The sequence below is a fragment of the Xenopus laevis genome, chromosome 5S (assembly GCF_017654675.1).
Source record: "Xenopus laevis strain J_2021 chromosome 5S, Xenopus_laevis_v10.1, whole genome shotgun sequence".
In the NCBI taxonomy this organism is placed as follows: domain Eukaryota; kingdom Metazoa; phylum Chordata; class Amphibia; order Anura; family Pipidae; genus Xenopus; species Xenopus laevis.
Window position 1 is genome coordinate 141,210,442 of NC_054380.1, and position 131,159 is coordinate 141,341,600.

The 131,159-nt window shown below is 39.9% G+C and overlaps 4 protein-coding genes and 1 long non-coding RNA gene across 6 annotated transcripts in view; 2 read left to right on the forward strand and 3 right to left on the reverse strand.

The window, feature by feature from the left end:
* Positions 1-790, reverse strand: part of LOC108718317 (vomeronasal type-2 receptor 26) — a 1,483-nt gene extending 693 nt beyond the window's left edge. Inside the window, exon 1 of the mRNA XM_041565137.1 lies at positions 1-790. This exon is cut by the window's left edge and continues 693 nt beyond it. Within this exon, the coding sequence (XP_041421071.1) occupies positions 1-771 (771 nt within the window). The 5' untranslated portion in view covers positions 772-790.
* Positions 791-26,031: 25,241 nt separating this feature from the next.
* Positions 26,032-40,086, reverse strand: LOC121394141 (vomeronasal type-2 receptor 116-like). Its single transcript, XM_041564153.1, has 7 exons — positions 40,024-40,086; positions 39,226-39,400; positions 38,594-38,772; positions 33,030-33,254; positions 31,289-31,412; positions 26,191-27,052; positions 26,032-26,116 (listed from the first exon to the last, which is right to left on the reverse strand). The coding sequence occupies exons 1-7, from the start codon at positions 40,084-40,086 to the stop codon at positions 26,032-26,034; spliced, it is 1,713 nt and encodes a 570-aa protein (XP_041420087.1).
* A 113-nt stretch (positions 40,087-40,199) lies between these two features.
* On the forward strand, positions 40,200-85,493 carry LOC121394336. 2 transcript variants are annotated; one of them, XR_005961675.1, is made up of 3 exons: positions 40,200-40,538; positions 41,877-41,995; positions 83,800-85,493. It is a non-coding gene; the product is annotated as an uncharacterized LOC121394336 (long non-coding RNA). The 2 variants fall into 2 exon arrangements; XR_005961676.1 differs by lacking the exon at positions 83,800-85,493 and adding an exon at positions 46,838-48,792.
* Positions 63,057-65,346, reverse strand: LOC121394335 (vomeronasal type-2 receptor 26-like). The gene has a single exon (XM_041565138.1). The coding sequence runs from the start codon at positions 64,642-64,644 to the stop codon at positions 63,724-63,726; it is 921 nt and encodes a 306-aa protein (XP_041421072.1). The 5' UTR covers positions 64,645-65,346; the 3' UTR covers positions 63,057-63,723.
* A 40,953-nt stretch (positions 85,494-126,446) lies between the features above and the next one.
* LOC121394142 (vomeronasal type-2 receptor 26-like) lies at positions 126,447-128,062 on the forward strand. Its single transcript, XM_041564154.1, has one exon. The coding sequence runs from the start codon at positions 127,178-127,180 to the stop codon at positions 128,060-128,062; it is 885 nt and encodes a 294-aa protein (XP_041420088.1). The 5' UTR covers positions 126,447-127,177.
* Positions 128,063-131,159: the final 3,097 nt, after the last annotated feature.

Consider the following 131,159-nt stretch of genomic DNA (forward strand, 5'->3'; position numbering starts at 1 on the left):
CAGGTATGCAGGGACAAATGTCACCCACACGCTACAGAACACCAACATACTGAAAGTGATGTTTTTAGCCTCATTAAATCGGTCAGGGAAATCCTTGGCTAGAAATGCAACAATGAAACTCAGTAGGGCCAAGGTTCCCATATAACCAATTATACAGAAGAAAAGGATGCCAGACCCCTCATTACAGAACAGAAATATATAGTCTGGATCAGAAAGAGTATCAGCCTCTGCAAATGGGGGATTGGAGGCCAACCACACAGCAGAAATCACAGTCTCACCTAAAGAACATACAATGATTAGTATGATGGACAGTTGGGTTCCTATATACTTCTTCAGCTTGCTCCCAGGCTTTGTGGCATTGAAGGCAATAATAACTGTGAGAGTTTTAGCCAACAAAGATGAAAGAGAAATAGTAAACACAATCCCAAAGATCACTTGTTGAAGGATACAACATATCTGTGTGGGGCGCCCAATAAATAATAAAGAGGAAAGGAAACACAACATGAGAGAGATGAGGAGGAGACAGCTGAGATATTGGTTGTTGGCTCTCACTATAGGAGTCTGACAATACTTTCTAAAGATTCCCAGGATTACAGCACACATGATGGATAATATTATGGAGATGAAGGATAAAGTAGCGCCCAGTTGGTCTTCATAGGAAAGGTAATTTATATTCCTTGGGATGCAGCTGTTTCTTCCAGAATTTGACTTTTCATATTTAGAGCATTTCATGCAATTTTGAGCATCTGTAGTAAAAGGATACAATAACATTTAGGTGATTTATTTGGGGCAAAACTTGGCATTCTTATCAGCCAGGTGTCAAATGAATTTTAATGCAGTCAAGGCCATCAAACAGATTTGAAATTTCTTTATTCTATGTGGACCAAGTTGGTGTTGATTAATTTCATGAAAATTATAATCACACTATATATAAGACCCTTGTAATATATTTGCCTTTACTGGGTAAAGGTAAATCAAGTAGCTTAGAGACATAGAAGTTAAGAACAGTTTAAGCACCAGTTCAAGCACAATTCTAGGCAAACAGAATTCAGCGTAGATAGCGAAGAAGCACGCACTCCATGGACCAACAGGTATAATAAAAGATCTTTATTTAAACAGCTAAAACAATGATCCTTACGCGTTTCGTATCCAAAGATACTTAGTCATAGGCATAATTGAAAACAGCCGTGAACTGACATTTAAACAGGTAAAAAGGATATGACTTGTAAATCAGTGATCCTAAATTTTTGAATTTTTAACCCTAAAATTGTTTCAGCTGAAACGAAATTTCTGCTCTTATACATATTCTTAAATCAAGTTAAATAATTATATAATTATATAATTCTAAATTAATTTACAAAATCACCGTTAATATGATATTTCTTGACACATTTTTTTTAAACATTTTTTAAAATAAGACCATCTATTATATACCCAGATAGAATGCTAAAATTCGTAAGTTCCGTAAGTTACATAAACTTTAATCGCTTCAAACTTAGCATCAAATTCAAGAGTATCCATTTACATTATGAAACTTATATTAAATATAAATTTGTATCGCATTATATTCAGATCATGGACTCATATCACATTATATTCAAATCATTATCAAACATTAGATCTAAAGGAGAAAAGACAGGGGCGTAACTCAGATCATATTACAGCAAAGACTCAGAAAATGGCGATTAGTTGTTTCATTAGAATGTCTATCGGTTGAACTAAAGTATTAAATCTGATCTATTACCAACTTCATTCCGCTTTAGATCGAAGCACTATGCCAAATCAGATTACTATCATTTTGAAACTGGTTCCCCAAAACTAAGTGTATTTTTACAAATTACAACAGATAAATAATCAAATAAATAAATAAATAACCGAATCCCTTCATATATATGAATAGTGCTAATAATAAATCACTAATAATAAATAAAATCATAGTGATATCAGTGTCCTTAGTGAATGAAGTTTTGTTTACCTTTATTATTTTAATTTTATTTATTTATCTAATGTGCTATTCCGTTATTTTAATGTGAAATACCATATTTCGTTTTATTTAATTAATCTTAAATTCAACTATACTTTAACAAGTGTCTAAAAAATAACACAATTTGTGCTTATGTGTTAATCTATTAATTATTATATCATTTTACTAAAATGTGTTTCAAATAAACTAAAGTGCTAATTAATATTCCAATTTTTTCAAATTTTAAACTCAAATTTTTGTTTCAATTTTTAACATATTAAATCATTAAATCATTATTAAATTATTAAATTCTTAATTTTCAAAAGTGACTTTCATATATCTATATCAAGCTACTAATTCATAATATAATATAGTATATATATTTGCCCAAACAACCCGCTTAATGTAAATCATATGTCGTATTAAATTTTGTCTCATAAATCATAGTGCTTCATATCCATTTAACATATCAATTTCATCCGAAATCTGAAATAGTAATGATTAATCTAAACAAGTTTACAACCGAAAATAAAACTCATTTTCGTATTATACAGGATCTTAAACGTGACAAGAGATGTCAAACCGCAAATTCAAACCTAATGGCTGTCTAGTTTCTAATGTAAAAATCCAATATGCTGACATTGTGTCATACTTACCATGATCTTCCTTTCCTACACAAACTCCATGTCAGTACTGATTGGGATAGCCAATCCCCCTGGAGTTCATTTAGGAAAGGAAGATCACAGTAAGTATGACGCAATCTTACTCTTTCCCTTGTCCAACTCCATGTCAGTACAGAGATGAAGACACCCTGCACATGGTGAATTCAGCAAGTTGAAATACTTACTGTTCTACTCACCAGAAAGCTTCCATCACATGAATGCCGAGTTTCAGTGCAGATACAAGGCACCTGTAAGAAACACTTGGTAGGAGTAAGAACCTAAAACAGACCCCTTCGTAGGTATGACCTGTTTTGAATATTACAACAAGCACAAGGCATATAATGCACAATGAGGCACACGAGGCATGTACCATACACACCTACATATAGGAATGCCTGGCAGTCAGAACTTTTCTAACAGAAAACAGATCCTTAAAGAACAGGGACAAGGGCACCTGAGACATACATTGGGTTAGAATTCCTTACACCGTGTAAGGTCCTGTGCTGAGGGAGACTCCACTAACAGTGAAAACATTGAACACTGGTACCAACTTAGCAACTACTGTACCTGAGGAATAGAACCCTTGTTGGTTGACTTTACATAGTCTTGTGAGAGGTAGAACTGGGTACCCCTAAGGTTTCCAGATCCAAAAATAAAATAACTCCAATGAAACTAAAGGCTAATCACATGAACATGGAGGCTGACTGTAACCCCTGGAGAGATGCTTAGAATCACCCATGAATCACCCATGAAACCTGGCTGTTTTCATCCCACATGTAAGGAACATGTCTATATGTGGTACATCAACTATCCTACATATATGAACTCCATCAATGAAGCTGACCTTAGGACAGGAGAGGCCATATGGATGTTCCAGTAAGTGTCAGAATAGCTTCTAATCCACCAGACTAGAGCCATACTGGGTCAGATGTCTCAGGAGGGTATCAGGAGTGGCTGGTCCTAACATGGAAGTTCTACTTCTATAGAACAACAATGTGAAATCCGAGAATCAAGAAAGGCTAATAGGAGTATTATCTTCTTCAAGATAGTCCAAGGCTATCAAGGCCAAGGCATAGTCCAAGGATAGGACTAAAAATCCCATCGCGGCCGCATCTGTTTGTTGATTCGGTCCCGCGATCTGAACGCCCGTCCGATCGTTGGGCCCTAGGGCCCACAATCGGATCAGCCCGATATTGCCCACCTCAAGGTGGGCATATCGGGGAGAGATTCGCTCGTTTGCCGATATCGCCAAACGAGCAGATCTCTCCGTGTATGGCCACCTTTAGGAAACAATGGTCATACAATCCAAGGGTTTGGAGCCTCTTTTGCATATGTTCTATGTATGTAATTCATGTGATTTTGTTGTATAAACACATTTACTTTACAGTGCTACGAAATATGTTGGCACTATATAAATACATGTTATTAATAATAATAATAATAATAATAATAATAGAGAAATGTGGATTAATAGAGAAATAGTTGTTGAACTATTTCATAGATTTTGATCTGCTGATGATTTAAGTTTGTTGCAAAGCCAGTGATATACAGTAGGTACCAGTCTCTCTGTCTGACAATGTCATGTAAATGAAATATAATGAGCACAGTATAATTAATTCCTTCCTACTTCTCAGTGTTATTTTGTCTTGTTTCAAGATTAACAAACCACCCCACAGAACTAAGGGTGATGGAATAGTGTTAAGTTAAAGCTTTTCATTTATTCCAGTGTTCTGGACTTCTACTACAAGGTAAAACTAGAATGTAGGTTTTGCTGCCCCAAGTTGGTCACTATAAGAAGTCCAATGTTTGTAAATGCTTTGCTCCCCTCTCCACAAATATAAAGAAGCTCTGCGAGGAGTGGGCAAAACTATCTAGAAATTTAGATTACCTGAGGGGGAAAGGTAACTAAACATTTTATCGTTGTGTTTTTGTTGTTTTCTTTAAAGAAAACATTGGTTTCCCATTTTCTATTTCTCTCTTTGATTTTTTCTGGAACTGACAACATCCCACCTTTAGACATTGCATTTGAGATCAGACATACATTACCTGTTATGTTAGACATTTCCCCATCAGCACACTGTGCACAGGTATAACAGCAACTTGGTTTTCCTTCTATTTTAGCTTTTCTGTACCCTGGTATACAGGGCTCACTACAATTAGAATAGACAAACTGTGGGGTGAAAGAGAGTCATGAATTTAAAGCATAACATGGAAACTAAACATTAGTCAATTGCTCTAACAAAGGCTTGACAAAAAGTGACTTTCCTTAGTGTTTTGTGCTTCATATCAGCAGTATAGATTAGTACAAGCTGTGACATAAACCTTGGAGTGTTCTTACTGGTTGGGGTCCAGTACCAGGACCAGAAACACCTTTTAGAGAACCCAGTCCCATCCTGCTTTCTACTAAGGAAAATGGAAACCACAGCCTTCTCATGGAGTCCAAGGGGCCACGTCATCTTGCAGCACTAGAAAAGCATCTTCAACCCTGCCTGCATGCTGCTGTGAGCCACTTCCTGTTCTTTAGGTTCCAGCTTCCTGGTTTGTGACATCATTTCCAGAAGTGACATCACCTAGCAACCTCTAGTTACCCGTAAGTATCTTCGAAGCTTTCAAAATCAAAGTGTTCTCCTTACACAGCCTTTCCCTGTGAAAAGCTATACAAAGCCTTTCTTCAGTGTTTCCTCAGTGTTCCTCTCTCTCTTAGCCTTTCCCTTCACATACCGCATCCTTCCCCCCACCTCAGTTCTGGTCTCTCTCAGCCTTTCCCTCTTCCCCGCGAACCTCTGAAGCAGCCCTTATACTTGTGTGCCTCTCCCCTAGCTGTTCCATGATCCACTGAAGCAGCCCTCTTGAAGCAACTTCCTGGTTCATGAACAACTTCCGTAATGTCATGTGAGGAGAGCTGTCAGGGGTGCGCACAGAGCTGCAGCTGCTGTCGCCCTATTGCCTTTTTTTCAAAATGCATTGAATAGCAAGGAGGCGATCTTTTTGTGATTTTTAAGTTAAATCCAAGGTGAATACATAACATGCAGTGGGATATGAGTATTATCTGGAGGGTCTAGTTTTTATTTTATAAATAAAAAAATTGTTGTTACTGGTCCTTTACTATTCACAAAAAAGACTACATGGCACATTACAGAAAGGTAATTCTAACTAAAGTAGTCCTAAATATTGGACACATTTATAAAAAAGATTATAAAGCTTTAAAGGTATAAAAAGATTATACAGGTGTAGGATCCCTTATGCGGAAACCCGATATCCAGAAAGCTCTGAATTACAGAATGGCTGCCTCCCTTAGACTCCATTTTATCCAAATAATCCAAAAATTTAAAAATGATTTCCTTTTTCTCCAGAATAATAAAACAGTAGCTTGTACTTGATCCAAACTAAGATATCATTAATGCTTATTGGAAGCAAAACCAGCCTATTGGGTTTATTTAATCTTTAAATTAATTTCTACTAGACTTAAGGCATGAAGACCCAAATTATGGAAAGATCCATTATCCCGAAAACCCCAGGTCCCGAGCATTCTGTATAACAGGTCCCATACCTGTATTAGGAAAAAAACAAATAGCAACTGGCTCCCCAAAGAGCAGTTGGGAAAAAAGTAAACAGGATGGAAATAAAGACTTTATTCACCCCACACCGAAATGTTTTGGTAGTTTTTTTGACTTACAGGCTTCCATATAACTCCCATCTTGGCTTTCCCATACTAAAAATTGAAAGTGTACATACAGTAGTTTGTCTGTGTTGTTACCTCTGAAAAATAGGGTTCCCAGAGACTGGCGCTGTAGTTGAAAAAGAATTGATTCCCATCAGACTTGGATGCATCAAAACTTCCAACCTTTATCCTTTTTAATCCTAATCTAAAGAAGTAATATTTCAGGATATCATAACAGGCTGGTTGGTCTCCAATGTTTTCAAAGTTTATTTCATCTCCAGAAGTTATTCTGAATTTCACACGCCGCATCAATGCATTTAGCTTAAAAAGATTAAACAAATACATATGGTACAACAGGAGTTTCAGTTAAGTGATCAATTTTAATTAGCATCAATTGGGTGTCTCCAATCTTTAATTAAACACAACCAAACAAAAAAAAGGAGACAACCCTGCCCACGTTGATTATAGTTCCAGTAAATTTTATTCAGAAAACCCTAAAAGAGTAAAAGAAACCTTAGCCCTTATGGCAGGGTGGATGGGGGTCCCCACTCACAGTACCTGAGTATAATATACAAGGAGCCCAAATCCAACAGGGAATAAGCTGGTATATATTGAACAGTCTTGAACAAAAGTTCCAACTGGGCACCATTCAGAGTTCCTGATGTGGATATATGCTTTTCATACACTCACAACTGTGGATAAACGTGCAGCTCACTGGGTATAACTTGCCATGGCCACAGAAATGGTAGTTAATGGTATCTAAAAGCATAGCTTAATTCACAAAGTACTTCAACTCAGCTGGCTATGAGTCTTGTGTATGTAAGTCCTCCAATGGTAGAAATACCCATGTGTCTATGAAGAATCTCACTGGTCCATGGAGAATATCTATTCAGGTGCCTCTTCCTTGTATCACTCCTACAGCATTTCATTGCCTCTGCTCCAATGATTATTTTGTTGCTACCACAACTTTATAAAAGGGGTAACTTGGGGCAGAAGTAATGTTTAAAGTCATTTTACAGAGCCAATCTGGAACTAACAATTTCCATGGAAATCCATGCTATACACTCACTATGATGACTCCAATTGTTTCTTTCCACATCTCAACATTATCCACACTTGCACCATCTGCATCTTGGGAACATGGGCAGAAATGTGACCAGTTAATAATCCCCAGTCTCATAATAATTGGCATTTATTTACTTTTGTGCCGATATTAATATGTTTATGGGGAATACAAGGGACAATCTGATAATATAAATTTAGCAGTTTGAACATGGGATAAAATATTAAAGCAACAGTGACATAGGTATGCCAGTGACTCAGCTTATCATAGACAAATTAAAAATATGTGCCATATATTCCTAATTTTGACTGCTGGAAAGATGGATTACAAGGTTTTATAAAAGGGCCTGGAAATTCAGATGCCCATTTAAACCAAACTCAGACCTGTATGTTTTAATTTGAAAATTAATTCGGTTAAACATTGAGTCAGTATTTTGTCTATAGTCACCCCTCTCAAATCTCCATGTATCCTATCAATCACCAGATAAAAGAAGCGTTGAACCACTCCATCATGTGCGAAATACATGTCTGACTATGCTGGAAAAGATGTTACAGTTCTGGATATATAATAAATGTTCATAAAAGCTCTATAGATATTCTATAGATATTCTATGGAGATACATGGTATACAGATGGAATACACTACAATTCTCCCCCTAAGTTACAAAGTAACATAGTAAGTAAGGTTGAAAAAAGACACATGTCCATCAAGTTCAACCTTCTTTTTTTTTAACTACCTATCTGCCAGTTGATCCAGAGTAAGGCAAAAAACCCATCTGAAGCCTCTCCAATTTGCCTCAGAGGGGGAAAAATGACCCATAACTCTGTATTCCCTCACTTGCTAAAAAGCTATCCAACCCCTTCTTAAAGCTATCTAATGTATCAGCCTGTACAAGTTGCCTTCAGACTGGGTCCCCTTAGCTCATAACAAGGTTACATATATATAGAAACATTGGGGTGTCACCCTGCTATAGTTCCAGGGGTACCCAGGGCACAAATAAGCACTCACCCCAAATCTCCCCCTAACTGGCCTTCAGACTGGGCCCCCTTAGCTCATAACAAGGTTACAGATATATAGAAACATTGGGGTGTCACCCTGCTATAGCTCCAGGGGTACCCAGGGCACAAATAAGCACTCACCCCAAATATCCCCCTAACTGGCCTTCAGACTGGACCGCCTTAATATGATTATGCATAAACATTCTTAAGTATTTTAAAACAAGAATATCTTCTTCACCATAGTTACATAGTTAAATTGGGTTGAAAAAAGACAAAGTCCATCAAGTCCAACCCCTCCAAATAAAAACCCAGCCCCATACACACACCCCTCCCAACTGTCACATAAATGATATATACCCATATCTATACTAACTATAGAGCTTAGTATCACAATAGCCTTTGTATTATGTCTGTCCAAGAAATCATCCAAGTCCCTCTTATAGTCATTAACTGAATCATCACCCGGCAGTGCATTCCCCAACCTCACTGTCCTCACTGTGATGAACCCCCTACTCTGTTCCTTTAAATGAAACTTCTTTTCCTCTAGTCTGAAGGGGAGGCCTCTGGTACGTGATTCTCTTTATGGGTAAAAAGGTCCCCTGCTATTTGTCTATAATGTCCTCTAATGTACTTGTAAAGTCTAATCATGTCCCCTCACAAGCGCCTTTTTTCCCCCAGAGAAAACAACCCCAACCTTGTCAGTCTCCCCTCATAATTTAACTCTTCCCTCCCTCTAACCAGTTTAGTTGCACTTAGTCTCTGCACTCTCTCCAGCTCATTTATATCCCTCTTAAGGACTGGAGTCCAAAACTGCCCCCATACTCCAGATGAGGCCTCACCAGGGACCTATAAAGAGACACAATTATGTTTCATCCCTTGAGTTAATGCCCTTTTTTATACAAGAACTTTATTTGCTTTAGTAGTCACAGAATGACACTGCCCAGAATTAGACAACGTGTTATCTACAAAGACCCCTAGATCCTTTTCATTTAAGGAAACTCCCAACACACTGCCATTTAGTGTATAACTTGCATTTATATTATTTTTGCCAAAGTGCATTTTACCAGATTATTTTCCAGTGATATAGCACACCATTGTAAAGAGGTAACATATATATTTTTTTATTTTTCATAATGTATAAATTTAGGCAATGTTACAGTATGTCCAGCTAGTGGCCAGCTAGGGGTGGTCTGTAGGGGAATTCCCCTTCATGAGCTTATATAAGGAAGTTCAGGAGCTGTGCATTTCCTCTTTGGCCTAGGAATAGGCCAAAGAGGTCCTATAGGTAGGACCAAAAATGGTCAGACAATCTTTGGGTGACTCCTTTAGGGCTAGCTAGTGGTAGAAGGTTGTTTGAGTTCACTCTAGGAGTGAAACACAGTTAGTCTAGTGAGATAGGACAATCTTTTGTCCCAATGAGGAGTGATTACATTGGGACAGAACCCTCAAGGTGATTGTGTGTAAAGTAGGGAAATTAAGCATTTAGGCTAGTGGAAAACCTACAGGAGAAGATTTACAGTGAGAGGAGGCCCCTGTATGGCTACCAGCACTCTGCCTGTGCATCCCCTGCATGACAGATGTTCTGGAGGCTTCAGGAGAGAAACACTGTGAGTGTGAGAGAGAAGCAGAGAGTGAAAGAATCTGCAGAAGTTTTATGTTTTAATGTAACTATATCCTATGGCTGAAAATAAATACATTATTCATCGGTTTCAGCATCTTTGTAATTGGAGATGACAATTAGGGATGGGCAAATTTTTTTCGCCTTGTTTTGCCTCAAAAATTACGCCCATAGACTTGTATAGCGTCGTGCTTAAAAAAAAAACAGACATGCATCAAAACAATTCACATTTTTTGGATACCCATAGACTTTAATGGGCGTCGGTTACATTTCGCCGGTGGTTAATTTTTGGCGAAACGAAACGGATCAAATTCGACCATCCCTAATGACAATCTTTGTGACTTGTGGCAATAAATTATAGACAAATTAACCAAAATGACCATAACATATAAAAAAGCATATGTATTGGTTGATTGGATGACAACAAAACCTCCATATTACAAATGCACATTAAAGGACACACAAAGTCACTATTCCTTCAAATGAAAGAGACAAAGGAAAATAAGCAAATAACTGTAAATAAATTAATCATACATTAAACAAAAACACACAAGGGGAAAATTTATGAAAAATTGTACAAAATATCACAATTGCACATAAATAATGTTTACAATCTTGGCAAGCTGAAAAATCACAATTTATTAATTTATTAATTAATTAATTTTAAATGTTATTTTATGTATTGCAAAATAAAGGAAAAAAATGGTAACCAACATTTTACATGATTTTATACAAAGACATGGTCATTAAATGACAAGCAAAGCAACATCATTACTATCGCATATAAAAAGGCAAATGTTTTGGAACAACAAAACCTCCTTCTTTAATACACATATGTACATTAAAGGGCACACATAGGCTTGGACATGTTTCACTACTGGTTTCAAAAAAACTATTTGTGATTAATAGTGCAAACATACAGAATACCTTATGATATCCAAAAATACAACACAAAGATGTATGAAAAATGTAAGAATATTTTATTATTAAGGATAAAACCAACATACAAAACACCTTATAACAAACGCAGAATTAAGACCCCAAAGAAAAACTAAAACATCACAGATTTGAAAATACCAATATAAACCAATCTAATGTGTCCCTGTTCCTGTAGAAGGAATTATAGGGGTGATTTACAACAAGTTGCACACTACACTTGCAGACAAAAATGACCCATTATAAGTTCCATACAGGGATTTGCCCCTCTGCAGAGAGATGTGTCTGGCTGAAAATGAGCAAATGAGGTTTAATGAAAACAACTGTATGGATGAGAGCAGGCCCTCAATGAGCAGTCCTTAAAGGAGATGGAAATGTTAAAACTAAGTAAGCTTTATCAGAAAGGTCTATGAAAATATACCAGTAAACCCTCAAAGTAATGTTGCTCTGAGTCCTCTGTCAAAAGAAACATCACATTTCTTTCCATCTATTGTGTACTCATGGGCTTCTGTATCAGACTAACTGTTTTCAGCTTAAACCTCCAGGGCTAGGGCTTGAGCATGCTCAGTTTGCTCCTCTCTCCCTCCCTGCTGTAATCTGAGCCCAGAGCTATGAGTGAGCAGGGAGAGACTCAGGCAGGAAGTGATGTCACACCAAGCTAAAATGGCAACTGCTATCCTAAACAAACAGAGAGAGCTTCTATAGATTTTAACTCAGGTATGGTGAAGCATTCTGCAGAATAAATATAGCATTCTAACTTGTACTATGCTAATTTATTGCCAATAAAATGCCTCCATAGCTTTCCTTCTCCTTTAAGGCAGGCACATATACATCTGTTAGAAATGTATGCATGTACAAAAAAAAAAGTAACCCTAGTATATGTCTGCCTTAAGGACTACTCATTAAGTGCCTGTTTTCACACAGATGGTTGCTTCCACTCCCCTTGTTGTTCAAGTTTGGTCTAAAGAAAAATGTTTTATCTATAGAAAAGGTGCTTGTGAGAGGACATGATTACTATTTAGAAGTATATTAAGGAATTTTATAAATAGATAAAAAAGTGGGGGATATTTTTCACAAAGAAAAGAATATAATTGAATGAGGTTGTGGAATAAGCTGTTGGGTGAAGTTGTAGTTGCAGACTTAATACTTTTAAGAGTGATTTGGGTGATGTCTTTGATGAGCGCAATATCCAGGGCTATATATTTACCCTATTTACATATTTACTGTTTTTTTTCCAACCTAAATTAACTATATATGACTAAGTAGCTATTTACCAACTGTATATTTTAAGTATAACTGTTCACCAACTTACCTGCCACTGCTTAAAATAAACTTGTAGACTCTCTGCTGATTTAGGGTGACTTGTCATTGTGCCGTACAGTTCATGGAGAGCGTGAGCCATTGCGTAAACTGCAGTGTAAATCCGATAAGATATTCTGAAATCAAATGTTTCATAGGCTACCAGATCTATATTATCAAATGATTCATTCCCTGTGCAATTATAACGATATGTAACTTGAGTTTTGGTTGGCAAGTTGCATTCAAATAATAATTGCCAAATGTTTGCGAGTAAAATGTCATGTTGATATTTAAATGGATTTAAGGAATAGAAAAACTGCTTAAAACCTGGAATCTCTCCTTGTTGGATGGAAAATACCAAAGTGCCATTTAAAGTATCAAATGCTGGAAAAAGTGGCATTAAAATTGTACGGGGGAGATATGAGGATGCAATCCATATTTTTTGGGGAATTTTATCACGATCAAAAAAACCGTTAATGTTTTCAGAATACTTTGAACTGAGAAAGAGCATGATGACATTAGCTGTACTTTTGTAGATTGTTTCTTGAATTTTACCTTTGACTATTTCATCGCTATTACATTTAAGTCTGATGAGGAAGTCCAAACAGACACTTTCTTTTCTCATTACTTTTTCAAGCCTTTTACTTGCCCTGTAACCATAGTCATCATCTGATACAATAAGTCCAACCCAATTCCAGCCAAAATACTTAAACATGCTCATTATAGCATCAACTTCTGATAACTCATTGGGGATTATTCGGTAGACATATGGAAACTCTACTTTGTTATTCAATATTGGATTTTCAGAGCTGTAACTGATCTGCAGATTAAAAAAACATTTCAGTTTTCTAGTGAAGCTAAAAAAGAAGCAGATATGGGATTAGTTAAATATTTTCTTCAGACTTATTGGCAAGAATGGCAGAAACCAAAAATTGGATTATTACAAGTATTTATACATATGTTTTCACCTTCATTATATATATTTACATAGTTACATAGTCAAGTTGGGTTGAAAAAAGACCACAGTCCATCAAGTTCAACCCCTCCAAATGAAACGCAGGGCACATACCTATACACACCCACTGAGAAAAATAATAATAAAAAAAAAAAAATATATATATATATATATATATATATATATATATATATATATATACCAATATCTATATATATTGTAGATTTTTGTATCAAAATAGCCTTGGATATTCTGCTTGTCGAAGAAATCATCCAAGTCCCTCTTATAGTCATTAACTGAATCATCACCCGGCAGTGCATTCCCCAACCTCACTGTCCTCACTGTGATGAACCCCCTACTCTGTTCCTTTAAATGAAACTTCTTTTCCTCTAGTCTGAAGGGGAGGCCTCTGGTACGTGATTCTCTTTATGGGTAAAAAGATCACCTGCTATTTGTCTATAATGTTCTTGTAATGAAAGATAATCAGTATAAAAACTGGTTATAAACCAATTGAATGGCTAATGTTTTACATATGCATACCTGATAGTGTAATATTAAGCCTGGAGTTAAACCGGGAACCTGGTGTTTCTGGGCTCTCTGCATTTCCCCTGTGCTATGTGAGCAGACAGCTATGGTCCTCCTTCCCTCCTATTGCTTTCCATGTAATTGCAAGTAGACATGACTTGTTTCACCTGTTGTCAATCTGACCTCAGCTGATCAGTGTAAGCCATTAAGTTGCCTATAAAACCCCCTACACTGCACTGACTCATTGCCCAATGTAGGTCTATGTCCTATAGTTCCTGGATGTGATTCTTCCTGTTCCCGACCTTTGTCTGTTTTTGACCTTTGCTGTATCACTGCCTGAACTGACCCTTCTCTATTTGATCACTCTTCTGGATCCTGACTTTGTACCATATTACTGATTGGCACATTTACACATGGGTTTACATACACCATTTGTTTCTTATATTTGGAATGTAAGGAAGCAACATGCAGAATATATTAATTGCTGTGGAAGTGTAACCCACTGAGGATGCATATATTGAAGGACAAAGGTGAGTCTGGACACTGTAAGGAAATTAAAGAGTAAATATTTGAGATGCATAATGCTTTGAATATAGCTTCTTTTTACAATAACAACTCCTTGTGACAGTTTGTTGCATATGTAAGCAGCGAGCTGGCCCCAAAATAAAGGAAATGAAAGTGGGACCAGACCAGCTGCCTATTTTGCTTACAGCATCTATAAAAATCCAAATAGATCTACTGCTCCCCTACTGTCCAGCATCTTACTTACATCATCATAAAAAGCAATAAAAAAAGCAATATGTTCTGTCATTTCCTATAGAAAATACCTTATGGATAGAGAATAATTCTATAATAGGGGCTGGTCCCCAACATCCCCTAACAAAACCAAACTTAAAACTTTGACATGAAACTAAAACCAAATTTCATCTGTCCCCATCACCTTCAATATTACAACCCTTGATGAATAACCCTGAATTTATTCCAAGTATGGAACCAGGGGCATTCGATAGATGGAAGTTTTGGGACGATAGGTAAACAAGAATTAGTGGCTTTATAAAGAATACAAAAATGATTCCATATAATGACCTCAAAGCTTCCAATCTACAGCATCATATCTCCCACACATCAATTACAAATATAAAACACCCTAAATATGATTGCCAGGTGTCCACTGAACAGCTTGATGCTCAATATGTATTGGTTTACCTAAGCATGTGGCATATATGGGCCCCAAAATGTAGACACCCCATTTGTGCTATCAGTTCTGTAATTCCAAATACTGTAAAATCAACATATTTACATAGTTTGGGGGAGGCAAAGGTAGAAAAAAGTATGTTCACCCTAGAAAACCATATATTTTCAGAAAGTACACATTCCCCTGAATCCAAATTGGGTATGCATGTCTTTCTACTCCAAATCATCAAGCCGCAAACCTTTTCTAAATTTGGCAATGTTGGTGACATTTCCAAAAATCACCTCAAAACTTCCAACCTGCAGCATCTTATTTCCGACATACTATTAGGTATCAAGATAAATCACCCCAAATATGAAAGCCTGGGGTCCTCTGAACAGTTTTATGCCCAATGTGTATAGGTTTACCTAAGCACGTGGCATATAGGGGCCGCAAAATGAAGTCCCCAATATGTTCTGTCATTGCAGGTGCTGCAAAATCAAAACATTTATATAGTTTTGGAGGGGGGAAGGTAGAAAACCCCAGAAAACCATATATCTAATGGCTGGAGGAGTCATGGAGCAACATGTATGCAAAGTCTCGGCAAGCAGGAAGTGCGTGGGCATCGCCAATGAAGGAGGAAGCAGAAGCAAGCCGGAGGAAACTGGTAAGTGCAGCAGATACAGCTTTTAGCAATTATAAGCCGGCCCTGCGACAATCCTGTCACAGGACCGACATGATAGCCCCCCAGCCTCATTGTCCAGGGGGCTGTCACCACTGCTAAGTCTCTGCAGAGGCGGCTAAAGCCACTGATGCAGAGATCAGCACCAATTTCTGCCAGAACGTTCTAGGTGCTGTTCGCAGTTAAAGGCCTTGCCTGCCTCATTATACGACATATGTGCTTGGCAGGCAAAGGGTTAATGCATTTAGCTTTTCCAAGAACAATACAGTGCTACCATTGTTCACATGAAGTCTAGGTGGGATGCTGTGACACCGTTTTCTGTGTTAAATTGGATAAATAAGTTATTTGGGTTTAGTTCCTCTGTGTCAAACACAAAACTAAAAGTGGCTTCATCTGTACTTTGCTCTATTGTTGTTAGGCTGTCAATCATTTATTTGACTGGCTAAATATTGTGTAGTTGTTATGTATTTTCTGTAACTTTATTTCTAAATGTTAGATATACTAAGGATTAGGATATCACCTTAGTCAGTGGTATTTGTTGACTATAACCATTTACATGAATAAGAGCAAATAATAATTATTCATTTTTATTTTTCTAGTAATACTGGGAGCTTTTATGTATAAAGTCCAATACCTATAAACAAATCTACATATTCAGCATTGGCACATTTAGGAGACATGAGACTTTCCAAATTAAAATATGTTTTTGATAAATTTGTCTATATATAAATATATATTCCCAGCCAAGAGTGACTTGGATGATTTCTTGGACAAGCAGAATATCCAAGGCTATTGTGATACTAAAATCTATAGTTAGTGTATGAGTATAAAGTCATATGAAAAAGTTTGGGAACCCCTCTCAGTCTGCATAATAATTTACTCCAACTACTTTCAACAAAAAAGATAACAGTGGTATATCTTTCATTTCCCAGGAACATCTGAATAATGGGGTGTTTTCTGAACAAAGATTTTTAGTGAAGCAGTATTCAGTTGTCTGAAATTAAATCAAATGTGAAAAACTGTCTGTGCACCCTTGTAATTTGAATGCATGTAACTGCTCAATACTGATTACTGGCAACACCAAATTGGTTGGATTCGCTTGTTAAGCCTTGAATTTCATAGGCAGGTGTATCCAATCATGAGAAAATTTATTTAATGTTACCAATTGCAAGTTGTGCTTCTGTTTGACTCTCCTCTGAAGAGTGACAGCATGGGATCCTCAAAGCAACTCTCAAAAGATCTGAAAACAAAGATTGTTCAGTATCAGGGTTTAGGGGAAGGCTACAAAAAGCATCTCAGAGGTTTATTAAACTGTCAGTTTCAACTGTAAGGAATGGAATCAGGAAATGGAAGGCCACAGGCACAGTTGCTGTAAAACCCAGGTCTGACAGGCCAAGAAAAATACAGGAGCGACATATGCGGAGGATTGTGAGAATGTTACAGACAACCCAAAGATCACCTCCAAGAACATCTCTGTACATTCTATAATTCTGCGCAATTTGCACAAAGAACATCTGTTTGGCAGGGGGATGAGAAAGAAGCCCTTTCTGCACTCACACAAACACAGTCGCTTGTTGTATGCAAAAGCTCATTTAGACAAGACACAGTCATTTTGGAACAAAGTGCTTTGGACTGATGAGACAAAAATGTAGTTATTTGGTCATAACAAAAAGCATGGCGGAAGAAGAACACCGCATTCCAAGAAAAACAACTGCTGTGGAGGTCCCATCATGCTGTGTTGCTGTGTGACTAGTTCAGGGACTACTGGGGCCCTTGTTAAAGTCGAGGATCAGATGAATTCAACCCAATATCAAAAAATTGTTCAGGATAATGTTCAGGCATCAGTCACAAAGTTGAAGTTACGCTGCAGGGGTTGGATATTCCAACAAGACAATGACCCTAAACACACTAGGAGATCTACAAAGACATTTATGCAGAAGGAGAAATACAATATTCTGGAATGGCCGTCACAGTCCCCCGACTTATATATCATGGAAAATCTATGGGATGATTTGAAGCAGACTGTCCATGCTCGGCAGCCATCAAATTTAACTGAACTGGAGAGATTTTGTATGGACCAATGGTCAAAAATAGCCACATCCAGAATCCAGACACTCATCAAAGGCTATAAGAAGCATCTAGAGGCTGTTACATTTGCAAAAGGAGGCTGAACTAAGTATTGATATAATATCTCTGTTGGGGGTGCCCAAATTTATGCACCTGTCTAATAATCCAATAAATGTTATGTCTATGCTGAAATACTGCTGTTTCCATAAGGCACGTTACATATTAAAAGAAGTTGCTACATTGAAAGCTCAGCCAATGATAAACAAAACTCCAAAGAATTAAGACTGGTTCCCAAACCTTTTCCTATGACTTACAGTTTATGTGAGTGTATGGAGGGGTCAGTGTGTGTGTGTATGAATGCTGGGTTTCATTTGGGGGGATTCATCTTGAAGGACTTTGGTTTTTTTTCAACCCAACTTTACTGTGTAACTATGATTAGGCTCACAGTTCAGTGTGTCCCCCATAATCTCATTCCTTTCTGAAGTGATGAATTCTGGGACTAGAGACTTTATGAAACCCTGTAAACCTATGAAATGACAGGGTCATCTACACTTCTATGGACAGGCAGGATATTTAGGTTTCTTTCCCAGAACCATCTTTATGTGATAATGTAAGTAGGGATAATTGACTTCAGCCCATTTCTCATAAAGGTTATGAGCCTTAACAGTACCATGGGGACCCCCAGTTGGCCAAAGCTCTAGTGAGCCCAAAGCAAGGTGAATGAAAATACAAAAAAACAAAAATACAAAAAAATAAAAAACACATGTATATCATTTGACACTATCTTTATCTAGTATGGGCCCTATTAGGATCTGTCTGACAGTGACCCTGACTTACACCCACACACAAAACTAAAAAGAAATCAGTAATGGGTTGAATTTAGTAGCAGTCTATGGAGCGAGACTTTCCAGCACAGACCTGAGGGTACCTATAGATCCCTGAGAGCCACGCAATTGCCAGAGATGATTCTGAAGACAAGTCTCCTATGAACCCCACAACCTTCTTGTTGTTCCAGCAGCTGTAATTTGGGATTGGGGGTTCTGTTCCAGACAGGATTCCAAAAGCACTTGCAAAAGATTTCATCCCTGAGGCACAGGAGTCATAGATCTGATAGCCCAAAGTCACATTAGGCAGAAGCTCTGGGTCCTTATTGATCTCCCCAATTGTATAAATGAGAACCAGTAGGTGCCGATAGAGTTTGTATGAGAAACTGTTATGCAGAAAAACATTTAAAAACAGATATTTTGGTGAATATATATATAATTATACTTTATCTGCCTACTTTCCAAGGTTAAGCCCAAGATTCTTGTGCGAGCTTCAGTTGAAGTAGTTACAGGTGCAGCAGATCTTGTGACTGAGGGGGGCCGGGGACAGGGGGACTGGGCTGCTGTATGACAGTTACACCACTGCTGCTCTGAACATTTTAGATTCTTAGACATTATGGAGTATGCCTCAGTCTAGGCAAGCTATTTGGCAACTCCGGGTATTAGGCAAAGAATTAGGCACAAAGCAGCTTGTTATTTTCTTACAATCCACCTTGATTTTCTGTACCTGTAACTTACACAATATGTCACAAAGTTTAGCAGCACCAGGAAAGGCACAAAGATTGTATCTAAAAATAAACAGTGTTCAAGCAGGTACAACATGTGCCCATATAATGCCCGTGAGCACCCACATGTACTCTCCTTACTAGCACCCTACTAATACTGGGCTCTCCCTGCCCCTTGTATCCACAGGCCCTGTACTTACCAACTGCCCAAGGAGTTATGTCCATGTTACACTGGCAGTGAGTGCGGAGGTGCAAGTGCAGTTTTGTCCCCATAAATACACCAAGCTCTTGTGCTAAGTCCTAGTATTGTTGTATGGAGGAATATGTTAGTTACATACATGCAGACTATCACTTGATACTGTATATCCTGCAGGAAAGAAAGAAAGAAAGAAAGAAAGAAAGAAAGAAAGAAAGAAAGAAAGAAAGAAAGAAAACAAGAGTAACTTGCCCTTACTATAAACACTCTAAATCGTTGTCTGTCTCTGTTTTAACAGGAAATAAATTGATGAACCAATGATGCATCTGGAGAATTCCACCAACGATCAAGTCCCCATCACTAAAGTAGTTCATCCTGCTGAGGCTCCTCAGTTGGCACCCAGAGCTGGGACTGGCCATTTCAGCTGCACAAGGAAATATCTGGAACATCAGAACCACAAAGAGAACCTTGAATCTGTCAGGAAACAGAACCTCCATTGATCCACAGAACTGAGCAAAGAGATGGTGCAGGATCCTGAGCTGATGAGGCAGAGAGATCTTGGTGCCAATAACAGAGACACCAAAGTGTATATTTCTAGCAATGTTCCCTTAGTTATATATCTTCCCTGAACTGCAATCTATGAGCAGCTACACCCACTGATATATTTTAGCAGCACAGTTATAGAGTTTCCTAAATCAGCCATAATAGCCTGTGTTCAGCTCTTCCCAATACAGCAGCAGCCTTGGGATTTATGGATTTTACTTAGAACCTTTTTTTAATTCATGGAGCTGAAACTTAAAGTCATGGCTGGAACTAGGGGTCGGCAGAAGAGGCACCTGTCTAGGACACAATGATGGGGGGTGCTGAGCAGGTTCCTTTGGAAGAGTTTTCTGCCTACCCCTAGTTCAGCTTTCTTGCTCCAGCTGCCTCTCCATTCTTGTAATCATGTGCACCTCCCCCGCTCAATATAACTGAGCATGTGCGGGGGTGGGGGTGAGAGATCAGGCCGGGTTGCATAGGGTGCTGGGTCGGCTTGGCAGCCACTGCTTAAAGCTCTGATTTTGGCCTTTTTGACAGTAAACAGATGTTTAAACAAACTCCATCTGAAAAGTGTCTTTGGTGTTTGACTTTAAGGGGATGATTTTTGAACATTCGTAGAATCTTTCTAATTCTAATTTCTGTCTAATTTTTTAATGAACTAATTTTTTCAGACAGTTACTTAATCCACAGTTTTTCATAATTGATCAAATGTTAAAACCATAAAATCTATAAATACAAAAGAAAGCCAAGTAAAAGCTGTTGAGATCATGTAGAAGTCAATGGAAGTTCCTTTTGTTATCTTGCAAAGATCAGACTTGTTGTATATAATTTTTGTTTGTTCAACAAAACTTCATGGTTTTCGGATTTTTTCAGTGCCTATCTTCATTTATATTTTCTAATGTAGAAGTAGTGAAATGCATTTTTTTTTTTGCCAGGCATGGACTCGTCAGGCATGGATTTGCAGCAAAATTCCAAATGTTCACCATTTGTAAAATTTTTTGTGAAACTGCGTCAAAAATCTGCCACAACAAAAATGTCAATCAGACAAAATTGTCATAGATCAAATTCCAAAAATATATTCCAATGAATTCTATAAAAGTTAAAAAATCGGTCTTTATTGAACATCAGATCTTAAAAAGTAGGCATACAGACCAATTGACGTTCCACCTTACGCGTTTCGTACATACCGGTACTTATTCATAGGCTATAGCCTTGAATAAGTACTGGTGTTTACAAAATGTGTAAGGCAGAACGTCAATTGAGCTGTATGCCTACTTTTTATTTATTTATTTTTTTTAAATTCTTTATTTATAATTTTCCAGAGTACAAAAAAACACAAGAAAAGCAGACATAGAATCAAAATAAATAAATAAATAAATAAGTTACATGGCGTATTTTAACATACAATCTACATAAGCTTATTCTTGAATAGCTGGCATATCATCACCTTAAAATTCAAGTAGTTCTAACACCTTTATCCTTAGGTATGTCTAGCCCATTACGCCATGTATTTGAGTAGGTAGGAACAAACACAACATGCCTACTTTTTAATATTTGATGTTAAAAACTTTCATAGAATGCCTTGGAACATATTTTTTGAATTTGATAGATGTGCCCTTTGAGGTGGGGGCTATATTCCAGCACTTTGGCCCTTTGGGCAGGCCTTACAGACTGCAGCAGTTGTATTGTAATTTTTTAAAATTGTCATAGAGACAAAAAAGTTGCCTTAAGAAAAAAACGCCCATTGGTTTTAATGCATTTGAACAAAAAAAGTCGCCAAGACAAAAAATTTTCCGCAACAAAAAAGCCTCTACAAGGAAAATGCCCATTGATATTAGTACATTTGGAGTGAGAAAAAATAGTCATGCACCTAATAATTGTAGCACGTAAAAATAATTTTGATGCCCATTGATCAATGCATTTGTGTTATTAGTTATTGAAATGAGTTATTAAATTCAAGCAACAAAAGAGTCATTAAGCAACAAAAAGTTCTGCTGAAGATCTTTTATAGCCAGCTGGCTCATCCAGTAGGATTTAATAATAGTGTTAATTAGTAGGTTGCACCTTTGCTAATTGCCATTCTGACAACACAACCACTTGTAGACCCTATCAGGTGTGTAACAATAGAGATAGTTGTAAGGGATCCTTTGGAAAGGAAGGTGTAATCCCTTCATGTCAGGACTAAAATTGAGCCAGCAGGTAGACAAAAGGGGTGAAAGGAAACTACAAGACAGATTTGGGGTGTAGAAGGCAAATAAACAGGGACTGGCAGGAGTGGGAATGAGCGGGTGAGGAACCAGTGATGGGACAAAGTAGGTGTAAAGAGCAGGACTGGAACCAGTAACAGGATTGGAACAGGAGTGGTATGGAAGAACAGGAACAAGAATGGGACCAGGTGCACAGACATTACTAGACTAGGACTAGAGCAGGGAACAGAACTGGAGCAGGACTAGGAGCAGGAGGGAGCAGAGCTAGAAAACAAGGGCCTGGGATGTGACTCAGGTAATTGAGAGCAATGCTCCGGCACAGGAAGTGAGGAGAGCAGGTATTATATAGGGCAGACTCAGACCTGATTGGCTGACCCTAACCAACCAATAAGGCTGCTGGGAAGGGATAGGAAAGGCCATCACTAGTCAGTTGTGTTACTAAATGACTCGGCAGTTGGGGTTTCAGTGAAATTCAGTTTTTTTCATTGTTTAAAAAAACATCAAAAATCCACTAAAATCCTAATGTTGATGAATGGGCCTCTGTCTGCTGGTCAGAACATATTATCCAGAATAAATCCAGAATGCTTGGGACAGGGTGTTCTCCCAGATTATGGATCTTTTCATTATTCTGGTCACTATACTGATAGGATTGTTTAGATCAATATGTATTCAATATGTATTCATGCAGTTTAGGTAGAGGTTGGAGATCTGTCATCCAGAAAGATCTGAATTATGGAAAGGTCGTCTCCCATAGACTCCATTTTATCCCAATAATCAAAATTTTGAAAAACAATTCCCCTTTGTAATAATAAAAAAGTAGTTTGTACTTGATCCCAACTAATATATCATTAATCCTTATTGGAGGCAAAACCAGCCCTATTGGGTTTATTTAATGATTTTCTAGTAGACTTAGGGTATGAAGATCCAAATTACAGAAAGATCTGTTATCTGTAAAACCCCAAGGTCCTGAGCATTCTGGATAACAGGTCCCATATCTGTACCATGAACATGTTCTTGTGTTTGTTACTACAGTGAAAAATGAAATCAACAGGTTTCTGAATAATGAATTCCTTACATGTACCCAATTACTTTATTAAAAGTAGAATTCTTAGATTGTAAGCTTTTCAGGGCAGAGACCTTATCCAATCTGTGCCTGGAAACTACTAGGACTAGGAATATTTATGATAGTTGCTCCCCTGTTTGTACAAAACTATGTAAATGTGTGATGTTATATAAATACAAAAGAAAGAACTGACTTTCAGCACCTGCTCAGTCAAAAATGCTCAAATTCTGAGAAAAAGCCTAGTAATACTGACTGACATTGGAGAAAAGGTAAGTCAAGTGTTGGAAGTTGAACATCTGGACATAGATTGGATAATTAAGTTTATATTATATTTTATCTCACTTTTTATATCAGTTTAATGCTATGTTCAGTTGTGACACAGTGCACTTAATAACAGTCTCTCCTTCTCCCTGCCATGAAAAGCTTACAATCTATTAGAATTCTACTATTGATTTTACATTCTGAGTTACAGAGTCATTGGGTACACATGTGGGATCACACACTCTATGTTACTATGATGTCAGGGCATCAATGTGCGGGGGTACATCTGTTTTCGGTTTTGAATTCAAACTTAAAAAGACGACAGCCTCAGGATCCTTGCCGAAAAATAGATTCTACTTCTGTACATTTCTGGGTGTGATTCTTCTGCTTCTGAACTGATTTCTGATTTTGACCTCGACTTTGACTATCGATTATGAACTTCTTCTGCCAGAACTGACCTATTGCCTGGATACGACCCCGAACTTGCTGAACCCTTTGATTACCTTGTTCCAGACTGTGTTGCTTACAGCTTCCTCCTTGGTCCTTAAACTTCTCTTCTGATCCTCAAGGCCTTGACACTTCCAATATTCCCCATTACCTGCCAGTGTTGGACTTAAAGGGTAACTATTGCAAACATGACAATTTAATATAAGCTTCCTCATACTGAAATAAGAAACTTTCTAAATATGATTAATTAAATATTCTACATTTTTTCAGAAACAATCAAGTTTATCTTCACTATTCCTCTCTGAGCATCTGTTTCTCTTCATTCTCTCTTCATACAGGAGTTGGGTGTCAGATATGTTTACAAGGGGAATATACTGACTGTACATTTATTAAGCAGCATTATAAAGACGTCCCATTCTTTTCTGTGTTTAACCCTGCAAAAAACCTTTCCCAGTTAATATGATGCAGAGATGCCCTTATACTGTCAAAGTACAGTGAAGAAGGGAGAGATAGTGATTGTGTGTTAGGGTAATGCACAGTCACAAGACCTATTGGTAACTATGAAGCCTGATGTCACAACACACAGTACATTACATTAAAACAAAATGTCTCAGCTACTCACCTGGAAACCTACCCCTCCTGGCTCCTTGTATAGAGGAAGCAAGTAGCCTGGAGCAGCCCCCCTTTCCTCATAACAAGGTTACAGATATATAGAAACATTGGGGTGTCACCCTGCTACAGTTCCAGGGGTACCCAGGGTACAAATAAACACTCACCCCAAATCTTCCCCTAACTGGCCTTCAGACTGGGCCCCCTTAGCTCATAACAAGGTTACAGATATATAGAAACATTGGGGTGTCACCCTGCTATAGTTCCAGGGTACAAATAAACACTCACCCCAAATCTTCCCCTAACTGGCCTTCGGGCTGGGCCCCATTTGCTCATAACAAGGTTACAGATATATAGAAACATTGAGGTAACAGTCACCCTGCTATAGTTCCAGGGGTACCCAGGGTACAAATAAACACTCACCCCAAATCTCCCCCTAACTGACCTTCAGACTGGGCCCCCTTAGCTCATAACAAGGTTACAGATATATAGAAACATTGGGGTGTCACCCTGCTATAGTTCCAGGGGTACCCAGGGTACAAATAATCACTCACCCCAAATCTCCCCCTAACTGACCTTCAGACTGGGCCCCCTTAGCTCATAACAAGGTTACAGATATATAGAAACATTGGGGTAACAGTCACCCTGCTATAGTTCCAGGGGTACCCAGGGCACAAATAATCACTCACCCCAAATCTCCCCCTAACTGACCTTCAGACTGGGCCCCCTTAGCTCATAACAAGGTTACAGATATATAGAAACATTGGGGTAACAGTCACCCTGCTATAGTTCCAGGGGTACCCAGGGCACAAATAAACACTCACCCCAAATCTCCCCCTAACTGACTGGGGTGACCGATCCTAACGGACGCTGGAACCTGAGGACTAATGTTCCCTGATCAGAGAAGAGACCTGTCTAATGAACCTTCTGCTTCTTATGGAACAATTCCCTGAGTCCCTAACTGGGCCCTAGATCTGCAATAGCTACAGTGAGGCCTATTGGAACCGGAACCTGAGGGGCCTAAATGAAGAGTAAAGTCCTTCCCTGACTGACACACTAAGTGGAACTGACAGTTGGAGCAGCTTTCCCTGCACTTTACCAACTTTACCTCCGGGGGGATCTCTGTCTCCTGCTGCTGCCAGATCTGTGTCTGCTCTCTCCTTGCCTTCCTGTCTTGCCTTTCTCTTTCCCAGCATTCCTCACACAGTCACATGGCATCAGCCTTGCTGTTTCCAGATTGGCTAACACTGACTGCCATCTGCAGGCTGGAGGTGACATTTGCATCATCCTCATGTGTCTGACTATTACAGTATGTAGACCAGGGCTGGTTTATAATCACTAGATGCAGCATGAGACAAATATGTACATTCATTTTCTAAAGAACTTGTTTCAAGTTGCCTCTACTGTGGTAGAAATACAATTTCAATGAGCAGTAAATCCTAGTGCAGGAATACCCTTATGTAACATCAATCTTAAACTAGTGTTTTGTACAAGGGGAAATGATGACTGAGTAGTCCAGGCCAAAGCTACTAATAAGTTCTGAATGGAAATATAAGATTTCAGGAATGTTTTTCAACAAAAAAAAAAATGAAATGTTGAAAATCACATTCCATTTTGTAGCGATGTTTCTTTATTTTATTCCTCCTCTAGGATTTCCTGAAATTCTAATTACTATATAATTCTAACATTTTCTAATAATGGGGTCTTTTGTGTTCAGTTCAGGCCTTAGAAATATGATATAACATTTGGGAATGAATATACAGCCTAACAATCCAGCACTGGAAGATAAAATGGCAAATATCTCAACTGCCACCATTCTACTCCCCTTACTGCTCAGGTATGCAGGGACAAATGTCACCCACACGCTACAGAACACCAACATACTGAAAGTGATGTTTTTAGCCTCATTAAATCGGTCAGGGAAATCCTTGGCTAGAAATGCAACAATGAAACTCAGTAGGGCCAAGGTTCCCATATAACCAATTATACAGAAGAAAAGGATGCCAGACCCCTCATAACAGAACAGAAAAATATAGTCTGGATCAGAAAGAGTATCAGCCTCTGCAAATGGGGGATTGCAGGCCAACCACACAGCAGAAATCACAGTCTCACCTAAAGAACATACAATGATTAGTATGATGGACAGTTGGGTTCCTACATACTTCTTCAGCTTGCTCCCAGGCTTTGTGGCATTGAAGGCAATAATAACTGTGAGAGTTTTAGCCAACAAAGATGAAAGAGAAATAGTAAACACAATCCCAAAGATCACTTGTTGAAGGATACAACATATCTGTGTGGGGCGCCCAATAAATAATAAAGAGGAAAGGAAACACAACATGAGAGAGATGAGGAGGAGACAACTGAGATATTGGTTGTTGGCTCTCACTATAGGAGTCTCACGATACTTTCTAAAGATTCCCAGGATTACAGCACACATGATGGATAATATTATGGAGATGAAGGATAAAGTAGCTCCCAGTTGGTCTTCATAGGAAAGATAATTTAAATTCCTTGGGATGCAGCTGTTTCTTCCAGAATTTGACTTTTCATATTTAGAGCATTTCATGCAATTTTGAGCATCTGTAGTAAAAGGAAAAAATAACATTTAGGCGATTTATTTGGGGCAAAACTTGGCATTCTTATCAGCCAGGTGCCAAATGAATTTTAATGCAGTCAAGGCCATCAAACAGATTTGAAAATGCATTTTGCATATTTAGAACTCTCAGATAATTTCTTTATTCTATGTGGACCAAGTTGGTGTTGATTCATTTCATGAAAATTATAATCACACTATATATAAGACCCTTGTAATATATGGAAGTTACAGTTATATGTGCCCTTTCAGCTCAGTCTCTGGGTCAGTTTTTCTAAAGAGCGAAGCACTATTTTTTTTTAGTGAAGATTCACCAAAATGACAATTGGCAGGGTCATCACCAATTACAATAACTCATGGCAAAATGCTAGAAGGTTAGATGAAGAGACTACACTGGAAAGGTACTGGGTAAAGGCAAATCAAGTAGCTTAGAGACATAGAAGTTAAGAACAGTTTAAGCCCCAGTTCAAGCACAATTCTAGGCAAACAGAATTCAGGACAAACAAGAAACATGGTAGCTCTCTTTCAATATACTAAATGGTGGCCAGAAGTTTATCTTCTTGAAGGACTTACCTTCCAACCTACAGACCATTTGGGACCATATAGATCCCATCTCCTACTACTCTATTGGTAAGTCAAAATGTCAATGTACGATATTATGAAGTCTTATGACTCACGTTTTCCTTGCCCTACTCCTCTGCCTTTATTTCCTACTTTTTCCCCCCTTTCTCTACATTTGACATTGAAATGGCTGCTGTCACTCTAAGAAACATATACCAAACCCTCTGATCCGTGCTTGGCATTTTTGCAACACCATGTATTTTACATGCCATGATTGGCTTTTTTGGTAACTTGCCATTTGTCTTACTTATGTTTTTTTAGAAGTCAGATTAAGCAATGATATAGGGGGACTGCATATGAGCTGGGCAGACTTAGGCAGGCTCTGATACCGGCACAGACACCCCTCTGCAGAGACTCCCATAGGGTATACCTTGGAAGGCCATGTATCACTGTGAGGTACAGCAGGGACCCAATACAAGAACCGGACAAATCCTTTCTCATCGGAAGGTTCTTGCGCAACATACTCAAAAGCATTAAATATGGGGTTGCCCATTAAGGAGTGATTCACAATATCTATGGGGCATCCCTTTGGGACATTATCCACTACAAACCTGTAGTCAGGATCAGCTCCTATTTCTAAGGACCAGTCCCACAAGGCAGCTTCAGACAGGGGAGCCATAATGCTTTTATGTGACCGAATTGTGTGAGGGAAATAAACGCTCACAATATGATCAGTAGGTACACCGCTCGGGGAATAGGAACTACAGACTTTCCCCGCCTTGGTGCCTTTTTCCTACTGAGTCCGCACGCGCAGCCTCTGTCACACTAGTTTGCGTGCGGTGTTACTGTTTAACCCTTCAAGAGCCCCACGTTGGGCGCCAAAATGTAGCGATATAGTAAACTGACTTGTTCTAGGGCAGTTTAGCTTCTTTCCTTTGTGGTCTGAGACCACAGATGAGCTCGCTTTCTCAGGGGTAAGCCCTCGCAACGCGGTGGAGGCAAGGGTATAGTGTAACTGTAACTGGGTGTGATAGCACAATGATGGGCACCAGTAGTTCTTTAACAGTTGAACAAAGAACGTATTTATTGAACAACAACAGATAGATCATTTAGCACATTGATCCACAATGGAGTATAGAACATACACAGCAGCATAAAGGAAGCATATACTCACAGCACTTATAGGCTGAATCCCTATCTCAACCCTATCCTGACATCCCTATCTCAACACTTGGTTCCTTACTCTGGGTCAGTAATACCCTGGGATCTTAATCCCTCTAATCTCCTCGGCGGAGCCTTGAGCTGCTCAACTAAATAACCACTCTATCACTCCTAGAGCGATCTATAAAATGAGTATAGCTGTCTAATTACTAGGGCCAAGGCGCCTAGGGTCAGCCCTACCCATTCCCTTCCAGCCTGCTTGGTTGGGCTAAAGCAATGGACCCAGAGCACCTGGTTCCAAAACCTTTTATAGTCTGGCACAGTGCCATCTGGTGTACACTGTGTGAACTACAGGGGTTACATAAGCACAAGGTCCCCACAAGGACCCACTAAGGTGTCCATATTACTAGGGATGTGCCTGTCTGTAAAGTGTAAGGGTGTCTAATATTTTCACATCCCTACATAGGTATGAACTGTTTTGAATATTACAACAAGCACAAGGCATATAATGCACAATGAGGCACACGAGGCATGTACCATAGACACCTATATATTGGAATGCCTAGCAGACAGAACTTTTCTAACAGAAAACAGATCCTTAAAGAAAAAGACAAGGGCACCTGAGACATACATTGGGTTAGAATTCCTTACACCGTGTAAGGTCCTGTGCTGAGGGAGACTCCACTTACAGTGAAAACATTGAACACTGGTACCAACTTAGCAACTATTGTACCTGAGGAATAGAACCCTTCTTGGTTGACTATACATAGTCTTGTGAGAGGTAGAACTGGGTACCCCTAAGGTTTCCAGATCCAAAAATAAAATAACCCCAATGAAACTAAAGGGTAATCACATGAACATGGAGGCAAACTGTAACCCCTGGAGAGATGCTTAGATTCACCCACGAAACCTGGCAGTTTTCATCCGACATGTAAGGAACATGCCTATATGTGGAAAATCAACTATCCTACATATATGAACTTTTTCAATGAAGCTGACCGTAGGACAGGAGAGGCCATATGGATGTTCCAGTAAGTGTCAGAATAGCTTCTAATCCACCAGACTAGAGCCATACTGGGTCAGATGTCTCAGGAGGGTATCAGGAGTGGCTGATCCTCACATGGAAGTTCTACTTCTATAGAACAACAATGTAAAATCCGAGAATCAAGCAAGGCTAATAGGAGTATTATCTTCTTCAAGATAGTCCAAGGCTTTATAGCCTGAGGCAATAGAACAGTAGAAACACACAAGGATGTAACTGTGAGGAGGCAGGTTCCAATACTGCTGGTGGCTAAAGAGGGCACTGACTTACAAGAGAGGAAAGAATCACCACTCATTGGATGCTTCCATCCTCTGCTGTCTAATCAGTTACATATCTGATATGGAATAACAGCCAGCCCTGTATTCTAACTACTCAATAAATGGAGATTGGAAAAACTGAAGAAAAAACAGACCCAAAATAAATCTGCCTTCTGGGCATACAGCAGAAACTTGGCCTTTAAGCTACAATGGTGCTCCGCTTCACTGGCAGTATAGCCAAATGACTCCTATCCTGGACCAGTCATATTTGTAACCTGAACACAGGTCATCTCTATTGTTAACAGACACTCTGCTTATTGTCATCGGTATGACAGATAAAATAACCCATATATATCATGACACTAAGCTTATCAGTAGTAAATGTCAATGCAGAAGCCATCCCCTCTATAGCTTGTAGGAGGCACTGAGGACCCACCCAACTAAGGGTAGAAATACATATAGGGTTATTTCAGTGAAGCATAGAGAGCTATATTCCTTCTTTTTGCTTTTTTTTGTCATAGTTAGAACTTGTAGTAATGTATTATATATACACACATACACATGCCGATGGCCCACCTATTGATGCACACACGCTTTGGCAGACTCTGTACTATGGAGCTTACAGTTAACCATTGATTAAACATTCATTCTGAAGATTTTTGGCTTTCTTAAGATTAGCATATCTTCTTCAGATGACTATAGATATCCTAACCATATTAGAGCAAAACATAAAATGATCCATTAGAATCCACATACAGGGCGTGGGCCTTCTTACTTCTCAGTGTTATTTTGTCCTGTTTCAAGATGAACAACCCACCCCACAGAACTAAGGGTGATGGAATAGTGTTAAGTTAAAGCTTTTCATTTATTTCAGTGTTCTGGACTTCTACTACAATGTAGAACTAGAATGTAGGTTTTGCTGCCCCAAGTTGGTCACTATAAGAAGACCAATGTTTATAAATGCTTTGCTTTCCTCTCCACAAATATAAAGAAGCTCTGCGATAAGTGGGCACAATTATCTAGAAATTTAGATTACCTGAGGGGGAAAGTTAACTAAACATTTTATCGTTGTGTTTTTGTTGTTTTCTTTTAAGAAAACATTGGTTTCCCATTTTCTAGTTTCCCATTTTTTTGCAACTCTCAACATCCCACCTTCTTCTAGACTTGAAGAGACAATGCATTTGAGATCAGACATACAGTACCTGTTATGTTAGACATTTCCCCATCAGCACACTGTACACAGGTATAACAGCAACTTGGTTTTCCTTCTATTTTAGCTTTTCTGTACCCTGGTATACAGGGCTCACTACAATTAGAATAGACAAACTGTGGGGTGAAAGAGAGACATGAATTTAAAGCATAACATGGGAAACTAAACATTAGTCGATTGCTTTAATAAATGCTTGGCAAAAAGGGACTTTCCTTAGTGTTTTGTGCTTCATATCAGCAGTATAGATTAGTACAAGCTGTGACATAAACCTTGGGGTGTTCTTACTGGTTGGGGTCCAGTACCAGGACCAGTAACACCTTTTAGAGAACCCAGTCCCATCCTGCTTTCTACTAAGGAAAATGGAAAAAATGTAAACCACAGATTTTTCATGGAGTCCAAGGGGCCACGTCATCTTGCAGCACTAGAAAATCATCTTCACCCCTGCCTGCATGCTGCCATGAGCCACTTCCTGTTCTTCAGGTTCCAGCTTCCTGGTTTGTGACATCATTTCTGGACGTGACATCACCTAGCAACCTCTAGTTACCCATAAGCATATTCGAAGCTTTCAAAATCGAAGTGTTCTCCTTACATAGCCTTTACCTATGCAAAGCTATACAAAGCCTTTCTTCAGTGTTTCCTCAGCGTTCCTCTCTCTCTTAGCCTTTCCCTTCACATACCGCATCTTTCCCCCCACCTCAGTTCTGGTCTCTTTCAGCCTTTCCCTCTCCCCCGCGAACCTCTGAAGCAGCCCTTACACTTGTGTGCCTCTCCCCTAGCCATTCCATGATCCACTGAAGCAGCCCTCTTGAAGCAACTTCCTGGTTCATGAGCAACTTCCTGGTTCATGAACAACTTCCGTAATGTCATGTGAGGAGAGATGTCGGGGTGCGCACAGAGCTGCAGCTGCTGGTCGCCCTATTGCCTTTTTTCAAAATGCATTGAAGAGCAAGGAGGCGATCTTTTTGTGATTTTTAAGTTAAATCCCCGGTGAATACATAACATGCAGTGGGATATGAGTATTATCTAGAGGGTGTAGTTTTTATTTTATAAATAAAAAAATTGTTGTTACTGGTCCTTTACTATTCACAACAAAGACTACATGGCACATTACAGAAAGGTAACTAAAGTAGTCCTAAATATTGGACACATTTATAAAAAAAGATTATAACGCTTTAAAGGTATAAAAAGATTATACAGGTATAGGATCCCTTATCTGGAAATGCAATATCCAGAAAGCTCTGAATTACAGAATGGTTGTCTCCCTTAGACTCCATTTTATCCAAATAATCCAAAAATGTAAAAATGATTTCCTTTTTCTCCATAATAATAAAACAGCAGCTTGTACTTGATCCAAACTAAGATATCATTAATGCTTATTGGAAGCAAAACCAGCCTATTGGGTTTATTTAATGTTTAAATTAATTTCTAGTAGACTTAAGGCATGAAGACCCAAATTACGGAAAGATCCATTATCCCAAAAACCCCAGGTCCCGAGCATTCTGTATAACAGGTCCCATACCACTATAAGGAAAAAAAACAAATAGCAACTGGCTCCCCAAAGAGCAGTTGGCAGAAAAGTAGACAGGATGGAAATAAAGACTTTATTCACCCCACACCGATATGTTTTGGTAGTTTTTGATTTTTTGACTTACAGGTTTCCATATAATTCCCATCTTGGCTTTCCCATACTAAAAATTGAAAGTGTACATACAGTAGTTTGTCTGTGTTGTTACCTCTGAAAAATAGGGTTCCCAGAGACTGGTGCTGTTGTTGAAAAATAATTGATTCCCATCAGACTTGGATGCATCAAAACTTCCAACCTTTATGATTTTTAATCCTAATCTAAAGAAGTAGTATTTCAGGATATCATAACGGACTGGTTGGTCTCCATTGTTTTCAAAGTTTATTTCATCTCCAGAAGTTGTTCTGAATTTCACACGCCGCATCAATGCATTTAGCTTAAAAAGATTAAACAAATACATATGGTACAACAGGAGTTTCAGTTCAGTGATCAATTTTAATTAGCATCAATCGGGTGTCTCCAATCTTTAATTAAACACAATCAAACAAAAAAAGGAGACAACCTCGCCCACGTTGATTATAGTTCCAGTAAATTTTATTCAGAAAACCCTAAAAGAGTAAAAGAAACCTTAGCCCTTACGGCAGGGTGGATGGGAGTCCCCACTCACAGTACCTGAGTATAATATACAAGGAGCCCAAATCCAACAGGGAATGAGCTGGAATATATTGAACAGTCTTGAACAAAAGTTCCAACTGGGCACCATTCAGAGTTCCTGATGTGGATATATGCTTTTCATACACTCACAACTGTGGATAAAAGTGCAGCTCACTGGGTATAACTTGCCATGGCCACAGAAATGGTAGTTAATGGTATCTAAAAGCATAGCTTAATTCACAAAGTACTTCAACTCAGCTGGCTATGAGTCTTGTGTATGTGAGTCCTCCAATGGTAGAAATACTCATGTGTCTATGAAGAATCTCACTGGTCCATGGAGAATATCTATTCAGGTGCCTCTTCCTTGTATCACTCCTACAGCATTTCATTGCCTCTGCTACAATGATTATTTTGTTGCTACCACAACTTTATAAAAGGGGTAAACTTGGGGCAGAAGTAATGTTTAAAGTCATTTTACAGAGCCAATCTGGAACTAACAATTTCCATGGAAATCCATGCTATAAACTCACTATGATCAAGATGTGCAAAATGACTCCAATTGTTTCTTTCCACATCTCAACATTATCCACACTTGCACCATCTGCATCTTGGGAACATGGGCAGAAATTTGACCAGTTAAATAAAATTGTCTCATAATAATTGGCATTTATTTACTTTTGTGCCCATATTAATATATTTATGGGGAATACAAGGGACAATCTGATAATATAAATTTAGCAGTTTGAACATGGCATAAAATATTAAAGCAACAGTGACATAGGTATGCCAGTGACTCATCTTATCATAGACAAATTAAAAATATGTGCCATATATTCCTAATTTTGACTGCTGGAAAGATGGATTACAATGTTTTATAAAAGGGCCTGGAAATTCCGATGCCCATTTAAACCAAACTCAGACCTGTATGTTTTAATTTGAAAATTAATTCTGTTAAACATTGAGTCAGTATTTTGTCTATAGTCACCCCTCTCAAATCTCCATGTATCCTATCAATCACCAGATAAAAGAAGCGTTGAGCCACTCCATCATGTGCGAAATACATGTCTGACTATGCTGGAAAACATGTTACAGTTCTGGATATATAATAAATGTTCATAAAATCTCCATAGATATTCTATAGATATTCTATAGAGATACATGGTATACAGATGGAATACACTACAATTCTCCCCCTAATTTGCCTTCAGACTGGGCCCCCTTAGCTCATAACAAGGTTACAGATATATAGAAACATTGGGGTGTCACCCTGCTATAGTTCATGGGGTACCCAGGGTACAAATAAGCACTCACCTCAAATCTCCCCTAACTGACCTTCAGGCTGGGCCCCCTTAGCTCATAACAAGATTACAGATATATAGAAACATTGGGGTAACAGTCACCCTGCTATAGTTCATGGGGTACCCAGGGTACAAATAAGCACTCACCCCAAATCTCCCCTAACTGACCTTCAGACTGGGCCCCCTTAGCTCATAACAAGGTTACAGATATATAGAAACATTGGGGTAACAGTCACCCTGCTATAGTTCCAGGGGTACCCAGGGTACAAATAAGCACTCACCCCAAATCACCCCCTAACTGGCATTCAGACTGGACCCCCTTAATATAATTATGATTAAACATTCTTGAGTATTTTAAAACAAGAATATCTTCTTGTTTTAGTCCATCAAGTTCAACTCCTCCAAAAGAAAACCCAGCCCCATACACACACCCCTCCCTACTGTCACATAAATGATATATCCCCATATCTATACTAACTATAGAGTTTAGTATCACAATAGCCTTTGTATTATGTCTGTCCAAGAAATCATCCAAGTCCCTCTTATAGTCATTAACTGAATCATCACCCGGCAGTGCATTCCCCAACCTCACTGTCCTCACTGTGATGAACCCCCTACTCTGTTCCTTTAAATGAAACTTCTTTTCCTCTAGTCTGAAGGGGAGGCCTCTGGTACGTGATTCTCTTTATGGGTAAAAAGATCCCCTGCTATTTGTCTATAATGTCCTCTAATGTACTTGTAAAGTCTAATCATGTCCCCTCACAAGCGCCTTTTTTCCAGAGAAAACAACCCCAACCTTGTCAGTCTCCCCTCATAATTTAACTCTTCCCTCCCTCTAACCAGTTTAGTTGCACTTAGTCTCTGCACTCTCTCCAGCTCATTTATATCCCTCTTAAGAACTTTATTTGCTTTAGTAGCCACAGAATGACACTGCCCAGAATTAGACAACTTGTTATCTACAAAAATCCCAAGATCCTTCTCATTTAAGGAAACTCCCAACACACTGCCATTTAGTGTATAACTTGCATTTATATTATTTTTGCCAAAGTGTATTTTATCAGAGGTAAAAAAAAAACTTATTTTCCAGTGATAAAGCACACCATTGTAAAGAGGTAACACATACATTTTTTTTATGTTACATAATGTATAAATTTGGGCAATGTTACAGTTCGTCCAGCTAGTGGCCAGCTAAGGGTGGTCTGTAGGGGAATTCCCCTTCATGAGCTTATATAAGGAAGTTCAGGAGCTGTGCATTGCCTCTTTGGCCTAGGAATAGGCCAACGAGGTCCTATAGGTAGGACCAAAAATGGTCAGACAATCTTTGGGAGACTGACTCCTTTAGGGCTAGCTAGTGGTAGAAGGTTGTTTGAGTTCACTCTAGGAGTGAAACACAGTTAGTCTAGTGAGATAGGACAATCTTTTGTCCCAATGAGGAGTGATTACATTGGGACAGATAAGGTAGGGAAATGAAGCATTTAGGCTAGAAGAAAACCTACAGGAGAAGGTTTACAGTGAGAGGAGGCCCCTGTATGGCTACCAGCACTCTGCCTGTGCATCCCCTGCATGACAGATGTTCTGGAGGCTTCAGGAGAGAAACACTGTGAGTGTGAGAGAGAAGCAGAGAGTGAAAGAATCTGCAGAAGTTTTATGTATTTATGGAACTATATCCTATGGCTGAAAATAAATACATTATTCATCGGTTTCAGCATCTTTGTAATTGGAGATGACAATTAGGGATGGGCGAATTTTTTTCGCCTTGTTTCGCCTCAAAATTTATGCCCATAGACTTGTATAGCATCGTGTGTCAAAAAAAAGACGTGCGTCAAAACAATTTCAATTTTTTCATTTCGCCGTGGTGAATTTTTGGCGAAATGAAACGAATCAAATTCGCCCATCCATAATGACAATCTTTTTGACTTGTGGCAATAAATTATAGACAAATTAACCAAAATGACCATAACATATAAAAAAGCATATGTATTGGTTGATTGGATGACAACAAAACCTCCATATTACAAATGCACATTAAAGGACACACAAAGTCACTATTCCTTCAAATGAAAGAGACAAAGGAAAATAAGCAAATAACTGTAAATAAATTAATCATACATTAAACAAAAACACACAAGGGGAACATTTATGAAAAATTGTACAAAATATCACAATTGCACATAAATAATGTTTACAATCTTGGCAAGCTGAAAAATCTGAATTTATTAATTTATTAATTAATTTATTTTAAATGATATTTTATGTATTGCAAAATAAAGAAAAAAAATGATAACCAACATTTTACATGATTTTATACAAAGACATGGTCATTAAATGACAAGCAAAGCAACATCATTACTATCGCATATAAAAAGGCAAATGTTTTGGAACAACAAAACCTCCTTCTTTAATACACATATGTACATTAAAGGGCACACATAGGCTTGGACATGTTTCACTACTGGTTTCAAAAAAACAATTTGTGATTAATAGTGCAAACATACAGAATACCTTATGATATCCAAAAATACAACACAAAGATGTATGAAAAATGTAAGAATATTTTATTATTAAGGATAAAACCAACATACAAAACACCTTATAACAAACACAGAATTAAGACCCCAAAGAAAAACTAAAACATCACAGATTTGAAAATACCAATATAAACCAATCTAATGTGTCCCTGTTCCTGGAGAAGGAATTATAGGGGTGATTTACAACAAGTTGCACACTACACTTGCAGACATAAATGACCCATTATAAGTTCCATACAGGGATTTGCCCCTCTGCAGAGAGATGTGTCTGGCTGAAAATGAGCAAATGAGGTTTAATGAAAACAACTGTATGGATGAGAGCAGCCCCTCAATGAGCAGTCCTTAAAGGAGAAGGAAATGTTAAAACTAAGTGAGCTTTATCAGAAAGGTCTATGAAAATACACCAGTAAACCCTCAAAGTAATGCTGCTCTGAGTCCTCTGTCAAAAGAAACAGCACATTTCTTTCCTTCTATTGTGTACTCATGGGCTTCTGTATCAGACTTCCTGTTTTTAGCTTAAACCTCCGGGGCTAGGGCTTGAGCATGCTCAGTTTGCTCCTCTCCCCCTCCTCCCTTCTGTAATGTGAGCCCAGCGCTATGAGTGAGCAGGGAGAGACTCAGGCAGGAAGTGATGTCACACCAAGCTAAAATGGCAGCTGCTATCCTAAACAAACAGAGAGAGCTTCTATAGAATTTAACTCAGGTATGGTTAAGCATTCTGCAGAATAAATATAGCATTCTAGCTTGCACTATGCTAATTTATTGGCAATAAAATGCCTCCATAGCTTTCCTTCTCCTTTAAGGCAGGCACATATACATCTGTTAGAAATGTATGCATGTACAAAAAAAGAGTAACCCTAGTATATGTCTGCCTTAAGGACTACTCATTAAGTGCCTGTTTTCACACAGATGGTTGCTTCCACTCCCCTTGTTGTTCAAGTTTGGTCTAAAGAAAAATGTTTTATCTATAGAAAAGGTGCTTGTGAGAGGACATGATTACTATTTAGAAGTATATTAAGGAATTTTATAAATAGATAAAAAAGAGGGGGATATTTTTCACATAAAAAGAATATAATTGAATGAGGTTGTGGAATAAGCTGTTGGGTGAAGTTGTGGTTGCAGACTTAATACTTTTAAGAGTGAATTGGGTGATGTCTTTGATGAGCGCAATATCCAGGCTATTCTGATGTCAAGATCTACATATTTACTGTTTTTTTCCAACCTAAATTAACTATATATGACTAAGTAGCTATTTACCAACTGTATATTTTAAGTATAACTGTTCACCAACTTACCTGCCACTGCTTAAAATAAACATGTAGACTCTCTGCTGATTTAGGGAGACTTGTCATTGTGCCGTACAGTTCATGGAGAGCGTGAGCCATTGTGTAAACTGCGGTGTAAATCCGATAAGATATTCTGAAATCAAATGTTTCATAGGCTACCAGATCTATATCATCAAATGATTCATTCCCTGTGCAATTATATAGATATGTAACTTGAGTATTGGTTGGCAAGTTGCAGTCAAATAATAATTGCCACATTTTTGAGAATAAAATGTCATGTTGATATTTAAATGGATTTAAGGAATAGAAAAACTGCTTAAAACCTGGAATCTCTCCTTGTTGGATGGAAAATACCAAAGTGCCATTTAAAGTATCAAATGCTGGAAAAAGAGGCATAAAACCTGTACGGGGGAGATATGAGGATGCAATCCATATTTTTTTGGGAATTTTATCTTGATCAAAAAAATCGTTAATGTTTTCAGCAAACTTTGAACTGAGAAAGAGCATGATGACCTTAGCTGTACTTTTGTAGATTGTTTCTTGAATTTTATTGTTGAATTGTGTATAGCTATTAGATTTAAGTCTGACGAGGAAGTCCAAACAGACACTTTCTTTTCTCATTACTTTTTCCAGCCTTTTACTTGCCCTGTAACCATAGTCATCATCTGATACAATAAGTCCAACCCAATTCCAGCCAAAATACTTAAACATGCTCATTATAGCATCAACTTCTGATAATTCATTGGAGATTATTCGGTAGACATATGGAAACTCTACTTTGTTATTCAATATTGGATTTTCAGAGCTGTAACTGATCTGCAGATTAAAAAAACATTTCAGTTTTCTAGTGAAGCTAAAAAAGAAGCAGATATGGGATTAGTTAAATATTTTCTTCAGACTTATTGGCAAGAATGGCAGAAACCAAAAATTGGATTATTACGATGTTTTCACCTTCATTATATATATTTACATAGTTACATAGTCAAGTTGGGTTGAAAAAAGACCAAAGTCCATCAAGTTCAACCCCTCCAAATGAAACTCAGCGCACAAACCTACACACATCCACTGAAACTATATATATATATATATATATAAATATACCAATATCTATATACATTGTAGATTTTTGTATCAAAATAGCCTTGGATATTCTGCTTGTCCAAGAAATCATCCAAGTCCCTCTTATAGTCATTAACTGAATCATCACCCGGCAGTGCATTCCCCAACCTCACTGTCCTCACTGTGATGAACCCCCTACTCTGTTCCTTTAAATGAAACTTCTTTTCCTCTAGTCTGAAGGGGAGGCCTCTGGTACGTGATTCTCTTTATGGGTAAAAAGGTCCCCTGCTATTTGTCTATAATGTCCTTGTAATGAAAGATAATCGGTATAAAAACTGGTTATAAACCAATTGAATGGCTAATGTTTTACATATGCATACCTGATAGTGTAATATTATGCCTGGAGTTGAACCGGGAACCTGGTGTTTCTGGGCTCTCTGCATTTCCCCTGTGCTATGTGAGCAGACAGCTTTGGTCCTCCTTCCCTCCTATTGCTTTCCATGTAATTGCAAGTAGACATGACTTGTTTCACCTGTTGTCAATCTGACCTCAGCTGATCAGTGTAAGCCATTAAGTTGCCTATAAAACCCCCTACACTGCACTGACTCATTGCCCAATGTAGGTCTATGTCCTATAGTTCCTGGATGTGATTCTTCCTGTTCCCGACCTTTGTCTGTTTTTGACCTTTGCTGTATCACTGCCTGAACTGACCCTTCTCTATTTGATCACTCTTCTGGATCCTGACTTTGTACCATATTACTGATTGGCACATTTACACATTGGTTTACATACACCATTTGTTTCTTATATTTGGAATGTAAGGAAGCAACATGCAGAATATATTAATTGCTGTGGAAGTGTAACCCACTGAGGATGCATATATTGAAGGACAAAGGTGAGTCTGGACACTGTAAGGAAATTAAAGAGTAAATACTTGAGATGCATAATGCTTTGAATATAGCTTCTTTTTACAATAACAACTCCTTGTGACAGTTTGTTGCATATGTAACAGCGAGCTGGCCCCAAAATAAAGGAAATGAAAGTGGGACCAGACCAGCTGCCTATTTTGCTTACAGCATCTATAAAAATCCAAATAGATCTACTGCTCCCCTACTGTCCAGCATCTTACTTACATCATCATAAAAAGCAATAAAAAAAGCAATATGTTCTGTCATTTCCTATAGAAAATACCTTATGGATAGAGAATAATTCTATAATAGGGGCTGGTCCCCAACACCCCCTAACAAAACCAAACTTAAAACTTTGACATGAATCTAAAACCAAATTTCATCTATCCCCATCACCTTCAATATTACAACCCTTGATGAATAACCCTGAATTTATTCCAAGTATGGAACCAGGGGCATTCGATAGATGGAAGTTTTGGGACGATAGGTAAACAAGAATTAGTGGCTTTATAAAGAATACAAAAATGATTCCATATAATGACCTCAAAGCTTCCAATCTACAGCATCATATCTCCCACACATCAATTACCAATATAAAACACCCTAAATATGATTGCCAGGTGTCCACTGAACAGTTTGATGCCCAATATGTATAGGTTTACCTAAGCATGTGGCATATAGGGGCCCCAAAATGTAGACACTCCATTTGTGCTATAGTTCTGTTATTCCGAATACTGTAAAATCAACATATTTACATAGTTTGGGGGAGGGCAAAGGTAGAAAAAAATTATGTTCACCCTAGAAAACCATATATTTTCAGAAAGATTCACATTCCCCTGAATCCAAATTGGGTATGCTTGTCTTTCTACTCCAAAGCACCAAGCCGCAAAGCTTTTCTAGATTTTGGTGACATTTCCAAAAATCACCTCAAAGCTTCCAACCTGCAGCATCTTATTTCCCACATACTATTAGGTATCAAGATAAATCACCCCAAATATGAAAGCCTGGGGTCCTCTGAACAGTTTGATGCCCAATGTGTATAGGTTTACCTAAGCACGTGGCATATATGGGCCGCAAAATGAAGTCCCCCATATGTTCTGTCATTTCAGGTGCTGCAAAATCAACACATTTACATAGTTTGGGGGGGAGGTAGAAAAAAGTATGTTTATCCCAGAAAACCATATATTTTCGGGAAAGTACACAATCCAAATTGGGTATGCATGTCTTTCTACTCCAAAGCACCAAGCCACAAACCTTTCCTAAATTTGCCAATGTTGGTGACATTTTCAAAAATCACCTCAAAACTTTTACCATTCCTAGTGCAGAAGGGACAATCTGATGGCTGGAGGAGTCATGGAGCAACATGTATGCAGAGTCTCAGCAAGCAGGAAGTGCGTGGGCATGGCCAATGAAGGAGGAAGCAGAAGCAAGCCGGAGGAAACTGGTAAGTGCAGCAGATACAGCTTTTTGCAATTTTAAGCCGGCCCTGCGACATTCCTGTCACAGAACCGACATGATAGCCCCCCAGCCTCATTGTCCAGGGGGCTGTCACCACTGCTAAGTCTCTGCAGAGGCGGCTAAAGCCACTGATGCAGAGATCAGCATCTGCCAGAACGTTCTAGGTGCTGTTCGCAGTTAAAGGCCTTGCCTGCCGGAATATACGACGTATGTGCTTGGCAGGCAAAGGGTTAATGCATTTAGCTTTTCCAAGAACAATACAGTACTACCATTGTTCACATGAAGTCTATGTGGGATGCTGTGACACCGTTTTCTGTGTTAAATTGGATAAATAAGTTATTTGGGTTTAGTTCCTCTGTGTCAAACACAAAACTAAAAGTGGCTTCATCTGTTACATAGTTACACAGTTAAATTGGGTTGAAAAAAGACAAAGTCCATCAAGTCCAACCCCTCCAAATGAAAACCCAGCCCCATACACACACCCCTCCCTACTGTCACATAAATTATATATCCCCATATCTATACTAACTATAGAGTTTAGTATCACAATAGCCTTTGTATTATGTCTGTCCAAGAAATCCTCCAAGTCCCTCTTATAGTCATTAACTGAATCATCACCCGGCAGTGCATTCCCCAACCTCACTGTCCTCACTGTGATGAACCCCCTACTCTGTTCCTTTAAATGAAACTTCTTTTCCTCTAGTCTGAAGGGGAGGCCTCTGGTACGTGATTCTCTTTATGGGTAAAAAGGTCCCCTGCTATTTGTCTATAATGTCCTCTAATGTACTTGTAAAGTCTAATCATGTCCCCTCACAAGCGCCTTTTTTCCCCCAGAGAAAACAACCCCAACCTTGTCAGTCTCCCCTCATAATTTAACTCTTCCCTCCCTCTAACCAGTTTAGTTGCACTTAGTCTCTGCACTCTCTCCAGCTCATTTATATCCCTCTTAAGGACTGGAGTCCAAAACTGCCCCCATACTCCAGATGAGGCCTCACCAGGGACCTATAAAGAGACACAATTATGTTTCATCATCTGTACTTTGCTCTATTGTTGTTAGGCTGTCAATCATTTATTTGACTTGCTAAATATTGTGTAGTTGTTATGTATTTTCTGTAACTTTATTTCTAAACGTTAGATATACTAAGGATTAGGATATCACCTTAGTCAGTGGTATTTGTTGACCATAACCATTTACATGAATAAGAGCAAATAATAATTATTCATTTTTATTTTTCTACTAATACTGGGAGCTTTTATGTATAAAGTCCAATACCTATAAAAAATCTACATATTCAGCATTGGCACATTTAGGAGACATGGGACTTTCCAAATTAAATTATGTTTTTGATAAATGTGTCTATATATAAATATATATTCCCAGCCAAGAGTGACTTGGATGATTTCTTGGACAAGCAGAATATCCAAGGCTATTGCGATACTAAAATCTATAGTTAGTGTATGAGTATAAAGTATATAGTCATATGAAAAAGTTTGGGAACCCCTCTCAGTCTGCATAATAATTTACTCCAACTACTTTCAACAAAAAAGATAACAGTGGTATATCTTTCATTTCCCAGGAACATCTGAATAATGGGGTGTTTTCTGAACAAAGATTTTTAGTGAAGCAGTATTCAGTTGTCTGAAATTAAATCAAATGTGAAAAACTGTCTGTACACCCTTGTAATTTGAATACATGTAACTGCTCAATACTGATTACTGGCAACACCAAATTGGTTGGATTCGCTTGTTAAGCCTTGAACTTCATAGGCAGGTGTGTCCAATCATGAGAAAAGGTATTTAAGGTGACCAATTGCAAGTTGTGCTTCTGTTTGACTCTCCTCTGAAGAGTGACAGCATGGGATCCTCAAAGCAACTCTCAAAAGATCTGAAAACAAAGATTGTTCAGTATAATGGTTTAGGGGAAGGCTAAAAAACGCTATCTCAGAGGTTTAAACTGTCAGTTCCAACTGTAAGGAATGGAATCAGGAAATGGAAGGCCACAGGCACAGTTGCTGTAAAACCCAGGTCTGACAGGCCAAGAAAAATACAGGAACACCATAACGGAGGATTGTGAGAATTGTTACAGACAACCTAAAGATCACCTCCAAAGACCTGCAACAACATCTTGCTGCAGATGCAGGTGTATCTGTACATCGTTCTACAATTCAGCACAATTTGCTCAAAGAACATGTGTATGGCAGGAGGATGAGAAGCCCTTTCTGCACTCACACAAACACAGTCGCTTGTTGTATGGAAAAGCTCATTTAGACAAGACAAAGTCATTTTGGAACAAAGTGCTTTGGACTGATGAGACAAAAATTTAGTTATTTGGTCATAACAAAAAGCGCTTTGCATGGCGGAAGAAGAACACGGCATTCCAAGAAAAACACCTGCTGTCAAATTTGGTGGAGGTCCCATCATGCTGTGGGGCTGTGGGGCTAGTTCAGGGACTACTGGGGCCCTTGTTAAAGTCAAGGGTCAGATGAATTCAACCCAATATCAACAAAGTCTTCAGGATAATGTTCAAGCATCAGTCACAAAGTTGAAGTTACGCTGCAGGGGTTGGATATTCCAACAAGACAATGACCCTAAACACACTAGGAAATCTACAAAGATTTATGCAGAGGGAGAAGTACAATATTCTGGAATGGCCGTCACAGTCCCCCGACTTGAATATCATGGAAAATCTATGGGAGGATTTGAAGCAGACTGTCCATGCTCGGCAGCCATCACATTTAACTGAACTGGAGAGATTTTGTATGGACCAATGGTCAAAAATAGCCACATCCAGAATCCAGACACTCATCAAAGGCTATAGGAGGAGTCTAGAGACTGTTACATTTGCAAAAGGAGGCTGAACTAAGTATTGATGTAATATCTCTGTTGGGGGTGCCCAAATATATGCACCTGTCTAATAATCTAATAAACGTTATGTCTATGCTGAAATACTACTGTTTCCATAAGGCACGTTATATATTAAAAGAAGTTGCTACATTGAAAGCTCAGCCGATGATAAACAAAACTCCAAAGAATTAAGAGGGGTTCCCAAACTTTTTTCTATGACTTACAGTTTATGTGAGTGTATGGAGGGGTCAGTGTGTGTGTGTATAAATGCTGGGTTTCATTTGGGGGGGTTCACCTTGAAGGACTTTGGTCTTTTTTCAACCCAACTTTACTGTGTAACTATGATTAGGCTCACAGTTCAGTGTGTCCCCCATAATCTCATTCCTTTCTGAAGTGATGAATTCTGGGACTAGAAGTCCCTCTTCTTTCAAGAGACTTTATGAAACCCTGTGAACCTATGAAATCACAGGGACATCTACACTTCTATGGACAGGCAGGATATTTAGGTTTCTTTCCCAGTACCATCTTTATGTGATAATATAAGTAGGGATAATTGACTTCAGCCCATTTCTAATAAAGGTTATGAGTCTCAACAGTACCATGGGGACCCCCAGTTGGCCCAAGCTCTAGTGAGCCCAAAGCAAGGTGAATGAATAAAAAACACATGTATATCATTTGACACTATCTTTATCTAGTATGGGCCCTATTAGGATCTGTCTGACAGTGACCCTGACTTACACCCACACACAAAACTAAAAAGAAATCAGTAATGGTTTGAATTTAGTAGCAGTCTATGGAGCGAGACTTTCCAGCACAGACCTGAGGGTACCTATAGATCCCTGAGAGCCACGCAATTGCCAGAGATGATTCTGAAGACACGTCTCCTATGAACCCCACAACCTTCCTGTTGTTCCAGCAGCTGTAATTTGGGATTGGGGGTTCTGTTCCAGACAGGATTCCAAAAGCACTTGCAAAAGATTTAACCCCTGAGGCACAGGAGTCATAGATCCGATAGCCCAAAGTCACATTAGGCAGAAGTTCTGGGTCCTTATTGATCTCCCCAATTGTATAAATGAGAACCAGTTGGTGCCGATAGAGTTTGAATGAGAAACTGTTATGTAGAAAAACATTTAAAAACAGATATTTTGGTGAATATATATATAATTATACTTTATCTGCCTACTTTCCAAGGTTAAGTCCAAGATTCTTGTGTGAGCTTCAGGTGAAGTAGTTACAGGTGCAGCAGATCTTGTGACTGAGGGGGGCCGGGGACAGGGGGACTGGGCTGCTGTATGACAGTTACACCACTGCTGCTCTGAACATTTTAGATTCTTAGACATTATGGAGAATGCCCCAGTCTAGACAAGCTATTTGGCAACTCCCGCTATTAGGCAAAGAATTAGGCACAAAGCAGCTTGTTATTTTCTTACAATCCACCTTGATTTTCTGTACCTGTAACTTACACAATACGTCACAAAGTTTAGCAGCACCAGGAAAGGCACAAAGATTGGATCTAAAAATAAACAGTGTTCAAGCAGGTACAACATGTGCCCATATAATGCCCGTGAGCACCCACATGTACTCTCCTTACTAGCACCCTACTAATACTGGGCTCTCCCTGCCCCTTGTATCCACAGGCCCTGTACTTACCAACTGCCCAAGGAGTTATGTCCATGTTACACTGGCAGTGAGTGCGGAGGTGCAAGTGCAGTTTTGTCCCCATAAATACACCAAGCTCTTGTGCTAAGTCCTAGTATTGTTGTATGGAGGAATATGTTAGTTACATACATGCAGACTATCACTTGATACTGTATATCCTGCAGGAAAGAAAGAAAGAAAGAAAGAAAGAAAGAAAGAAAGAAAGAAAGAAAGAAAGAAAGAAAGAAAGAAAGAAAGAAAGAAAGAAAGAAAGAAAGAAAGAAAACAAGAGAAACTTGCCCTTACTGTGAACACTCCAATTCTTTGTCTGTCTCTGTTTTAACAGGAGGTAAATTGATGAACCAATGATGTATCTGGAGAATTCCACCAACGATCAAGTCCCCATCGCTAAAGTAGTTCATCCTGCTGAGGCTCCTCAGTTGGCACCCAGAGCTGGGACTGGCCATTTCAGCTGCACAAGGAAATATCTGGAACATCAGAACCACAAAGAGAACCTTGAATCTGTCAGGAAACAGAACCTCCATTGATCCACAGAACTGAGCAAAGAGATGGTGCAAATTCTTGAGCAAATGGGGGCAGAGTGAAGACATCTTTGTACCAGAAACAAAGCAGCCAAAGTGTATATTTCTAGCAATGTTCCCTTAGTTATATATCTTCCCTGAACTGCAATCTATGAGCAGCTACACCCACTGATATATTTTAGCAGCACAGTTATAGAGTTTCCGAAATCAGCCATAATAGCCTGTGTTCAGCTCTTCCCAATACAGCAGCAGCCTTGGGATTTATGGATTTTACTTAGAACCTCTGACTTATTTTAATTCATGGAGCTGAAACTTAAAGTCATGGCTGGAACTAGGGGTCGGCAGAAGAGGCACCTGTCTAGGACACAATGATGGGGGGTGCTGAGCAGGTTCCTTTTGAAGAGTTTTCTGCCTACCCCTAGTTCAGCTTTCTTGCTCCAGCTGCCTCTCCATTCTTGTAATCATGTGCACCTCCCCCGCTGGGTTGTCTAGGGTGCCTGGTCGGCTTGAACCGCTGCTGCTTAAAGCTCCGGTTTTGGGCCTTTTTGACAGTAAACAGATGTTTAAACAAACTCCAACTCAAACGTGCCTTTGGTGTTTTACTTTAAGGGGCTGATTTTTGAAGGTTGGTTCATTTTTCTGAATCGTACTTTGTAGCTCAAGTGAACAAATTTTTCGGATAGGTACTTAATCAAAATGTTTTGTAATTTATCAAGTGTAAAAACCATATAACCTATAAATACAAAAGTGAGCCAAGTGAAAGCTGTCGGTCATGTAGAAGTCAAGTTCCCTTTCTTATCTTGCAAAGATCAGCCTTTTGTTCATGGTTTTAGAGGTTTCATTCATTTATTGTTGTATAGATTTTTTGTTTGTTCAAGAAAAATTCTGGGTTTTCAGGTTTTTTCGGGGCCTACCCCATTTCATTTATAGTTTAATTGACATTTCAATCATTTACAAGGCATTCATGATTTTAGAGTTTAATCATGGTTTGAAAAAGTGCTGCAAACCACTAAGCTGAGAGAAAGAGATCAAACAGACATTCTTCCTAATTTCCACCATATCTGTTCTTCAGGTTGACCTCCCACCCACTATATTGGACCACCCTAAGTGGTTCAGAATCATAATTTGAGAATATTTGATTTTATGTGATATTAAAATGTTTCAAGTTCTTATAGGGATGTGTGTAGATCATTTTTTTTTTTTTATTATTTGAAGATTTTATTTTCATAGAAAAAAGAAAAACTCTTACAAGCATAAAAGTAACACATGAGCGATTGGTTCAATTACATTATCGAAGATTGGAATAACAAGACATGTAGGCACTGCTATAGACATATCTTTGTGTCACCAATAAACCCATGTATTGAGCATATAAGCGAATAATTGTCTTTATTAGCGCTGTCGTCACGTGCTCAAGCTGTAGTATGTGGTAAGTATTGGCCAATCCGCTATCAATGCTTCGCAGAGATCCAAGAGGGGAGGAAAAAAGTAAACAATAAAAGTAATAGTGAGGGGAAAGAGGGGAAAGAAATTGAGGAAGGGGGGTCAGAGAATGAGAGCAGAGGAGTCAAACCATTGAGTCAGTTCGAGTCTGTTTGGGTTGTCTCGAATTCAGCCCAGGGGAGCCATAACAGTGCGGGTTAGTATACTGTACCTTGTACACATGCTCAGATGGTTTGCTTTTTTTTTTTTTTTTTATTATTTGAAGCTGTTATCGTTTTTCAACATGACAATTAAAAAAGATGCAAGAAAGTATAACATGTGCTCAGCCGCAAATTTGTACATGTCTAAGTAGGTTACGCCAGTCTACACAGAACATTTTCAGTATCCGATTATATCTCATGGTCTCTCAAGCGTAGGCTCGGATACCAGCATTGGACCTAGAGGCTCCCAGTAGGTAAATCCTGCCCTGCTCAAAATAGTTCAACGTAATGCTATACATGCAGCTGGCTTATAGGTGGGGAGGGAGAAACAGACGCTAGGAGGGAGGGAAAGAAGGAAGGGGGGAAGAAAGGCTAAGAAGAGAGACAGGTATCATAGCTACAATGCATATTTACCAAATGACAACTAAATTCCCACAGTGTTCAAGTAGTTCAAGAGTCGGGGGAATGCGAGTCAGATTGGGTATCCTCCAAGTATCGGGTCCACGGGTACCACTCCAGCTCCCCCTCATAGCTCTTATCAAAAAGAGAATTTCTGATGGTTTCCATCGCTCGGATCCAGTTTACCTTGGTTATCAGTAATTGTAGGCCAGGTAATTGTGGCCATTTCCAATTAGCTGCTAGGAGAGATCTTGCTGCTGTCAGGATGTGTCTGGCTAATTTATGGGATAATTTAGAATTAATGTTCTCGATTTTCATACCCAATAGAAATGTGTGTGGGGTTGCCGGAATAGTGCAATTTAGAATCTCGGAGAGCAGAGAGGCGATCATCTTCCAGAAATTCTGGGCTACTATGCAGGTCCACCACGTATGTAGAAAGGAACCTAGTTCACCACATCCTCTAAAACAAGTGGCATGTACCGGGTTGCCACTAAATTTACTTATACGTGTTGGGGTGTAATACCAGCGATAGATGATTTTATATGCTCTTTCGCTGGAACTTGCACAAATGGATGTTTTTTTGGCATTTTCCCATATATAAGACCATGTCTTATCCGCAATTGGGAGACCCAAATCTGTTTCCCATTTAGTCATGTAAGGCTGGCGTATATCAGTGGTATCTGATGATATGTGGCTGTACAATGTGGATATCAGGTGTGTCGGGTACATGCGTTTGAAGCAGATTTTTTCAAAGTATGTCATAGGTTGGGTGCCCTGAGATTTGGTTTCGGTCTCTACAAAGTGTCTAATTTGTAAATATCGAAAAAATTGCAAATTTGGAATGTTATGCTGCTCCTTAAGTTGTTGGAAGGAGAGAGTAGTTTGATCTGGGCAGAAATCCACTAGTGTGACCATGTTTGCATCTATCCACGGCCTAAAATCAAGGGGGTGGCATCCTGGTAGAAAGGTCTTATTGCAAAATAGTGTTCTATATCTAGTGTTACATGTGCTCAATTTCATCTTAAGGGCAATGGAGTCCCATAAATCCAGGGCTTGTTGCGAGGAGGGTAAGAGGTCCTTGGGGGTGTCTCTGTGCGCTCGAGGAACCCAAAATAGATGTGCTAATTGCATGGGTGCAGAGAAGTGGTTCTCAATCAACTTCCAGGATTCCTCTGTAGGAGCGTGTATGTGCACCATGGACTCTAATCTACTTGCCAGGTAGTATCTATATACGTGTGGAACCCCAAGACCCCCTAATGACTTCGGTTTGGTCATAATCATTGACTTAATTCTGGGTCTCTTGCCTCCCCATATAAAGGTCGAAATAGTTTTCTGAAGTGAGAGAGCTATTTTTTCAGGAAAGCTAATAGGTAGAACTCTAAAAAGATATAAAAGTCTGGGCAACAGAGTCATCTTCACAGATGTTATTCTTCCGAACCAAGACAGAGAGTAGGTATGCCAGACGGAAAGATCCTTCGTAAGTTTATCTATTAGTGTAGGATAATTAGCTTTGTATAAAGATTTGTAAGACGGAGTGAGATTGATTCCCAGATATTCTAGGTGATCGCTTTCCCATTTATAGTCGAAGTTGAGCTGGAGTAGCTTCAGTTCTGATGTGGGTATTGTTAAAGGGAGAGCATGTGTCTTTGTAGAATTGATTTTATATCCTGAAATCTGCTGGAAGTGTTCCAGGGTACGCAGCAGGTTAGGCAGTGAAGTTTGGGGAGAAGTAAGTGTAAGGAGAATGTCATCAGCGAATAAATTTATTTTATGTTCCTCAGTGGCCACACGGAATCCTTTGATATCCGGGTTTTGTCTAATGGCATTGGCCAGGGGGTGTGTAGATCATTTTAAGTCTAACATTCCTATTTCCATGGCTGCTGCACGGATGTTGTACTTTAGGCTGAAGTAACTGAGTAAAAGTATCTCCATCTTATTGGCCCTTTGTCCCAGATAATGACATCATAGTTCTATCTGTCTCGGGGGCCTAGCGGGACAGATAGCTCCCAGCGGGAAAGTCTGGACCTAGGAGGAAGCTTCTGGTTAAAGTCCAAGTATGCGGTACAGACAAGAGTTCAGAAACAAAGCGTAGTAGTCAAATTCAGGCAGTAGGCCAGAAGGCAGGCAAATAATTAGCAAGGTCAAGGTACAGGTAGGGTCAAAATTCCAGGAATGCAATAAACATGATATTAGGAATACCCAGGAATGCTTGAAACAAACCCTATAGTCAGGCATTGAACCAGCATCCTGGGCGACCTTTAATTTCGAATTTGGTGCCAAAACACGGTGTCATCATGTCACACGTTTGTGCATTGATGTCAACGCACCGGCACCCAAAACCACTCAGCGACCATCTTGGATGCCCGGTGGTACGGGGGCAGGAGTGCTCCGCCATGCTCCTGACTCTATCTTCTATAGCAGAAGGGAAATGTCAAGTCTGATACTGGCAAGTAATCAGGAATACTGATGAGCACATTTTTCACCAGGCATTGATTTGCAGCAAAATTTCAAAATTTTGCCATCTGCAAATTTTTTTGTGAAACTGCGACAAAAATCTGCCGGTCTCGGCTCACACTTCTTCCTATGGCAGCAGCCTTTTGCTTAGGGAGCAGCCCTCTGTGAGAGAACTAAGGGGGAAGATCTGGGTAGGCAGGGGAACTGTAATGTATACAGATAGGATGGGGGAACAAGGAGTGAGGTCTAGGGACAGGCGGGTCAGTACCAAACAGACAAAATGGTACCAAACCAGGAATCAGAAGCGTAGTCGAGGTCACAGGCCAGGGTCAAACTCGTGACTCTCGACATCAAACGCCAGCATCACAGGGACTGGGAAGCCGGAAGTGCATGCCTGCGGACCAACAACCTGGGGGAGACGCGCCGGGATTTAAGAGATTTCAGTAATCTCCTGGCATGTCTAACAGTACCTGATCAGGCCCTGATCAGTCGAGGCGCATGAGTGTCAGAAGCTCTTACCCAAGATCTCTCTTCAGGTCCAAAATCCCTCCAATAGACCAAATATTGGATCTTGCCTCTCACCTTTCTGGAATCCAGAATTTATTGAACCTCAAACTTTTGGTGATCATCAACCATTGATCAACTGAAAAATTATTCTGAACGAAAGGTTTGAGCAAAGAAACATGAAAAGAATTGGAGATGTTCATGTTTGAATTAAGTTCTAAACAAAAAGACACAGGATTAATCACCTCTTTAATCTTGAAGGGTCCCACATAAGAGGTCCAAACTTGGGAGAGGGTAGATGAAGTTTCATGTGCTTTGTGGAAAGCCAGACAAAGTCTTCAATTTGGTAGGGAGGATTAGACAATGTTTGTCGGCCATAATTTTCTGAGAATACAAAGCTTTTAGAAGAGATTGACGGGTTTGGGACCAAATGGTTTTGAAATCACAAACATTTACATCAGCTGCAGGAATCTCAGTCTTGAAAACCTCAGGTGGAAGGGCAGAAGGATTGTAGCTGAACACCGTGAATAACGGAGAAGATCCCAGCGAGTCATGTTTTCCATGACACTTCTGCAGCCAGAGTCCAGGAATTAATAGAATATTCAGAGGCTGTACCAGATCCTTGGTTGATTTTCATGACCCGCTCTGAGGCATTAAGTTTCTGACCCGGAACATCAAAAATTTTATGAAAAGTGGAAAGAAAGGCTGCAGAGTTTTGTACCAGGGGATCGTCTCTATCCAATAACAGAGAAGCCTAAGCAAGAGCCTTACCCTTCAGAAGGGAGATAATATAGGAAACTTTAGCCCTTTCTGTTGTAAATTAGTCCGGTCTGGTGGATCTTAGTCTGGTGGATCTTGCATTGCGTCAGAAAACCATGACAAGCATCCGGATCATCCCCATGATGAACTGGAGCAGGAATCTTGGGCACTTTTGCAGGTGCAGATTGTGAAGAGTGAGCCGCAGAGACTTGACTCTAGACCGTGTGCTGTAATGCTTGAGCAAGATGAGCCTGTTGAGCCTCCTGGCTGTCCAGACGCTTCATCATCACGTCAAAGAATCTCTCCATAGTCGAGGATGCAGCAGCCTGGGAAGGTACCATACGGGCCCAAGCTAACTGTAACCTTTACAATATCAGGAACCTTGCACAGTGATGGGTAACTTCAGATGCACAGGTAGACCCTGTGGATTCCAGTGTTCACAGACGCCCTTTTGGAGCCCCGGGTTTTGTGCCGCGGAAACCAATGAGGAAGTGCATAACTAGAATCAAGTCCATAAGCGAGGTACCGGCAGGGATTTAGAGAAGACATGGTCAGAATCAGGCAAAGGGTCAAGACAGGAGGCAGGAATCAGAGTCACAAGTCAGGCAGAGTCAAAACCAGGAATTCAAATCACAATCAAAACGCTTCAGCAGGAACAGAGAACTGAAACCAGCTTGGGCACAGGTAAAAGGAGAAACCGGCTTTTTAAGGAGGATTTGGCACCAATTTTCAAACCCAGCGCTTCTTTGTGACGTCATGATGCTCAGAGTAAGGCGCGGGTGGCATGATGCTCAGAGTAAGGCGCGGGTATCATGATGCTCAGAGGAAGGCGCGGGTGTCATGATGCTCAGAATAAGGCGCGGGTGTCATGATGCTCAGAGTAGGGCGCGGGTGTCATGATGCTCAGAGTAAGGCGCGGGTGTCATGATGCTCAGAGTAAGGCGCGGGTGTCATGATGCTCAGAATAAGGCGCGGGTGTCATGATGCTCAGAGTAAGGCGCGGGTGTCATGATGCTCAGAGTAAGGCGCGGGTGTCATGATGCTCAGAATAAGGCGCGGGTGTCATGATGCTCAGAATAAGGCGCGGGTGTCATGATGCTCAGAGTAAGGCGCGGGTGTCATGATGCTCAGAGTAAGGCGCGGGTGTCATGATGCTCAGAGTAAGGCGCGGGTGTCATGATGCTCAGAGTAAGGCGCGGGTGTCATGATGCTCGGCGTCAAACAGCAGCGTCACAGGGAACAGAAAGAAGGAAGTGCGCGCCTGCACCAACAACCTGGGAGAGACGCGCTGGGAGGGAAGAGATTTCAGCAATTTCCCGGCGCATCTTTCAGAACCAGGGCCTTAGCTGGAAATGACAGGTCTCTGATTCAACTCCAGGCAGGTTATTACAACCATTTTAACAATCCAGTAAATGCACAATCCATCACTTTAATGTTTCATTCAAGGGGGTTTTACTGTAAATGAAATATTCAGTAAGCAAATTATATATGTAAATAAGCAATTTAATAGCTCTGGACACATCAATGTGACAAATATTAGGCACAGATTATAAATTTTTTCCAGATTTTAATATGCAAATGAGGGTTCTAATTTTGTTCAGTTTATGACCAAATGTTTTTTGGAGGATTCAGTATTCAGTCAAACCCCAAAATGGTTGATTGGGTGAATTGCATGATCCTTAGGGCACTGGGCAGTGGAAATATTTCAGTTATTAAATCCAAACAACAAAATAGTCATCAAGCAACAGAAAGCTCTGCTGAAGATCTTTGTTATAACCTGTTGGCCCATCCAGTAGGGTTTAATAATAGTGTTAATTAGTAGGTTGCACCTTTGCTAATTGCCATTCTGACAACACAACCACTTGTAGACCCTATCAGGTGTGTAACAATAGAGATAGTTGTAAGGGATCCTTTGGGAAGGAAGGTGTGATCCCTTCATGTCAGGACTTAAATTGAGCCAACAGGTAGACAAAAGGGGTGAAAGGAAACTACAAGACAGATTTGGGGTGTAGAAGGGAAATAAACAGGGACTGGCAGGAGTGGGAATGAGCGGGCGAGGAACCAGTGATGGGACAAAGTGAGTGTAGAGACCAGGACTGGAACAGGATGGAGCAGGTAAAGAACCAGTAACAGGATTGGAACAGGACTGGTACAAGAATGACCTGGTGCACAATTGTAAGTAATGTATCAGTGTTTGCAGATGAGACAAAACTATCAGCCCAATTAATTCCATCCAGGATGTGGCACTTGCAACAGGATCTTGACTAACTGGCAATCTGGGCAGCTAAGTGGCAAATGAGATTCAATGTTGATAAATGTAAAGTCCTGCACCTGGGATGTAACAATATCCACTCATACCCTTAAAGGACCAGTAACATCAAAAATTTAAAAAATTTAAAAAATAAACACCAAGACAAAAAACTTTAAAATAGCAAAGCCTTTATTAAGAAATAACTCACCGAAACTGCACTTCCTGTCCTCTACAGAAAAGGCGACCATCCATTGTGCGGCGCTGGATTCCTCCTCCTTGGCTCTGTCTCATGTTGTATTGACAGCATGTGAAGCGGCTGATGCATCAGGGAGCGCGGTTTCCATGTGTGCGGATTGCTGGCTCATCGGCGCGTCTGTAGAGTACCTGCTGCAGGGGTCAGAGAGGCCGATCAGAGAGGAAGCGAGAGAAAGTGATCCTCCCAGGCTGGAAAGTAGCTCGCCTTTCCCCACTCACTTCTTTCTGACTTTGCGCTCTCTCCTTAGCGCTCAACCTGACAGCACCACTCCTGCAGCTGCTGTAACTCTGGGATGTGACCCCGGGGCTTTGCGGGCTTTGGCTGGGTCGGCAGCTGGAGAAGACTTGCGCCGGTGCGAGTAGCTAAGATACTGTAGGTGGTGCTGGGGGAATTTGGGTTGGTGAGAAGCGCTCTCTAGCATGGAAAGCAGCGCATGACAAGAGTGGCTACGTGCCAGTCACTGGGAACTGCAATCGGCCTGCTGCCTGCAACTGCAAACATCAACGATGAGGCCCAGCTCCACTCTGAGCAGCTCCCCTGCTGCAGGTACTCTACAGACATGGAAACCGCGCTCCCTGATGCATCAGCCGCTTCACATGCTGTCAATACAACATGAGACAGAGCCAAGGAGGAGAAATCCAGTGCCGCACAATGGATGGTCGCCGTGTCGCCTTTTCTGTAGAGACTGGAAGTGCAGTTTCGGTAAGTTATTTCTTAATAAAGGCTTTGCTATTTTAAAGTTTTATTTGTCTTGGTGTTTATTTTTTCATGTATACTAACGAATTTGGTAAAAACATTTTTTGATGTTACTGGTCCTTTAATGGGACTGCACTAGGCAAATCCATAATGGAGACGGAGCTTGGAGTCCTTGTAGATAATAAACTTGTCTGTAGCAAGTAATGCCAGTCAGCAGCATCAAGGGCAAATAAGGGCTTGACTTGTATTAAATGGGGCAGAGATTCAAGGCATGAAGGGGTTGTCTTCCACTGTATCCAGAATATATCCAGAATGCTTGGGATCTGGTGTTTTCCCAGATTATGGATCTTTTAATTATTCTAGTCACCATTCTGATAGCATTTTTTTTTTAAAAAAAGCACATATAAAATAAAAAAGAAACCCCCAATATGATTAGGCTGTAAGCTCTTCGGGGCAGGGACTCCTTCTCACTACGTCTCTTACCACATAGCACTTAAGCTCCTTGTCCTGATATGATTCTGTATATATTTATTATGTGATTTGTCTTCCCTTCCCTGTATATACTTTTATATATATATTGTACTTTTATGCACTATACAGCGCTGCGGCTCCTTAACAGCGATTTACAAATAAAGTTATACAAACACAACTATACATACATATGTTTTCATGCAGTTTAGGTACAGGTATGGGATCTGGTATCCATAAAACTTATCCAGAAAGATCAGAATTACAGAAAGGCCGTCTCCCATAGTTTCCATTTTATCCCAATAATCAAACTTTTAAAAATCATTTCCTTTTTCTGTGTAATAAAACAATAACTTGTACTTGATACAAACTAAGATATAATTTATCCTCATTGGAGACAATATATAATTAATATAATTATTATATGACTTTCTAGTAGACTTAAGGTATAAAGATCCAAATTATGGAAAGATCCATTATCCGGAAAACCACAGGTCTCAAGCATTCTGGATAACAGGTCCCAAACCTGTACCATCAATATGTTCTTGTGTTTGTTACTACAGTGAAAAGGGAAATCAAATGAACAGCTTTCTGATTAATGAATTCCATACCTGTACCCAATTACTTCATTAAAAGTAGAATTCTTAGAGAGTGTAAGCTTTTCAGGGCAGGGACCTTATCCAATCTGTGCATGGAAACTGCTAGAACTAGGAATATTTATGATAGCTGCTCCCCTGTTTGTACTGTTTGATGTTATATAAATACAATTGTCCTGCCTTTCAACACCTGTTCAGTCTAAAATGATTGGGCCAACAAAAATGCTCAAATTCTGAGAAAAAGCCCATTGACTGACATTCGTGATGATGTAAGTAATGGGTTTCCAAACTTCTGGAACGTCTCTTCTCCCGAATTACTAACTTTCTCTGCACCAATAATCTGCTTGACCCTATACAGTCTGGCTTTCGATCTGCACACTCCACTGAGACTGCCTTATGTAGAGTTGTAAATGATCTCCAGACTTATAAGGCCAAAGGATATTACTCTATTCTCATTCTCCTGGACTTATCTTCTGCTTTTGATACTGTTAATCATTCTGTTCTAATGCAAGTTCTCCATTCAATTGGTGGTATCCATGATCAAGCTGCATCCTGGTTCTCTTCCTACCTTTCTGACCACTCCTTCTCTGTTACTTTTGCAAATACATCTTCTCCTCCTGTTCATCTTAATGTGGGGGTGCCTCAGTGTTCTGTACTTGGTCCTCTGCTGTTCTTGAGAATGCTCTCTTGCCTTAGCCACCACTTGTATGCCGATGACATTCCAATATATTTAGACACTCCCTCGCTAAGCACTGATGTACAAACCCAGATAGCAGACTGCTTCATAGCTATCTCTTCCTGGATGAACCAATGCCACCTCAAGCTCAACTTGGCTAAGACTAAGCTCATGGTCTTTCCACCCAAACCACGCCCGTTTCTTTCACAAACAACAGCCAAAACAAAAATCCATGCCCTTATCTTATCACATTTAGACTATTGCAATCTCCTATTAACCGGTCTTCCTGACTCCCATCTCTCTCCCCTCCAATCAATCTTAAACTCTAATACCAGGATCCTTCTGCTCTCTCCTTAGCGTGGCTGCCTGTTAAGCAAAGGATAACATATAAAACCTTTCTTCTAACATTCAAAGCCCTTGTCTCGCTATACATTCCTGGTCATCTTCTCCGCTCTTCTCAGAGCCACATTCTCTTCACACCATCCACATCCACTGCCACTTCTCATCTCAAACCCTTCTATCTTGCTGCTCCTTCCCTCTGGAATTCCATCCCTGAATTCCTCCTTAAGGAATCCTCTCTCAATATCTTCAAGAAATAACTAAGAACCTAACTTTTGGAGCACTAGAACATTAGCCTAGTCCTGTGCCTTACCTTGTGCACTTTTTCATCTCCAATTTGTGCCTGTATGTCGGCCTCCCATCCACTTAAGACTGTAAGCTCTGTGGGGCAGGGACCTCCATCTCACTATCTCTTTTACCACATAGCACTTAAGCTCTTTGTCCTGATATGATTCTGTATATATTTATTATGTGATTTGTCTTCTCTGTGTTTGTGTGTATATATATATATATATATAGTGAGCTTCAGGTAGTGAAACCCAAGGCCCCGGCACAGTTTTCAGCACAGAGAATGGAGACTGACACCACCTTTAAGTTTAAATGCAGCTTTGCTGACTTTAATTTGGCAAAAACACAAATCTTCAGTCCACTGGCTTCACATTGGGGATAACATTCACTTCACATAAACAGTCCCAATTCACTCCCTCACTGGTGTTAACTGTAACTCACAGTTTCCTTAGCCGTCACTGGCTTTTGGTTGACCACAAATCCCAGGATCCTCTCTGGGCCACACTCAAGACACTTTTGTCTCCTGGGAGGGGTTTCTCTTTTCCTCTCCAGTCCTTTAGAGCTCTCTCTCTCTCTCTCTCTCTCTCTCTCTCTCTCTCTCTCTCTCTCTCTCTCTCTCTTGAACTCATGTCAGCAGGGAATTACTCTCCTTCCCAGCTACACACAGGCACCTTCCTTAACTCAAGAAGGTCCTCACATGGTCCCTCATCCTCCTCCAGCTCCAGGAGATATCCAGGGGAAGAAGCCCTGAGATGTTGCTCCACACCTCCTTTTAACCACATCTCACCTGTATCTTAATTAGTTAACTGCCTCTAGCTTGGCAGCTGAAAACCCTTACTGAATCAAGGAATGGAAGCCCACCCTGCTCTCTTCCATTCACTCCAGGGACCCACTATCCAGCTTTTCCCAAGCCCGAATATTACTTGTATACACTGCAAAGCACTGCTGCTCCTTAACATCACTTTACAAATAAAATTAAACATACATATATGTTGAACATCTGGACAAAGTCTGGATAATTATATTTTAAACAAATGTTCTCACTTTTTTATCAGTTTAATGTTACATTCAGTTGTGGCACAGTGCACTTAATAACTGTCTCTCCTTCCCTCTGCCACGAAAAGCTTACAATCTATTAGAATTCTACTATTGATTTTACATTCTGAGTTACAGAGTCATTGGGTACACATGTGGGATCACACACTCTATGTTGTTATGATGTCAGTGCGTCAGGGCATCAACATGGGGCGGCAGCGCATCCGCTTTCAACTATAAATTCAAACATCAAAGGACGACAGAACCTCAAGATCCTTGCCCAAAATTAGGTTCTACTTCTGTATGTTCCTGGATGCAATTCTGCTTCTGAACTGATTTCTGATTTTGACTTTGACTATTGATTATGAACTTCTTCTGTCAGAACTGACCTATTGCCTGGATACGACCACAAACTTGCTTAACCCCTTGGATACCTTGTTCCAGACTGTGTTGCTTACAGCTTCCTGCTTGGTCCTTAAACTTCTCTTCTGATCCTCAAGGCCTTGTTACTTCATCTATTCCCCATTACCTGCCAGTGTTGGACTTAAAGAGGAACTAAGGTGAAAATGATAATTTAATATAAGTTTCCTCATACTGAAATTAAAAAAATTCTAAATACAATAAATTAAAAATTCTGTAGAGTTTCTGAAATAATCAAGTTTATCTTCACTATTCCTCTCTCAACATCTGTTTCTCTTCATTCTCTCTTCATGCAGCAGTTGGATGTCAGATATACTTACATAGTGACTGTATGTTTATTAAGCAGCATTATAAAGACATCCCATTTTTGTTCTGTGTTTAACCTGCTGTTCATAGGAACATCAGTAGTACAACAGGTAGTCAGACATGTAACTCTTACATGAGGCAGGTTTATATAGGCCTCAATGAGGTAGGAGAAGGGAACAGTACAGAAGGGAGAGATAGTGATTGTGTGTTAGGGTAATGCACAGTCACAAGACCTATTGGTAACTATGAAGCCTGATGTCACAACACAAAGTACCATTCAAACAAGATGTCTCAGCTACTTTCTCACTTTAGTTCACTGTATGAATTCGGTGCTCACCAATTCTAAAGCTGGCCATCAGTGTTATCACTACATGGGCCCAGACCACACTGCCAAAAAAAGTTTTGCCCTGGATTACCCGCAACTTTGCATATGCCATTGGTCCAACAGAATGTGGAGTGGAAAACAGTACATCAGTGGGTAAAAACTAACGCGTTTTGTGCCTTCTAACCTAGGCACTTCTTTAGCATTATCTGAACTCTGAACAAGTAGGTTAGAAGGCATGAAACACATTAATTTTTATCCACTGATGTACTTTTGATATTAAATAAAGCCGGATTAGATAATAGCACAACTCATGTCTATTTAGTCAGCGCTTAGAAGCTAGTGATATGAGGCATCTGCCATTGGTCACCTGGAAACCTACCCCTCCAGGCTCCTTGTTTAGAGGAAGCAGACCACCCCTTGCTCTGTAGTTATGCAACTGCTGACCATGCAATGTCGTACAATGTGAGGTAAACAAGCAGATCTGGGTCCATTTAGTCACCCATATTTCATACATTGGGCCAACAATCAGATTATTCACTGCAACCTACAGAGGCCAGCCAATCTGTAAACTGATTTTGATGTGATCCAGTTTGAAGATAATTGTATGGAAGACATAGTATGACCTCCATTACTTGCTTGTTGGGTCAAGATTTCATTTTCTCCTCTGTCATTATCAATTTGCCCTGTTGATTTTACCTCATACAAGAAGATTGGTCAATCTTACTCTTAAAAATGTATAGGCTTGTGTCTGACTGTATACAATCCAAAAGTGTGGGAGCGCAATTCCAGGGCCACAAATCGGTCGCTTTAGTTTTTTAGTAGTAAAATCACTTTTATTCGTACATCGTTAAAAAGAATTACATCAGCTTATGGTCGTATAAACATACTTCATCGGAGACCTAGGTTTATACGAAACGCGTCAGACCATGAGCTGATGTAATTCTTTTTAACAATGTACAAATAAAAGTGATTTTACTACTAAAAAACTAAAGCAACTGATTTGTGGCCCTGGAAGTGCGCTCCCACACTTTAAGATTGTATACGGCTGATTGTCTCCTTAGCGACGGACTCGGGGCGGCAGCACCCAGGTCACATTACCGAAAGGGTTAGTTTATCCGCACTATCATATATGTGAAAAATAAATGCATTTTGGATACGAGTGTAATCCCTTTTTGGGACACTAATAGGAGCAGGGTTCGGGGCATATTGCACCCGAACCTCTACATCTGAACTGTGAGCGAACCAAAAGCACAAGAGATGTTTTATAAACTAAAAGGATAAAGCTTATAGAAAATTTATAATCCCTCGGAATTGATCAGGGCCGGAACTAGGGGTAGGCAGAAGAGGCACGTGCCTAGGGCGCAAATGTGGAGGGGCGCCAGGCACTATACCTCTTCTGCGCCTTGCCCCTAGTTCGGCCGCTTCTTTCCCCACCTGTAGCAGCAATCGATGTAATCCTAGGCGCGCACAGACGCGCACCCTTCCTAGACGCACACAGTTCTGTGCCTGCTCGTGCGCACGATAGGCTTCTGTGCTTGATCGCCCGTGCACGCGCCCGTGCGCGCGCGCACTTCAGAAGGGGGCAATGTAGTCAGTCGGGTTGCCTTGGGCGCCCGACTGACTTGGCCCGGCACTGAAATTGATGCATGGTGGAATATTGTTCAAAAAAATTGTGTCTGACTGTAACAGGAACTTTTCAGATTTCTTTTTAATATTACCAGCATTGTGTAGGTTATATCTATGTCAATGTTTTCTTTTTTTATAAATTCTTTATTTATATACATTTTTTAGGGAAGGTTACAGAAAAAAGAAAGGGGGAAGAAAATCGGTAACAAGGGTAGCTGAGCATAATATTCTCATTCAACTAATGATATCATCAAAATTACGATACGAATAAAAACAAAAACAAGCTAATCCGCTATTTCAATCATACCTTACACCTTATTGTTTATTCAGAGTTTACTATTTTCATGTAACGTTTTAATGTAATTCTCCCAATATTTCCCCGTATTTTTCACTTTGGTTATGTATTAACAGTGTGATCTCCTCCATCTGTCTTATTTCCTCTGTTTTTATCAGCCACTCTCTAAATGTAGGTGGATCCTCTGATTTCCATCGTTTGGGGATTAATGCCTTTGTGGATTGTAATAATTGCAGAGTAAACTGGTCTGTTATTACTTTCTTTGTGTCGCTCTGTAAATTTAAAATTATTTCACTGGGATTATCTATTTTAATCTTATTCTTTGTTATATTCTCTATGGCTTCAGTTATATTTTCCCAGTATTGTTGTACCAATGGGCATGTTAACCATATGTGCGTGTGGTTACCGTCTATTCCCTGACACTTCCAGCATTTCCCTGGATTATTCACATATAACCTTTTAAGTTTCATGGGGGTATAGTGCCACCTTGTGAGCATTTTATAAGCAGCTTCCCTTGTTTTAGCTGCTTTTGAGGTCTTATAGACTGTTTTAATAATATTTTTCCACAAATCCTCAGATATATCTATCTTCAGCTCTTTACCCCAATCTCTTCGTTGTGAATCAAAACTAGGATGATAGGTCTCAAGGAGTTATTTATACATATTAGATAACGGTTTACTCAGTTCTTTCTTAGAAATAATTATCGATTCCCAGGGCGTTTCCATTCTATCCCAATCTTCGTTCAATCTAGAATGTATAAACCCTTGTAGTTGAGTATAGCCCCAACTATCTCTGGGATGTAGGCCCCATCTATTTTGCATTTCTGCCAGGGAAATTAATCTCTTATTTCTAATGAAATCTCTTACTTTGGTGGTTTTGTCAATGTTTTCTTGTGACAATTACCCTCCTCTAGCTCCAGGGATACCCAGTGCAGCAAATAAGCCCTCATGTTAAATCAAACTATAACTTGTCATTAGGCTGGGAAGCTTAAGCGCAAGACATGGTTATGGAAATATAGAAACACTGGAGTAATAGTCACCCAGATATATTTGCAGTTCCATTATATATCCTTCACAAATCTCTCCTTAACTGATTTTCAGACTGGGCCCCCTTAGCTTATAACAAGGTAACAGATATATAGAAACATTGAGGTATAGTTACTGGAGTCGTTTTGGTACAATAAACACTCACCACAAATCTCACCCTAAGTGGCTTTCAGTTTGATCCCCCTTATCTCATAACAAGGTTACAGATATATAGAAAGTCACTGGGATGACAATCACCCTGCTATAGGGGTACCCTACTTTATTCCTCCTCAAGGTTTTTCTGAAATTCTTATTCCTGTATAATTCTATCATTTTCTAACAATTGGGTCTTTTGTGTTCAGTTCAGGCTTTAGAAAAATGATATAACATTTGGGAATGAATATACAGCCTAACAATCCAGCACTGGAAGATAAAATGGCAAATATCTCAACAGCCACCATTCTACTCCCCTTACTGCTCAGGTATGCAGGGACAAATGTCACCCACACGCTACAGAACACCAACATACTGAAAGTGATGTTTTTAGCCTCATTAAATCGGTCAGGGAAATCCTTGGCTAGAAATGCAGCAATGAAACTCAGTAGGGCCACGGTTCCCATATAACCAATTATACAGAAGAAAAGGATGACAGACCCCTCATTACAGAACAGAAAAATATAGTCTGGATCAGAAAGAGTATCAGCCTCTGCAAATGGGGGATTGGAGGCCAACCACACAGCAGAAATCACAGTCTCACCTAAAGAACATACAATGATTAGTATGATGGACAGTTGGGTTCCTACATACTTCTTCAGCTTGCTCCCAGGCTTTGTGGCATTAAAGGCAATAATAACTGTGAGAGTTTTAGCCAACAAAGATGAAAGAGAAATAGTAAACACAATACCAAAGATCACTTGTTGAAGGATACAACATATCTGTGTGGGGCGCCCAATGAATAATAAAGAGGAAAGGAAACACAACATGAGAGAGATGAGGAGGAGACAGCTGAGATATTGGTTGTTGGCTCTCACTATAGGAGTCTCACAATACTTTCTAAAGATTCCCAGGATTACAGCACACATGATGGATAATATTATGGAGATGAAGGATAAAGTAGAGCCCAGTTGGTCTTCATAGGAAAGGTAATTTATATTCCTTGGGATGCAGCTGTTTCTTCCAGAATTTGACTTTTCATATTTAGAGCATTTCATGCAATTTTGAGCATCTGTAGTAAAAGGAAAAAATAACATTTAGGCGATTTATTTGGGGCAAAACTTGGCATTCTTATTAGCCAGGTGCCAAATGAATTTGAATGCAGTCAAGGCCACCAAACAGATTTGAAAATGCATTTTGCATATTTAGAACTCTCAGATAATTTCTTTATTCTATGTGGACCAAGTTGGTGTTGATTCATTTCATGAAAATTATAATCACACTATATATAAGACCCTTGTAATATATGGAAGTTACAGTTATATGTGCCCTTTCAGCTCAGTCTCTGGGGCAGTTTTTCTAAAGAGCGAAGCACTATTTTTTTAGTTAAAATTCACCAAAATGACAATTGGCAGGGACATCACTAATTACAATAATTCATGGCAAAATGCTAGAAGGTTAGATGAAGAGACTACACTGGAAAGGTACTGGGTAAAGGCAAATCAAGTAGCTTAGAGACATAGAAGTTAAGAACAGTTTAAGCCCCAGTTCAAGCACAATTCTAGGCAAACAGAATTCAGGACAAACAAGAAACATGGTAGCTCTCTTTCAATATACTAAATGGTGGCCAGAAGTTTATCTTCTTGAAGGACTTACCTTCCAACCTACAGACCATTTGGGACCATATAGATCCCATCTCCTACTACTCTATTGGTAAGTCAAAATGTCAATGTACGATATTATGAAGTCTTATGACTCACGTTTTCCTTGCCCTTCTCCTCTGCCTTTATTTCCTACTTTTTCCCCCCTTTCTCTACATTTGACATTGAAATGGCTGTTGTCACTCTAAGAAACATATTCCAAACCCTCTGATCCGTGCTTGGCATTTTTGCAACACCATGTATTTTACATGCCCTGATTGGCTTTTTTGGTAACTTGCCATTTGTCTTGCTTATGTTTTTTTTATTTGTTTTTTTTAGACATATTTTTGAAAATAAACAAAAATAGTTTAAGTTGAAAAACAGGTCATCAGTCAAACAACTGAAACCCAGGAACAGGCAGAAAAATCAAGAAAATGATTAAGGGATAGGCGACTGCATTGGCATCAGTGGGAGCTCTTGTTTTCCATTTGACACCAGAGAAGCTGCCATATACAAAAGGGAACATTGTGTCATACTTACCATGATCTTCCTTTCCCAGACAAACTCCATGTCAATACTGATTGGGATCGCCCCTCCCCCTGGCTCCCATCAGAAGGACCCTACCCAAAACTTTAAAAGGCCAACCACACCCTCCTACCGGTGTCTATGTAACAAACTTCTCAAATGACTAAAAAAGGGTGGGCTGTACTGACATGGAGTTCATTTAGGAAAGGAAGATCACAGTAAGTATGACACAATCTTACTCTTTCCCTTGTCCAACTCCATGTCAGTACAGAGATGAAGACACCCCTGCACATGGTGAATTCAGCAAGTTGAAATACTTACTCTTCTACTCACCAGAAAGCTTCCATCACATGAATGCCTAGTTTCAGTGCAGATACAAGGCACCTGTAAAAAACACTTGGTAGGAGTAAGAACCTAAAACCGACCCCTTTGTAGGTATGACCTGTTTTGAATATTACAACAAGCACAAGGCATATAATGCACAATGAGGCACACGAGGCATGTACCATACACACCTACATATAGGAATGCCTAGCAGTCAGAACTTTTCTAACAGAAAACAGATCCTTAAAGAACAGGGACAAGGGCACCTGAGACATACATTGGGTTAGAATTCCTTACACCGTGTAAGGTCCTGTGCTGAGGGAGACTCCACTAACAGTGAAAACATTGAACACTGGTACCAAAACAAACTTTTACTTCAGTGTGTGGGATCTCTGATTGGTTCCAGACATCACGTGTCTCTGAATCCGGGTTCCTGGCCTGAGAACTCTCTTCTATAACACAACACTTAACGGATTCACTCGAACACGATTTCAAATTTAAAATGACGTTGCTTTATTCATACCTTTAAAATTTGTAAGCTAAGGTACAGTGCATGATGATCACCACTGACGCGTTTCATGCCCTATGGCACTTCCTCAGAGTGTTACAGATTTTCAAAAAGACACAACTTTATAGCAAGTCTAATGGCCAAACAATTTACATAATATGTTTCTTAAAGGTATATTGCACATATACAGACCACATTTAGTCTCACTTCTATATTCCCCTCATACAACCAATAAGGTTTTTTTATATATATATTCATAAAAACATCATAAGTTATTAAAATAACTCTTTTTGTTTTCATGTATGTTATTTGAACACTTTTGGGGATGATTCAAAGAAAATTATATATTTAGTGGATGTTGGCTTGGGGGAAGCCTTATATCATACTCTCTATAAACTATTCTATTCAATATAGTATCTAATCTCCCAATCTTTATTTAAACCAACTGGTTTTTCAGTCTCCAAAGCAAACATCCACCATGTTTCTCTCTTGTTAATTAATTTCTCCAAATCCCCTTTTCTTTTATCTAATCTGACATGTTCTATGCCTTGGAAAGATATACATTTATCATTACCATTATGTTTGATCAAGATGTGTTTTGCTATAGCAGATGAAACATCCTTTCTCCCTATACTTGCTATGTGTTCCAAAATCCTATCCTTCATTCTCCGCATTGTTCTACCCACATATTGGCATCCACATATACATGTTGCCAGATATATCACATTATTCGTTTTACAATTTATATAGGATTTACACTCATATACCTTACCAGTAGCTGAACTCCTGAACCCCTTTGATACTTTTATATAATTGCAAGCCTTACAGATCCTTGCTCCACATTTGTAAGTACCAGTATTGGTACCTTATTGGTTGTATGAGGGGAATATAGAAGTGAGACTAAATGTGGTCTGTATATGTGCAATACCCCTTTAAGAAACATATTATGTAAATTGTTTGGCCATTAGACTTGCTATAAAGTTGTGTCTTTTTGAAAATCTGTAACACTCTGAGGAAGTGCCATAGGGCATGAAACGCGTCAGTGGTGATCATCATGCACTGTACCTTAGCTTACAAATTTTAAAGGTATAAATAAAGCAACGTCATTTTAAATTTGAAATCGTGTTCGAGTGAATCCGTTAAGTGTTGTGTTATAGAAGAGAACACTGGTACCAACTTAGCAACTACTGTACCTGAGGAATAGAACCCTTGTTGGTTGACTATACATAGTCTTGTGAGAGGTATAACTGGATTTCCCTAAGGTTTCCAGATCCAAAAATAAAATAACCCCAATTCAGATAAATAGTAATCGCATGAACATGGATTCAGGCTGTAACCCCTGGAGAGATGCTTAGAATCATCCACAAAACCTGGCAGTTTTCATCCCACATGTAAGGAACATGTCTATATGTGGAAAATCAACTATCCTAAATATATGAACTCAATCAATGAAGCTGACCTTAGGACAGGAGAGGCCATATGGATGTTCCAGTAAGTGTCAGAATAGCTTCTAATCCACCAGACTAGAGCCATACTGGGCCAGATGTCTCAGGAGGGTATCAGGAGTGGCTGAACCTCACATGGAAGTTCTACTTCTATAGAACAACAATGTGAAATCCGAGAATCAAGCAAGGCTAATAGGAGAATTTTCCTCTTCAAGATAGTCCAAGGCTTTATAGCCTGAGGCAATAGAACGGTAGAAACACACAAGGATGTAACTGTGAGGAGGCAGGTTCCAATACTGTTGGTGGCTGAAGAGGGCACTGACTTACAAGAGAGGAAAGAATCAGCACTCATTGGATGCTTCCATCCTCTGCTGTCTAATCAGTTACATATCTGATATGGAAGAACAGCCAGCCCTGTATTCTAAATACTCAATAAATCTGAGATTGGAAAAACTGAAGAAAAAACAGACCCAAAATAAATCTGCCTTCTGGGCATAGAGCAGAAACTTGGCCTTTAAGCTACAATGATGCTCCGCTTCACTGGCAGTATCACCAAATGACTCCTATCCTGGACCAGTCATATTTGTAACCTGAACAAAGGTCATCTCTATTATTAACAGACACTCTGCTTATTGTTATTGGTATGACAGATAAAATAACCCATATATATCATGACACTAAGCTTATTAGTAGTAAGTGTCAATGCAGAAGCCATCCCCTCTATAGCTTGTAGGAGGCACTGAGGACCCACCCAACTAAGGGTAGAAATACATATAGGGTTATTTCAGTGAAGCATAGAGAGCTATATTCCTTCTTCTTGCTTATTTTAGTCATAGTTAGAACTTGTAGTCATGTATTATATATACACACATACACATGCTGATGGCCCACCTATTGATGCACAGACTCTGTACTATGGAGCTTACAGTTAATCATTGATTAAACATTCATTCTGAAGGTTTTTGGCTTTCTTAGGATAAGCATATATTCTTCAGATGACTATAGATATCCTAACCATATTAGAGCAAAACATAAAATGATCCATTAGAATCCACATACAGGGCATGGGCCATGGTGCTAGCATGTGTTAAACCATGTGCTTTATCATAGAAGATTATTACATATGCCTGGGTCAGGGCCCTGAGATACTGGTTCTAGCAGAGCACAGTGCCCAACCCCAGAGCCCCAGCAATGGATAGTAAATTATACTGCACATTTGACTGGAATAAGAAGCTAATAGCTTGACCCTTTATTTATGCAGACAGTATATTGCAATACAAGGCTGTTGAATAGTGATGGGCGAATTTGTCCTGCTTCGCAGTGAAATTTGAGAAATGTTGAAAAATTTGCAACGTGCAGATTTTGACGCCGTTGTCAATTCACTGGTGCCAGCTAGCCCCGTGATCTACATCCATTAGGGCTACTTGTTCCAGGTGAGCACTAGCCAGAGCAAATCCTACTGCTGAACAAAATAGGAGCACACTGCCTGCCAGTCCACTTATCTATAGTAATTAGGGCTACTGATGTCAGGTATGCAAATAGCCAGAACCCCACATACACTACAGGTCAGCATAAGACCATACCAGCCCATTTATCTATTTCTATTAGGGCTACTGGTTTCAGGTGGGCAAACAGCCAGAACCAAGCACATTGCAGGTCAGCGTATGATCACATTGTATGCAAGCAATTAGTTCGAGTACACTGCAGAACAGAATATGGAGATGCTCCTTACCTGCTGTTAATTATGCCAGGCTGTAAGAAGGCCCCAAAAAAAGCCAAATATTGCAGGACCCCAGGTTTATTGTTAACAGGCAGACGGCATCAAAAGCCTACTGACAATAGCATTTGAGATCAGACATACAGTACCTGTTATGTTAGACATTTCCCCATCAGCACACTGTGCACAGGTATAACAGCAACTTGGTTTTCCTTCTATTTTAGCTTTTCTGTACCCTGGTATACAGGGCTCACTACAATTAGAATAGACAAACTGTGGGGTGAAAGAGAGACATGAATTTAAAGCAGAACATGGGAAACTAAACATTAGTCGATTGCTCTAATAAATACTTGACAAAAAGGGACTTTCCTTAGTGTTTTGTGCTTCATATCAGCAGTATAGATTAGTACAAGCTGTGATATAAACCTTGGGGTGTTCTTACTGGTTGGGGTCCAGTACCAGGACCAGTAACACCTTTTAGAGAACCCAGTCCCATTATGCTTTCTACTAAGGAAAATGGAAAAAATGGAAAACACAGCTTTCTCATGGAGTCAAAGGGGCCACGTAATCTTGCAGCACTAGAAAAGCATCTTCACCCCTGCCTACATGCTGCCGTGAGCCCCTTCCTGTTCTTCAGGTTCCAGCTTCCTGGTTTGTGACATCATTTCTGTAAGTGACATCACCTTTCAACCTCTAGTTACCCATAAGCATCTTCGAAGCTTTCAAAATCTAACTGTTCTCCTTAAACAGCCTTTACCTGTGCAAAGCTATACAAAGCCTTTCTTCAATGTTTCCTCAGTGTTCCTCTCTCTCTTAGCCTTTCCCTTCACATACCGCATCCTTCCCCCACCTCAGTTCTAGTCTCTCTCAGCCTTTCCCTCTCCCCCGCAAACCTCTTAAGCAGCCCTTACACTTGTGTGCCTCTCCCTTAGCCGTTCCATGATTCACTGAAGCAGCCCTCTTGAAGCAACTTCCTGGTTCATGAACAACTTCCGTAATGTCATATGAGGAGAGCTGTCGGGGGTGCGCACAGAGCTGCAGCTGCTGGTCGCCCTATTGCCTTTTTTCAAAATGCATTGAAGAGCAAGGAGGCGATTTTTTTTGTGATTTTTAAGTTAAATCCAAGGTGAATACATAACATGCAGTGGGATATGAGTATTATCTGGAGGGTGCAGTTTTTATTTTATAAATAAAAAAACTGTTGTTACTGGTCCTTTACTATTCACAACAAAGACTACAAGGTACATTACAGAAAGGTAATTCTAACTAAAGTAGTCCTAAATATTGGACACATTTATTGAAAAAGATTATAAAGCTTTAAAGGTATAAAAAGATTATACAGGTATAGGATCCCTTTTCCAGAAACCCAATATCCAGAAAGCTCCAAAGTACAGAATGGCTGTCTCCCTTAGACTCCATTTTATCCAAATAATCCTAAAATTTAAAAATGATTTCCTTTTTCTCCATAATAATAAAACAGCAGCTTGTACTTGATCCAAACTAAGATATCATTAATGCTTATTGGAAGCAAAACCAGCCTATTGGGTTTATTTAATGTTTAAATTAATTTCTAGTAGACTTAAGGCACGAAGACCCAAATTACGGAAAGATCCGTTATCCCAAAAACCCCAGGTCCCGAGCATTCCGGATAACAGGTTCCATAACTGTATAAGGAAAAAAACAAATAGCAACTGGCTCCCCAAAGAGCAGTTGGGAGAAAAGTAAACAGGATGGAAATAAAGACTTTATTCAGCCCACACCAATATGTTTTGGTAGTTTTTGATTATTTGACTTACAGGTTTCCATATAACTCCCATCTTGGCTTTCCCATACGAAAAATTGAAAGTGTACATACAGATGAAGCCACTTGGATTTGTGTGTTAAATGCGTCATGACTCAGGGTTAATTAAAGAAACAGTTTTATCTAAAGTCATCTTAACTCATTTAATGCATGTAACCTTTTCATTAGCATACCAAAGCACCATTGTTCACAATTCTGAATGCTTTAATTAGTTGGGATGTTGTGATGCAATTTTCTGTGTTAAATGAGATAAATGGGATATCTGTGTTTAGTTATTCAATGTCAAACACACAAATCAAAGTGGCTTTATTTGTAGTTTGTCTGTGTTGTTACCTCTGAAAAATAGGGTCCCCAGAGACTGGCGCTGTTGTTGAAAAAGAATTGATTCCCATCAGACTTGGATGCATCAAAACTTCCAACTTTTATCCTTTTTAGATTTGCTAATCTAAATAAGTAGTATTTCAGGATATCATAACGGGCTGGTTGGTCTCCATTGTTTTCAAAGTTTATTTCATCTCCAGAAGTTGTTCTGAATTTCACACGCCGCATCAATGCATTTAGCTTAAAAAGATTAAACAAATACATATTGTACAACAGGAGTTTCATTTAAGTGATCAATTTTAATTAGCATCAATTGGGTGTCTCCAATCTTTAATTAAACACAATCAAACAAAAAAAGGAGACAACCTCGCCCACGTTGATTATAGTTCCAGTAAATTTTATTCAGAAAACCCTAAAAGAGTAAAAGAAACCTTAGCCCTTAAGGCAGGGTGGATGGGGGTCCCCACTCACAGTACCTGAGTATAATATACAAGGAGCCCAAATCCAACAGGGAATAAGCTGGTATATATTGAACAGTCTTGAACAAAAGTTCCAACTGGGCACCATTCAGAGTTCCTGATGTGGATATATGCTTTTCATACATTCACAACTGTGGATAAACGTGCAGCTCACTGGGTATAACTTGCCATGGCCACAGAAATGGTAGTTAATGGTATCTAAAAGCATAGCTTAATTCACAAAGTACTTCAACTCAGCTGGCTATGAGTCTTGTGTATGTGAGTCCTCCAATGGTAGAAATACTCATGTGTCTATGAAGAATCTCACTGGTCCATGGAGAATATCTATTCAGGTGCCTCTTCCTTGTATCACTCCTACAGCATTTCATTGCCTCTGCTCCCATGATTATTTTGTTACTACCACAACTTTATAAAAGGGGTAACTTGGGACAGAAGTAATGTTTAAAGTCATTTTACAGAGCCAATCTGGAACTAACAATTTCCATGGAAATCTATGCTATAAACTCACTATGATCAAGATGTGCAAAATGACTCCAATTGTTTCTTTCCACATCTCAACATTATCCACACTTGCACCATCTGCATCTTGGGAACATGGGCAGAAATGTGACCAGTTAATAATCCCCAGTCTCATAATAATTGGCATTTATTTACTTTTGTGCCCATATTAATATGTTTATGGGGAATACAAGGGACAATCTGATAATATAAATTTAGCAGTTTGAACATGGCATAAAATATTAAAGCAACAGTGACATAGGTATGCCAGTGACTCAGTTTATCATAGACAAATTAAAAATATGTGCCATATATTCCTAATTTTGACTGCTGGAAAGCTGGATTACAAGGTTTTATAAAAGGGCCTGAAAATTCAGCTGCCCATTTAAACCAAACTCAGACCTATATGTTTTAATTTGAAAATTAATTTGGTTAAACATTGAGTCAGTATTTTGTCTATAGTCACCCCTCTCAAATCTCCATGTATCCTATCAATCACCAGATAAAAGAAGCGTTGAGCCACTCCATCATGCGCGAAATACATGTCTGACTATGCTGGAAAACATGTTACAGTTCTGGATATATAATAAAAGTTCATAAAATCTCCATATATATTCTATAGATATTCTATAGAGATACATGGTATACAGATGGAATACACTACAATTCTCCCCCTAATTTGCCTTCAGACTGGGCCCCCTTAGCTCATAACAAGGTTACAGATATATAGAAACATTGGGGTGTCACCCTGCTATAGTTCCAGGGGTACCCAGGGTACAAATAAACACTCACCCCAAATCTCCCCCTAACTGACCTTCAGACTGGGCCCCTTAGCTCATAACAAGGTTACAGATATATAGAAACATTGGGGTGTCACCCTGCTATAGTTCATGGGGTACCCAGGGTACAAATAAGCACTCACCCCAAATCTCCCCTAACTGACCTTCAGGCTGGGCCCCCTTAGCTCATAACATGGTTACAGATATATAGAAACATTGGGGTGTCACCCTGCTATAGTTCCAGGGGTACCCAGGGTACAAATAAGCACTCACCCCAAATCTCCCCCTAACTGACCTTCAGACTGGGCCCCCTTAGCTCATAACAAGGTTACAGATATATAGAAACATTGGGGTAACAGTCACCCTGCTATAGTTCATGGGGTACCCAGGGTACAAATAAGCACTCACCCCAAATCCGCCCCTAACTGGCATTCAGACTGGACCCCCTTAATATGATTATGATTAAACATTCTTGAGTATTTTAAAACAAAAATATCTTCTTGTTTTAGTCCATCAAGTTCAACCCCTCCAAAAGAAAACCCAGCCCCATACACACACCCCTCCCTACTTTTAATTAAATTCTATATACCCATATCTATACTAACTATAGAGCTTAGTATCACAATAGCCTTTGGATTATGTCTGTCCAAAAAATCATCCAAGTCCCTCTTATAGTCATTAACTGAATTAGCATCACAACATCACCCGGCAGTGCATTCCCCAACCTCACTGTCCTCACTGTGATGAACCCCCTACTCTGTTCCTTTAAATGAAACTTCTTTTCCTCTAGTCTGAAGGGGAGGCCTCTGGTACGTGATTCTCTTTATGGGTAAAAAGGTCCCCTGCTATTTGTCTATAATGTCCTCTAATGTACTTGTAAAGTCTAATCATGTCCCCTCACAAGCGCCTTTTTTCCAGAGAAAACAACCCCAACCTTGTCAGTCTCCCCTCATAATTTAAGTCTTCCCTCCCTCTAACCAATTTAGTTGCACTTAGTCTCTGCACTCTCTCCAGCTCATTTATATCCCTCTTAAGGACTGGAGTCCAAAACTGCCCCCATACTCCAGATGAGGCCTCACCAGGGACCTATAAAGAGACACAATTAGGTTTCATCCCTTGAGTTAATGCCCTTTTTTATACAAGAACTTTATTTGCTTTAGTAGCCACAGAATGACACTGCCCAGAATTAGACAACTTGTTATCTACAAAGACCCCAAGATCCTTCTCATTAAGGAAACTCCCAACACACTGCCATTTAGTGTATAACTTGCATTTATATTATTTTTGCCAAAGTGTATTTTATCAGAGGTAAAAAAAAAACTTATTTTCCAGTGATAAAGCACACCATTGTAAAGAGGTAACACATACATTTTTTTTATGTTACATAATGTAAAAATTTGGGCAATGTTACAGTTTGTCCAGCTAGTGGCCAGCTAAGGGTGGTCTGTAGGGGAATATCCCTTCATGAGTTTATATAAGGAAGTTCAGGAGCTGTGCATTTCCTCTTTGGCCTAGGAATAGGCCAAAGAGGTCCTATAGGTAGGACCAAAAATGGTCAGACAATCTTTGGGAGACTGACTCTTTTAGGGCTAGCTAGTGGTAGAAGGTTGTTTGAGTTCACTCTAGAAGTGAAACACAGTTAGTCTAGTGAGATAGGACAATCTTTTGTCCCAATGAGGAGTGATTACATTGGGACAGAACCCTCAAGGTGATTGTGTGTAAGGTAGAGAAATGAAGCATTTAGGCTAGAGGAAAACCAACAGGAGAAGGTTTACAGTGAGAGGAGGCCCCTGTATGGCTACCAGCACTCTGCCTGTGCATCCCCTGCATGACAGATGTTCTGGAGGCTTCAGGAGAGAAACACTGTGAGTGTGAGAGAGAGAGAAGCAAAGAGTGAAAGAATCTGCAGAAGTTTTATCTATTTATATAACTATATCCTATGGCTGAAAATAAATACATTATTCATCGGTTTCAGCATCTTTGTAATTGGAGATGACAATTAGGGATGCGCAAATTTTTTTCGCCTTGTTTCGCCTCAAAATTTATGCCCATAGACTTGTATAGCGTCGTGTGTCAAAAAAAAGACATGCGTCAAAACAATTTCAATTTTTTCATTTCGCCGGTGGTGAATTTTTGGCGAAATGAAACGAATCAAATTCGCCCATCCATAATGACAATCTTTGTGACTTGTGGCAATAAATTATAGACAAATTAACCAAAATGACCAAAGCATATAAAAAAGCATATGTATTGGTTGATTGGATGACAACTAAACCTCCATATTACAAATGCACATTAAAGGACACACAAAGTCACTATTCCTTCAAATGAAAGAGACAAAGGAAAATAAGCAAATAACTGTAAATAAATTAATCATACATTAAACAAAAACACATAAGGGGAACATTTATGAAAAATTGTACAAAATATCACAATTGCACATAAATAATGTTTACAATCTTGGCAAGCTGAAAAATCACAATTTATTAATTTATTAATTAATTTATTTTAAATGTTATTTTATGTATTGCAAAATAAAGAAAAAAAAATGGTAACCAACATTTTACATGATTTTATACAAAGACATGGTCATTAAATGACAAGCAAAGCAACATCATTACTATCGCATATAAAAAGGCAAATGTTTTGGAACAACAAAACCTCCTTCTTTAATACACATATGTACATTAAAGGGCACACATAGGCTTGGACATGTTTCACTACTGGTTTCAAAAAAACTATTTGTGATTAATAGTGCAAACATACATAGTTATGATATCCAAAAATACAACACAAAGATGTATGAAAAATGTAAGAATTTTTTATTATTAAGGATAAAACCAACATACAAAACACCTTATAACATACGCAGAATTAAGACCCCAAAGAAAAACTAAAACATCACAGATTTGAAAATACCAATATAAACCAGTCTAATGTGTCCCTGTTCCTGTAGAAGGAATTATAGGGGTGATTTACAACAAGTTGCACACTACACTTGCAGACATAAATGACCCATTATAAGTTCCATACAGGGATTTGCCCCTCTGCAGAGAGATGTGTCTGGCTGAAAATGAGCAAATGAGGTTTAATGAAAACAACTGTATGGATGAGAGCAGGCCCTCAATGAGCAGTCCTTAAAGGAGAAGGAAATGTTAAAACTAAGTAAGCTTCATCAGAAAGGTCTATGAAAATATACTAGTAAACCTTTAAAGTAATGCTGCTCTGAGTCCTCTGTCAAAAGAAACAGCACATTTCTTTCCTTCTATTGTGTACACATGGGCTTCTGTATCAGACTAACTGTTTTCAGCTTAAACCTCCAGGGCTAGGGCTTGAGCATGCTCAGTTTGTTCCTCCTCCCCTCCCTGCTGTAATCTGAGCCCAGAGCTATGAGTGAGCAGGGAGAGACTCAGGCAGGAAGTGATGTCACACCAAGCTAAAATGGCAGCTGCTATCCTAAACAAACAGAGAGCTTCTAGAGATTTTTACTCAGGTATGGTAAAACATTCTGCAGAATAAATATAGCATTCTAGCTTGCACTATGCTAATTTATTGGCAATAAAATGCCTCCATAGCTTTCCTTCTCCTTTAAGGCAGGCACATATACATCTGTTAGAAATGTATGCATGTACAAAAATAAAAAGTAACCCTAGTATATGTCTGCCTGAAGGACTACTCATTAAGTGCCTGTTTTCACACAGATGGTTGCTTCCACTCCCCTTGTTGTTCAAGTTTGGTCTATAGAAAAATATTTTATCTATAGAAAAGGTGCTTGTGAGAGGACATGATTACTATTTAGAAGTATATTAAGGAATTTTATAAATAGATAAAAAAGTGGGGGATATTTTTCACAAAGAAAAGAATATAATTGAATGAGGTTGTGGAATAAGCTGTTGGGTGAAATTGTGGTTGCAGACTTAATACTTTTAAGAGTGAATTGGGTGATGTCTTTGATGAGCGCAATATCCAGGGCTATTCTGATGTCAAGATCTACATATTTACTGTTTTTTTCCAACCTAAATTAACTATATATGACTAAGTAGCTATTTACCAACTGTATATTTTAAGTATAACTGTTCACCAACTTACCTGCCATTGCTTAAAATAAACTTGTAGACTCTCTGCTGATTTAGGGTGACTTGTCATTGTGCCGTACAGTTCATGGAGAGCGTGAGCCATTGCGTAAACTGCAGTGTAAATCCGATAAGATATTCTGAAATCAAATGTTTCATAGGCTACCAGATCTATATTATCAAATGATTCATTCCCTGTGCAATTATATAGAAAAAGTTGACGTGTGGTTGGCAAGTTGCATTCAAATAATAATTGCCACATATTTGCGAGTAAAATGTCATGTTGATATTTAAATGGATTTAAGGAATAGAAAAACTGCTTAAAACCTGGAATCTCTCCTTGTTGGATGGAAAATACCAAAGTGCCATTTAAAGTATCAAATGCTGGAAAAAGTGGCATAAAAACTGTACGGGGGAGATATGAGGATGCAATCCATATTTTTTTGGGAATTTTATCTCGATAAAAAAATTCTTGAAAGTTTTCAGCAAACTTTGAACTGAGAAAAAGCATGATGACCTTAGCTGTACTTTTGTAGATTGTTTCTTGAATTTTGTCGTTGAATTGTGTATAACTATTAGATTTAAGTCTGATGAGGAAGTCCAAACAGACACTTTCTTTTCTCATTACTTTTTCAAGCCTTTTACTTGCCCTGTAACCATAGTCATCATCTGATACAATAAGTCCAACCCAATTCCAGCCAAAATACTTAAATATGCTTATTATAGCATCAACTTCTGATAACTCATTGGAGATTATTCGGTAGACATATGGAAACTCTACTTTGTTATTCAATATTGGATTTTCAGAGCTGTAACTGATCTGCAGATTAAAAAAAATTTCAGTTTTCTAGTGAAGCTAAAAAAGAAGCAGATATGGGATTAGTTAAATATTTTCTTCAGACTTATTGGCAAGAATGGCAGAAACCAAAAATTGGATTATTATGAGTATTTATACATATGTTTTCACCTTCATTATATATATTTACATAGTTACATAGTCAAGTTGGGTTGAAAAAAGACCAAAGTCCATCAAGTTCAACCCCTCCAAATGAAACTCAGCGCACATACCTACACACATCCACTGAAACTATACATATATATATACCAATATCTATATACATTGTAGATTTTTGTATCAAAATAGCCTTGGATATTCTGCTTCTCCAAAAAATCATCCAAGTCCCTCTTATAGTCATTAACTGAATCAGCATCACAACATCACCCGGCAGTGCATTCCCCAACCTCACTGTCCTCACCGTGATGAACCCCCTACTCTGTTCCTTTAAATGAAAGTTCTTTTCCTCTAGTCTGAAGGGGAGGCCTCTGGTACGGTGATCCACTATATCGGTAAAAAGATCCCCTGCTATTTGTCTATAATGTCCTTGTAATGAAAGATAATCGGTATAAAAACTGGTTATAAATCAAGCCTGAATGGCTAATGTTTTACATATGCATACCTGATAGTGTAATATTATGCCTGGAGTTGAACCGGGAACCTGGTGTTTCTGGGCTCTCTGCATTTCCCCTGTGCTATGTGAGCAGACAGCTATGGTCCTCCTTCCCTCCTATTGCTTTCCATGTAATTGCAAGTAGACATGACTTGTTTCACCTGTTGTCAATCTGACCTCAGCTGATCAGTGTAAGCCATTAAGTTGCCTATAAAACCCCCTACACTGCACTGACTCATTGCCCAATGTAGGTCTATGTCCTATAGTTCCTGGATGTGATTCTTCCTGTTCCCGACCTTTGTCTGTTTTTGACCTTTGCTGTATCACTGCCTGAACTGACCCTTCTCTATTTGATCACTCTTCTGGATCCTGACTTTGTACCATATTACTGATTGGCACATTTACACATTGGTTTACATACACCATTTGTTTCTTATATTTGGAATGTAAGGAAGCAACATGCAGAATATATTAATTGCTGTGGAAGTGTAACCCACTGAGGATGCATATATTGAAGGACAAAGGTGAGTCTGGACACTGTAAGGAAATTAAAGAGTAAATACTTGAGATGCATAATGCTTTGAATATAGCTTCTTTTTACAATAACAACTCCTTGTGACAGTTTGTTGCATATGTAAGCAGCGAGCTGGCCCCAAAATAAAGGAAATGAAAGTGGGACCAGACCAGCTGCCTATTTTGCTTACAGCATCTATAAAAATCCAAATAGATCTACTGCTCCCCTACTGTCCAGCATCTTACTTACATCATCATAAAAAGCAATAAAAAAAGCAATATGTTCTGTCATTTCCTATAGAAAATACCTTATGGATAGAGAATAATTCTATAATAGGGGCTGGTACCCAACACCCCCTAACAAAACCAAACTTAAAACTTTGACATGAAACTAAAACCAAATTTCATCTATCCCCATCACCTTCAATATTACAACCCTTGATGAATAACTCTGAATTTATTCCAAGTATGGAACCAGGGGCATTCGATAGATGGAAGTTTTGGGACGATAGGTAAACAAGAATTAGTGGCTTTATAAAGGACACAAAAATGATTCCATATAATGACCTCAAAGCTTCCAATCTACAGCATCATATCTCCCACACAGCATTAAGTACCAATATAAAACACCCTAAATATGATTGCCAGGTGTCTACTGAACAGTTTGATGCCCAATATGTATAGGTTTACCTAAGCATGTGGCATATAGGGGCCCAAAATGTAGACACCCCATTTGTGCTATAGTTCTGTTATTCCAAATACTGTAAAATCAACATATTTACATAGTTTGGGTGGGGGGGAGGTAGAAAAAAGTATGTTTACCCCAGAAAATCATATATTTTCTTAAAGTACACAATCCAAATTGGGTATGCATGTCTTTCTACTCCAAAGTACCAAGCCACAAACCTTTTCTAAATTTGCCAATGTTGGTGACATTTTCAAAAATCACCTCAAAACTTTTACCATTCCTGGAGCAGAAGGGAACAAATCTACATATTCAGCATTGGCACATTTAGGAGACATGGGACTTTCCAAATTAAAATATATTTTCATTTCTCAGGAACATCTGAATAATGGGGTGTTTTCTGAACAAAGATTTTTAGTGAAGCAGTATTCAGTTGTCTGAAATTAAATCAAATGTGAAAAACTGTCTGTGCACCCTTGTAATTTGAATACATGTAACTGCTCAATACTGATTACTGGCAACACCAAATTGGTTGGATTCGCTTGTTAAGCCTTGAATTTCATAGGCAGGTGTGTCCAATCATGAGAAAATTTATTTAAGGTGACCAATTGCAAGTTGTGCTTCTGTTTGACTCTCCCCTGAAGAGTGACAGCATGGGATCCTCAAAGCAACTCTCAAAAGATCTGAAAACAAAGATTGTTCAGTATCAGGGTTAGGGGAAGGCTACAAAAAGCATCTCAGAGATTTAAACTGTCGCAACTGTAAGGAATGTAATGAGGAAATGGAAGGCCACAGGCACAGTTGCTGTAAAACCCAGGTCTGACAGGCCAAGAAAAATACAGGAGCGACATATGCGGAGGATTGTGAGAATGTTACAGACAACCCAAAGATCATCTCCAAAGACCTGCAAGAACATCTTGCTGCAGATGCAGGTGTATCTGTACATCGTTCTACAATTCAGCACAATTTGCACAAAGAACATGTGTATGGCAGGGGGATGAGAAGCCCTTTCTGCACTCACACAAACACACTCGCTTGTTGTATGGAAAAGATCATTTAGACAAGCCATCATTGTCATTTTGGAACAAAGTGCTTTGGACTGATGAGACAAAAATTGAGTTATTTGGTCATAACAAAAAGCGCTTTGCATGGCGGAAGAAGAACACGGCATTCCAAGAAAAACACCTGCTGTCAAATTTGGTGGAGGTTCCATCATGCTGTGGGGCTGTGTGACTAGTTCAGGGACTACTGGGGCCCTTGTTAAAGTCGAGGGTCAGATGAATTCAACCCAATATCAACAAATTGTTCAGGATAATGTTCAAGCATCAGTCACAAAGTTGAAGTTACGCTGCAGGGGTCGGATATTCCAACAAGACAATGACCCTTAACACACTTGTAAATCTACAAAGACATTTATGCAGAAGGAGAAGTACAATATTCTGGAATGGCCGTCACAGTCCCCCGACTTGAATATCATGGAAAATCTATGGGATGATGTGAAGCAGACTGTCCATGCTCGGCAGCCATCACATTTAACTGAACTGGAGAGATTTTGTATGGACCAATGGTCAAAAATAGCCACATCCAGAATCCAGACACTCATCAAAGGCTATAGGAGGAGTCTAGAGGCTGTTACATTTGCAAAAGGAGGCTGAACTAAGTATTGATGTAATATTTCTTTGGGGGGGCCCAAATTTATGCACCTGTCTAATGATCCAATAAATGTTATGTCTATGCTGAAATACTACTGTTTCCATAAGGCATATTATATATTAAAAGAAGTTGCTACATTGAAAGCTTAGCTGATGATAAACAAAACTCCAAAGAATTAAGAGGGGATCCCAAACTTATGACTTACAGTTTATGTGAGTGTATGGAGGGGTCAGTGTGTGTGTGTATGAATGCTGGGTTTCATTTGCAGGTGTTCACCTTGAAGGACTTTTTTTTCAACCCAACTTTACTGTGTAACTATGATTAGGCTCACAGTTCAGTGTGTCCCCCATAATCTCATTCCTTTCTGAAGTGATGAATTCTGGGACTAGAGACTTTATGAAACCCTGTGAACCTATGAAATCACAGGGACATCTACACTTCTATGGACAGGCAGGATATTTAGGTTTCTTTCCCAGTACCATCTTTATGTGATAATGTAAGTAGGGATAATTGACTTATGAGCCTCAACAGTACCATGGGGACCCCCAGTTGGCCCAAGCTCTAGTGAGCCCAAAGCAAGGTGAATGAATAAAAAACACATGTATATCATTTGACACTATCTTTATCTATTATGGGCCCTATTAGGATCTGTCTGACAGTGACCCTGACTTACACTCACACACAAAACTAAAAAGAAATCAGTAATGGGTTGAATTTAGTAGCAGTCTATGGAGCGAGACTTTCCAGCACAGACCTGAGGGTACCTATAGATCCCTGAGAGCCACGCAATTGCCAGAGATGATTCTGAAGACACGTCTCCTATGAACCCCACAACCTTCCTGTTGTTCCAGCAGCTGTAATTTGGGATTGGGGGTTCTGTTCCAGACAGGATTCCAAAAGCACTTGCAAAAGATTTAGCCCCTGAGGCACAGGAGTCATAGATCTGATAGCCCAAAGTCACATTAGGCAGAAGGTCTGGGTCCTTATTGATCTCCCAAATTGTATAAATGAGAACCAGTAGGTGCCGATAGAGTTTGAATGAGAAACTGTTATGTAGAAAAACATTTAAAAACAGATATTTTGGTGAATATATATATAATTATACTTTATCTGCCTACTTTCCAAGGTTAAGTCCAAGATTCTTGTGTGAGCTTCAGGTGAAGTAGTTACAGGTGCAGCAGATCTTGTGACTGAGGGGGGCCGGGGACAGGGGGACTGGGCTGCTGTATGACAGTTACACCACTGCTGCTCTGAACATTTTAGATTCTTAGACATTATGGAGAATGCCTCAGTCTAGGCAAGCTATTTGGCAACTCCCGCTATTAGGCAAAGAATTAGGCACAAAGCAGCTTGTTATTTTCTTACAATGCACCTTGATTTTCTGTACCTGTAACTTACACAATACGTCACAAAGTTTAGCAGCACCAGGAAAGGCACAAAGATTGTATCTAAAAATAAACAGTGTTCAAGCAGGTACAACATGTGCCCATATAATGCCCGTGAGCACCCACATGTACTCTCCTTACTAGCACCCTACTAATACTGGGCTCTCCCTGCCCCTTGTATCCACAGGCCCTGTACTTACCAACTGCCCAAGGAGTTATGTCCATGTTACACTGGCAGTGAGTGCGGAGGTGCAAGTGCAGTTTTGTCCCCATAAATACACCAAGCTCTTGTGCTAAGTCCTAGTATTGTTGTATGGAGGAATATGTTAGTTAGATACATGCAGACTATCACTTGATACTGTATATCCTGCAGGAAAGAAAGAAAGAAAGAAAGAAAACAAGAGTAACTTGCCCTTACTGTTTACACTCAAATTCGTTGTCTGTCTCTGTTTTAACAGGAAGTAAATTCATGAAAGATTGATGTATCTGGAGAATTCCACCAACGATCAAGTCCCCATCACTAAAGTAGTTCATCCTGCTGAGGCTCCTCAGTTGGCACCCAGAGCTGGGACTGGCCATTTCAGCTGCACAAGGAAATATCTGGAACATCAGAACCACAAAGAGAACCTTGAATCTGTCAGGAAACAGAACCTCCATTGATCCACAGAACTGAGCAAAGAGATGGTGCAGGATCCTGAGCTGATGAGGCAGAGAGATCTTTGTGCCAATAACAGAGACACCAAAGTGTATATTTCTAGCAATGTTCCCTTAGTTATATATCTTCCCTGAACTGCAATCTATGAGCAGCTACACCCACTGATGTATTTTAGCAGCACAGTTATAGAGTTTCCTAAATCAGCCATAATAGCCTGTGTTCAGCTCTTCCCAATACAGCAGCAGCCTTGGGATTTATGGATTTTACTTAGAACCTCTGACTTTTTTTAATTCATGGAGCTGAAACTTAAAGTCATGGCTGGAACTAGGGGTCGGCAGAAGAGGCACCTGTCTAGGACACAATGATGGGGGGTGCTGAGCAGGTTCCTTTTGAAGAGTTTTCTGCCTACCGCTAGTTCAGCTTTCTTGCTCCAGCTGCCTCTCCCTTCTTGTAATCACATGCGCCTCCCCCGCTCATCATAACTGTGCAGCGGTGGGGGATGAGAGATCAGGCCGGGTTACATAGGGTGCTGGGTCGGCTTGGCCGCCGCTGCTTAAAGCTCTGGTTTTGGCCTTTTCGACAGTAAACAGATGTTTAAAACAAACTCCAACTGAAAAGTGCCTTTGGTGTTTGACTTTAAGGGGATGATTTTTGAATCTTCGTAGAATCTTTCTGAGTCTAATTTTTTAAATGAACTAATTTTTTCAGACAGTTTTTCATAATTGATCAAATGTTAAAACCATAAAATCTATAAATACAAAAGTAAGCCAAGTAACAGCTGTCGAGATCATGTAGAAGTCAATGGAAGTTCCCTTTGTTAGATCAGACTTTTGCTCGTGGTTTTAGTGGTTTTTGGCAATCAAAACATTTATTGTTGTATATAATTTTTGTTTGTTCAACAAAACTTCATGGTTTTCGGATTTTTTCAGTACCTATCTTCATTTATATGTTTTAATTCAGACATTTCAATAAATTATAATGCATTTATGATTTTAGAGTAATTTCCACCATAACTGTTCTTTAGGTTGACCTTCCAGCCACTGTATTGGACCACCCTAAGTGGGCCAGAACCATGATTTGAGATTATTTGATTTTATGTGATTTTAATGTTTCTACCAGTGATGTGTGCAGATCATTTTATGTCTAATATTCCAATTCCCATGGCTGCTGCACTGATGTAGAAGTATCTCCATGTTATTGGCCCTTTGTCCCAGATAATGACATCACAGTTCTTTCTTCTATAGCAGAAGGGAAATGGCAAGTCTGACACTGGCAAGTAATCAGGAATAGTGATGGGCATTTTTTTTGCCAGGCATGGACTCGTCAGGCATGGATTGGCAGCAAAACTCAGAATGTTCACCATTTGCAAATTTTTTTGTGAAACTGCGTCAAAAATCTGCCACAACAAAAATGTCAATCAGACAAAATTGTCATAGATCAAATTCAAAAAATATATTCCAAGGCACTCTATAAAAGTAAAAAAATCAGTCTTTATTGAACATGAAATATTAAAAAGTAGGCATACAGACCAATTGACGTTCCGCCTTATGTTTTTCGTACCCACCGGTACTTATTCATAGGCTATTCAACGTCGATTGGTCTGTATGCCTACTTTTTAATATTTGATGTTAAATAACTGATTTTTTAACATTTATAGAATGCCTTGGAATATATTTTTTGAATTTGATAGCTGTGCCCTTTGAGCTGGGGGCTATATTCCAGCGCTTTGGCCCTTTGGGCAGGCCTTACAGACTGCAGCAGTTGTATTGTCATTTTTTAATACTGTCATAGAGACAAAAAAGTTGCCTTAAGAAAAAAACGCCCATTGATTTTTATGCATTTGTACAAAAAAAGTCGCTAAGACAAAAAATTTGCTGCAACAAAAAAGCCTCTACAAGGAAAATGCCCATTGATATTAGTACATTTGGAGTGAGAAAAAATAATCAGTTTTTTTGCCAGGCATGGATTCACGGCTGCCACAAATAATTGACTTTAATGCATTTAGACAGATAAGTTGCTGAGACTAAAAAGTCACCAAGACAAAAACGTCTCTGAGACAAAAAATTTATTTGGAGTGAGAAAAAAAATAAAAAACATTTTGCCCATTGACTTCAATGCGTTTTGCTAATTTTTTCTCAGTTTCTCAAATATTTCAAATGAGACAGATTCGCTGATCACTAGTCAGTTGTGTAACTAAATGACTCGGCAGTGGGGGGTTCAGTGAAATTCAGTTTTTTTCATTGTTTCAAAAACAACAAAAATCCACTAAAATCCTAATGTTGATGAATGGGCCTCTGTCTGCTGGTCAGAACATATTATCCAGAATAAATCCAGAATGCTTGGGACAGGGTGTTCTCCCAGATTATGGATCTTTTCATTATTCTGGTCACTATACTGATAGGATTGTTTAGATCAATATGTATTCAATATGTATTCAGGTAGATGTTGGAGATCTGTCACCCAGAAAGATCTGAATTATGGAAAGGTTGTCTCCCATAGACTCCATTTTATCCCAATAATCAAAATTTTGAAAAACAATTCCCTTTTTCTGTGTAATAATAAAAAAGTAGTTTGTACTTCATCCCAACTAAGATATAATTAATCCTTATTGGAGGCAAAACCAGCCTATTGGGTTTATTTAATGTTTATATGATTTTCTAGTAGACTTAGGGTATGAAGATCCAAATTACAGAAAGATCTGTAAAACCCCAAGGTCCTGAGCATTCTGGATAACAGGTCCCATATCTGTACCATGAACATGTTCTTGTGTTTGTTACTACAGTGAAAAATGAAATGAACAGGTTTCTGAATAACGAATTCCTTACATGTACCCAATTACTTCATTCAAAGTAGAATTCTTAGATTGTAAGCTTTTCAGGGCAGAGACCTTATCCAATCTGTGCCTGGAAACTACTAGGACTAGGAATATTTATGATAGTTGCTCCCCTGTTTGTACAACACTATGTAAATGTGTGATGTTATATAAATACAATAGAAAGAACTGACTTTCAGCACCTGCTCAGTCTAAAGTGATTGGGCCAACAAAAATGCTCAAATTCTGAGAAAAAGCCCAGTAATACTGACTGACATTCGTGAAGATGTAAGTAATGGGTTTCCAAACTTCTGGAACGTCTCTTCTCCCGAATTACTAACTTTCTCTGCACCAATAATCTGCTTGACCCTATACAGTCTGGCTTTCGATCTGCACACTCCACTGAGACTGCCTTATGTAGAGTTGTAAATGATCTCCAGACTTATAAGGCCAAAGGATATTACTCTATTCTCATTCTCCTGGACTTATCTTCTGCTTTTGATACTGTTAATCATTCTGTTCTAATGCAAGTTCTCCATTCAATTGGTGGTATCCATGATCAAGCTGATCACATTTAGACTATTGCAATCTCCTCCTAACCGGTCTTCCTGACTCCCATCTCTCTCCCCTCCAATCAATCTTAAACTCTAATACCAGGATCCTTCTGCTTTCTCCTTAGCGTGGCTGCCTATTAAGCAAAGGATAACATATAAAACCTTTCTTCTAACATTCAAAGCCCTTGTCTCGCTATACGTTCCTGGTCATCTATATATTTATTATGTGATTTGTCTTCTCTGTGTTTGTGTGTATATATATATATATATGTGAGCTTCAGGTAGTGAAACCCAAGGCCCCGGCACAGTTTTCAGTACAGAGAATGGAGACTGACACCGCCTTTAAGTTTAAATGCAGCTTTGCTGACTTTTATTTGGCAAAAACACAAATCTTCAGCCCACTGGCTTCACATTAGGGATAACATTCACTTCACATAAGCATAAACAGTCCCAATTCACACCCTCACTGGTGTTAACTGTAACTCACGGTTTCCTTAGCCGTCACTGGCTTTTAGTGGACCACAAATCCCAGAATCCTCTCTGGGCCACACTCAAGACACACTTGTCTCCTGGGAGGGGTTTCTCTTTTCCTCTCCAGTCCTTTAGAGCTCTCTCTCTCTCTCTCTCTCTCTCTCTCTCTCTCTCTTGGTGAGACAAATGGAGAGGGATGGTCCAAGTCACATGGAGGAGCCATGCTGGAGATGCCATAGAGGTGGTGAGTGTATCCCGTCCTGTCCAATGTTAAAGCATCCAGAAGTGAGAGAGACTTTGCAGGTGGCAAAGGAGACCACTGTGGCTAGATGCAAGCCTGGAAACTGGTTCCAAAGAGGTGGAGCCCAAAGGTTGGAGCCCCAGCAGTTGACACAATTGCAGCATACCAAGGAGAGAGACAATGCTGATTTCCAGTCTGGCTTATTTTGCCAGAGTTCCTCCCCAGCGGTTCCACACAGGAGGCCCTACTACAGGAATGGTGAGACTATTCTTAAAGGGGTGGTGAAAAGGGAACAGCAGGCTGGTTGAGTGAAAGACTTGGATTCTTTATCTACAGGCAAGGTCCAAAGAGACATTGCAGCTAAAGACTTTGCAGGTGGCAAAGGACATTGCAGCTAGGTAGGACTGACGCATGGACACTGCCTTGACGGGGCGCATCAGCTTATGCATATTTTGTACAAACTTTGTAACTAAAAGTGTCTTTTTTACTAGTTACAGTTCAGCTGTGCAAAAATAGGTTTCTCTTGGGGTTCTATATTGGAGTGCTGGAGTTAAACTTTGTGTAATTTGTTTATCAAGCCTCACCCACGTGCACCCAATAAAAAAGGGATGAGCTGCAGTTTATTGTGTTTTATTTTATATGTATATATATATATATATATATATATATATATATATATATATATATATATATATATATATATATATATATATATATATATATACACAAACACAGAGAAGACAAATCATATAATAAATATATACAGAATCATATCAGGACAAAGAGCTTAAGTGCTATGTGGTAAAAGACATAGTGAGATGGAGGTCCCTGCCCCGTAGAGCTTACAGTCTAAGTGGATGGGAGGCTAACATACAGGCACAAATTGGAGATGAAAAAGTGCACAAGGTAAGGTATAGTCAGTAGGGAAAGGACTAGGCTAATGTTCTAGTACTCCAAAAGGTAGTTTCTTAGTTATTTCTTGAAAAGATTGAGAGAGGATTCCTTACGGAGGAATTCAGGGATGGAATTCCAGAGGGAAGGAGCAGCAAGATAGAAGGGTTTGAGATGAGAAGTGGCAGTGGATGTGGATGGTGTGAAGAGAATGTGGCTCTGAGAAGAGCGGAGAAGATGACCAGGAATGTATAGCGAGACAAGGGCTTTGAATGTTAGTAGAAGGGTTTTATGTGTTATCCTTTGCTTAACAGGCAGCCACGCTAAGGAGAAAGCAGAAGGATCCTGGTATTAGAGTTTAAGATTGATTGGAGGGGAGAGAGATGGGAGTCAGGAAGACCGGTTAATAGGAGATTGCAATAGTCTAAATGTGATAAGATAAGGGCATGGATTTTTGTTTTGGCTGTTGTTTGTGAAAGAAACGGGTGTGGTTTTGGTGGAAAGACCATGAGCTTAGTCTTAGCCAAGTTGAGCTTGAGGTGGCGTTGGTTCATCCAGGAAGAGATAGCTATGAAGCAGTCTGCTATCTGGGTTTGTACATCAGTGCTTAGCGAGGGAGTGTCTAACTATATCGGAATGTCATCGGCATACAGGTGGTGGTTAAGGCAAGAGAGCATTCTCAAGAACAGTAGAGGACCAAGTACAGAACACTGAGGCACTCCCACATTAAGATGAACAGGAGGAGAAGATGTATTTGCAAAAGTAACAGAGAAGGAGTGGTCAGAAAGGTAGGAAGAGAACCAGGATGCAGCTTGATCATGGATACCACCAATTGAATGGAGAACTTGCATTAGAACAGAATGATTAACAGTATCAAAAGCAGAAGATAAGTCCAGGAGAATGAGAATAGAGTAATATCCTTTGGCCTTATAAGTCTGGAGATCATTTACAACTCTACATAAGGCAGTCTCAGTGGAGTGTGCAGATCGAAAGCCAGACTGTATAGGGTCAAGCAGATTATTGGTGTAGAAAAAGTTAGTAATTCGGGAGAAGAGACGTTCCAGAAGTTTGGAAACCCATTACTTACATCTTCACGAATGTCAGTCAGTATTACTGGGCTTTTTCTCAGAATTTGAGCATTTTTGTTGGCCCAATCATTTTAGACTGAGCAGGTGCTGAAAGGCCGGACAATTGTATTTATATAACATCAAACAGTACAAACAGGGGAGCAGCTATCCTAAATATTCCTAGTTCTAGCAGTTTCCATGCACAGATTGGATAAGGTACCTGCCCTGAAAAGCTTACACTCTCTAAGATTTCTACTTTTAATGAAGTAATTGGGTACAGGTATGGAATTCATTAATCAGAAAGCTGTTCATTTGATTTCCCTTTTCACTGTAGTAACAAACACAAGAACATATTGATGGTACAGGTTTGGGACCTGTTATCCAGAATGCATGAGACCTGTGGTTTTCCCGATAACGGATCTTTCCATAATTGGATCTTTATACCGTAAGTCTACTAGAAAGTCATATAATACTTAAATAAACCCAATAGGCTGGTTTTTTTCTCCAATGAGGATTAATTATATCTTAGTTGGGATCAAGTACAAGTTATTGTTTTATTATTACACAGAAAAAGGAAATGATTTTTAAAAGTTTGATTATTGGGATAAAATGGAAACTATGGGAGACGGCCTTTCTGTAATTCTGATCTTTCTGGATACGTTTTATGGATAACAGATCCCATACCTGTACCTAAACTGCATGAAAACATATGTATGTATAGTTATGTTTGTATAACTTTATTTGTAAATCGCTGTTAAGGAGCCGCAGCGCTGTATAGTGCATAAAAGTACAATATATATATAACAGTATATACAGGGAAGGGAAGACAAATCACATAATAAATATATACAGAATCATATCAGGACAAGGAGCTTAAGTGCTATGTGGTAAGAGACGTAGTGAGAAGGAGTCCCTGCCCGAAGAGCTTACAGCCTAATCATATTGGGGGTTTCTTTTTTATTTTATATGCTTTTTTTAAAAAAAATAATGCTATCAGTGTGGTGACTAGAATAATTAAAAGATCCATAATCTGGGAAAACAACAGATCCCAAGCATTCTGGATATATTCTGGATACAGTGGAAGACAACCCCTTCATGCCTTGAATCTCTGCCCCATTTAATACAAGTCAAGCCCTTATTTGCCCTTGATGCTGCTGACTGGCATTACTTGCTACAGACAAGTTTATTATCTACAAGGACTCCAAGCTCCGTCTCCATTATGGATTTGCTTAGTGCAGTCCCATTAAAGGGGTGGTTCACCTTCAGAATAAAGTTAGTCAATAAATTCATGGGCATATATTATTCATTTTACTAATATACATAAATCTGCAAAAATGAACCATTACATAGTTAACTAACCCGAAAGACACGACTCTACTGCACTAAATCTTCTCAGACTGTCTCTTTCAGAAGGGTTCGCCGACACCGCTCCACAGTCCTCCCCCCTCCCTTCAGTAAAATGGCGTCATGGCTACGGCGGGCTACATCTGCTTCAATCACTTTGTGCGTAGACTCCTGCAGATCGTAAGGTCTCCACTCAAAAATGCTGGGGAGGGAAAGTCAAAGCCCCCTACCCCAATTTTTGGACCAGTGCATCCCATGGCCTTTAATATTTAAGCCACGGCATTCCTTCTCCCCTCCTTCCCACTTTCCAAAAAAAAAAAAAAGAGCCGTTTCTATCAAAGCTTTTCTTCCCTGACTAATCACATGACATGGCTTTTGCAAGGCCGGCTCATTCGTTGAGACAGAGAGCAGCTGGTAGTTTTCTGCTCAGTCACAGATCTGCTCCCCGGTGCACTAGCAGAGCAAGTTGTTGTCCCAGCACGGAAGCATTAACTGATTGGGAAGAGACGCTGACAGTAGTGCGCTGCATATGCGGGTAATGGACCCTTGTTAATACCGGTGGTTGTTTGGGAGAATGGGTACTGGATGTATTAGTTTATTAAGTTAATTAGCGATGGCTTTTTGCACAGACTCTTATTTCTATCCAGCCTGTTCCAGCCTTACAATTCGGGGCCGGTATGGATAGCCTATGTTTATAATGTGCCTTCTTGCGCTATAGAGAGTGGTTTCTTCTGCTAGCCAATCAGAGGCTAGTATGGGAAAATCTTAGTCTCTGACACTCCCACATGACTCCGCCCCCTTTAAAACTTTCTCCTAAGCCTGTGTGAGATCAGCAGCTTTTCGAGTGAGTTTTAAACTGTTCAGTTGGCAAAATAGGAACACAATTATTGCGAAAAATAGATAATCATGCTTATTGGGTAGCAGTGAAGAAAGGTGAACAACCCCTTTAACCAATAGAGGAGTAGGAGATGGGATCTTTATGTTCCAAAATGGTCTGCAGGTAGGAAGGAAAGTTCTCCAGGGTGAGAAGCTTCTTGGGCCTAGAACTGTGCTTGATCTGGGGGTTGAAATGTTTTGGGCCTGTTCCCAGTACCTTCCCAGTGTATTATCTACACCCAATATTCTAGCATTTTCCATGACTTATTGCAATTGGTGATGTCCCTGCCAATTGTCATCTTGGTGAATTTTTTCTAAAAAATGTGCTTTCTTCTTTAGTAAAATTGCCCAGAGATTAAGCTGAAAGGGCGCATATAAATGTAACTTCTATATATGAGAAGGGTTTTATATATTTTTTTTTTTTTTTTTTAAAGTTTTTATTTTTGCATTTTAGATTAACACAAAACAGCGAATTAAAGAGAAGAAAGCAGGAAAAGAAAGAAGGAAGAAGAAGTGGAGCAGGGAGAGGAGAAGGATGTTCATACAGTTATACATCACATGTCAAAGTTGATTATGTTAAATGACAATAGTCGTATTGTTCTCGTCATGAAATGATACCCAAGTGCCCCAAACTGCATCAAACTTCTGCGGGCAACCTCTGGCAAGATATGTCAGTTTTTGGTTAGACAAAGAGTTATTTATAAGACTTCGCCAGAAGTTTAGCGATGGTGGGCCAGTAGCTTTCCAGTTTAGGAGAATGGCCTTCTTTGCGTAATAAAGAAGTTGAAGATAACACAGTCTAATGTGGTTATTGATGTCCATGTCTTCTTCAACTCCGAGAAGGCATATCAGGGGCGATAGAATTCTTGGTAAATCAAGGACATCAGATATATAGTGTACAACAGTTCTCCAAAATGACTGGATTAGTGGGCAATGCCAAAACACATGCATGTAGGAACCAATTTCTTGTTCACACTTAATACAAATATCAGATGTCTGGGGGAATATTTTCGAGAGTCTATATGGGGTAAGGTACACCCGATTGAGGAATTTTATTTGAACATACCTGTCATTCAAGGATATTGTTAAGTCAGGTACTTGTTTCAGAGCCTCCTCCCATAAATCCTCAGTCAGGTTTGGAATATCTCTTTTCCATTTCGCAAAAGTTTTTGCCAGGGGGTCTTGGGAGGTCTGCCCTAGGATAGTATATAGGCGGGATAGAGGTTTGGTGAGGTCTTCTCTCCTGAGGTACTTTTCTAGAGTTGTCTCTAGAGTAACTAACGGCCTGGTCGGGAATTGTGCTCGGAAGGCATGAGATAACTGGAGGTATCTGAAGAACATGGATTGGGGTAAATGGTAGGTCTCTTTGAGGGCCTGAAATTGTTTTATCTCCCCTTCCCATACAATATCACCCAACATTTTGATACCTCGCGAGGCCCATACATTAATGTCAGGGAGGGAGGAAAAATGGGGCAGAGACTTGTTACCCCATAAGGGTTCCCATTTGGACCATACCAAAGCCCGCCCTTGTGCTAGTTTAAGAGCCTTTTGAAAGGCTGCGATAAGGGTTTTATATTTAGTGTGATTTCAATTTTCATGAGATAAATCAACACCCACTTGGTCCACATAGAATAAAGAAAGTATCAAAAAGAAAGTAATAAATATGCAAAAGCAAAATACATTGTCAAATCTGTTTGGTGGCCTTGACTGTCTTAAAATGCATTTGCCACCTGGCTAATAAGTGTCAAGTTGTACCCCAAGTATAACATGTACATTTTGTTTTTTACAGATGCTCAGACTTGCATGAAATTCTCTAAATATGAAAAATCTTATTCTGGAAGAAGCAGCTGCATCCCAAGGAATATAAATTACCTTTCCTATAAAGACCAACTGGGCGCTACTTTATCCTTCATCTCCATAATATTATCCATCATGTGTGCTGTAATCCTGGGAATCTTTAGAAAGTATTGTCAGACTCCTATAGTGAGAGCCAACAACCAATATCTCAGCTGTCTCCTCCTCATCTCTCTCATGTTGTGTTTCCTTTCCTCTTTATTATTTATTGGGCGCCCCACACAGATATGTTGTCTCCTCCGACAAGTAATATTTGGAATTGTATTTACTATTTCTCTTTCATCTTTGTTGGCTAAAACTCTCACAGTTATTATTGCCTTCAATGCCACAAAGCCTGGGAGCAAGCTGAAGAAGTATATAGGAACCCAACTGTCCATCATACTAATCATTGTATGTTCTTTAGGTGAGGCTGTGATTTCTGCTGTGTGGTTGGCCTCCAATCCCCCATTTGCAGAGGCTGATACTCTTTCTGATCCAGACTATATATTTCTGTTCTGTAATGAGGGGTCTGCCATTTTTATCTTTTGTATAATTGGTTATATGGGAACCTTGGCCCTACTGAGTTTCATTGCTGCATTTCTAGCCAAGGATTTTCCTGACCGATTAAATGAGGCTAAAAACATCACTTTCAGTATGTTGGTGTTCTGTAGCGTGTGGGTGACATTTGTCCCTGCATACCTGAGCAGTAAGGGGAGTAGAATGGTGGCTGTGGAGATATTTGCCATTTTATCTTCCAGTGCTGGATTATTGAGCTGTATATTTATCCCCAAATGTTATTTTTCTAAGGCCTGAATTGAACACAAAAGACCCCATTATTAGAAAATGATAGAATTATATAGGAATAAGAATTTCAGGAAAGGAGGAATAAAATAGAGAAACATCTCTACAAAATGGAATGTGGTTTTCAACATTTCTTTTTTTTTTTTTTTTGAAAAACATTCGTGAAATCTTATATTTCCATTCAGAACTTATTAGTAGCTTTGGCCTGGACTACTCAGTCATCATTTCCCCTTGTACAAAACACTTGTTTAAGATTGGTGTTACATAAGGGTATCCCTGCACTAGGATTTACTGCTCATTTACCGGTCTACATAGTGTAATAGTCAGACACATGAGGATGATGCAAATGTCACCTCCAGCCTGCAGATGGCAGTCAGTGTTAGCCAATCCGGAAACAGCAAGGCTGATGCCATGTGACTGTGTGAGGAATGCTGGGAAAGAGAAAGGCAAGACAGGAAGGCAAGGAGAGAGCAGACACAGATCTGGCAGCAGCAGGAGACAGAGATCCCCCCGGAGGTAAAGTTGGTAAAGTGCAGGGAAAGCTGCTCCAACTGTCAGTTCCACTTAGTGTGTCAGTCAGGGAAGGACTTTACTCTTCATTTAGGCCCCTCAGGTTCCGGTTCCAATAGGCCTCACTGTAGCTATTGCAGATCTAGGGCCCAGTTAGGGACTCAGGGAATTGTTCCATAAGAAGCAGAAGGTTCATTAGTCAGGTCTCTTCTCTGATTCCAGCGCCCGTTAGGATCAGTTTCCAAAGTCAGTTAGGGGGAGATTTGGGATGAGTGTTTATTTGTACCCTGGGTACCCCTGGAACTATAGCAGGGTGACACCCCAATGTTTCTATATATCTGTAACCTTGTTATGAGGAAAGGGGGCCCAGTCTGAAGGTCAGTTAGGGGAAGATTTGGGGTGAGTGTTTATTTGTACCCTGGGTACCCCTGGAACTATAGCAGGGTGACACCCCAATGTTTCTATATATCTGTAACCTTGTTATGAGCTAAGGGGGCCCAGTCTGAAGGTCAGTTAGGGGAAGATTTGGGGTGAGTGTTTATTTGTACCCTGGGTACCCCTGGAACTATAGCAGGGTGACACCCCAATGTTTCTATATATCTGTAACCTTGTTATGAGCTAAGGGGGCCTGTCTGAAGGACAGTTAGGGGGAGATTTGGGGTGAGTGATTATTTGTGCCCTGGGTACCCCTGGAACTATAGCAGGGTGACACCCCAATGTTTCTATATATCTGTAACCTTGTTATGAGCTAAGGGGCCCAGTCTGAAGGACAGTTAGGGGGAGATTTGGGGTGAGTGATTATTTGTGCCCTGGGTACCCCTGGAACTATAGCAGGGTGACACCCCAATGTTTCTATATATCTGTAACCTTGTTATGAGCTAAGGGGCCCAGTCTGAAGGTCAGTTAGGGGGAGATTTGGGGTGAGTGATTATTTGTGCCCTGGGTACCCCTGGAACTATAGCAGGGTGACACCCCAATGTTTCTATATATCTGTAACCTTGTTATGAGCTAAGGGGCCCAGTCTGAAGGACAGTTAGGGGGAGATTTGGGGTGAGTGATTATTTGTACCCTGGGTACTCCTGGAATTATAGCAGGGTGACACCCCAATGTTTCTATATATCTGTAACCTTGTTATGAGCTAAGGGGGCCCAGTCTGAAAGGTCAGTTAGGGGGAGATTTGGGGTGAGTGTTTAGTTGTACCCTGGGTACCCCTTTAACTATAGCAGGGTGACACCCCAATGTTTCTATATATCTGTAACCTTGTTATGAGGAAAGGGGGGCTGCTCCAGGCTACTTGCTTCCTCTATACAAGGAGCCAGGAGGGGTTGGTTTCCAGGTGAGTAGCTGAGACATTTTGTTTTAATGTAATGTACTGTGTGTTGTGACATCAGGCTTCATAGTTACCAATAGGTCTTGTGACTGTGCATTACCCTAACACACAATCACTATCTCTCCCTTCTTCACTGTACTTTGACAGTATAAGGGCATCTCTGCATCATATTAATTGGGAAAGGTTTTTTGCAGGGTTAAACACAGAAAAGAATGGGACGTCTTTATAATGCTGCTTAATAAATGTACAGTCAGTATATTCCCCTTGTAAACATATCTGACACCCAACTCCTGCATGAAGAGAGAATGAAGAGAAACAGATGCTGAGAGAGGAATAGTGAAAATAAACTTGATTATTTCTGAAAAAATGCAGAATATTTAATTATTCATATTTAGAAAGTTTCTTATTTCAATATGAGGAAGCTTATATTAAATTTTCATGTTTGCGATAGTTCCCCTTTAAGTCCAACACTGGCAGGTAATGGGGAATATTGGAAGTGTCAAGGCCTTGAGGATCAGAAGAGAAGTTTAAGGACCAAGGAGGAAGCTGTAAGCAACACAGTCTGGAACAAGGTAATCAAAGGGTTCAGCAAGTTCGGGGTCGTATCCAGGCAATAGGTCAGTTCTGGCAGAAGAAGTTCATAATCGATAGTCAAAGTCGAGGTCAAAATCAGAAATCAGTTCAGAAGCAGAAGAATCACACCCAGAATGTACAGAAGTAGAACCTATTTTTGGGCAAGGATCCTGAGGCTGTCGTCTTTTTAAGTTTGAATTCAAAACCGAAAAAAGGATGTACTGACCCCACACATTGATGCCCTGACAGATCTTTCTGTAATTTGGATCTTCATACCTTAAGTCTACTAGAAAATCATATAAACATGAAATAAACCCAATAGGCTGGTTTTGCCTCCAATAAGGATTAATTATATCTTAGTTGGGATCAAGTACAAACTACTTTTTTATTATTACAAAGGGGAATTGTTTTTCAAAATTTTGATTATTGGGATAAAACGGAGTCCGTGGGAGACGACCTTTCCATAATTCAGATCTTTTTGGATGACAGATCTCCAACCTCTACCTAAACTGCATGAATACATATTAAATACATATTGATCTAAACAATCCTATCAGTATAGTGACCAGAATAATGAAAAGATCCATAATCTGGGAGAACACCCTGTCCCAAGCATTCTGGATTTATTCTGGATAATATGTTCTGACCAGCAGACAGAGGCCCATTCATCAACATTAGGATTTTAGTGGATTTTTGATGTTTTTGAAATAATAAAAAAAACTGAATTTCACTGAACCCCCCACTGCCGAGTCATTTAGTAACACAACTGACTAGTGATCAGCGAATCTGTCTCATTTGAAAAATTTGAGAAACTGTGAAAAAATTTGCAAAACGCATTGAAGTCAATTGGCAAAACGTTTTTTATGAGCAACAAGTTTTTCTCACTCCAAATAAATTTTTTGTCTCAGAGGCATTTTTGTCTTTGCGACTTTTTAGTCTCAGCAACTTATCTGTCTAAATGCATTAAAGTCAATTATTTGTGGCAGCCGTGAATCCATGCCTGGCAAAGAAATTTGCTTAGCACTACACAAACGTCAAACGAATCTAAATACTTGTCTAAAAAACTCAAAATTCTTGTTTTCAGATTTTTTGTGTGAGGAAAAAAAAAAAACAAAAAACCTTTAAAACCACAAAGCCAATTAAGATTTTACAACAGATCAACGACATCTCCTATGGACTTTTATATGACCTCGACAGCTTTTAGATGGCAACGTTTTGTTTTGTTTTTTTTAAGTCTTTTAAACATAAATTTTTTTTCTGTGGTTTGAGTAATTAGATTAATTCATGATTTTTACGATTCAGTGAAGCACAAAAAAGAAACAACCTTTTGTAAACGGTCCCCACAGTAATTTAAATTGCAACACTGAGGGGCCCAGTTATGAAAAGCTGTATATTTTTGTTTCCCCCAAACATAATTAAAAGCAAGAGATAGGAATCAATAAGATTATAAGTAGGGTTATCAGGTACAAGTGTAAGGTATGTGTGGGTATGTGAGTGTATAACTATATCATCTTCAGCTTCTGGGTATAATTACAAGACTCTGCTGGGATTCAAGCCAGGAGACTCTGACTCCATGTCATCTCCACTAGGCAGGTGAGCAGCTAGCAGACTTGTTCATGATTTATTACCTGGCCTTTCCTATCCTTTCCCAGCAGCCTTACTGGTTGGTTAGAGTAAGCCAATCAGGTCTGAGTCTGCCCTATATAATACCTGCTCTCCTCACTTCCTGTGCCAGAGCATTGCTCTCAATTACCTGAGTCACATCCCAGGCCCTTGTTTTCTAGCTCTGCTCCCTCCTGCTCCTAGTCCTGCTCCAGTTCTGTTCCCTGCTCTAGTCCTAGTCTAGTAATGTCTGTGCACCGGGTCCCATTCTTGTTCCTGTTCTTCTGTACCAGTCCTGTTCCAATCCTGTTACTGGTTCTTTACCTGCTCCATCCTGTTCCAGTCCTGGTCTCTATACCAGCTGAATCCCTGGTTCCTCACCCGCCCATTCCCACTTCTGCCAGTCCCTGTTTATTTGCCTTCTACACCCCAAATCTGTCTTGTAGTTTCCTTTCACCCCTTTTGTCTACCTATAGGCTCAATTTCAGTCCTGACATGAAGGGATCACACCTCCCTTTCCAAAGGATCCCTTACAACTATCTCTATTGTTACACACCTGACAGGGTCTACAAGTGGTTGTGTTGTCAGAATGGCAATTAGCAAAGGTGCAACCTACTAATTAACACTATTATTAAACCCTACTGGATGAGCCAACTGGTTATAAAAGATCTTCAGCAGAACTTTTTGTTGCTTAATGACTATTTTGTTGTTTGAATTTAATAACTCATTTTAATAACTAATAACACAAATGCATTGGTTAATGGGCATCAAAATTATTTTTACGTGCTACAATTATTAGGTGCATGACTATTTTTTCTCACTCCAAATGTACTAATATCAATAGGCATTTTCCTTGTAGAGGCTTTTTTGTTCAGAAATTTTTTTGTCTTGGTGACTTTTTATGTTCAAATGCATTAAAACCAATGGGCGTTTTTTTCTTAAGGCAACTTTTTTGTCTCTATGACAATTTTAAAAAATTACAATACAACTGCTCCAGTTTGTAAGCGCTGGAATATAGCCCCCACCTCAAAGGGCACATGTATCAAATTCAAAAACTATATTCCAAGGCATTCTATAAAAGTTAAAAAATCAGTTATTTAACATCAAATATTAAAAAGTAGGCATACAGTCCAATTGATGTTACAAGTTTCGTACCCACCGGTACTTATTCATAGGCTATAGCCTATGAATAAGTACCAGTGGGTACGAAACGCATCAGGCGGAACGTCAATTGGTCTGTATGCCTACTTTTTAATATTTCATGTTCAAAAAAGACTGATTTTTTAACTTTTATAGAGTGCCTTGGAATATATTTTTTGAAATTGATCTATGACAATTTTGTCTGATTGACATTTTTGTTGTGGCAGATTTTTGACGCAGTTTCACAAAAAAATTTACAAATGGTGAACATTCGGAATTTTGCTACAAATCCATGCCTGACGAGTCCATGTCTGGCAAAAAAAATGCCCATCACTATTCCTGATTACTTGCCAGTGTCAGACTTGCCATTTCCCTTCTGCTATAGAAGAAAGAACTGTGATGTCATTATCTGGGACAAAGGGCCAATAACATGGAGATACTTCTACATCAGTGCAGCAGCCATGGGAATTGGAATATTAGACATAAAATGATCTGCACACATCACTGGTAGAAACATTAAAATCACATAAAATCAAATAATCTCAAATCATGGTTCTGGCCCACTTAGGGTGGTCCAATACAGTGGCTGGAAGGTCAACCTAAAGAACAGTTATGGTGGAAATTACTCTAAAATCATAAATGCATTATAATTTACTGAAATGTCTGAATTAAAAAATACAAATGAAGATAGGCACTGAAAAAATCCGAAAACCATGAAGTTTTGTTGAACAAACAAAAATTATATACAACAATAAATGTTTTGATTGCCAAAAACCACTAAAACCACAAGCAAAAGTCTGATCTTTGCAAGATAACAAAGGTGTCAAGACCGCCGGGAGCGCGAGGAGTCGCGTCCGCTCCCGGCGGCGAAGAATCCAAGATGGCGGCGCCCAGGGAACCCACGTGGGTTCCGACGCCGGCGTTGTGACGCCAGCACGGCGCGACGGTCGCAGGCGCGCTGACGCTGGCGCAAGGGCGCCAAATTCAAACATAAAAGGACGCCTGAGACGCCAAGATGGCGCCCGAAAATAGGATCCTGTTCCCTGAGTGATTCCTGGGTTCCCTTGCTGTTTTTCCCTGCTTATATCTGCCTGATTCCTTGTTGTGACCCCTTGCCTGGACTTGGACTTCGCTGTTACTCTGCCTGCCTTTGACCCCGTGCCTTGCCCTGGACTTCGTTGTATTCCGCCTGCCTTCTGACCTGTGCTTGGACTTTGATTATTCTCTTGCCTAACCCCTGGATACCACGACCCTGATCCCTCCTGAGGGGCTTCCTCCTAGATCCGGACTACTCCCCAGAGGGGGCTCCCGGCTCCCTGACATTATTTTCGGGCCATGGATCCTTCTGAGGAAGCCACACCTCATGTCGGACGAGCGCTCCGCGGACTGGCATCCCGCATGGAGGACTACGAAAACCAGCAGGTTCGCATTGGGCAAGCACTCGATGTCCTGCTAGCTCAAGTGCCTTCTGCGCCCTCCGCTGCTCCACCTACTGGAGATCCCCCCATGGCGGCAGCCTCTACGAACGCAAGCTACCCGACAGGTGAGCCTCGCATTCCACCTCCCCCTCGCTTCAGTGGGGACCCACAAGCCTGTAGGGGATTTGCCACACAATGCCAAATTCAATTTGAGTTCCAACCCACACAGTTTCCAAGTGAGCGTTCCAAGGTGGGGTATGTGATGTCTCGTTTGGAAGGCAAGCCACTGGAGTGGGCAACGTCTCTTTGGGAGAAGAATTCCCCGGTGACTTATGATGTTAAAGAATTTCTCCAAGCTTTTCGCATAGTCTTTGATGCTCCAGGTCGGGTTACGAACGCCCCTGCCCGTCTCTTGCAGCTCCGGCAGGGAAGCCGCAGTGTCAATGAGTACGCTATAGACTTCCGAACTCTGATGGTGGAGACTTCCTGGTGTGATGACGCTTACAAGGCCGTATACTACCAAGGCCTATCCATCCGCATCAAAGATGATCTCGTCTCCAGAGAGACTCCTGACACCCTGGAAGGGCTGATCGCTCTATCCATTAAGGTTGACACCCGTCTCAGAGAACACCAGGTGGAGAGAGAGCGCAGCAGACGATTTTCTCCCATGTTGGCCCCTCGCTTTCAAAGGCCGATTCTGCAAGCATCCGCTGTCCCTGTGACTCATGTGTCCACGTCTCCCCTGGAGGAACCTATGCAAGTAGGAAAGGCTTGCCTCTCCGAGCAGGAAAGACTCCGAAGACGTATGGCAGGTCTCTGTTTGTACTGTGGTGGGCATTCCCATTTTGCCAACGCCTGTCCTGCCAAAGCCAAGAGTTTTGTACCCCGAGGTATGTCTCAGGTTTCTCATGTAGGGGGCATCACTCGAGGGCCTCAGGAGAAGTATCAAGGAAATTCACGCAGACTTCTCCTTCCTTTGCAGATTCACCTGGCAAGTAAATCTATCTTCGAAAGGGCCTTCCTCGACTCCGGAGCGGATGGCAATTTCATGGACGCCTTCTTTGCCGAACGCATGAAGATTCCCCTGCTTCCATTGTCTTCACCCCTGCGAATTACCGCCATAGATGACAAACCCCTGAAGTTTGAATTCGTCACAATGTTCACGGCGGAACTATCCGTACAAGTTGGGGCGCTGCATCAAGAAAAACTTTCTTTCTTCATCATTCCCTGCCCTTCTACTCCAGTAATATTGGGTCTTCCGTGGTTACGTCTGCATAACCCCACCATAGACTGGTCCACTGGGCAGATCTCTCGTTGGAGTTTATTTTGCCTGCAACATTGCCTTCCGCCAAAACCCCTCGAGAAGGTGAATGTCTCCACTGCGGAACTAAAGACTTTGCCCTCCACTTACCAGGGGTTTTCTGATGTGTTTTGTAAAAAGTCTGCAGAGTTCCTTCCCCCACATCGCTCCTACGACTGTCCGGTTGAACTCCTGCCAGGAGCTATGCCCCCCAGAGGGCGCACCTACCCTCTCTCTCCTGCAGAGACTACCGCTATGAAGGAGTACATCCAAGAAAATCTCCAGCGGGGGTTTATCCGCCCTTCTACCTCTCCTGCAGGGGCTGGGTTCTTCTTCGTGGAGAAGAAGGACGGAGGCCTTCGGCCTTGTATAGACTATCGGGGTCTGAATAAGATCACCGTGAAAAACAGGTACCCCCTGCCCTTGATTGCCGAGCTCTTTGACCAGCTGAAAGGGGCAAAGATTTTCTCCAAGTTGGATCTCCGGGGGCCTACAACCTCATTCGCATCCGGGAGGGTGACGAATGGAAGACGGCATTCAACACTCGGGATGGGCACTATGAATATCTTGTTATGCCCTTCGGCCTTTGCAATGCCCCTGCCGTCTTCCAGGAGTTTGTTAATGATGTGTTCCGAGATCTCCTAGGAAGGTTCGTAGTCGTATACTTGGACGACATCCTGATCTTTTCCAAGGACCTTGAAAGTCATCGCTCCCAGGTGAAGGAGGTACTCTCTCGTTTGAGGAAGAACTCTCTCTTCGCCAAGTTGGAGAAGTGTGTCTTCGAGGTATCCAAGATCCCCTTCCTAGGATACATTATCTCTCCAGAGGGATTTGAGATGGACCCCGTGAAAGTGTCGGCCATCCAGGAGTGGCCTCTCCCACTGAGTACCAAGGCAATCCAGAGATTCATCGGATTTGCTAATTATTATCGACAGTTCATCCGGGGGTTCTCTTCCCGCATTGCACCTATCCTGGCCCTCATCCGGAAAGGGGGTAAACCCAGCCTGTGGCCTCCATCTGCCATAGAAGCCTTTCAGTCCTTGAAAGAGGCCTTCACGTCCGCTCCTGTTCTCCGACATCCCAATCCTGCACTACCCTTCTGCATCGAAGTCGATGCTTCTGAAGTCGGAGCCGGAGCTATCCTGTCTCAGAGACACTCCACTGATGGAAAATTGCACCCCTGTGCGTTTTTCTCCAAGAAGTTCTCATCCGCAGAGCAGAACTATGATGTTGGAAATCGAGAACTCTTAGCAGTCAAGCTTGCCCTTGAAGAATGGCGTCACCTCCTGGAGGGCTCTGAAATTCCTGTCCAGATTTTCACAGATCACAAGAATCTGGAGTTTATACAGTCCCTCAAGAGGCTAAATCCCAGACAAGCCAGGTGGGCCCTTTTCTTTTCCCGATTTAACTTTGTTTTGACTTATCGCCCAGGTTCCAAGAATCTGAAGGCCGATGCCTTGTCTCGTAGCTTCACTCCAGTGGACCGTGACCCTGAGAGGCAGGAACCAATCATTCCACCAGTCAAGATCATTGCCTCTCTGTATCCCCAATTTGCCGACCAGATTCTGGCTGGGCAGTCTTCGGCTCCTCAAGATACTCCGATTGGCATGGCCTTCGTCCCTCCAGAACTTCGCCTGGCCATCCTGCAACAAACCCACTGCTCCAGGCAAGCTGGACATCCTGGTCCGGCCAAGACCCTTGAACTCTTGAGGCGCCTAGTCTGGTGGCCTGATATCCGCAAGGATGTAAAGGACTTTGTGGCTGCTTGTAATGTCTGTGCCACTTCTAAGCCTAGCCATTCCCGCCCCAGCGGGTTGTTACAGCCTTTGCCGGTTCCCTCTCGTCCGTGGACGCACCTCTCTATGGACTTTATTGTCGAACTTCCTCCCTCCGGTGGGAATACTGTGATCTGGGTTGTCATTGACCGCTTCAGCAAAATGGCCCATTTCATCCCTTTGAAGAAGTTACCCTCTGCGGTGGAATTATCCCAACTCTTTATTAAGTACATCTTCCGCCTGCATGGTTTTCCGGTGGAGATCGTCTCCGACAGAGGCACCCAGTTTACCGCCAAGTTCTGGCGTTCTCTATGTAAAGACTTGGGAATAACACTTACATTTTCGTCTGCCTACCACCCGCAGACGAATGGGGCAGCTGAACGTGTGAACCAAGCTTTAGAACAGTTCCTGAGGAACCACGTGTCTCTTTGCCAGGACGATTGGTCTGACCTCCTCCCGTGGGCGGAGTTTGCTCATAATAATGCATGTCATTCCTCCACAGGAAGGTCCCCATTTATGGTGGTGTATGGACAGCATCCTCAAGCCTTTCCTCAGGACTTCGTGTTGTCGGACGTCCCGGCTGCAGATGATCTGGCAGCCCATATGCTTGCTATTTGGGCTGCAACCAAGTCTAATCTAGAGAAGTGTGCTCTAGTCCACAAGACTTTCGCGGATCGCCGTAGAAGGCCCTCTCCTCCCTACAAGGTGGGTGATTGTGTCTGGTTCTCTTCCAGGAATATTCGCTTGAAGGTGCCATCTCCCAAGTTGGGTCCGAAGTTCCTGGGTCCGTTCCCCATCTTGGAGATAATTAACCCTGTAGCCATCAGACTTCAACTCCCACCAGAGATGAGAATCCCCAACGTGTTCCACGTCTCCCTGGTGAAGCCCACCGTCTCCAACCGTTTCTCTGGTGTCCAATCTCCTCCTCCTGCTGTCTCTGTGGAGGGTCAACAAGAATTCGAGGTGGAGAGAATCCTTGACGCGCGACGGTCACAGGCGCGCTGACGCTGGCGCAAGGGCGCCAAATTCAAACATAAAAGGACGCCTGAGACGCCAAGATGGCGCCCGAAAATAGGATCCTGTTCCCTGAGTGATTCCTGGGTTCCCTTGCTGTTTTTCCCTGCTTATATCTGCCTGATTCCTTGTTGTGACCCCTTGCCTGGACTTGGAATTCGCTGTTACTCTGCCTGCCTTTGACCCCGTGCCTTGCCCTGGACTTCGTTGTATTCCGCCTGCCTTCTGACCTGTGCTTGGACTTTGATTATTCTCTTGCCTAACCCCTGGATACCACGACCCTGATCCCTCCTGAGGGGCTTCCTCCTAGATCCGGACTACTCCCCAGAGGGGGCTCCCGGCTCCCTGACAAAAGGGAACTTCCATTGACTTCTACATGATCTCGACAGCTTTTACTTGGCTTACTTTTGTCTTTTTTAGGTTTTATGGTTTTAACATTTGATCAATTATGAAAAAATGATGATTAAGTAACTGTCTGAAAAAATTAGCTCATTTAACAAATTAGACTCAGAAAGATTCTACAAACGTTCAAAAATCATCCCCTTAAAGTCAAGCATCAAAGGCACTTTTCAGATGGAGTTTGTTTTAAACATCTGTTTACTGTCAAAAAGGCCAAAACCAGAGCTTTAAGCAGCGGCGGCCAAGCAGACCCAGCACCCTATGCAACCCGGCCTGATCTCTCATCCCCCACCCCCGCACATGTGCAGTTATGTTGAGGGGGGGGAGGTGCACATGATTACAAGAAGGGAGAGGCAGCTGGAGCAAGAAAGCTGAACTAGGGGTAGGCAGAAAACTCTTCAAAAGGAACCTGCTCAGGACCCCCCATCATTGTGTCCTAGACAGGTGCCTCTTCTGCCGACCCCTAGTTCCAGCCATGACTTTAAGTTTCAGCTCCATGAATTAAAAAGTCAGAGGTTCTAAGTAAAATCCATAAATCCCAAGGCTGCTGCTGTATTGGGAAGAGCTGAACACAGGCTATTATGGCTGATTTAGGAAACTCTATAACTGTGCTGCTAAAATATATCAGTGGGTGTAGCTGCTCATAGATTGCAGTTCAGGGAAGATATATAACTAAGGGAACATTGCTAGAAATATACACTTTGGTGTCTCTGTTATTGGCACAAAGATCTCTCTGCCTCATCAGGATCCTGCACCATCTCTTTGCTCAGTTCTGTGGATCAATGGAGGTTCTGTTTCCTGACAGATTCAAGGTTCTCTTTGTGGTTCTGATGTTCCAGATATTTCCTTGTGCAGCTGAAATGGCCAGTCCCAGCTCTGGGTGCCAACTGAGGAGCATCAGCAGGATGAACTACTTTAGACATGGGGACTTGATCGTTGGTGGAATTCTCCAGATACATCATCGGTTCTTCAATTTACTTCCTATTAAAACAGAGACAGACAACGAATTGGACTGTTTATAGTAAGGGCAAGTCACTTTCTTTCTTTCTTTCTTTCTTTCTTTCTTTCTTTCTTTCTTTCTTTCTTTCTTTCTTTCTTTCTTTCTTTCTTTCTTTCTTTCCTGCAGGATATACAGTATCAAGTGATAGTCTGCATGTATGTAACTAACATATTCCTCCATACAACAATACTAGGACTTAGCACAAGAGCTTGGTGTATTTATGGGGACAAAACTGCACTTGCACCTCCGCACTCACTGCCAGTGTAACATGGACATAACTCCTTGGGCAGTTGGTAAGTACAGGGCCTGTGGATACAAGGGGCAGGGAGAGCCCAGTATTAGTAGGGTGCTAGTAAGGAGAGTACATGTGGGTGCTCACGGGCATTATATGGGCACATGTTGTACCTGCTTGAACACTGTTTATTTTTAGATACAATCTTTGTGACTTTCCTGGTGCTGCTAAACTTTGTGACATATTGTGTAAGTTACAGGTACAGAAAATCAAGGTGGATTGTAAGAAAATAACAAGCTGCTTTGTGCCTAATTCTTTGCCTAATAGCGGGAGTTGCCAAATAGCTTGCCTAGACTGAGGCATTCTCCATAATGTCTAAGAATCTAAAATGTTCAGAGCAGCAGTGGTGTAACTGTCATACAGCAGCCCAGTCCCCCTGTCCCCGGCCCCCCTCAGTCACAAGATCTGCTGCACCTGTAACTACTTCACCTGAAGCTTACACAAGAATCTTGGGCTTAAACTTGGAAAGTAGGCAGATAAAGTATAATTATATATATATTCACCAAAATATCTGTTTTTAAATGTTTTTCTACATAACAGTTTCTCATTCAAACTCTATCGGCACCTACTGATTCTCATTTATACAATTGGGGAGATCAATATGGACCCAGACCTTCTGCCTAATGTGACTTTGGGCTATCGGATCTATGACTCCTGTGCCTCAGGGGTTAAATCTTTTGCAAGTGCTTTTGGAATCCTGTCTGGAACAGAACCCCCAATCCCAAATTACAGCTGCTGGAACAACAGGAAGGTTGTGGGGTTCATAGGAGACGTGTCTTCAGAATCATCTCTGGCAATTGCGTGGCTCTCAGGGATCTATAGGTACCCTCAGGTCTGTGCTGGAAAGTCTCGCTCCATAGACTGCTACTAAATTCAACCCATTACTGATTTCTTTTTAGTTTTGTGTGTGAGTCAGGGTCACTGTCAGACAGATCCTAATAGGGCCCATACTAGATAAAGATAGTGTCAAATGATATAGATGTGTTTTTTATTCATTCACCTTGCTTTGGGCTCACTAGAGCTTGGGCCAACTGGGGGTCCCCATGGTACTGTTGAGGCTCATAACCTTTATTAGAAATGGGCTGAAGTCAATTATCCCTACTTACATTATCACATAAAGATGGTACTGGGAAAGAAACCTAAATATCCTGCCTGTCCATAGAAGTGTAGATGTCCCTGTGATTTCATAGGTTCACAGGGTTTCATAAAGTCTCTTGAAAGCAGAGGGACTTCTAGTCCCAGAATTCATCACTTCAGAAAGGAATGAGATTATGGGGACACACTGAACTGTGAGCCTAATCATAGTTACACAGTAAAGTTGGGTTGAAAAAAGACCAAAGTCCTTCAAGGTGAACCCCTCCAAATGAAACCCAGCATTCATACACACACACACTGACCCCTCCATACACTCACATAAACTGTAAGTCATAGGAAAAACTTTGGGAACCCCTCTTAATTCTTTGGAGTTTTGTTTATCATCGGCTGAGCTTTCAATGTAGCAACTTCTTTTAATATATAACATGCCTTATGGAAACAGTAGTATTTCAGCATAGACATAACGTTTATTAGATTATTAGACAGGTGCATAAATTTGGGCACCCCCAACAGAGATATTACATCAATACTTAGTTACAAATGTAACAGCCTCTAGACGCCTCCTATAACCTTTGATAAGTGTCTGGATTCTGGATGTGGCTATTTTTGACCATTGGTCCATACAAAATCTCTCTAGTTCAGTTAAATTTGATGGCTGCCGAGCATGGACAGTCTGCTTCACATCATCCCATACATTTTCCATGATATTCAAGTCGGGGGACTCCAGAATATTGTACTTGTCCCTATGCATAAATGTCTTTGTAGATTTCCAAGTGTGTTTAGTGTCATTGTCTTGCTGGAATATCCAACCCCTGCAGCGTAACTTCAACTTTGTGACTGATGCTTGAACATTATCCTGAACAATTTGTTGATATTGGGTTGAATTCATCTGACCCTCGACTTTAACAAGGGCACCAGTAGTCCCTGAACTATCCACACAGCCCCTGAACTAGCCACACAGCCCCACAGCATGATGGGACCTCCACTAAATTTGACAGCAGGTGTTTTTCTTGGAATGCCGTGTTCTTCTTCCGCCATGCAAAGCGCTTTTTGTTATGACCAAATAACTCCATTTTTGTCTCATCAGTCCAAAGCACTTTGTTCCAAAATGACAATGATGGCTTGTCTAAATGAGCTTTTGCATACAACAAGCGAGTGTGTTTGTGTGAGTGCAGAAAGGGCTTCTCATCCCCCTGCCATACACATGTTCTTTGTACAAATTGTGCTGAATTGTAGAACGATGTACAGATACACCTGCATCTGCAGCAAGATCTTCTTGCAGGTCTTTGGAGATGATCTTTGGCTTGTCTGTAACAATTCTCACAATCCTCCGCATATGTCGCTCCTGTATTTTTCTTGGCCTGTCAGACCTGGGTTTTACAGCAACTGTGCCTGTGGCCTTCCATTTCCTCATTACATTCCTTACAGTTGAAACTGACAGTTTAAACCTCTGAGATGCCTTCCCCTAAACCCTGATACTGAACAATCTTTGTTTTCAGATCTTTTGAGAGTTGCTTTGAGGATCCCCTGCTGTCACTCTTCAGAGGAGAGTCAAACAGAAGCACAACTTGCAATTGGTCACCTTAAATACATTTTCTCATGATTGGATACACCTGCCTATGAAGTTCAAGGCTTAATGAGCTAATCCAACCAATTTGGTGTTGCCAGTAATCAGTATTGAGCAGTTACATGTATTCAAATTACAAGGGTGCACAGACAGTTTTTCACATTTGATTTAATTTCATACAACTGAATACTGCATCACTAAAAATCTTTGTTCAGAAAACACCCCATTATTCAGATGTTCCTGGGAAATGAAAGATATACCACTGTTATCTTTTTTTTTTTAAAGTAGTTGGAGTAAATTATTATGGAGACTGAGAGGGGTTCCCAAACTTTTTCATATGACTATATACTTTATACTCATACACTAACTATAGATTTTAGTATCGCAATAGCCTTGGATATTCTGCTTGTCCAAGAAATCATCCAAGTCACTCTTGGATGGGAATATATATTTATATATAGACACATTTATCTAAAACATATTTTAATTTGGAAAGTCCCATGTCTCCTAAATGTGCCAATGCTGAATATGTAGATTTGTTTATAGGTATTGGACTTTATACATAAAAGCTCCCAGTATTACTAGAAAAATAAAAATGAATAATTATTATTTGCTCTTATTCATGTAAATGGTTATGGTCAACAAATACCACTGACTAAGGTGATATCCTAATCCTTAGTATATCTAACGTTTAGAAATAAAGTTACAGAAAATACATAACAACTACACAATATTTAGCCAGTCAAATAATTGATTGACAGCCTAACAACAATAGAGTAAAGTACAGCTGATGAAAACATAATTCTGCCTCTTTATAGGTCCCTGGTGAGGCCTCATCTGGAGTATGGGGGCAGTTTTGGACTCCAGTCCTTAAGAGGGATATAAATGAGCTGGAGAGAGTGCAGAGACATGCAACTAAACTGGTTAGAGGGAGGGAAGAGTTAAATTATGAGGGGAGACTGACAAGGTTGGGGTTGTTTTCTCTGGGGGAAAAAAGGCGCTTGTGAGGGGACATGATTAGACTTTACAAGTACATTAGAGGACATTATAGACAAATAGCAGGGGACCTTTTTACCCATAAAGAGAATCACGTACCAGAGGCCTCCCCTTCAGACTAGAGGAAAAGAAGTTTCATTTAAAGGAACAGAGTAGGGGGTTCATCACAGTCAGGACAGTGAGGTTGGGGAATGCACTGCCGGGTGATGATTCAGTTAATGACTATAAGAGGGACTTGGATGATTTCTTGGACAGACATAATACAAAGGCTATTGTGATACTAAACTCTATAGTTAGTATAGATATGGGTATATAGAATTTATGTGACAGTAGGGAGGGGTGTGTGTATGGGGCTGGGTTTTCATTTGGAGGGGTTGGACTTGATGGACTTTGTCTTTTTTCAACCCAATTTAACTGTGTAACTATGTAACAGATGAACCTACTTTTAGTTTTGTGTTTGACACAGAGGAACTAAACCCAAATAACTTATTTATCCAATTTAACACAGAAAACGGTGTCACAGCATCCCATCTAGACTTCATGTGAACAATGGTAGTACTGTATTGTTCTTGGAAAAGCTAAATGCATTAACCCTTTGCCTGCCAAGCACATATGTCGTATATTCCCGGCAGGCAAGGCCTTTAACTGCGAACAGCACCTAGAACGTTCTGGCAAAAATTGTTGCTGTTCTCTGCATCAGCCACTTTAGCGGCCTCTGCAGAGACTTAGCAGTGGTGACAGCCCCCTGGACAATGAGGCTGGGGGGGCTATCATGTCGGTTCTGTGACAGGAATGTCGCAGGGCCGGCTTATAATTGCAAAAAGCTGTATCTGCTGCACTTACCAGTTTCCTCCGGCTTGCTTCTGCTTCCTCCTTCATTGGCGATGCCCACGCACTTCCTGCTTGCCGAGACTCTGCATACATGTTGCTCCATGACTCCTCCAGCCATCAGATTGTCCCTTCTGCTCCAGGAATGGTAAAAATGGAAGTTTTGAGATGATTTTTGAAAATGTCACCAACATTGGCAAATTTAGGAAAGGTTTGTGGCTTGGTGCTTTGGAGTAGAAAGACATGCATACCCAATTTGGATTGTGTACTTTCCGAAAATATATGGTTTTCTGGGGTAAACATACTTTTTTCTACCTCCCCCCCAAACTATGTAAATGTGTTGATTTTGCCGCACCCGAAATGACAGAACATTTGGGGGACTTCATTTATGTAGGACATAGACCTACATTGGGCAATGAGTCAGTGCAGTGTAGAGGGTTTTATAGGCAACTTAATGGCTTACACTGATCAGCTGAGGTCAGATTGACAACAGGTGAAACAAGTCATGTCTACTTGCAATTACATGGAAAGCAATAGGAGGGAAGGAGGACCATAGCTGTCTGCTCACATAGCACAGGGGAAATGCAGAGAGCCCAGTAACACCAGGTTCCCGGTTCAACTCCAGGCATAATATTACACTATCAGGTATGCATATGTAAAACATTAGCCATTCAGGCTTGATTTATAACCAGTTTTTATACCGATTATCTTTCATTACAAGGACATTATAGACAACTAGCAGGGGGACTTTTTACCCATAAAGAGAATCACGTACCAGAGGCCTCCCCTTCAGACTAGAGGAAAAGAAGTTTCATTTAAAGGAACAGAGTAGGGGGTTCATCACAGTGAGGACAGTGAGGTTGGGGAATGCACTGCCGGGTGATGATTCAGTTAATGACTATAAGAGGGACTTGGAGGATTTCTTGGACAAGCAGAATATCCAAGGCTATTTTGATACAAAAATCTACAATGTATATAGATATTGGTATATTTATATATATATATATATATATATATATATATATAGTTTCAGTGGGTGTGTGTAGGTATGTGCGCTGAGTTTCATTTGGAGGGGTTGAACTTGATGGACTTTGGTCTTTTTTAAACCCAACTTGACTATGTAACTATGTAAATATATATAATGAAGGTGAAAACATATGTATAAATACTTGTAATAATCCAATTCTTGGTTTCTGCCATTCTTGCCAATAAGTCTGAAGAAAATATTTAACTAATCCCATATCTGCTTCTTTTTTAGCTTCACTACAAAACTGAAATATTTTTTTTTAATCTGCAGATCAGTTACAGCTCTGAAAATCCAATATTGAATAACAAAGTAGAGTTTCCATATGTCTACCGAATAATCCCCAATGAGTTATCAGAAGTTGATGCTATAATGAGCATGTTTAAGTATTTTGGCTGGAATTGGGTTGGACTTATTGTATCAGATGATGACTATGGTTACAGGGCAAGTAAAAGGCTGGAAAAAGTAATGAGAAAAGAAAGTGTCTGTTTGGACTTCCTCATCAGACTTAAATCTAATAGTTATGGAATAGTCAAAGATAAAATTCAAGAAACAATCTACAAAAGTACAGCTAAGGTCATCATGCTCTTTCTCAGTTCAAAGTTTGCTGAAAACATTAACGATTTTTTTGATGGTGATAAAATTCCCAAAAAAATATGGATTGCATCCTCATATCTCCCCCGTACAGGTTTTATGCCTCTTTTTCCAGCATTTGATACTTTAAATGGCACTTTGGTATTTTCCATCCAACAAGGAGAGATTCCAGGTTTTAAGCAGTTTTTCTATTCCTTAAATCCATTTAAATATCAACATGACATTTTATTCACAAACATGTGGCAATTATTATTTGAATGCAACTTGCCAACCAAAACTCAAGTTACATTTCTATATAATTGCACAGGGAATGAATCGTTTGATAATATAGATCTGGTAGCCTATGAAACATTTGATTTCAGAATATCTTATCGGATTTACACTGCAGTTTACACAATGGCTCACGCTCTCCATGAACTGTACGGCACAATGACAAGTCTCCCTAAATCAGCAGAGAGTCTACAAGTTTATTTTAAGCAATGGCAGGTAAGTTGGTGAACAGTTATACGTAAAATATACAGTTGGTAAATAGCTACTTAGTCATATATAGTTAATTTAGGTTGGAAAAAAACAATAAATATGTAGATCTTGACATCAGAAAAGCCCTGGATATTGCGCTCATCAAAGACATCACCCAAATCACTCTTAAAAGTATTAAGTCTGCAACCACAACTTCACCCAACAGCTTATTCCACAACCTCATTCAATTATATTCTTTTCAATGTGAAAAATATCCCCCACTTTTTTATCTATTTATAAAATTCCTTAATATACTTCTAAATAGTAATCATGTCCTCTCTCAAGCACCTTTTCTATAGATAAAACATTCCAAACTTGATAGTCTTTCCTAATCGTTTCATTGTTTTATTCTTTTAACCAATTAAGTAAGTTTAAATCACTAAGGGGGTTATTTATTAAAGTCTGAATGCCAAAAAGTCCTAAAGATATCCTGATCAATGCTGGGTTTTGTACAATAATCCGAAGATTTAGTATATTCATCAAAAATCTAAAAAAAAAAAAAAAGAATCGGGTTTTCGTGTGTCAAATCCAAAAAATTGGTAAGATTCAAATGTTTTGTGTTTTTTCCCCACACAGGAAAAATGTATTGGTAAATAAGGGGATTTTGATAAATAATCCCCAAAATGTCTGTATCTTTTGGCCACTCAGTGCTTTCATACCTTGAGTCAATGCCATATTTTAGTTGACCCTGATATATTTTGTCGAGAAAAACCCAATCATTCTCAATGAAAGAAGTACCCAATGCATTTCCATTCAGTGTATAACTAGCATTTATTTTAGAAAATTGCATAACCTTTCATTTATCAACACTGCAATTGAGAGGAGGCTTAGATGCACTATCTTGAACTTTCAACAAGGGGAGTGGAAGCAACTGTCTATCTGCGTGAAAACAGGCACTTATTGAGTAGTCCTTAAAGCAGACATATACTAGGGTACCTTTTTTTTTTTGTACATGCATACATTTCTAACAGATGAATATGTGCCTGCCTTAAAGGAGAAGGAAAGCTATGGAGGCATTTTATTGCCAATAAATAAGCATAGTGCAAGCTAGAATGCTATATTTATTCTACAGAATGCTTTACCATACCAGAGTAAAAAGCTCTAGAAGCTCTCTGTTTGTTTAGGATAGCAGCTGCCATTTTAGCTTGGTGTGACATCACTTCCTGCCTGAGTCTCTCCCTGCTCACTCATAGTTCTGGGCTCAGATTACAGCAGGGAGGGAGAGAGGAGCAAACTGAGCATGCTCAAGCCCTAGCCCTGGAGGTTTAAGCTGAAAACAGGAAGTCTGAAGTCTGTTTCTTTTGACAGAGGACTCAGAGCAAGGTTTACTGGTATATTTTCATAGACCTTTCTGATAAAGCTTACTTACAGTAGTTTTAACATTTCCTTCTCCTTTAAGGACTGCTCATTGAGGGCCTGCTCTCATCCATACAGTTGTTTTCATTAAACCTCATTTGCTCATTTTCAGCCAGACACATCTCTCTGCAGAGGGGCAAATCCCTGTATGGAACTTATAATGGGTCATTTATGTCTGCAAGTGTAGTGTGCAACTTGTTGTAAATCACCCCTATAATTCCTTCTACAGGAACAGGGACACATTAGATTGGTTTATATTGGTGTTTTCAAATCTGTGATGTTTTAGTTTTTCTTTGGGGTCTTAATTCTGTGTTTGTTATAAGGTGTTTTGTATGTTGGTTTTATCCTTAATAATAAAATATTCTTACATTTTTCATTTTTCATCATAAGGTATTTTGTATGTTTGCACTATTAATCACAAATTGTTTTTTTTTAAACCAGTAGTGAAACATGTCCAAGCCTATGTGTGCCCTTTAATGTACATATGTGTATTAAAGAAGGAGATTTTGTTGTTCCAAAACATTTGCCTTTTTATATGTGATAGTAATGATGTTGCTTTGCTTGTCATTTAATGACCATGTCTTTGTATAAAATCATGTAAAATGTTGGTTACCATTTTTTCTCTTTATTTTGCAATAAATAAAATAACATTTAAAATAAATTGATTAATAAATTAATAAATTAATAAATTGTGATTGTTCAGCTTGCCAAGATTGTAAACATTATTTATGTGCAATTGTGATATTTTGTACAATTTTTCATAAATGTTCCCCTTGTGTGTTTTTGTTTAATGTATGATTCATTTATTTACAGTTATTTGCTTATTTTCCTTTGTCTCTTTCATTTGAAGGAATAGTGACTTTGTGTGTCCTTTAATGTGCATTTGTAATATGGAGGTTTTGTTGTCATCCAATCAACCAATACATATGCTTTTTTATATGTTATGGTCATTTTGCTTAATTTGTCTATAATTTATTGCCACAAGTCACAAAGATTGTCATCAGGGATGGGCGAATTTGATCCGTTTCGTTTCGCCAAAAATTCACCACTGGTGAAATGTTGGCGACTCCCATTAAAGTCTATGGGTATCCAAAAATTTTTTAATTGTTTTGACGCTATACAAGTCTATGGGCGTAATTTTTGAGGTGAAAAAAATTCGCCCATCCCTAATTGTCATCTCCAATTACAAAGATGCTGAAACCGATGAATAATGTATTTATTTTCAGCCATAGGATATAGTTACATAAATACATAAAACTTCTGCAGATTCTTTCACTCTCTGCTTCTCTCTCACACTCACAGTGTTTCTCTCCTGAAGCCTCCAGAACATCTGTCATGCAGGGGATGCACAGGCAGAGTGCTGGTAGCCATACAGGGGCCTCCTCTCACTGTAAACCTTCTCCTGTAGGTTTTCCTCTAGCCTAAATGCTTCATTTCCCTACCTTATCTGTCCCAATGTAATCAACCCTCATTGGGACAAAAGATTGTCCTATCTCACTAGACTAACTGTGTTTCACTCCTAGAGTGAACTCAAACAACCTTCTACCACTAGCTAGCCCTAAAGGAGTCAGTCTCCCAAAGATTGTCTGACCATTTTTGGTCCTACCTATAGGACCTCTTTGGCCTATTCCTAGACCAAAGAGGAAATGCACAGCTCCTGAACTTCCTTATATAAGCTCATGAAGGGGAATTCCCCTACAGACCACCCTTAGATGGCCACTAGCTGGACATACTGTAACATTGCCCAAATTTATACATTATATAAAATAAAAATGTGTTACCTCTTTACAATGGTGTGCTTTATCACTGGAAAATAAGAGTTTTTTTTACCTCTGGTAAAATGCACTTTGGCAAAAATAATATAAATGCAAGTTATACAGTAAATGGCAGTGTGTTGGGAGTTTCCTTAAATGAGAAGGATCTTGGGATTTTTGTAGATAACAAGTTGTCTAATTCTGTGCAGTGTCATTCTGTGGCTACTAAAGCAAATAAAGTTCTTGTATAAAAAAGGGCATTAACTCAAGGGATGAAACATAATTGTGTCTCTTTATAGGTCCCTGTGAGGCCTCATCTGGAGTATGGGGGCAGTTTTGGACTCCAGTCCTTAAGAGGGATATAAATGAGCTGGAGAGAGTGCAGAGACTAAGTGCAACTAAACTGGTTAGAGGGAGGGAAGAGTTAAATTATGAGGGGAGACTGACAAGGTTGGGGTTGTTTTCTCTGGGGGAAAAAAGGCGCTTGTGAGGGGACATGATTAGACTTTACAAGTACATTAGAGGACATTATAGACAAATAGCAGGGGACCTTTTTACCCATAAAGAGAATCACGTACCAGAGGCCCCTCCCCTTCAGACTAGAGGAAAAGAAGTTTCATTTAAAGGAACAGAGTAGGGGGTTCATCACAGTCAGGACAGTGAGGTTGGGGAATGCACTGCCGGGTGATGATTCAGTTAATGACTATAAGAGGGACTTGGATGATTTCTTGGACAGACATAATACAAAGGCTATTGTGATACTAAACTCTATAGTTAGTATAGATATGGGGATATATCATTTATGTGACAGTAGGGAGGGGTGTGTGTATGGGGCTGGGTTTTCATTTGGAGGGGTTGGACTTGATGGACTTTGTCTTTTTTCAACCCAATTTAACTATGTAACTATGGTGAAGAAGATATTCTTGTTTTAAAATACTCAAGAATGTTTATGCATAATCATATTAAGGGGGTTCAGTCTGAAGGTCAGTTAGGGGGAGATTTGGGGTGAGTGCTTATTTGTACCCTGGGTACCCCTGGAACTATAGCAGGGTGACACCCCAATGTTTCTATATATCTATAACCTTGTTATGAGCTAAGGGGGCCCAGTCTGAAGGTCAGTTAGGGGGAGAATTGTAGTGTATTCCATCTGTATACCATGTATCTCCATAGAATATCTATGGAGATTTTATGAACATTTATTATATATCCAGAACTTTAACATCTTTTCCAGCATAGTCAGACATGTATTTCGCACATGATGGAGTGGCTCAACGCTTCTTTTATCTGGTGATTGATAGGATACATGGAGATTTGAGAGGGGTGACTATAGACAAAATACTGACTCAATGTTTAACAGAATTAATTTTCAAATTAAAACATACAATTCTGAGTTTGGTTTAAATGGGCAGCTGAATTTCCAGGCCCTTTTATAAAACCTTGTAATCCATCTTTCCAGCAGTCAAAATTAGGAATATATGGCACATATTTTTAATTTGTCTATGATAAGCTGAGTCACTGGCATACCTATGTCACTGTTGCTTTAATATTTTATGCCATGTTCAAACTGCTTAATTTATATTATCAGATTGTCCCTTGTATTCCCCATAAACATATTAATATGGGCACAAAAGTAAATAAATGCCAATTATTATGAGACTGGGGATTATTAACTGGTCACATTTCTGCCCATGTTCCCAAGATGCAGATGGTGCAAGTGTGGATAATGTTGAGATGTGGAAAGAAACAATTGGAGTCATTTTGCACATCTTGATCATAGTGAGTTTATAGCATGGATTTCCATGGAAATTGTTAGTTCCAGATTGGCTCTGTAAAATGACTTTAAACATTACTTCTGCCCAGGGTCGGACTGGGGGGCACGGGGCCCACCGGAACTGCTGGTCCAGGGCCCCCCTCCAGCCCCCCCGGCCCCCTACTGTGATGTGCCGACTGTGTGAAGGCACCGCTCAGTGCGCATACATGAACGGCGCCATGCGCATGCGCGAGCAGTGTCGCTCAGCGCGCACGCGCAGACTGTGCTCTGCAGCGCCGAAAACTTTTTTCCCCCAAAAATTTAAATATCGGAGAGGGGGTCTGGCCCGGCGGGGGCCCACGAGGGTTGGGGCCCACCGGGTATTTTCCCGGTGTCCCGCCGGGCCAGTCCGACACTGCTTCTGCCCCAAGTTACTCCTTTTATAAAGTTGTGGTAGTAACAAAATAATCATTGGAGCAGAGGCAATGAAATGCTGTAGGAGTGATACAAGGAAGAGGCACCTGAATAGATATTCTCCATGGACCAGTGAGATTCTTCATAGACACATGGGTATTTCTACCATTGGAGGACTCACATACACAAGACTCATAGCCAGCTGAGTTGAAGTACTTTGTGAATTAAGCTATGCTTTTAGATACCATTAACTACCATTTCTGTGGCCATTGCAAGTTATACCCAGTGAGCTGCACTTTTATCCACAGTTGTGAGTGTATGAAAAGCATATATCCACATCAGGAACTCTGATTGGTGCCCAGTTGGAACTTTTGTTCAAGACTGTTCAATATATACCAGCTTATTCCCTGTTGGATTTGGGCTCCTTGTATATTATACTCAGGTACTGTGAGTGGGGACCCCCATCCACCCTGCCGTAAGGGCTAAGGTTTCTTTTACTCTTTTAGGGTTTTCTGAATAAAATTTACTGGAACTATAATCAACGTGGGCGGGGTTGTATCCTTTATTTGTTTGGTTGTGTTTAATTAAAGATTGGAGACACCCAATTGATGCTAATTAAAATTGATCACTGAACTGAAACTCCTGTTGTACCATATGTATTTGTTTAATCTTTTTAAGCTAAATGCATTGATGCGGCGTGTGAAATTCAGAACAACTTCTGGAGATGAAATAAACTTTGAAAACAATGGAGACCAATCAGCCCGTTATGATATCCTGAAATACTACTTATTTAGATTAGGAAACCTAAAAAGGATAAAGGTTGGAAGTTTTGATGCATCCAAGTCTGATGGGAATCAATTATTTATCAACAACAACGCCAGTCTCTGGGAACCCTATTTTTCAGAGGTAACAACACAGACAAACTATGTACACTTTCAATTTTTAGTATGGGAAAGCCAAGATGGGAGTTATATGGAAACCTGTAAGTCAAAAAATCAAAAACTACCAAAACATATCGGTGTGGGGTGAATAAAGTCTTTATTTCCATCCTGTTTACTTTTCTCCCAACTGCTCTTTGGGGAGCCAGTTGCTATTTGTTTTTTTCCTTATACAGTTATGGAACCTGTTATCCAGAATGCTCGGGACCTGGGGTTTTTGGGATAACAGATCTTTCTGTAATTTGGGTCTTCATGCCTTAAGTCTACTAGAAATTAATTTAAACATTTAATAAACCCAATAGGCTGGTTTTGCTTCCAATAAGCATTAATGATATCTTAGTTTGGATCAAGTACAAGCTACTGTTTTATTATTACGGATAAAAAGAAAATCATTTTACAATTTTTGGATTATTTGGATAAAATGGAGTCTAAGGGAGGCAGCCATTCCGTAATTCGGAGCTTTCTGGATATTGGGTTTCTGGAAAAGGGATCCTATACCTGTATAATCTTTTTATAGCTTTAAAGCTTTATAATCTTTTTCTATAAATGTGTCCAATATTTAGGACTACTTTAGTTAGAATTACCTTTCTGTAATGTGCCATGTAGTCTTTGTTGTGAATAGTAAAGGACCAGTAACAATTTTTTTATTTATAAAATAAAATCTACACCCTCCAGATAATACTCATATCCCACTGCATGTTATGTATTCACCTTGGATTTAACTTAAAAATCACAAAAAGATCGCCTCCTTGCTCTTCAATGCATTTTGAAAAAACGGCAATAGGGCGACCAGCAGCTGCAGCTCTGTGCGCACCCCTGACAGCTCTCCTCATATGACATTACGGAAGTTGTTCATGAACCAGGAAGTTGCTTCAAGAGGGCTGCTTCAGTGGATCATGGAACGGCTAGGGGAGAGGCACACAAGTGTAAGGGCTGCTTCAGAGGTTCGTGGGGGAGGGGAAAAGGCTGAGAGAGACCAGAACTGAAGTGGGGGGAAGGATGCGGTATGTGAAGGGAAAGGCTAAGAGAAAGAGGAACGCTGAGGAAACACTGAAGAAAGGCTTTGTATAGCTTTGCACAGGGAAAGGCTGTGTAAGGAGAACACTTCGATTTTGAAAGCTTCGAAGATGCTTATGGGTAACTAGAAGTTGCTAGGTGATGTCACTTCCGGAAATGATATAACAAACCAAAAAAGCTGGAATCCGAAGAACAGGAAGTGGATCACGGCAGCATGCAGGCAGGGGTGAAGATGCTTTTCTAGTGCTGCAAGATGACGTGGCCCCTTGGACTCCATGAGAAAGCTGTGGTTTCCATTTTTTCCATTTTCCTTAGTAGAAAACAGGATGGGACTGGGTTCTCTAAAAGGTGTTACTGGTCCTGGTACTGGACCCCAACCAGTAAGAACACCCCAAGGTTTATATCACAGCTTGTACTAATCTATACTACTGATATGAAGCACAAAACACTAAGGAAAGTCCCTTTTTGTCAAGTATTTATTAGAGCAATCGACTAATGTTTAGTTTCCCATGTTATGCTTTAAATTCATGTCTCTCTTTCACCCCACAGTTTGTCTATTCTAATTGTAGTGAGCCCTGTATACCAGGGTACAGAAAAGCTAAAATAGAAGGAAAACCAAGTTGCTGTTATACCTGTGCACAGTGTGCTGATGGGGAAATGTCTAACATAACAGGTACTGTATGTCTGATCTCAAATGCAATGTCTCTTCAAGTCTAGAAGAAGGTGGGATGTTGACAGTTCCAAAAAAAATCAAAGAGAGAACTAGAAAATGGGAAAACAATGTTTTCTTAAAAGAAAACAACAAAAACACAACGATAAAATGTTTAGTTACCTTTCCCCCTCAGGTAATCTAAATTTCTAGATAGTTTTGCCCACTTCTCAGAGCTTCTTTATATTTGTGGAGAGGGGAGCAAAGCATTTATAAACATTGGACTTCTTATAGTGACCAACTTGGGGCAGCAAAACCTACATTCTAGTTCTACATTGTAGTAGAAGTCCAGAACACTGGAATAAATGAAAAGCTTTAATTTAACACTATTCCATCAGCCTTAGTTCTGTGGGGTGGGTTGTTCATCTTGAAACAAGACAAAATAACACTGAGAAGTAGGAAGGACTTAATTATACTGTGCTCATTATATTTCATTTACATGACATTGTCAGACAGAGAGACTGGTACCTACTGTATATCACTGGCTTTGCAACAAACTTAAATCATCAGCAGATCAAAATCTATGAAATAGTTCAACAACTATTTCTCTATTAATCCACATTTCTCTATTATTATTATTATTATTATTATTATTAACATGTATTTATATAGTGCCAACATATTTTGTAGCACTGTAAAGTAAATGTGTTTATACAACAAAATCACATGAATTACATACATAGAACATATGCAAAAGAGGCTCCAAACCGTGGATTGTATGACCATTGTTTCCTAAAGGTGGCCATACACGGAGAGATCTGCTCGTTTGGCGATATCGGCAAACGAGTGAATCTCTCCCCGATATGCCCACCTTGAGGTGGGCAATATCGGGCTGATCCGATTGTGGGCCCTAGGGCCCAGCGATTGGACGGGCCTTCAGATCGCGGGACCGAATCAACGAACAGATGCGGCCGCGATGCGATGGGATTTTTAGTCCTATCCGATCGAGATCTGGCCGACTATCGGCCAGATCTCAATCGGGGAAGCCCGTCGGGGGGCCAATAATCTGCCGACTCAGTCTGATGGCAGCTTTTATTGGCCCGTGTATGGCCACTTTAATTCTTGCCTCAGAGGACACAACAGGAAATTCTTAACTTGGTAAATTAGGGCTTTCTTGTGTTTTACTCCCTTTTATTTTATTTACTGTAATTTGCAATTTTGTAAACATTGTTTTCCTTGTCGAACTCCATGTCAATACTCATTGAGATAGCCCCTCCCCCCTGCCCCCATCAGAAGGACTCTCCCCAAACTTTTAAAAGGCCAACCACACCCACCTAATGGCATCTTTTTTTTTCTTTTCTTTTTGCTGTTGCTCCCATCGGAAGCAATATTTTCCTTTTAACCTTTAGAAAGCATTAGGCCTGTCCATAAGGCATGAGGGGTTTTGGTGCATGGGACCTTTCTGTTCCCCAGCACATTACCTCATATCTTGGAGTCTTCTGGGCTTCAGCTCCTGGATCAGGTAAGGCACTGGTGTGCATTGTTTGCTACTCCTTTCTGTCTGTGTTTCCGTTGCCTTCCCTATTGCAGAACATTTGGTGGCAAGTGCTTATCCCCCCATCCATGTGCCCTCTTGGCCTGCCAAAAAGGCGTCCGGCGGCAATAGTGAATGTGACTTCTATACCCCATTTTATTTTTATGGAAGGGTGAGGGAGGTGGCAGTTAGCTTAGGGTCAGTCAGTAATTAGGCATAATTAGTCAGGGGCCTGAGCCATACTGCCTCCTGTTACTTTTTGTTTTCTTTGTGTTTTAATGGAGGGCAGGTGTCATGGCCAGCTGCCTCCCACAACAGACGTTCCTAATGTGGAGGTGTTTTTAAAAAAAGTTACTCTATAGCAGGGGTCCCCAACCTTTTTTACCCATGAGCCACATTCAAATGTAAAAAAGAGTTTAGGAGCAACACAAGCATAAAAAAGTTCATTGGTAGCCAAATAAGGGCTGTGATTGGCTATTTGGTAGCCCCAATGTGGACTGGCAGCCTACGTGAGGCTCTGCTTGGCACTATACTTGGTTTTTATGCGAATAAAACTTATTTCCAAGCCTGGAATTCAAAAATTAGCACCTGGTTTGAAGACACGGAGAGCAACATCCAAGGGGTTGAAGAGCAACATGTTGCTCACAAGCTACTGGTTGGGGATCACTGCTCTATAGCCTTCAGCCAAAATGTCAGCAGACTTGGGCCCTTGCAGGAGGCACCAACATCAATTATTCAATTTGCTTCTGTGTAACCTCAGCAGTTGCTTTTGGTTACCTGCCTATGCAGACAGCAGCTTAGTATAATCAATGAGTTCCACTGGCTATGTGACCCCCCAGTTGAGTAAAATCAGGTGATTCCTGTGCAACTGCCAGCTATAGCAAGTGGAGATGGCCCTACCCACTCTCTAACTCAGCAGACTAAAATGCTGGTCCAGGAGCCTCAGGTAAGTGCTGTCAGTATTGTCAGTAGGCTTGTGATGCCGTTTGCCTGTTAACAATAAACCTGGGGTCCTGCAATATTTGGCTTTTTTGGGGCCTTCTTACAGCCTGGCATAATTAACAGCAGGTAAGGAGCATCTCCATATTCTGTTCTGCAGTGTACTAAAGTCTAACTAATTGCTTGCATACAATGTGATCATACGCTGACCTGCAATGTGCTTGGTTCTGGCTGTTTGCCCACCTGAAACCAGTAGCCCTAATAGAAATAGATAAATGGGCTGGTATGGTCTTATGCTGACCTGTAGTGTATGTGGGGTTCTGGCTATTTGCATACCTGACATCAGTAGCCCTAATGACTATAGATAAGTGGACTGGCAGGCAGTGTGCTCCTATTTTGTTCAGTCCATCGGCATGTGTATGTGTGTATATATAATACATGACAAGTTCTAAGGAATATAGCTCTCTATGCTTCGCTGAAATAACCCTATATGTATTTCTACCCTTAGTTGGGTAGTGTCATGATATATATGGGTTATTTTATCTGTCATACCGATAACAATAAGCAGAGTGTCTGTTAATAATAGAGATGACCTTTGTTCAGGTTACAAATATGACTGGTCCAGGATAGGAGTCATTTGGTTATACTGCCAGTGAAGCGGAGCATCATTGTAGCTTAAAGGCCAAGTTTCTGCTCTATGCCCAGAAGGCAGATTTATTTTGGGTCTGTTTTTTCTTCAGTTTTTCCAATCTCCAATTTATTGAGTATTTAGAATACAGGGCTGGCTGTTCTTCCATATCAGATATGTAACTGATTAGACAGCAGAGGATGGAAGCATCCAATGAGTGCTGATTCTTTCCTCTCTTGTAAGTCAGTGCCCTCTTCAGCCACCAACAGTATTGGAACCTGCCTCCTCACAGTTACATCCTTGTGTGTTTCTACCAGTTCTATTGCCTCAGGCTATAAAGCCTTGGACTATCTTGAAGAAGATAATACTCCTATTAGCCTTGCTTGATTCTCGGATTTCACATTGTTGTTCTATAGAAGTAGAACTTCCATGTGAGGTTCAGCCACTCCTGATACCTTCCTGAGACATCTGATTTTTGGATCTGGAAACCTTAGGGGTATCCAGTTCTACCTCTCACAAGACTATGTATAGTCAACCAACAAGGGTTCCATTCCTTAGGTACAGTAGTTGCTAAGTTGGTACCAGTGTTCAATGTTTTCACTGTTAGTGGAGTCTCCCTCAGCACAGGACCTTACACGGTGTAAGGAATTCTAACCCAATGTATGTCTCAGGTGCCCTTGTCCCTTTTCTTTAAGGATGTTTTCTGTTAGAAAAGTTCTGACTGCTAGGCATTCCGATATGTAGGTGTGTATGGTACATGCCTCGTGTGCCTCATTGTGCATTATATGCCTTGTGCTTGTTGTAATATTCAAAACAGGTCATACCTACAAAGGGGTCGGTTTTAGCTTCTTACTCCTACCAAGTGTTTTTTTACAGATGCCTTATATCTGCACTGAAACTAGGCATTCATGTGATGGAAGCTTTCTGGTGAGTAGAAGAGTAAGTATTTCAACTTGCTGAATTCACCATGTGCAGGGGTGTCTTCATCTCTGTACTGACATGGAGTTGGACAAGGGAAAGAGTAAGATTGTGTCATACTTACTGTGATCTTCCTTTCCTAAATGAACTCCATGTCAGTACAGCCCACCCTTTTTTAGTAATATGAAAAGTTTGTTATAAAGACACCGGTAGGAGGGTGTGGTTGGCCTTTTAAAGTTTTGGGGAGGGTCCTTCTGATGGAAGCCAAGGGGGAGGGGCTATCCCAATCAGTACTGACATGGAGTTTGTCTAGGAAAGGAAGATCATGGTAAGTATGACACACTGTTCCCTTTTGTATATGGCAGCTTCTCTGGTGTCAAATGGAAAACAAGAGCTCCCACTGATGCCAATGCAGTCGCCTATCCCTTAATCATTTTCTTGATTTTTCTGCCTGTTCCTCGGTTTCAGTTGTTTGACTATTTTTGTTTATTTTCAAAAATATGTATAAAAATAACAAATAAAAAAAACATAAGTAAGACAAATGGCAAGTTACCAAAAAAGCCAATCAGGGCATGTAAAATACATGGTGTTGCAAAACTGCCAAGCACGGATCAGAGGGTTTGGTATATGTTTCTTAGAGTGACAACAGCCATTTCAATGTCAAATGTAGAGAAAGGGGGGAAAAATTAGGAAATAAAGGCAGAGGAGAAGGGCAAGGAAAACGTGAGTCATAAGACTTCATAATATCGTACATTGACATTTTGACTTACCAATAGAGTAGTAGGATATGGGATCTAAATGGTCCCAAATGGTCTGTAGGTTGGAAGGTAAGTCCTTCAAGAAGATAAACTTCTGGCCACCATTTAGTATATTGAAAGAGAGCTGCCATGTTTCTTGTTTGTCCTGAATTCTGTTTGCCTAGAATTGTGCTTGAACTGGGGCTTAAACTGTTCTTAACTTCCATGTCTCTAAGCTACTTGATTTGCCTTTACCCAGTACCTTTCCAGTGTAGTCTCTTCATCTAACCTTCTAGCATTTTGCCATGAGTTATTGTAATTGGTGATGACCCTGCCAATTGTCATTTTGGTAAATTTTCACTAAATAATAATGCTTCGCTCTTTAGAAAAACTGCCCCAGAGACTGAGCTGAAAGGGCACATATAACTGTAACTTCCATATATTACAAGGGTCTTATATATAGTGTGATTATAATTTTCATGAAATGAATCAACACCAATTTGGTCCACATAGAATAAAGAAATTATCCGAGAGTTCTAAATATGCAAAATGCATTTTCAAATCTGTTTGATGGCCTTGACTGCATTAAAATTCAATTGGCACCTGGCTGATAAGAATGCCAAGTTTTGCCCCAAATAAAACGTGTTATTTTTTCCTTTTACTACAGATGCTCAAAATTGCATGAAATGCTCTAAATATGAAAAGTCAAATTCTGGAAGAAACAGCTGCATCCCAAGGAATATAAATTACCTTTCCTATGAAGATCAACTGGGCGCTACTTTATCCTTCATCTCCATAATATTATCCATCATGTGTGCTGTAATCCTGGGAATCTTTAGAAAGTATTGTCAGACTCCTATAGTGAGAGCCAACAACCAATATCTCAGCTGTCTCCTCCTCATCTCTCTCATGTTGTGTTTCCTTTCCTCTTTATTATTTATTGGGCGCCCCACACAGATATGTTGTATCCTTCAACAAGTGATCTTTGGGATTGTGTTTACTATTTCTCTTTCATCTTTGTTGGCTAAAACTCTCACAGTTATTATTGCCTTCAATGCCACAAAGCCTGGGAGCAAGCTGAAGAAGTATATAGGAACCCAACTGTCCATCATACTAATCATTGTATGTTCTTTAGGTGAGACTGTGATTTCTGCTGTGTGGTTGGCCTCCAATCCCCCATTTGCAGAGGCTGATACTCTTTCTGATCCAGACTATATATTTCTGTTCTGTAATGAGGGGTCTGTCATCCTTTTCTTCTGTATAATTGGATATATGGGAACTTTGGCCCTACTATGTTTCATTGTTGCATTTCTAGCCAAGGATTTCCCTGACCGATTTAATGAGGCTAAAAACATCACTTTCAGTATGTTGGTGTTCTGTAGCGTGTGGGTGACATTTGTCCCTGCATACCTGAGCAGTAAGGGGAGTAGAATGGTGGCTGTGGAGATATTTGCCATTTTATCTTCCAGTGCTGGATTGTTAGGCTGTATATTCATTCCCAAATGTTATATCATTTTTCTAAAGCCTGAACTGAACACAAAAGACTCAATTGTTAGAAAATTATAGAATTATACAGGAATAAGAATTTCAGAAAAACCTTGAGGAGGAATAAAGTAGAGTACCCCTGGAACTATAGCAGGGTGATTGTCATCCCAGTGACTTTCTATATATCTGTAACCTTGTTATGAGATAAGGGGGCTCAAACTGAAAGCCCCTTAGGGTGAGATTTGTGGTGAGTGTTTATTGTACCAAGACGACTCCATTAACTATACCTCGATGTTCCTATATATCTGTTACCTTGTTATAAGCTAAGGGGCCCAGCCTGAAAATCAGTTAAGGAGAGATTTGGGATGGATATATATTGGAACTGCAAATATATCTGGGTGACTATTAATCCAGTGTTTCTATATTTCCATAACCATGTCTTGAGCTTAAGCTTCCCAGCCTAATGACAAGTTATAGTTTGATTTAACATGAAGGCTTATTTGCTGCACTGGGTATCCCTGGAGCTAGAGGAGGGTAATTGTCATAAGAAAACATTGACAAAACCACCAAAGTAAGAGATTTAATTAGAAATAAGAGATTAATTTCCCTGGCAGAAATGCAAAATAGATGGGGCCTAAATCCCAGAGATAGTTGGGGCTATACTCAACTACAAGGGTTTATACATTCTAGATTGAACTGAGTAAACCGTTATTCAATATGTATAAATTACTCCTTGAGACCTATCATCCTAGTTTTGATTCACAACAAAGAGATTGGGGTAAAGAGCTGAAGATAGATATATCTGAGGATTTGTGGAAAAAATATTATTAAAACAGTCTATAAGACCTCAAAAGCAGCTAAAACAAGGGAAGCTGCTTATAAAATGCTCACAAGGTGGCACTATACCCCCATGAAACTTAAAAGGTTATATGTGAATAATCCAGGGAAATGCTGGAGGTGTCAGGGAATAGACGGTAACCACACGCACATATGGTTAACATGCCCATTGGTACAGCAATACTGGGAAAATATAACTGAAGCCATAGAGAATATTACAAAGAATAAATTTAAAATAGATAATCCCAGTGAAATAATTTTAAATTTACAGAACGACACAAAGAAAGTAATAACAGACCAGCTTACTCTGCAATTATTACAATCCGCAAAGGCATTAATCCCCAAACGATGGAAATCAGACGATCCACCTACATTTAGAGAGTGGCTGATAAAAACAGAGGAAATAAGACAGATGGAGGAGATCACACTGTTAATACATAACCAAAGTGAAAAATACTGGGAAATATTGGGAGAATTACATTAAAACGTTACATGAAAATAGTAAACTCTGAATAAACAATAAGGTGTAAAGTATGATTGAAATAGCGGATTAGCTTGTTTTTGTTTTTATTCGTATCGTAATTTTGATGATATCATTAGTTGAATGAGAATATTATGCTCAGCTACCCTTGTAACCGATTTTCTTCCCCCTTTCTTTTTTCTGTATCCTTCCCTAAAAAATTTATATAAATAAAGAATTTATAAAAAAAAAAAGAAAACATTGACATAGATATAACCTACACAATGGTGGTAATATTAAAAAGAAATCTGAAAAGTTCCTGTAACAGTCAGACACAAGCCTATACATTTTTAAGAGTAAGATTGACCAATCTTCGTGTATGAGGTAAAATCAACAGGGCAAATTGATAATTACAGAGGAGAAAATGAAATCTTGACCCAACAAGCAAGTAATGGAGGTCATACTATGTCTTCCATACAATTATCTTCAAACTGGATCACATCAAAATCAGTCTACAGATTGGCTGGCCTCTGTAGGTTGCAGTGAATAATCTGATTGTTGGCCCAATGTATGAAATATGGGTGACTAAATGGACCCAGATCTGCTTGTTTACCTCACATTGTACGACATTGCATGGTCAGCAGTTGCATAACTACAGAGCAAGGGGTGGTCTGCTTCCTCTAAACAAGGAGCCTGGAGGGGTAGGTTTCCAGGTGACCAATGGCAGATGCCTCATATCACTAGCTTCTAAGCACTGACCAAATAGACACGAGTTGTGCTATTATCTAATCCGGCTTTATTTAATATCAAAAGTACATCAGTGGATAAAAATTAATGTGTTTCATGCCTTCTAACCTACGTGTTCAGAGTTCAGATAATGCTAAAGAAGTGCCTAGGTTAGAAGGCACAAAACACATTAGTTTTTACCCACTGATGTACTGTTTTCCACTCCACATTCTGTTGGACCAATGGCATATGCAAAGTTGTGGGTAATCCAGGGCAAAACTTTTTTTGGCAGGGTCGCCTGGGCCCATGTAGTGATAACACTGATGGCCAGCTTTAGAATTGGTGAGCACCGAATTCATACAGTGAACTAAAGTGAGAAAGTAGCTGAGACATCTTGTTTGAATGGTACTTTGTGTTGTGACATCAGGCTTCATAGTTACCAATAGGTCTTGTGACTGTGCATTACCCTAACACACAATCACTATCTCTCCCTTCTGTACTGTTCCCTTCTCCTACCTCATTGAGGCCTATATAAACCTGCCTCATGTAAGAGTTACATGTCTGACTACCTGTTGTACTACTGATGTTCCTATGAACAGCAGGTTAAACACAGAACATGGATGTCTTTTTAATGCTGCTTAATAAACATACAGTCACTATGTAAGCATATCTGACACCCAACTGCTGCATGAAGAGAGAATGAAGAGAAACAGATGTTGAGAGAGGGATAGTTAAGATAAACTTGATTATTTCAGAAACTCTACAGAATTTTTAATTTATTGTATTTAGAATTTTTTTAATTTCAGTATGAGGAAGCTGATATTAAATTATTATTTTCACCTTAGTTCTTCTTTAAGTCCAACACTGGCAGGTAATGGGGAATAGATGAAGTATCAAGGCCTTGCAGATCAGAAGAGAAGTTTAAGGACCAAGCAGGAAGCTGTAAGCAACACAGTCTGGAACAAGGTATCCAAGGGGTTAAGCAAGTTCGGGGTCGTATCCAGGCAATAGGTCAGTTCTGAAAGAAGAAGTTCGTAATCGATAGTCAAAGTCAATGTCAAAATCAGAAATCAGTTCAGAAGCAGAATTGCACCCAGGAATTTACAGAAGTAGAACCTAATTTTGGGCAAGGATCTTGAGGCTCTGTCGTCCTTT

What these genes read in the sequence shown, in the direction of transcription:
- LOC121394141 (XM_041564153.1), bottom strand. Translation starts at nt 40,086, where the DNA reads ATGCAGAGAGCCCAGAAACACCAGGTTCCCGGTTCAACTCCAGGCATA. An exon ending in GGGAACCCTATTTTTCAGAG is followed by an intron (nt 31,413 to 33,029) that starts GTAACAACACAG and finishes TTCACCCCACAG; the next exon opens with TTTGTCTATTCTAATTGTAG. An exon ending in GGAAATGTCTAACATAACAG is followed by an intron (nt 27,053 to 31,288) that starts GTACTGTATGTC and finishes CTTTTACTACAG; the next exon opens with ATGCTCAAAATTGCATGAAA.
- LOC121394335 (XM_041565138.1), bottom strand. Translation starts at nt 64,644, where the DNA reads ATGTTATTTTTTCCTTTTACTACAGATGCTCAAAATTGCATGAAATGC.
- LOC121394142 (XM_041564154.1), top strand. Translation starts at nt 127,178, where the DNA reads ATGAAATGCTCTAAATATGAAAAGTCAAATTCTGGAAGAAACAGCTGC.